Source organism: Salvia splendens, chromosome 3, assembly GCF_004379255.2.
Source record: "Salvia splendens isolate huo1 chromosome 3, SspV2, whole genome shotgun sequence".
Classification (NCBI taxonomy): domain Eukaryota; kingdom Viridiplantae; phylum Streptophyta; class Magnoliopsida; order Lamiales; family Lamiaceae; genus Salvia; species Salvia splendens.
Window position 1 is genome coordinate 3281386 of NC_056034.1, and position 118888 is coordinate 3400273.

The following is a 118888-nucleotide window of genomic DNA, read 5'->3' on the forward strand; positions in this document are numbered from 1 at the left end:
GTTTAATTGATTTTGTAAATGAATCATGTACGTTGGAGCGTAGAAGTTGGATTAGAGCTGACTATGCGTCTGTAGGAGTGATAATCCGACGAGTACGAATTTGATCTTAGTGTTCAGCAAGGTTAAATTCAAGCATCTATGAATATGTTCAGTGTGAGTAGAATGAACGAGATTATTACAACTTTCATTAGATTAATCGTTAATCCATAAGTTAATTGGTCCGTTAAGTTAATTCACATCTGGAGCATATTAGGAGCAACGTTCTCTATCTCTTGAGTTTCTCTATTTTCATTCTTTAGTTTTCAATTTGTTTATTAATCTTATCAATCTCGAATTAAATAGCCTACGTCTCCCTGTGAATCGACACTCGAAGTACTACAATCGGCTCTGTATTCTTGCAGATTCGTTGTAATATTAGAGTCAATTTATTAAACTTGTGTGAACTGTACCATTAATATTTGAACTCGAAAATTACACATCATGGAGTAGGAGTGTTGGAGTAAGAGGTCCTTTTCGTCCAAAATGACAAGCATAGCAATTTCATAATTGGTAAATTTCTCTATGTCGTACTATTTTACTATTTGTGCACGGATATTCAATCTGCCACCTTCTAGTTAAAGTTATTATTATATATTTGCATCGTAAGTGTTATGAATCATGAATGATGTAAACAGAAATGAAGCAATGTAAATGCAAGGAGAATTATGTGGTTTGGTTCAACGACCTACGTCCACGGGTAAGAAAGAATTCACTATGATATCGATGGCTTACAAACAATACACGATCACTCAAGAATCGCAATGTACAACATTCACTCTAATTATCTCCTCATAATCAAAAGACGAACTGCATATGTTTTTCATCTCTTAGATGAACAAAATGTGCATCTCTCGAATGGAATAGTTGTTATACTTAGATCCTTATATATGGAATTCCCCTTCGGCTATCCTCAACTCGCAAGCCAAGCTTGAGTCTAGTTCGCTTTGATCACACGCAGCGTGTGCGCTTCTCACCCTTAACTGCACATCACAATTGCTTCCATAACCGAAATAAATAACCCAATCAATCCTAGCCGCTAATTATCATCCATCGGTGTCTGATAGGGCTCGTTACAAGCATGATTTTATAGGAATTATTACACTAATCGGGTTGTTATTGTTAATGTGCAAAAAAAGTGGTGAATTTAAGTGTGCAAGAGCTAAAAAAGTGTTGAAGCGGCAGAGTACAGGAACAACTTGATCAACTCGGAAAAAGAGCGAAAAAATGGCCAGAGTTGAAGACAAATTGATCAGTTAGGGACAAGCGGAGCAATGGAGCCTGGCTAGCTAAGCAAGTTGATCAAGAGAAGTTCACCACATGAAGACATGAGATGATGAGTCATATGAGAGAGAAAGGAAGATGCCATCTCAAGGGAATTAATGTCAAATTAGGATGAGCTTACCCTAGGGATTTGTGTCCAAGGCCATCCTATAAATAGTGTAGAGAATGCACACACGAGGAGGAGTTTTTTTTGGAGAGTTCGGCCATAACGATCATCATCAATCAACACTTTACATCTCTACATACACTTAAGTTCGTAGTATGGAGCAAGGAAGCTAGCGGCCACTGGAGTAGACGTTCTACCATCACATCCCTCTCTTCTTCCTCATCTAGGAAGGAATGAGCTAGATCTGCAAAGAAACCTTCATCGTTTGTGTTATTCTTAAACCCCGAAGGGTCGAAACTTTGTTATTCTGTTTTTAGTTTATCTTTTCCGAATCTTAGTTGTTCTTGATGTTTTTCTCTTAGTTAACTCTAGTTACCTTCCGTTTGTTGATTGATCTATGAATCTGAGTTTGGAAATTTGGGTTTTAGTTGTGATTATTGAAAATCGTTTATGAAATGAAGTTTTTAATGTAATCTGGTTTGGATCTGATGTTCTCTGATTTTGGTTTTCTTGTTTAGATTTAGTTATCATTTCTCCAATCGATAGTGTTCTGTTTTGAGTTGGAAGTTAGATCTGCATGGTTTAGTTGTTTAAGCTTAGATCAAAGTCTGAGATGGAGTTTGCTATGCATGTTGGTTGGGAGTTGATGATCTCTGAGTTAGAATATGTTTTGAAGATTGTTCGTTGTTCTGTTTTCGATTTCTCGTAGTTAGACGTACGTAGATCTTAGTTTTAGTTCATCAACTTGCATGAAATTAGGATAGATGCTATAGATCTGTTTTCTTTACGTTCGATTTGCATGGATCTGTGTTTAATTTGTTTGTATCATGTTCTATGTTAAATGCTCTGCTTAGATCTGCTGTAGTTGTTTTTCCATTTAGTTGCTTAGCGAAGAAGAAGGTCGTATTTCGTTAGAATAGCAGTCCTTGTCACCTTTTCATTGTTTTCAGCCTTATAGTAGTGCGTTCGGTTGTGTCAGTGGTCCCAAGTTGCCTTTTGCAGAAGTACTTTTGTGTTAATAGTTTAGTTGATCAGCTCAGTATGTTCATTCGTTTTGAGTTTGTCTAGTTTAGTTTAGTGAGTTGATCAGTTTAGTTACTTAGTCTCAAACTTAACCCACTGGAAAGCGTGGCAGCAGCCAAAACTTCCTAATGTTCCCAAACACAACTCGACACGCCTCTGTCCCTGAGGGATTCGGCTCTTACTCCCCTCTACTAGTCTATAGTATTGTGGGTTAAGGTCTTAAAAGCCCTAAGTCTCTCAGTTTGCATACCCAACGACCAGTCAGTAGCCTACTTGATCCATTGACGGTTTACCTTGATCAAGTGCGTGAACCCTATATCTGTTTTAATCTGCATGCGAACTAGAGTATTACTTTAGAGCAGCTTTCAGTGTCATACTGTTTCATGGTTATTTTAATAGTTAAAAAGTTACATAGATAGAAAATGAAAGTATATGACACTTAAGAATATGCATGACCAATTGGAGAGATCAACATGAATAGTTGAAATAATAATAATAATAATAATAATAATTTAATCTTATTGGCTTAAATTGGAATATGATAATTAATATTCACACACAAAATAAAACATTTCATAAGTTTCACATTGTGGACCTGCCACTATTTTAATGCACGCTCTTTCTGGAAACCAACAATATTCGTTCATGAACCTTAGCCACCTACAACCTTTGCAATGATTCGCATGACCTGTAGCTGAGTACGTTATGGAAAAAACAGTCGATATATTTATGGAACTCAAAACTTGCAGATAGAAGAAAGAAATAGAGAGAAGAAAGACTTATAAAAGAGAGAGAGAGAAAAGAAAGAAGAATACAAACATCATTCTTGAGGAGTTACACCTGTTGCAACATGGGGAATAGGTAAAAAAAAATGATTTGACACCTGCAGCAGCATCACAATGTGTGTAGGTTGAGGGAGTTCGAAAGTACAAAAATGCCCTTCAAGGCTCGGGGGTGTTTTGGTCCAAAAAAGTCATAAAGGTGAAAATTGACCTCATTCGTGAACAAGTAAAATGCTAGGGGTTAACAGTGCTATTGTTTTGCGAGAGGTGTGTGTGATAAATCTGAAAAACGCTAGGGACGAAACATGTAGTTCACTCAAAATTAAAAAGTGAACTACTGTCTCATTCCTTGAAAAATACAAATTTTTGAAATGGCACGAGTTTTAATGCACAATTGGTAAAGTAAGAAAAATGTGTAAAGTAAAAGAGATGAAGAGAAAAAATAGTACAGTTAGTGTTAGTGGATTGTGGGATCCATATTCTAAAATAGAGAGTGTAGAAAGTTTTCATTTTTAAAAGACGATCCAAAATGGAAATAGTTTATATTTTTAAGGGGCGGATGAGGTAGTACGTTTTAGGTCCCTGGACAATTAAGTTATAATATTCGCCATCTCTGGTGAATTTTAATATTGCTGGACAATAGGAGTAAATTTAGGGATGTCAATTGAGTCGGCCCATCGGGTTTCAGGCCAACCTACTTGGGTTGCGGGTCAATCGATTGCTGGCTAATCGAGTTATGATTTCTTTCGGATTATAAAAGTTCAACCCTAGCCCTAAATGCTTGGGTTTCGGGCTAGCCCAGCGGGTTAATCGGGTTGCTGCCGATAAGATTAACATGCGATCAATCCAATAAATAATGATGAAAATTAGTTATATTCATAAAATGTAAAATATTTAATTATGGTAAATTTGAGATATATGCTTAAACTCAATCATAAACATGATCAAATACTAATATTTGAGATATTTAGTGAAATTTTAATGCATGTTTTAGAAATTTGAATGTATTTTTTAGTGAATTTGAAGTTTTTAATTTATTTATTAATTATTATATTAATAAATATTTAATATATAATTTGTATATTTAATATAAAATCGAGAGTTATTTTTTAGTTATCTATATTATAAAATTAATCAATTAAGTGTCGAATTATGAGTAAAAAAAATAGAAAGAATTTTATCGGATTTTCGGGTCTGGCCCTAATGAGTTGTGGGTTAATCGGGTGCAGACTAATCAGATTTTAATTTTATCGGGATAGAAATTTCCAGCCATAACTCTATTAATTTGACGAGTTATTCGGGCCAGCCAGCCCACAAATTGCGAGCTACACTGACATTCATAGGAGTAATCACTTTTGAAGTGACATTTGTATATTTTTTATCACCTTTCTACATGTTTGCACTTGAGGGTTGAAATGTCAATTACTTTTTTTTAACTCTAGTTTTATATTTTTTCTCTCTTCTACGTAGGTATTCATCTCTCATTTCTTTCTTACTTCTATATTTCTCATCTCTATCTCTATCTCTATCTCTATCTCTATCTCTATCTCTATGTCTATCTCTTCTCTTCTCACCTTGGAGATTTGGGAGCCAAAAAATATCTTGACATTCAAATTCCCATTGAGTGATGAATAATAGTGCAGATAAATGGATTAAAGAGATCAAGAAATAGAGATGGACATGTGAAGGAAGGGATGGACATGTGAAGGAAGGGACAAAAAGAAAAGTAAATGCCAAAGTCAAAAGAGAAATGAGTAATTGACATTTCAATCCTCCAATGACAAAAATGTGTTGTACTCCCCTTGGTCAGTTCGTCCCTGATTAAAAGTCATATTTGTCATTATCGTCTTTCACCCATTAAGAGTCTTATTTCACTTTTACCATAAATGATAAGTTGACCTCACATTCCACAACTTATTTCACTCACATTTTATTATGGTGAAACATATATTTCACTAAGTTATTCAATTCATTTTTCTTTATTTTTCTTAAAATTCATATCGAAATTAAATGGACTTTTATTAGAGGATGGAGAAAGTAGTAATGTCCACATACAATCAATAATATTATAATTCACAAGACCTAGCAAATGTTAGAACTCAGTTATCCAAGAACCTAAAATGTAAACAAATAAAATTACATTGAATTCCGCTTAATACAGAAAATTATTTATTTTAAAATTTTATAAGCAAAACATTAGTGCCTGTATAATTTACAAATTTTTCTTGCATGGCATGGCCTCAAGACCAGCCAATACTTATTTGAAGATTTACAAATTTGACGGTCAATCTACTTCATCAATTTTTTATCCAATGATTAATAATTGTTTATACTAGCAGAAAGTTAAACCCTAGTAAGGTATATATATATATAATCATGGAAATTTTTAAGCTACACATCCCTTTTAAAATACTATAAAATACGAATCATAAATTATTAACATACTTATTATTTTCATAAATATACTTGTATGATACATTCGTCCCTTAAACATATAAATTATTTTCATTTTGGTCATTCTCTTAAAAATAAAAATTTTCTAACTTTTATATCAGGACGACAGCTTCACAGTTTACTAACATTACTTTCACTAGTTTTTTCTCTTATCATCTCTTACTTTACCATTTTCTCTCTCTTACTATACAAATTTTCTTTTCATACTTTACCAATTGTATATTATAACTGGTGTTGTTTCAAAAGTTTATATTTTTCAATAGCGAAGGTAGTATAATAAAAACTACTTACTCCATAAACTTACTAACTAATGAAAAGATCAATGCGTAACCACTTACTAGAAATATTTAAAAAAGTGATCAATTAAGGAAACGATGTCGTTTGTAGGTGACAGGGACGGAAACGACGGCGTTTGTGAGCGCATCACGGGGTCGTGCCCTAATAAAGCATCAAATCTAAAGTGGGGATTGAATTCTCACGCACAACACACACTTATGGACTCTTTCACCGACGAGGCGAAGCTCTTCATCGGTGGCATAGCCTGGGACACGACGGAGGAGCGCCTCCGAGACCATTTCAGCCACTACGGCGAGGTTGCTCATGCCGTCGTCATGCGCGACAGAGTCACCTCTCAGCCCCGCGGCTTCGGCTTCGTCGTCTTCTCCGATCCCTCCATTATCCCTTCTGTCCTCCAGCAAACGCACAACATCGACGGCCGTACTGTAATTCTCTCCCACCGTTTATCATGTTTGCCTAATCGAATCTATTTATGGGCACTTTTTGCTCTTGCCAACTGCTCTACTTTGATGGACGAAGGGTTTGCCTTTTCAAATCGATATGAATTAATTGCGTGAAGCGCTGATGGTGTATAGCTATGGTGATTCTTTTGTGCTTTTTTTTTAAAAAACATATATCCCCTGCAATTGCTATGGAGTGTTTAAATTAACTGCTACTTATATGTTTAGTTGAAAATGGATTGAGGCATGTAACAGCGTTAGCTACCTTTAATGCTTTCTTCATGTCTTTATGCAAGTGCTTAATCTGATATCTCAAGTATGGTTGCTACTTGTTTATTATTTGATAGATTAATTGGTGAATTAATTAGTTGTAGGGATGGCTCTATTGTTGTGAGGGATTGATGAGAGCATATATCGGGAATTGGGTTCTATTGAAAAATATTTCCTCGTCCCCCGCATTCTTATAGGTGTTTAGCCTGCCTTTTTGTTGCCAAGGTTATTAAATATCAGCAAAGTCATTGTATTTTTTTGCAATTTTTGCAACTTAGGTGATAAATAATCTCTGGGGATTCTATGGTATAGTTCTTACAGCTCTTCTCCTTTTGTCCAATTTTCTTTATCAAATGTGTTTCCTACTTTGTCTTTGGACCTTCATTTTTGCTGTAATGTATGGAATTCTGAGATGACAGATTATGTTTCTGTAGAAATAGATCTATCAGGTAGGTCGAGGATTATAGTAGTATGCGAGGAGTTCGCGGGGCATACAGGGTGAGGATCGAAACTCTGGGGCAATCGAGATTCATCATTCATGTGACGGCAGGGGTGGCTGGGCGGCCTATTTTTCTGTCTGGAAATAGATTTTAGCCCAAGCCTCTTATGTTTTAAAACAAAGCCACTCTAAACACTATGCATCGAATCCTTCCCTCTCCACCAGAAGGCGCCATTCACACCCTCGGTCTTCCCTTTTTTTTCCGGTGACCTTCAATAGCTATATTCATTTGCAATTTTCAAATTACAGCCAAGGACCGACCCAAACGGTGGCAACAGAGGGTCAAACAGCAGTGGTCGGTCGGAAACCAACGGGTGGCGGCAGATTGTAGAGTTAGGGTTTTAAAATTGTAAATAGGGCTTAAATTTTTTTTTTTCTAATTTCAATTCATTTTCTCCCCAATTCAATGATACAAAACTCTGGCGGAGCTTGGGGCAATATGGGTGTTTTTTCGAATCATGTTCTGCAGCTGATTTAGGGTGTTTTTGGTTTCCAGGGGTAAAATCCTTGGTTAATTATTGTTCCTATTGTTCATTGGGTGAAGAGGAATAGAAGAATTTTAAAATAATATTTAGGAGCATGTCATTTAATGCTAGGATAGAACTAAATTATGGGCAGCTTTGTGGGTCCTAATTCCTAAAGCATAGTGGTTTGTAGGTATTTCACATATGTTTGCATCAGATATTGCGAGATAGTTAGACTGGAGTCTAGCTTTATGACTTTTTTCGTTTTCTTTTTTTGGGTGGATATCATGTCCACTCTTTCCTGATCATTTTTAAAAGAACCTTTTTGTATTATGAAAATTGGCTGTTCTCATCTACACGGTGCGGTAGTGCTGTTATGTGTAATTGATTATGTACACTATTTGGTGTTTTATGGTGCAGTAATTGTTTTTTCCATTTACTTTTAGCTTTCAAAAGCTGATAAGTTGTCTACATAGTAATGAAATGTTCTTGCCAATATGAAAATGCTATCTCTGGTTGAAACTTTAAAATGATAGGGGTTTTACGGATAAGAGAATATCAGTTATTCATTTGAGTTTTGAAATTGTGTTTTTTTCAATGCATGGCCATCTGAAGTTCCTTTTTTATTCAGGTTGAAGCTAAGAGAGCAATGTCAAGAGAACAACAGCAGACTATGAAAACCGGAAGCAATAGTTCTGGAGGAAATTTTGTAGGGTCTGATAATCTTAAAAGCAAGAAGATATTTGTAGGAGGGTTGCCTTCTACCTTAACTGAAGATGAGTTCAGGGGATATTTTCAAGATTTTGGTAGTGTAACTGATGTAGTGATCATGAATGATTCAAATACTGGCCGACCACGTGGGTTTGGTTTCATCAGCTTTACCACAGAAGATTCTGTTGATAGAGTTCTCCAAAAGACATTTCATGAGCTGAAAGGAAAGCTTGTTGAGGTAAAAAGAGCACTTCCCAAAGATGCAGTCACAGGTGCTGGTTCTCGTGGAAATTCCAGAGGCTACGGTTCACACTTTTCAAGTAATGAATCATACAATAGTCCACTTCCAAGCAGTAGAATGTTACAGCAAACACAACCAACAAATGGTGGCTATCAGCCAAATCAACCAACAAGTGGTGGTTATCAACAGGGACAGCCAACAAGTATTGGTTATCCACCTTATTCAGTTTACGGAGGTGCAAGCTATGGTTATGCAGGAAATAGCAATCCTGGCTATGGTGCTTATGGTGGCTATGATGTCGGTGGTCATGGAAGTGCCAATGCTGGCTATTCTGGTCCAGCAGGAGTTTATGGGAACCTAGGTTCACCAAATACTGATTTCTTGAAAAATCAATGGAGTAGCCAACAAGCTGGTTATGGTGCCTCTGGATATGGTCAAACTGGTAACTATGGGGCTTCTGTTCCTTGGAGCAATGCATCAAGAAGTGGTGCCAGTGGTTATGCACAGGCAGGAAGACCTCCGAGTGGTGCTTCTCAATATGTTAATAAAGGGTATAACTTTAATGGGTATGGGGACGATGCATCTCATGCCTATGGTGGTGGGAATGCAATGCATCCCGATGCTAGTTGGAAACCAGAAAATTGAAATTCCCAGTGATGATGTGCTTGGTGACCAGTGAGCTTTGTTTGGAGTTTGTATCGAGCCTGTATTTGCAGTTTGCTTAAATTTAGTCGTATTATCTTTTTTTACATTATTTCTAAATTATGAATCTAGACACAAATAATAGCGATTTTCCAGACCTTTGTTTTGCTGCTAATATAGTTATTCGGTTCAAAATTTGGAGTGAAATGTTTCACATACCGTGACGAGCTTGACAGTGTTTTGAGGCAGATCCCATTCATGAGTACAAGTTATATTGGTGTGATCATATTAGCTGGTTTCTTGTTTTGGCAACCTGTGGCTCTTGTAGCTGTTACCTTCTCGCAAATTTCTGCTTAGCAGATTGATACTATGTGATATGCACCCCAAATATGGAGATGTTTCTTCCCATTTGTTATTCTCAAATTAAGAAAATAGATGCAGCAGGCACCTTGGCATATAGGTGCATAGGCGGCAAATTTGGTTATTAGCAAACGGTTTCAGACATGATGTTTTGTTATCATATGAATGACTTATCCTCAAACTAGCATCGTCTCTATCCATTCCCTCCATATGTGACAAACATATCGTTGTACTCATACCATCACTAAGATTGGACGTGAAAAGTTTTTTAAGACCAAGAAATACGACTAACAAGATTATCATTGCAACTTTGGTATATCCAAGCTTCATGCTAATTTTAATAATTTCATTGAAAAGGTCTGATTAGTGAAATTCCAGTATTCATGCTAAAGATACTCAATTGTGTATGTCATCGATTATTAAAATTATATGGCCTAACTATCCCCAATAATTACTATGTATATCTAATCAGTCTAATTGTTTGTAAGCATAGTTTATAATCTCTCTCTGTTTCATGTCCAGGATGCAGATGGAAGAGAGAGGCCCTGTGGGAGGAACAGGGGACTACACAAACGATGGTACAGTCGACCTTAAAGGTAGACCGGTCCTCATATCATCGACTGGGAAATGGAAGGCTTGCTACTTCATTGTTGGTAAGAAGGCAATGCACATTCTTTGTTTCCTGTTGGCCTAAGCATAATCACACCATATGCACATGCCTCCTATCTCAGGATACGAAGTATTTGAGAGGATGGCTTACTACGGAATTGCATCAAATCTGGTGATATATCTCACAACAAAGCTCCATCTAAGGCACTGTGGAATCATCAAACAATGTGACTAACTGGATTGGCACAGTTTGGATGACACCCCTTGTCGGCAGTGGCGGATCCAGAACTTTTGATTTGGGGGTGCGATAAATTTTTACATGAAATAATACCGTTACTCATAAATCATCTTTTACATTATTTTGGGAAAGTATTATTGAAAATATTTCCAATGGTGACAGTTCTAGACACCAATTTGTTTTAACAAAATAAGAAAATTAAATTGGTGTCCAAATAGAATCAAACACGTGATCTAACTATTGGACCATTGTAATAGCTTTGACATTGGTTACTCTCAAATAGCAATAATTACATAATTTTGGGGGTACCACCGTCCCCCTTGTCCTTAATTGGCTACGCCAGTGCTTGTCGGTGCATACATAACAGACACTTATCTCGGTCGATATTGGACTTTCCTGATAGCATCTTCCATTTACCTTATGGTAATTAATCTCATCTGATATTCTGTGATGAGTATGTGTTTCATGTCTTTGCTACATATGTATGACAGGGGATGGTATTGTTGACGCTCGTTGTCTCGTTGCCAGCCTTACGACCCCTGTCGTGTGTCGATGGGGTGAAAGATCAAGATTGTGACTGAAGGAACAGCGATGGTTGATCGACAAGAACAAGAACTAGAGAGAAAGTAGAAAGTAGGGGTTTTGGGAGAAAATTTTGTAGGATCTTTTATTGCTTGAAGAATGTGATGTACAAAGTAAAACTGACTAACTATTCTACTCTACATCAGCTATCTATATACATCAGCTATGGCATGAAGTGATCGAGCTTTCACTTCTTGAGTGGTTACAACAACCGAGCTCATAACTGTCACTAACGGCTAGTAGCCGTTTGGAACTCAACTACCCTTTTGAACTTGCACTTCTTGCTATTGTGGAGTGCATCTCCAGACTAATCTCCCATGCAGCCGTGCTGCTTCTTCAGCCAACTTCTCTAATGAGCCTTCATCTGCATCTCATCGTACTTAGCCTGTGCTTTCTCATCCAACGCAGGAGCCTTCGCCTTCCCATCTGATTCAGTCGAAGTCAGAACCGACGCAAGGCCCTGCTGAACAAGAACTGCCCTCATTTTCATCTTCCACAAGCCATAGTCATTCTTGCCCGAGAACTTCTCTGCCTCGAGCCTAGCTGCCATTCTTCGAACTCTTGACCGATCAATAGATTTCCCACAGACGGCGCCAATTGAAGGAACAGCGATGGTTGATCGACAAGAACAAGAACTAGAGAGAAAGTAGAAAGTAGGGGTTTTGGGAGAAAATTTTGTAGGATCTTTTATTGCTTGAAGAATGTGATGTACAAAGTAAAACTGACTAACTATTCTACTCTACATCAGCTATCTATATACATCAGCTATGGCATGAAGTGATCGAGCTTTCACTTCTTGAGTGGTTACAACAACCGAGCTCATAACTGTCACTAACGGCTAGTAGCCGTTTGGAACTCAACTACCCTTTTGAACTTGCACTTCTTGCTATTGTGGAGTGCATCTCCAGACTAATCTCCCATGCAGCCGTGCTGCTTCTTCAGCCAACTTCTCTAACAATCTCCACCTTTGGATGAAGAAGCAACTTTCAAACCTCAATCTGATGCATACTCACCAACCTGCAGCAATACTTGAATTTTTTCTTTGCTTAAAGGCTTTGTCAGCATGTCTGCGGGGTTGTGAGCCGTGTCAATTTTTACCAGCCTCACTCTCCCACTCTCCACTTCATCACGTATAAAATGTAGCCTGACATCGATGTGCTTACTCCTCTCGTGAAACATCTGATGTTTGGCCAGGCACAGTGCCCCATTATTGTCACAGTGTATAGTGACTCCAGTCTGCTTCAGATCAAATTCACCAATGAGTCCAAGCAGCCATTTCCCTTCCTTCACAGCTGAAGTCATAGATATATACTCAGCTTCAGTGGTAGACAGAGCAACTACATTCTGCAGACTTGATTTCCAACATATAGCGGCTCCAAATAAAGTGAATATATATCCGGTTTGTGATCTTCTTGTGTCAACACTTGCGGCATAGTCTGAGTCACAGTAGCCTTGCAATGCCTCCTCCTGAGCTCCACCTTGACCTGTAAACAAGATCCCCAGATTACCAGCACCTACCAAATATCTCAAAGACCATTTCAGAGCAGTCCAGTGCTGCTTGCCATAAGCTGCCATATGTCGACTTGTCACACTTATAGCATAAGCCATGTCAGGCCTTGTGCATATCATGAGATACATCAAACTCCCAATGATGTTAGAATATGGGATTGCTTCCATCTCCTTTCTTTCCTCATCAGTTTTTGCTGACTGCTCCTTTGATAGCTTAAGGTGCATAGGCATTGGAGTTGAAGTGCTCCTCATGTTATCAGCCCTGAACTTCTTTAGAATTTTCTGGACATACTCAGACTGGAATAGCCATAGCTTCCTCTCACTTCTTCTTCTGACTATATCCATGCCTAGTATTCTTCTGGCATTGCCCAGATCTTTCATTTCAAATGCCTTCATCAGCTGCTTCTTAACCTTTTTAATCTCCATTGAATCTGCTCCAGATATGAGCATATCATCCACATAGAGAAGTAAGTAGATAGGAGCCTTGTTCTTTTGCCTTCTGATGAACACACAGCTGTCATACAAAGATCTATTAAAACCAAGATCAGCTAAACTCTCTCCAAACTTGAGATACCACTGTCGGCTGCTCTGTTTCAGACCATACAATGATTTCTTGAGCAAACAAACTTTCTCTTCTGATCCAGGTACCTTAAATCCTAGAGGCTGATCCATGTAAATTGTCTCCTCAAGTTCCCCGTTTAAAAAGGCTGTTTTTACATCCAATTGCTCCAAATCCCAGTCTCTCTTTGCAGCCACTGCCATGAGAACTCTAATGGAATTGTGCTTCACAACAGGTGAGTAAACCTCATTAAAATCTACTCCCTCTTCTTGGTTGAATCCCTTTGCAACGAGTCTAGCCTTAAATCTAACTCTCTCTGCATCAGTGGCCTCAATTTTCTTTTTGAACACCCACTTGCAACCAATAACTTTCCTATGCTCAGCCTTGTCAACCAATACCCATGTCTTGTTAGCAATCAGAGATTCAACCTCCTCCTTCATTGCTTGTAGCCATTGAGCCTTTTCTGGTCCACTCATGGCTTCAAGGTAAGTATTAGGCTCTGCATTCTCAAGCTGTTCTGCTATACTTAGTGCATAATAGATCATTTCATAATCAGCAAATTTAACTGGTGCTTTAGTGGTTCTCCTGGGCCTATCTCTTGCAATCTGATACTCAGGGATGGATTCTGGTTGATGATCAACTTCACTGCTTAGGTTATCAGAGGCTCCACCTGCTTCCTGATTCTCAATATCCACTTCATCAGAAATGATATCAGGATCTGCTGTAATCTCTTGAGGCCTATCTAGAATTTCCCTCTTTAGAAGTGGCATATCATCCTCAAGAAAGACTACATCCCGGCTAATAATTATCTTGTGATTGTTAGGCTCAATACACCAGAGCCTATACCCCTTCACTCCCTTTGGGTAGCCTAGCATGATGCACTTCAAGGCCCTTGCACTGAGCTTTCCTTGCTTCAAGTGAGCAAAAGCCTTACATCCAAAAGGCTTGAGCCTAGAGTAATCAGATTTTGATCCATACCATTTTTCATCAGGGATGGATCCTTTAATTGCTGAAGATGGGCATTTATTGATGAGATAGGTTGCTGTTGTCACGGCTTCTGCCCAGAATTCCTTACCCACACCAGAGGATGAGAGAAGGCATCTCACCCTCTCAAGAAGAGTGCGGTTGAGCCTCTCTGCCACCCCATTTTGTTGGGGGTTGGCTGGCACGGTCTTGTGCCTTCTGATACCCTTTTCCTTACAGAAAGCATCAAAATCTTTTGACAAATACTCCAGCCCGTTGTCAGTCCGCAGCACCTTAGGACAAGCACCCCTTTCAGTCTCCATTTCTGTGCACCAGTCTTTGAAAGTGCCAAAAGCCTCTGACTTTTCTTTCAATATAAACACCCATGCTTTCCTTGAGTAGTCATCTATTATGGACATGTAATATTTTCCCCCACCAAGGCTCTTGATAGGAGATGGTCCCCAAAGGTCCGAATGAACATAATCTAGAGGGGAAGTTGAAGTGTGAGAACCTGTCGGATATGGCAGTTTCTTTGATTTTCCAAGCAAGCAATCTTCACATTTCAACATCTTTTCTTGACTGCTTGCCTCTATCACTCCCTTCTTTATCATCTCCTTCAATGTGCCTTCAGCTGGATGTCCTAATTTCAGATGCCAAGCATTCAAATCCGTTTGAACAACAGCATGAGACTCACCAACAATCACCGTAGCATCCAAGTAATAGAGGCTGCCCTTCCTGTGAGCTATCATTTTGATTTGCTGTCCCTTGCATACCCTCATTTCTCCACCCTCAGAAAGAAAACTGAACCCTTTCCTTTCTAGAGTTCCAAGAGACACAAGATTCCTTTTCAATTCAGGGATATACCTGACATCAGTGAGGATCTTGACAGATCCATCACACAATCTGAGCTTAATGCTTCCAATGCCTCTGATGCTGCAAGCCTTATTGTTGCCAAGAAGAACAGATCCTTCACATTCCTTCAAGTCAGAGAACCAGTCCAGATTTGGACATATATGGAATGAGCACCCGGAGTCCATAATCCATGATCCACGCTCAATTCTATTATCAACATTCAGCACCTCAGCAGGCTCCTCACCCTCACTACTGACAAGATTCGAATTAGGCTTTGATTCTGCCGCCATCTTCTTCTTCCAGCCAAAGCAATCCCTTTTTAAATGGCTAGGCTTCTTGCACCAATGGCAAGATCTTGTCTCCTTAGATCCAGAGGCTTGAAATCTTGGCTCCTCGAACTTCTTTGTGAATTTTTTCTTATTCCATTTCTTGATGGTGAGAGATTCTGCCTGAGATTCAGATTTCCTAGAGCCATTGTTCTGCAACTCTTTGGCCATGAGTGCAGAGTATACTTCATTGTAGGTGATAACTGTGTCTCTCCCATAAAGTATGGCATCTCTCAGCTGGTCATATGAACTGGGCAAGGCATTCAAGACCAGAATCGCCTTGTCCTCATCTTTCATCTTCACATCTACTGCCTCCAAATCATCCACGGCCTTGCAAAAGTCCTCCAGCTGCTCAACAATCGATCTATCTTCAGTGAAGCTGTAAGAATACAGCCTTCTCTTCATGTACAAACGGTTGGCCAGAGATTTTACAAGATACACTTCATCGAGCTTCTTCAAGATACCCAAAGCTGTGTTCTCCCCTTGTACCTCTCTCAAAACTTTGTCTCCCAAACATAGAATGACTGCACTATGAGCCTTCATCTGCATCTCATCGTACTTAGCCTGTGCTTTCTCATCCAACGCAGGAGCCTTCGCCTTCCCATCTGATTCAGTCGAAGTCAGAACCGACGCAAGGCCCTGCTGAACAAGAACTGCCCTCATTTTCATCTTCCACAAGCCATAGTCATTCTTGCCCGAGAACTTCTCTGCCTCGAGCCTAGCTGTCATTCTTCGAACTCTTGACCGATCAATAGATTTCCCACAGACGGCGCCAATTGAAGGAACAGCGATGGTTGATCGACAAGAACAAGAACTAGAGAGAAAGTAGAAAGTAGGGGTTTTGGGAGAAAATTTTGTAGGATCTTTTATTGCTTGAAGAATGTGATGTACAAAGTAAAACTGACTAACTATTCTACTCTACATCAGCTATCTATATACATCAGCTATGGCATGAAGTGATCGAGCTTTCACTTCTTGAGTGGTTACAACAACCGAGCTCATAACTGTCACTAACGGCTAGTAGCCGTTTGGAACTCAACTACCCTTTTGAACTTGCACTTCTTGCTATTGTGGAGTGCATCTCCAGACTAATCTCCCATGCAGCCGTGCTGCTTCTTCAGCCAACTTCTCTAACAGTGACAAGAAGGCATCAACTCTTCAAATAGGCATCTTCTTCCTAGCCTTGTACATAATTGCAATTGGAACTGGTGGGACAAAGCCTAATATCTCAACCATGGGGGCTGACCAATTTGATGACTATGAGCCTAAAGAGAGGCTCCAAAAGTTGTCCTCCTTCAACTGGTGGATGTTTAGCATCTTTCTAGGCACCCTTTTCTCCAACACTTTCCTCATCTACATCCAAGACAACGTCGGTTGGTCCGTTGGCTACGCACTCCCCACTACCGGCATTGCAGTAGCCATCATGGTCTTCATTGCTGGGACGCGCTACTACAGGCATAAGCCTTCACTGGGAAGCCCGTTAACTCAGATGGCTAGGGTTCTCGTGGCCACCGTGAGGAAGTGGGGGGTTGTTTCCCCCCATGACCCCAAACAACTCTATGAGCTGCCCTTGGATGAATACTCGAGCGCTGGCCATAACAGACTCGACCACACTCCTTGTCTCAGGTTCGTTCATAACTAGTTTTCCGCCTATGACTCTAACCTCTGACCTTCTGGTTGTCTGACTGTTGTTTTTTGTAGCTTTCTAGACAAAGCAGCCGTGGAGACGGGTTCAAGGTCACCGTGGATGCTGTCACCGGTGACTCAAATGGAGCAGACGAAGCAGATGATGAAAATGATCCCAATCCTAGCAGCAACATTCATACCAAGCACCATGCTTGCACAAACACACACTCTTCGTCAAGCAAGGGACAACGCTAGAGAGGGCGATCGGCCCACACCTCGAGATCCCTCCAGCATGCCTCTCCGCATTCACAACCATATTCATGCTCATCACCCTCGTCATCTACGACCGCCTCTTCGTCCCCCTGGCATGCAGGCACACCAAAAATCCGCGAGGGATCAGCCTGCTGCAGAGGATGGGAATAGGCCTCGTGCTCCACGGAGTGGTGATGGCGACAGCATGGCTGGCCGAGAGGCGGATGCTGAGCGTGGCGAGGGAGAACGGGATCTTTGAGAAGGACGGGAAGGTCCCTCTGTCCATATTCATCCTCCTCCCTCAGTTTGGGCTGATGGGAGTGGCGGATAACTTCGTGGAGGTGGCGAAGCTGGAGCTGTTCTACGACCAGAAACCAAGTTGATTGAATGAGTTTTGTTGGTTTCTGGGATTACAAGATAACAAAACCGGGCGTAATACAACCCAAAAGAAGGAATACAAAAAAGAACTGAAGTTACAACGAAAATGAAACAACTAAACCAGTATGCTATGACAGCCGAGTCGAGGAGGCCTCTTCCCGCAAGACGAGATACGCCCCGGTAGTGCTCTCGGTTTGGCGTGTCGTCCCCAAAGGTAAAACGGCTACGTCTCTTCTGATGCAGCACCGCAATCAGCAGAGCTCCGGCGAACGGGATGGAGGAGAGGGCAGAGCTTCGACAGAAAGACAATGCAGGGAGAGGGAGAGAGCTTATGCAGAGAATGCTTGTAGGTGTGTGTCCTAATGCAGTGGTATGGCTAGCCTATTTATAGGCCAACCACCATGCAGGGTCAACCAGCCATTGAAGGCTCATCATGGCAAAAACGTAACCGACGTCGGTTACAGGCGTGTGGCTGTAATGTGCCACCCGTGTGTGGAGCGTGTGGATTTCTCACGTGGCAACCGTGACTGTGCCTCGCTTGACGACGTGTCAAGCCACTTGGATTGCTGACTCGGCGGTGGTCCAAAAAGAATAGTTTGGGCCAAGCACCAAGCCCAAGCACCAAGCCCAAAGACCAATTGCCAAGATCCAAGATCCAAGTCCAAGATCAAGATCAAGATCGAGATCGAGATCGAGATCGGGCTCGGGCCCGAGGCCCGAGGCCCGCGGCCCGCGACCGCGAGCGCGAGCACGTGCACGGGCTCGGGCTCGGGCGGGCGGGCGGCGGCGGCGGCGCGCGCGTGTGCGCGCGTGTGGGCTCTTTCACCCATCTTGGTCCACTATAATTATTAAGTAACATAAAGTCACTTAATTTATACACATTAAAGATGTGTTAATCCTCCAATGTGGGATAATTAACACTAGTTAATTATTCCCTAAGCTCCATCTCCAAGCTTTAATTAAAAGCTAATTATGCCCTACTTTAATCCACTATTTCTCACTCACCGGAAATCGGATTTGAGAAAGTGAATATACTACATTTACCTACGTAAAATGTAGATCGACGCTATGTCATTTAATTTCACAAAATTAAATGTCTCGTCACATTTATTATTTGGTCAAAATCCATTGACCGGGCATATTTAATCCATGATTTTTACAATCCCCCACATGAGTGGAAATAGCCGAATGCATATGCATGCAGACACAAGCTCAACCCTCGCGAGGTATATAAGCATAAGGATAGGTAGTTGTTGACTTTGAACCCTCCATAGTCGACACCATCGGATACACAGGCGGCTTAGTAGCGCGATGCTTTGAACTAATCCCCCACGGCGTGCACCGAGACAATGGTGTTAACACTTAAACACCTCAACCTCATCCGTTCTCACGTTTTGTGTCCATTGCGGTCTTGGACACCACTTTGGATTCATAAGTGCGTTTTTTATGAAGCGACCACACTTCGCACTTACGTAGGTGATTCTTAGTCAAGTACCTTGCCATACTTGGTCTCTTTGAGAATTCCATCTCTTTGAGATCCTTAAGAACCATTAAAAGTCATAGACTTAGCCTTTACCACGAGGCAAGTTCTCCAACACTCTATTGCTCTCTAGGGAATAGATATAGTTTGAGTGTTTTTCCATGAACTCTCATAGCTTAGTTGTCCCTTTGAACCAAGTTCTTGGGATCTCCAGTCATCATGGTTGGGTTACCACTATGACAATTCTTTAGTTTGTGGATTTCAAACCCATTCCCTCTAGCAACTTATTCATTTGATCACGGTTTAACCCTTTGGTTAGCGGATCCGCTAGATTATCTATTGACTTCACATAGTCAATTGTAATCACCCCTGTTGTGATCAAATGTCTCACGGTGTTATGTCGTCGACGTATATGTCGAGACTTACCGTTATAGAAACCATTGTTTGCCCTTCCAATAGCCGCTTGGCTATCGCAGTGAATCAGCACTGGTGGCACTGGCTTAGACCAACATGGAATGTCTTCAAGGAAGTTCTTAAGCCACTCGGCTTCCTCACCAGCCTTATCCAAGGCAATGAACTCAGATTCCCTTGTTGATCGGGCTATACAGGTCTGTTTTGTGGATTTCCACGATACAGCACCACCCCCAATAGTAAAGACATATCCACTTGTTGAAAGTGAGTCTCTATTATCGGATATCCAATTGGCATCACAGTACCCTTCAAGCACCGGGGGGTATCTCGAGAAGTGTAGCCCAAGATTTTGAGTGTGTTTTAAATATCTCAAAACCCTCACAAGAGCTCTCCAATGCTCTTTGCTTGGATTGCTCGTGTAACGACTTAACTTGTTCACGGCACAAGCAATGTCAGGTCGAGTGCAATTAGTCAAGTACATAATGCACCCGATGACCCGTGCATACTCTTCTTGTGCAACGGGCTCGCCTTTGTTTTTGCTCAAGTGAACGTCGAGTTCAATTGGAGTCTTAACCGGCGCGCCATCATAGGCTTTGAATTTATTCAATATCTTCTCAACATAATGTGATTGTGTTAAGATGATTCCATCATTCGTTCTTAGAATCTTCATTCCAAGAATTACATCGGCTAGACCCATGTCTTTCATGTCAAAGTTTCTCTTTAACATGGCCTTTGTATCGTTAATTACTTGAGTGTTGCTACCCAAGATTAACATATCATCAACGTAGAGACACACTATAACATGACCGTTATTAGTGCTCTTGATGTAGACACATTTGTCGCACTCGTTGATTTTAAACCCATTTGATAACATCACATTATCAAACTTCAAGTGCCATTGCAATGGCGCTTGTTTCAATCCATATAGGGATTTCACGAGCTTGCATACCTTTTTCTCTTGTCCAGGTACTACAAACCCTTCGGGTTGTTCCATGTAGATTTCGTCTTCTAGTTCACCATTCAGAAACGCGGTCTTTACATCCATTTGATAAATCTCGAGATTGTGCAATGCAGCAATAGCGAGAAGCACCCGGATAGATGTAATCCTTGTTACAGGTGAATAGGTATCGAAGAAGTCATGTCCTTCTTTTTGTTTAAAACCCTTTACTACTAATCGGGCTTTATACTTATCAACTGTTCCATCGGCCTTAAACTTTCTTTTAAGAACCCATTTGCATCCTAAAGGTTTAGCACCTTCGGGCAAATCAACCAACACCCATGTGTGGTTCAGCAAAATTGAATCAATTTCGCTTTGAACAGCTTCTCTCCAATGCAGCCCGTCTGGGCCAGCAAAGGCTACTTTTATCGATGTTGGTTCTTCATCCAACATGAAAGCAATGTAGTCAGGACCAAAAGTTTTTGGTGTTCTGACTCTATTACCACGTCTTAGTACTGTATCTTTTGGATCGGGCCTTGCACGCTTGCGCGATTCAGGTTCCGCATCTGTTGATTTAGAACTAGTGGCTTCTTCTTCCACCTGTTTAGAACTAGTGGCTTCTTCAATTCTTGTCTCAGAATTGGTTGATACTTTTTCCTTATCTTTGCAAGGAAAGGTATTTTCGAGAAATACAGCATTCCTCGACTCAATTGTTGTTCCTACTGTGATAGTCGATATTTCAGACTTGTGAACAACAAATCGATATGCACTACTGTTAAGTGCATATCCAATGAAGATGCAATCAACCGTCTTAGGTCCGATTGTAACTTCTTTGGGCGGAGGAACCATCACCTTTGCCAAACACCCCCACACTTTGAGGTATTTGTAGGATGGCTTCCTTCCCTTCCACAACTCATAAGGAGTAACATCTTTTCCTTTGAGAGGGATTTTATTCAAGATATAGTTTGCTGTCAAAACAGCTTCCCCCCACATGTTATGTGGTAATCCTGAACTGAGTAGCAGTGCATTCATCATCTCTTTTAGAGTTCGATTCTTGCGTTCTGCAACACCATTAGATTGTGGTGAATATGGAGCAGTTGTTTGATGAATTATACCACTTGCGTTGCATAACTCCTCAAACGGGGCTACATATTCGCCTCCTCTATCGCTTCGAATCATTTTGATTTTACAACCAAGTTGATTCTCAACTTCGTTCTTATAATTTTTGAACGCCTCTATTGCTTCATCTTTGCTTCTTAAAAGATAAATGTAGCAATATCTTGTGCAATCATCTATGAAAGTGATAAAGTACTTTTTACCACCTCTAGTTTGCAACATCTTTAAATCACATACATCCGTGTGAATTAATTCAAGGGGTTTTGTGCTTCGTTCAACCGAGTGAAACGGCAACTTAGTCATTTTTGCTTCAAGACAAATTTCACATTTATCTTGGATATCCAATTCATTAGCCTTTAGTAAATCTAAATTTACTAATCTTTTAATGGCTTTTGAATTTACATGTCCCAATCTACAATGCCACAAATTTGAAGACTCAATCAAATAAGAGGAAGTAGATGCTTTATTCTTATTGGCCAATGGCTTCGCAACACTTCGAGTTGCTACACTAAGCTTGAAAAGCCCATCGGTTACATAACCTTTTCCGATGGATTTTCCAAACTTATACAAGACAAACCTATCGGACTCAAATACAAGTTTAAACCCTTTATTAACTAGTATTGATCCTGACACTAGGTTCTTGCGGATGTCCGGGACATGCAGCACATCCTTCAAAGTGATAGTTAGGCCAGACGTCATCATGAGAATCACGTTGCCAACGCCGAGGACTTCTGACGATGCTTGATTCCCCATGTTGATCTTCCTCCCTTCAACAGCAGTGTAGGAGGCAAACTTGCTCCTGTCGGAGCAAACATGAGCAGTAGCGCCGGTGTCGATGTACCAGCCTCCCTTGTTATCAACAAGGTTAACCTCTTCAGTGACCACTGCAATGAGGTCGTTCTCATCCCAGTCCTTGAACTCCTTCTCAACGACGTGGGCTGCCGGCTTCTTCTTCTTGCTGCGGCAGTCTTTAGCAAAGTGGCCTGGTTTGCCACACTTGTAGCAGTCGCCTTCAAACTTCTTTGAAGGCTGCTTTCCCTTCCCTTTGTCGTTTGGACGGTTTGGGCGAGGGCGTTTGTTGGAGGGACCGCCCCGCTCCAACAGGTTGGCTTTGGCTTCATTTGGGGTGAAGCCCTTAGCCTTTTGATCACTTTTGCGCACGTCGGCCTCAATGCGCAACTTCACGATCAAGTCTTCAAGGGTCATCTGCTTTCGCTTGTGCTTGAGATAACTCTTGAAGTCCTTCCAACTTGGAGGGAGCTTGTCAATGATCGTGCACCTTAGGAACTTATCGGGCAAGGTCATCCCTTCAGCCACTAATGAGTGGATGATCATTTGGAGCTCTTGGACTTGCTCCATGACGGGTCGAGAGTCGACCATTTTGTAGTCCATAAACTTGGATGCTACAACTTGTTCCGTCCCTGCAGCATTATCTATGCTATACTTCTTTTCTAGGTTTTCCCACATTTGTTTAGATGTGGTTACATTGGAGTATACATTGTACAAACTATCATCTAAAGCACTTAGAATGAAATTTTTACAAAGGTAATCTCCTTTCCTCCAAGCTTCATAATCTGCCATGACTTCGAGCCTAGTCTCTTGGTCGCTTGGTGCGGGCGGCTCGTTCTCCGTGAGGAAGTTGGCGACGCCCAATGTTGTCAAGTAGAACAACATCTTCTGGTACCACCGCTTGAAGTCAGATCCTCCAAACTTTGGTGGCTTCTCGGCAGGTGGCATCATTCTTGGTGCCAAAGGTGCCGCAGTTGGTCCTTGGAAGGAACCAATTCCGTTGCCCCCGAAGGAGCCAACAACTTGGTTGGGCATAGAGCCCCCACCATTCATGTTGGGCATAGAGCCCGCCATGGTCGTACCAGCCCCGAAGGGACTAGCACTCGCATGAGACCCGAAGGCCCCAGCATTCGTGTGAGACCCGAAGGCCCCAGCACTCGATCCTTTAAAGGACCCGAAGGAACCACTAAAAGTGGAACCAACCGAACCACCAAAGGTGGAACCAGTGGACGCCCCGAAGGGGTTGTCCCAAACCCAAGGGACGGTGGATGAAGCGGCTGGGAAGCCAGGAGTTGGCATCATCGAGGGAATCGATGAAGTGTTGACCGGTCCAGTGGTCGCCATGGTGGAGGGAATGGCGGCGGTGGCGTTGGCAGCAGCAGTGTTGGATTCCGTCGACATCTCCAGCAAAAGGTGTTAATGTTTCGGAAGTTTTAGTTCAGTTTAGAAGTTCAAATTCCTTCAAAGGCAAGCTATCTCGTCTTGCGATTGTTGGTTTCTGGGATTACAAGATAACAAAACCGGGCGTAATACAACCCAAAAGAAGGAATACAAAAAAGAGCTGAAGTTACAACGAAAATGAAACAACTAAACCAGTATGCTATGACAGCCGAGTCGAGGAGGCCTCTTCCCGCAAGACGAGATACGCCCCGGTAGTGCTCTCGGTTTGGCGTGTCGTCCCCAAAGGTAAAACGGCTACGTCTCTTCTGATGCAGCACCGCAATCAGCAGAGCTCCGGCGAACGGGATGGAGGAGAGGGCAGAGCTTCGACAGAAAGACAATGCAGGGAGAGGGAGAGAGCTTATGCAGAGAATGCTTGTAGGTGTGTGTCCTAATGCAGTGGTATGGCTAGCCTATTTATAGGCCAACCACCATGCAGGGTCAACCAGCCATTGAAGGCTCATCATGGCAAAAACGTAACCGACGTCGGTTACAGGCGTGTGGCTGTAATGTGCCACCCGTGTGTGGAGCGTGTGGATTTCTCACGTGGCAACCGTGACTGTGCCTCGCTTGACGACGTGTCAAGCCACTTGGATTGCTGACTCGGCGGTGGTCCAAAAAGAATAGTTTGGGCCAAGCACCAAGCCCAAAGACCAATTGCCAAGATCAAAGTCCAAGTCCAAGTCCAAGTCCAAGTCCAAGTCCAAGATCGAGATCGAGATCGAGCTCGGGCTCGGGCCCTCGGCCCTCGGCCCTCGGCCGCGGCCGCGAGCGCGAGCGCGAGCACGTGCACGGGCACGGGCTCGGGCTCGGGCGGGCGGGCGGCGGCGGCGGCGCGCGCGTGTGCGCGCGTGTGGGCTCTTTCACCCATCTTGGTCCACTATAATTATTAAGTAACATAAAGTCACTTAATTTATACACATTAAAGATGTGTTAATCCTCCAATGTGGGATAATTAACACTAGTTAATTATTCCCTAAGCTCCATCTCCAAGCTTTAATTAAAAGCTAATTATGCCCAACTTTAATCCACTATTTCTCACTCACCGGAAATCGGATTTGAGAAAGTGAATATACTACATTTACCTACGTAAAATGTAGATCGACGCTATGTCATTTAATTTCACAAAATTAAATGTCTCGTCACATTTATTATTTGGTCAAAATCCATTGACCGGGCATATTTAATCCATGATTTTTACAAGTTTTTCTGCATTTCTGCATCAGAGTTAATTACTCTTAAATGTTAGTTATTCATAGACAAATAAATTCGAGCTAAAAAAATCGAAATCCAAACTATAACAATCGAAATTTCATAAATATTTCCAAAAGAATTGGAAAGCCGAAATCCAAACTACAAAACCGAAAAACCAAAATTGCACAATACATCCAAAAATTCAAAAAAAATAATTTTATATATTTAACAATATTTTTTTTATCATACTATCAATACAATCTTTTTAAAATCTAAATATTGCTACATTTATTAATATAAATTAACACAAATATAGTTTAATTTGTAAGTATAATATATTATTAAAAATAAATTTGGTTTTTCAATTTTTTCAATTTGAATCAAACCAAAAAATTGAAATTATCCTAAAAATTAATCAAACCGAAAAAAAACTAATCTAAATTTTAAATTGCGATTAGATTTGAATCAGATATTCGCGTATAATTATTTTCCTCACCCCTAAATAATTATATCGACTTCAAAATATTATATTATGAATCCTTGTAATCTATTGAAATCACATCCGTTTTTATACACATGGAATATAAAATGAAGGTTGAAAATAAAATGGGGAAATGAAAGAGAAAAAAAAAAGAGAAATAAAAAATGTTATAGATTTATTAAAAACATAAGAAAAGGAAAAATAAATTAGGGTCTGCTCTTGCTTCCTTGACGCGCCTCCGCTCTTGTTTATCAATTGTTACTGGTGGTAGTATTATTCTTCCGTAAATCTCTGATCCCATTTCCGTCTTCAAACAACTTGCGAAAAATGGTGCGACGATTGCTCGGAAATCTCGCTACTCGATCTCTCTCCGTCGCCGGAAAATGGCAGCAGCAGCAGCTCCGCCGTCTCAACATACACGAGTATCAGGTACGGTTCCCGCACACGATTGCAAATGTTCCTCACATTTTATGTGCCTATGTATGTATGTATGTATGTATGTATGTATGTATGTGTGTATGTATGTATGTTTGTTTGTTTTTTTGTTTGTTGATTCACGCTATCTGTTACTGTATAGCATATATTGCATCTATGATTCTATTATGTTTTTTTAGAAAATGGAGTACTAAAAAGGATCAATAGTGGTTCTCTATTTACTGTGTCCGTGGTGACTCGAATGTGACCTATGGATACATTTAGCATATATGCAGTTCTAGTGTGATATTAGTGCAGGTTTTTTTGAGTTATCTAATTTCAGTCGTTTAGGGGAATTGCATAAAAACTTTATACTTAATTTGTAAGTAAACATGTTTTTTTTTAGAGAGTGAGTTTTGGGTGTTAATAATGAAGTTTATTGCTGAAGAAATGACCAAAGACTTTTGATGCCAGCAATTAATTTGCATTTAGAACTCTTGTCCAATTGGTTTATATCCTTAATTTGATTGCATTTAGGGAGCTGATTTGATGAGCAAGCATGGAATCAATGTTCCCAGAGGTGTTGCAGTTAGTTCGCTTGATGAAGTCAAGAAGGCATTACGGGATGTGTTCCCCAACCAGAGTGAGGTAGGGGAGATCAGCATTAGTATCGTTCTCTTTCTTGAATGATGTCAAGATGTAGTATAACACTTGGAATTTTCGGTGATCCAGGTTGTGGTCAAGTCACAAATCCTTGCTGGTGGGCGAGGGCTCGGAACATTTAAGAGTGGTCTAAAGGGTGGTGTTCACATTGTGGAAGCTGACAAGGTTGCAAACATTGCTGGTATGATGGAAAATTTTATGGGTTACTTTTTACAGCTACAACCTACAAGTCTCAGTTAACTGTTTCGCTTTCGCATATCTGATTCTCCTTTACGAGTCAATGTGGAAGTGGGACGTGAATTTGTACTCCAATATTTTCTTGCTTATTGTACTCATGTGAATAATGTCATGCAGAGCAAATGCTTGGACAAATACTTGTCACTAAGCAAACTGGAGCTCAAGGAAAAGTTGTCAGCAAGGTTTGAATTGATTATTTATTATTTTTGTATCTTATAGCTCTAAATACACTTTCATACATGGCTGGCGCTGTGACACATAGAAGTATTTTATCAACTTGAGCTGATCAATATCTCATTTATGCTGAGTTTCATCTCTAAAGTCCTCCTGTGCTATGTCATGATGGATAGTTACGTTTATCCATACTCAAGTCTCTAACTAGTTTTACACGATCAGGACTTTGAGTTATTGTAATTATGCAGTGTAAAAGATGCCTAGAGTGAATTACTCTCCATGTTTAAAGAAGTTTATGTGGAGCTTGCTTTCAACTTTCAAGCCCCTAATATACAAATAGTATTGTATTGTAATCAGGATCCAAATCATCTTAATAGTCTACTTCCTCCGTCCCATAAAAATATGGGCATATGATATGGCACGAGAATTTAGACAAATTTGGTAAAGTAAGAGAGAGGAGGGGAAGGGTAATTAGAGTAGTGTTAGTGGATAGTGAGACCCCCATTATTATTAGTGTTTTAATGGTGGTATAAGTTGTAAATAACTTGATGTATAGGGGTAATAAATTGGATTACTTTCCGCAAATGGAAATGCCCATATTTTTATGGGACGAACGAAAATGGAAAGTGCACATATTTTTATGGGACGGAGGGAGTATTACTTTTGCAATTTGCACCCCCTCTCTACTAGTTAAAATTTTACCATCCCAAAACTCACATTTCAGCAGAATCCTCAACCTTCCGATCATCACATATGACATGACATTACATGCAATTAAATATTCAAACTAAGTCCTATGTATGCACATAACTTGTACTACTGTATAAATGATTCCTCTTACAGAATGAAACCAAGTAGGGCCAGGGCTTAAGTTTTTCAATGTTTGTCTTATAGTGGTCTATCTCTTGTTGGGTATTGATGTCATTTTGTTTCTTCTTTGCTTCTCAGCATACTTGATTTCAAGTTTTGGTTTATCATATGATGATGAGTTCAATGTGAAATTACATTCAATCATATCTTCCTCGCAGGTTTATTTGTGCGAGAAATTGTCACTTGTCAATGAGATGTACTTCGCCATTACTCTTGATCGTAAATCCGCTGGTCCTGTAAGTTCTTAAAAATGACTATATTTGTTCCACAGAATTTCATTACTCAATTTAAGTCTCATTTTAGCCACCTAACCACCCACCCCATCCCACATAATTCCATTCGTAGACTGAAATCTCGTCATAAAAATGAAGATGGCTTAGAAGAAGCATGAAGCCATTATTTTTTATGGTGCCTTGGCTGTTTGATAAAAAAATTTGGGCATGTATGTTACTTATAACACCGTGTCTGAAGCTGGTGTTTCAGCATGCCATGTTGTCATGCATCCTTCGGTCAATCTACTTTAATTCTGTCTATCTTGTTTGAAATTATATGATCAATTATGTATATAGTTCAAGGTTGCCTGATATTATGTTCTCCAGTCATGGACTGTAAAATAGCTCCCTGGTTGTGAAAATTCCATTAGAGCTTTTAATCATGGACTGCAACATACAACCTAGTGTCTGTGTAGGGTGTTAGGAATAAATTGGAAACAAGCACATTTAATACATGCTAGTAAGAAAATAACCTTTTTACAAAAAGTATCGGTAAAAAAAATAAGTGTATGCTTTAATGGTTGTATTTTCTAGAGAAGGGAGGGAGCAAGAGAGCAGTTTGCAAAAAGCCAACCAAAATTACACTTGTAAGGACAGAAGTGCTTGTAAACAAGTTGGTTAGATTTTTCAAGGGCGTGTATGCACTTTCACATGGCACCAGTCATACTGGTAAATGGTTGATCTCACCATGAGAGCTTTTAATCATGGACTGCAAGATACAACCTAGTGTCTGTGTTGGGTGTTAGGAATAAAATTGGAAGTAAGCACCTTTAACACATGCTAGTAAGAAAATAACCTTTTTACAAAAAAGTATTGGTAAGAAAAATGAACTGTATGCTTTATGGTTGTATTTTCTAGAGAAGGGAGAGAGCAAGAGAGCAGTTTGCAAAAAGCTAACCAAAATACACTTGTAAGGGCAGAAGTGCTTGTAAACAAGTTGGTTAGATTGCGCAAGGGCATGTGTATGCACTTTCACATGGCACCAGTCATACTGGTAAATGGTTGGTCTCATGATGCATCTTTAGTTCTCATGGTTTTAATCAAATTATTAATCTATGGTTGTTTAGATGTGAATCATCTACTAATCTAATACTTAGAAAATACATAGTTCTTTTTACTTAGCTGATCAAATTCGAATCATGATTTGTTATTGTAGAAAACCTTGTGGAAGGAAATTTCTTGTCAGTTAGCTTATGAGCTGTCTGATAAGCATATAAGATAGGAAGCCCTAACTTAACCCAAAACCATGGTCAAAGGTAAAGGGTTGACTCCCTATTATATGCTATTCCACACTTTCGTGTGAAACCGATGTGGGATCGTATCAATCCATCCCTCTTTTTAAACCGGACGTCCACGGACGGCACACGCCACGGGCCCACCATCCGCTTTACGGCCCATTTTCCTTTCGGGCCCACGTTTCTTCGGTGGCACCCCTTGGTCACACCTACAGGTAGCCCCTTTCCGTAGGACATCCGGATCCACGTTCACCGCACCAAATTGATAAGCATATAAGATAGGAAGCCCTAACTTAACCCAAAACCATGGTCAAAGGTAAAGGGTTGACTCCCTATTATATGCTATTCCACACTTTCGTGTGAAACCGATGTGGGATCGTATCACTGTCCCTCTCTATAATTTTGTCTATGTAGTTGCGTGTGAGTCATGAGGCCTCATTTTTGCTATATAAGGTAGAGATGCCTGCAATCAGCCTCTCTCTATATAACATATTTTTGCTATAGTTATGTATGCCCTACAAGGCAAACATTATTTTGTAAATGCTGAAATCAAAATCAGGTTACTTATTCATCAATTTAGTTTTCTGCTGAGCTATGAACTTCTCTCATTTTTCAGCTTATCATTTCTTGTAAAAAAGGAGGAACCAGTATTGAAGATCTTGCGGAGAAGCATCCAGAATTGATTGTAAAGGTAACATCCTATACCGTACAATTGTATTGCTTTGGAAAGTTACTTCTTTGGGACTGGATTGTAGTTGTAACCCTTCCATTCTCCCCTGCGTGCAGGTTCCTGTTGATGTTTTTACCGGAATTACAGACGAGGATGCTGCCAAGGTAGTCGATGGGCTATCTCCAACAGTGGCTGATAGAAATGCTTCGATTGAACAAGTGAAAAAGTTATATGAACTTTTTTGCAAATGTGATTGCACATTGCTGGAGGTGATTGATGGATTTTCTCTTTCCAAAAGTTTCTTTGTTTTACTGTACCAATGCTAATATTTATAATATGTACTATTATCTTTCATAAGTGTCCTATTATATCTGATTTCGCCTGTAATGTGTGAAATAGATCAATCCTATTGCTGAGACTTCTGATAAGCAGTTGGTTGCTGCTGATGCCAAACTCAACTTTGATGATAATGCTGCATTCCGCCAGAAAGAAATTTTTACTCTGAGGGATCCAACACAAGAGGATCCGCGTGAGGTAAGTTGATCTTGATACACATGAGTTGCAAGAAGCCACTGAATCTTCACTTTAAATTGGTTACTTAATTTTGTTGCAATTTCTATCATTTATCAGGTTGCTGCAGCAAAGGCTGATCTAAATTACATTGGTTTAGATGGAGAAATTGGTTGCATGGTCAATGGTGCTGGTCTTGCCATGGCTACAATGGATATCATTAAGTTGCATGGAGGAACTCCAGCTAATTTTCTTGATGTTGGTGGCAATGCTTCTGAAAGCCAGGTATAGGTGATTTGTTTCAGTTGATACCATCTTTCCCTGTAATCAGTGTAAGTTGACTGTATGCCTAAAGTCTGTACTATGGGTGTCTAAATTTATTTAACTTATACATATCTTTATAGTTACCTGCTAAAATTGTTCTATTTTAGACTTTCTGTAACTTCTAGCCTTTACTGTATATGGTAACAGGTTGTGGAGGCATTCAAAATTCTGACTTCAGATGAGAAAGTGAAAGCCATTCTTGTGAATATTTTTGGAGGAATTATGAAGTGCGATGTGATAGCTAGTGGAATTGTGAATGCTGCTAAACAGGTACAGCTTGCAGTGACTTAAATTCACTTGTGCTTAGTGCTGATTTGGCAGTTCTTTAATGTCAGAAGTTACCACTTTCTGTTGTGCTAGTTCAGCTTCTTCGTAGATCACTTAATCGTTCTCATATTAGTTACCACTTTCTGTTGTACAATTCTGAACATTTGTTGGCTTCTTTTAAAGGTTCAACTGAAAGTACCTGTGGTAGTCCGTCTTGAAGGCACCAATGTCGACCAGGGACGAAGAATTCTGAAGGTGAATTTCGAAACAACACCATCCTTGGAAATTTTACTGGACAGTGCAGATTATCTAACGTACCTCCCCCCGGGATCTTTTTCTTGTTTACAGGAAAGTGGTATGACATTGATTACTGCCGAAGATTTGGACGATGCGGCTGAGAAAGCAGTTAAAGCCCTCAGCTAGGCTAAATTCCTGCCATTTATTGCTTTACAGGCTGGTAAATGTTTTTTTCCCTAGATTTTTTGGGTTTAAGTTTCATAGTTCATTGTCTCCTGAGTTGCGAGAAAGGAGCTTCTCAGCATAAAGAGAAACTGTTGATCTCCATTTGATATTTATTTCTTACGAAACAAATAGCCATATTTTGGTTTCAGAGAGTGAGATTTAACTGAGGAATCTACATTTCCTTTTTCAAATTGAGTAACAGGATGAATGGATTGGTCTAGGACTTTATGAGAATAGCGGACATATAAGTATAAATATGAATACATATATATACTTGCGTAGTTGTGTAAGATGATGCTGATGATTAGTTGTTTATGATCTGAATATAGAATTGAAACAGCGAAGTGTGGCATTTCTTTATACACCAATTCCGAAGAGAATGTTTCTATTCACAAACTATGTATTGTAGTCAATGAGATTTCAGTTTAAATAACAAATATATGTAATGTAGTGTATATTTCCTCTGACTACTCTTCTCTCTCATGAACATACCAACTAATCAATATACAGAACAAATTACGTGACCAAAAACCTCAAAAGTATGTATATCTTCGTAACTTTATATATGTACTTGAATCCCTATTCTATGCCCGTCAAGCTAGAAGCATGCTTTGCCTGCCGCAAAGTGCAGCAGTCTTTGGGAAGGCAACCATTGATGTAAATTTATATATACAAGGCCAAAAGGCGAGAAGCCATTGCCAGGTCTTCTTATCCGTGGGCGGAGGACACCTTGCCAAGGAGATGACGCTATCTTGATTGAACAACGGGTTAAAGTACGTGAATTTTTTTGACACGAGGTTTGCTTTGGATAAAAATTGGATCTTTGGGATGATATTGCTACATCGTGCAGAGAGTTCGAGTTGTGGGAAGTACCTACTGTTACTCCAATTGAACCTATAACATGGAAAACAAATGTACTAGAGCAGTTGCCCGAAAATGTTTATCTGTGCGTCAGGTAATTTTGACCTCAGAAGCATGTAATGTTCATACATTAGATTCATAAAATATGTAGGAAAAATAAAGTTAAACAAGGGGAGCACCTAGATCGTCTTCTACCTTGTTATCCTTGCATCTCTTCAGCATAAGTAGTTGCCCCCGCAAATGCAAAATCTGCCATATCCATAAAAACCGAGTTAACACCTCGTATGAAAAATGATAGAGACCTGGAACCTATAGTTATCAATAATTCGTACCTCTTCTTGAAGTAATGGATGAAGTTGTTCGGTCGAAACCAAATCAGATACTTCCTCAAAAGTCTTTTCGTCTTTAATACCAGACCATGTCTCTGGGGGCAATGCTAGTAGAAGTGCTGTCAAAACATCATTACTAGCTGGGTGCATACCAGAATAATCACATGAGCCAAAATTGGAGCAGCCAGAATCTGTTTGTGATAAAGGGACCAACATATCAACTCCATCCTCTCCATTGCTGTTGACCACTGTTCCAGATACTACAGTAACAGGCCTGTCCCCGTTAGTAGCTCTGTAACTTCTCACACACGTCTCCCGGCAGCAAAACATATCTGAAGAACCTGACTTTCCCATCAAAATCCCCGCCCCTTGGGAGCATACAGAAGCAGCAATGTTAGGCAAGCTATCGTCGATGCCCAACGTTTGCTTGAACCGGCACCCAAGTGTCTCTGAAGACAGAATATCAGTAACATGCTTGTAAAGGTCAGTTTCTTGCATTCTTTTCAACACCTCCTCCTGGAAAATCGGATTTAGTAAATATAGTGGACCTTCAACATTTCATTACCAGAATCGGTAACAGAAGTATATGAAGATCTGGCATGCACAACAAGGCCCACATGGTCCATTGGAATTTACCTTGATACGAAGCCTCCCTTTCTCTTCTTCACTCAAACTTTGACTGTTATCCTCTTCCCTACGAATCTCTGCCACCCATTTAATGAACTCTGCAAAGTCTGCTGGAAGAGACATGAAGACACTTGCAAGCACATTCTTGACATTTTGCACATTGTCGGAACTTAATAGCACCGGGACATCATCCATCAGATATTTTGCAGTAGTGATCCAACTCTCGTGTTTACAGCTCTGCCATGCAGCAAAAAGTATTAGCTAGATTGAACTGCTCAGTAAGCTGCATAAAACTAATTTGAGGCGAGTTCAAGATGACCTCAGTATTAAATGAATTGCCAGATGCATAGGCAGATTTTTGTTGGCAATGCTAACTATTTTTATGGTCATTGTATAACACTCGAAAGGCAGACACAGATTCCAATGATTAATGCACTTCCCCAGGTATTATCTTATAAAGAAATATATGATGCACCATGATTTAAACCTAGGTTCCTTTCAGTAATATAAAGAAGACGGTTAAGGAAAAATAAAACATGCCCTGATAAAAGTGCCAGCCATTCTTTTGTTCATAAGGATTGGGAGCAATAGCATATTAGCAACTACGTATTAAAATAATACCAGGGTGTAAAGTAAAGCAGGTGATCTTTGGTGCCTAGTCACGAGCAAAAACCTGCAAATTATCGAGACTGGGTTAAATGGAGAACACAGGAACCCATCTGTTTCAACAAGAAAATATAAAAAGACTTCATCATTGTAATACAAGCTTACACCCAGAGTACAAACATGGGAAGGAAGATGAGAATGACGTATTTTCAGAAGGGTGGAGATATCCCAAAATTTTAATTGGCTACAAAATCAGAAGAGGTGGCAGATAGAATTGATGGTTTCACATACCCTCTGTGTAGCCCATTTGATTCATCAACAGTATCCATAGCTTCCCAAAGAAGACGAAGTGGAACCCAGTGAGGAGGATATTTGAATCTTGCAACATCTAGGATCAGAGCCATATCACGTTCAGCATGATATCCACCAATTGGTGAAAAATGGCCTGTTCCAGTCTGCTAGTGAAAGCATTCTATTTCATTAACACTTAAACAACTAAAGTACTTGACAACATAGCCTATCAAAGCAAAAAACATAAGTCATCGTGAATATTTAATAGAAAATAATAGCACAATCAGTATTGACCTGTTTAAATACTCCTCTGTGATATGATGAAATCACATGGCAATCCTCTGAAGAAGCACATGCCATGACATATTTCCGGAAATCATCTATAGTGCTCTGAGTTGTCCGAAAAGCTTCAACCTTAGCTCCAGCACAGTGTGCCAAGCATACAACTTTCCCGAATGTAATACCTGTGTTCTTTACCTTTTCTAGAGGCTCACAGCAATCCAACATGTTTTCATCAAACCATCTCCAAGGCCCTGTACAGTGCAGAGCCTTGAATCTATTAAGTTCATGATTTGGAGAAAAAGATAAACCTAACAATAACAGAAAAATGCAATATGAAGATGCACCAAACCACTTTTAACATATGTCTCCTCCCAGTTCAGGTAAATAGTGCATACATGTTTGGAAAGTACAGCATTAATGTTTCAAGTTACACAAACTAACTGGACAAAAGGCTGCAAGTATTTCAAAGTTCCCAAGAACAAGTGAGAATCATATTGAACAGTACAGTAAACGAAGTTATATAATCAAATTGAGATACCAAACCAGCCTCTAGCCAAAACGAGTTACATGTGAACTAAATATCCTCACAGCGCTTCAAAGAGTGAAGCACAGGTGAACATCCCATACAATTTGGCATAGTAAAAGCTTTTACGCCTCTTAGGTGATGTAGAATCTAGTCCACACCTGCTACAAATTCACCATATATGTGAGTCACAGTATTGGTTACCTTTCCATTTTCTACGAGGGTCAATGGCAAGGGCGTTCAAAACCATCGAAAGGCTAGCCAGACCACAATATGCAGGTTCAGATTGTGTCTGGAAATAAGAAATCAACTTGAAGAAACCTTCCATGGTTCCACTGTGAATAGCTTCTGTAAATAGTTTCTGCAATACCATTCCAAAATACAAACAAAAAAAAACAATTACTCGACTATGCATAACAGACAGAAACCACTAGATATGGCTGAAAGATGTTATGAAGCATGTAGGTGCTCTTGGCTCATAAACAGCTGAACCATAAGCATGGGTATGCTTAATAAGAAGATCATGGAAGCGGTAACAGTGGTGTGGAAAATGCGGTATTTTTCATGTTACCTCTTGAATTCTCTATCTAAGAAGCAGCACAGTATCCACTATGTATTAGGTAAAACTCCAATTAATAGCCAATTAATTTGAAAACTAGTAACAATTTGAGATCATCATCAATTGCAAACAAAACTAGTATCAAAAGACCAGGCCCTTAATCAAACCGAAACTGCTCCAGATTTTAATCGGCAAGGTCATATAACTAAATAAAAAATTTCCAGAACAAAATACAGTCCATCTACCAACTGCCACAGAAACTCTGAGATATCTCTTCTTGGGTTTGACAAAATTATTCTCGATGGTTTAACGCTTGGAACGGTCCTAAAGCTAAATCATACAAAGACTGTGCATAACTCTTTAAATTCCAGAATTAATAGCTCTCAACGATCCAACAATCACCGCTAGTTTAATTAAAAAAACTCCCAGAATTGGCTTGTTTTTTTTGTCCTTCAGCAAAACAGATTACACCAAATAGCTAATTTTCAAATCAACATCCCGGACATCCACATTCATCTATGGCTTAGTAATATGATATCAGGTAACAAACAATCGGCAGAGTCATAATTCAAACAAAGTCAGTAGTAGGAAAATGGGAAACGCGTGAAAATTAAAGCAATCAAATAAAAAAAACAAGGAAATAGACCGTGGCCATACCTTGCCTTCGGAGGAAGCGAAGTCAATGGCCGGTGGAGAAGGGAGGATACGCCGGTATAAACTTGCCATCGCCATCGCCATATTCACACAAAATTCTACACGCGCGCGGACGAAGGGTTTCGACCAAGCAAAGTGAGGAGAAAATAATTAATAAAGAAATTAAAATCAGTTAAGGCCCCGCGTAAATAATCGTTTAGAAAAATATTATTAAACCCAATTTGACCACAATTGGGATGCATGTAAAAATTAATTACTAGTAGTATTGACTATTGATAATATAGCGACCGAGGTCATATAGAATTCTACTATTACTACTATATTGAAAAGAAGTGGGAGCCAGGAATATTATCTCGGAAAAGTAAAAATCATAATATTAAATGATTAAAACACTTGGGACTAGTTAAAAATTCATAGCACTTATGTTATCATAGCCAAATCTTTAATTTTGTTTATATACAATAAAATTGGTGATAAATATACAACTTTAAATATCTTCTTCGAAATTCAAGCCGAATCGAAGACAACTCGATATATACTAGTATGAAATTTTGTACTCCTGCATTGGATTGCATAATGTTAGCCACATACGGATTTGTACATTACTTTTGACTTTTTGAGCATTAAATATTCATATTTATTATGAAATCATCGTACTATATCTAAAAGTATCCATTTGGCTATAGGCTATGCATAATTTAAACATTATCAACTAAATATTTAAAGTCACACAATGTAATAAAATTTCAGGTTCATGTCTATCAAAAGAGGCGATTTTTATTATTAACCGTATATGTCAATGCATTATTTACCCTAGACTACATTAGGAAAAAATCACTAATTCCTCTATCACGAGATACTCGGGATCTTCCTCTTCTATCACTATATTCGGAATCTTCTTTCTCTATTGGCGTCATCTTTCCAACAATGTCAGCTTCCATTTAGGCAAAATTTGATATTGGGAAATTAAGAAAGTGATCTAAGTTTGTGTATTTTGTCCTTGATTTTCTTGTGCTAGTAGTGTTTGCCGAATTATGGCATTCCTAACCTTCGCCAAAAACACACAATTTCATAAAAGAGTCTAATTTGTACAACATCATTAGTTTAAAAAGATTCATTCATTGTAAATATAAAAGTCAAAGGAAAAAACAATGCAAAAATTGAAAGCAGATTATCACCAATGCCCTCTACTTTGTCTCTCTTCGTCGTCTTCACTCAACTGAGATCCCAGTTTCTGCCCAGCAGGGCCGCTATCGGATTCGGACACATAATCAACCATTACATCTCCGCGTGATCTGTTCTCGCGGCGCCTGGTTTGATCCACGCCTTCAGACTTCTTCCGACGCGCTTTCTTGGGGGCATCGGGGTCCGATGGCTCTCTCGGGGCCCGTCTGGGTTTCCCGAGGGCGTCCAGTGGATTACCGTCTGTTGATCGCCGCCGCGACGCTTTTTTACCTTGCTCCTTCTCTTGGGAGGATTTCTTCGTTTTTTGTGCTCTCTTTGTATCTGTCAAAACCACAAACCAGATCATTTTCATACAATAATCCCAAGAGTTTGGTTGGAAATTTGAAATCTACCTTCTTTGACATCGGAACTGTCTTTATCAGGTTTGGAATCATTTGAAATCCCTACATGAGCAACATGCTTTACATCTGTGGGAAGCCCAATCTGCATGTCTTTTTCTGCCTGCTGCTCATCATCTGCACATACAAATTAATTTTATGGTTTTCAATTTTGGAGGGATAACATCTTTTAAAAATTGCAAATTATATTAATCACTTACCAAATATTAGAGAAATGTATCTGATGCCTTTGAAAATGCCCTTCATCTTTATCGACATCTTCGTTTATTTTCTATGTAGGAGTCAGATTAAGTAGTTTCATGTAGAAACGCCATGCTTTTGATATTCATGCTAATTTTATGGTTTTTCATCCTCCAGCTACATAAATATATACACAAATTATTGGCATTTTTCAAAATATCACACTAACATCTAGAAGTAGCTTTCTCAAACCTTTTTAAGATCGAGAAGCAAAGATTCAAGAAAATATCGAAGTTTTGAGGATGGAATGGTATTATTGGTAGTTAATGCACGTTTGAAAACCATTGAAGTTTTCTCGCCACTTATTGTTCTTTTCAGCCTCTCACACAATCATTTCAACATTTAATATTCTTTTTAAAAATAGTGTAACAGGCATTGAACATTTGTCCTTTTTTTTTAATTTTCCACCATTATTTAGTTTGATTGCCCTTGTATACTTCTAACCTTTTGGATAATATTTGCTGTGTTATTGTTATAATTCACGCATAAAGATATAATGATTGGGACATGTATTTGCAATTAATTAAATTGAGCATATCATAATTCAGTTATCATTAAAGGCATTTACTTAAGGGCTTTTACTTTAGATTGAATTGATAAAAGTAATTTAAATGAACTTATTATTTATGTAATGGATCGATGAAATTTGAGTTTGTTTGATCATTTTATTCTACAAATTGTAAATTAACAATAAAACTGAGTATTAAGAGTTATAATGGTCAAACAAATTAAAATAATATTACTAATGAAAGATTGTTTGTCATCGCTTCAAAATTATCTGATACTAATAACCTAAAAATTATCTTCTCTAAATACTAGTACCACTAAACACAGTAGTAGTTAAAAAAAATCTAAATCAGAAAATATTGTACGAATGGTAGAAAATCTGACCCAGAAAAGCCCACTTAATGTAAACTGAGCAGGGCCAAAAGCCCAATACTCTGCAATCGAAAAACCCTAGCAGCAGCAGCACTTGTATATCCTTCACCTCTACATTTGCTGCCTCCTCCTCTTCTCTCCCACAGCACACAACACACAGCAGAAAATGGTAAGCTTCTTATCCACCAGCTACTCTCGTTTGGTCTATTCTCTTCCATCTCAATCTTATTTGATCTGCTGTGTAGACGTTCAAGAGGTACGTCGAGATCGGGAGGGTGGGCCTCATCAACTACGGAAAGGACTATGGCAAGCTCGTCGTCATCGTTGACGTCATCGACCAGAACAGGGTACGTCTCCCCATTTCGCGTGTTGTGTTTTCGATTTTGGTAATTCGTCAATTATGCTGACTTCTCTTCAAAGCAATTACATGTGGTTCGATTTATTTGGTTGAGCTTCCTTAGATTATTGTATATTGGGAGCTTCTCTAGCTTGTAATGAACTTAGATTATGGATCCTTTGTGTTTGCACCTATATCTATTTTTCGCCTGAGCTCAATTGGTTGCTTCTTACTGTATTGATTAGGAAAAACTGGGAGTGTCAGTTTTGAATTTGCTGTTAGGTTTATAGGTGTCAATTATCACACTATTTTGATAGTGGCCAAATTTTTATATAAATGCTATAATGTTTCTCTACAATTGCGTATATTTGGTATTTTTGCGCTTTGTATTTGTTTGATCCTGTTTGTATCATGTATTCTAGATTTATTTTATATCTCAAGTTTCATTTGTTGAGATAGTCATTGAACAAGATGATACAGCCATGATTTTGACTGTCTTGTTGTTTTGCTACTACTAATTAGTGATTTGTTCTATTGATATACTTAAATCACATTGATGTTTAGTCTATAGTTACTTGTGTTGAATGCTTTCAATGTATATGTATTTGATCTTACAGTCCTTTTTCTCATGACACAGGCTCTGGTTGACTCCCCTGACATGGTAAGAAGCCAGATTAACTTCAAGAGGCTTTCTCTTACAGACATCAAAATTGACATCAAGAGGGTGCCAAAGAAGAAAGTTCTTGTTGCAGCTATGGAGGCTGCTGGTAAGTGCTCAAAAGATGGACAGTATTGGAATAATATTTTGTTGCATTGATTTATTGATTCCTAGCATTATTTCTGCAGATGTTAAGGGAAAATGGGAAAGCAGTTCCTGGGGAAGAAAGTTGATTGTTCAGAAGAAAAGGGCTTCCCTCAATGATTTTGACCGGTTTAAGCTTATGTTGGCAAAGATCAAGGTATTTACGCACTTACCCTGGTATATGGTATTTGATGTTCATTTGTGCTTCCTGAGTTTGCTCAAAGAACTGAAACCAACAAGTAGTTACCAATTCAATATAGTTTTTCTTGTTATTCGCTAGAAAAACATATTATCCCTATTGTGTTGCTCGAATCACATGATCTTATCCTTGACTACTTTATTTTCCTTGATATTTATGTCGATGTGCATTCTAAGGCTGAACTTTGCCCTCATCTTTACTTTGCAGAAAGCTGGTGTTGTTCGACAAGAGCTTGCCAAGCTTAAGAAGGAGATTCCTGCTTGAGTAGTATAGATTTTGGTGTAGTATTTTTGAGACTTATTTTGTTTCTTATGCAGCCTTGTGGAAATCAAGAGAATTAAATTTATATTTCAGATTTCTTTCTTCGAAAATTCATTTTTCACTTGACTCTTCCTGTTTTGGCGATTAAAACAAACTACGGTGTTTGAGTGTGATTTTTGTTAACATTATCACTTTTTTGAATTCCAAGCTTTAATAGTTATAACAACCAACAGGTTTTGCATGTCAAGTTTTCCTCTGAAATAAAGATGATCCGAAGGTTCAAAGTTTTCTTTTATCTTACATAATAGTATTATTGTTTTCACATTCTATTTTGTTTCAAGTTATACATCAATTTGCTCTTTGTTTATTTGTTTCAAATTTTTTATTGTTGAATTTTGAGTAATGAGTTATAGTTTGTGAACTTAATCGTTGGAATCGGTTTGATTAACATGGCGTCTACAAATTACAATGATTAAAACTAATGATGAATTAATTCATCATATATTGTTGTGAAAAAAAATTACAATCATTTAGCAGAAATTGAAGAATTGATAGTTATAAATTGCTTACTACTCAATATTTATTTTATTGTGTTTAATAATGGAATGGAATAGGAGAAAAGGAGATGAGAAGATCACGGAGGAATACCAACATGAGTAGTACTAATTGTATTTACGGCAATCCAGTTTTTAAAATTCTAGCTCCAAATTTTCCGTCCTTGTGTTAAACTAAATTGCATGGACGCCTCAATGTAATCAACTTAAATATTTAGCGTTTTATTGAAAATTTAATCTTAAAATAAAAATATAATTTGTGGTGTATTTTTTATAAGGGATATAATAGTAAAGTGGTTGGTTCAGCTGTGCAAACGCAGCAAAGGCTGGCAGAGCTGATCTTGGCGGTAATTTGTGGCGCCATCATATCATCCATTGACAGGAATTCCGACCAAATAAAACATGAACATCTTCTCCAAGAAACCTACCGCTAAAGGTTGGGCTGGATGAGTTTTGGTGCCCTATGATTTCTATGGTTGACTTTTGATAGGACTAGATGAATTTTCGATTGCGATCTCACTTTTTTGATTCGGTTTATTTCAGAGGCTCTTCGAGAGAGCAAGCGGGAGATGGCCCTTGCAACAAGAGGTTTTTTCCTTGGCCATCATATTTATGTGTATTTTTTTGTGGGGGTGCTTTACTGTTTGTCAGTTCTAGTTTAAGTGTTTATAAATCATGATTCGTAAACGAAAAGAAATTGAGGAAATGTATGCGACATTGCAAATCAAGCTAGGCTTACGCTGTGTAGATGACCATGTTTCCAAACGTTCAAATGTAATTAGGTTTTTGTTGGGATGATTTTTTCCATCAAGGCATGTGGAATGGAAGTAATGTTGGAATCGTGTGCCCGGTCAAAGGGTTTTGACCAAGAATAAATTTAATGAGACATTTAATTTTGTGAATTAAATGATATAGCGTCGATCTACGTTCGGAGTAGATGAACATCGTATATTCATTTTCTCAAATCCGATTTTCGGTGAGTGGGAAATAATGGATTAAAGTTGGACAAAATTGCAATTTAATTAAATGAGCTATGAGAGAAGCCATAAGATTGATTAAGAGAGTCAATTATTACACATTGGGAGTAACAATCCTATTAAACTAGTATTTAATAAGAAGAATTATTACACGTAATAATTATAGTGGACTAAGATGGTTGTAGAGCCCACGCAAGCGCCGCCACCTCCGCGAGCTGCGTGCCACGTGCAGCCATCAAGGCTGTGTTGACCCCTGCAGTGGACTCGGCCTATAAATAGGCTAGTCATTCCATGCATCTCTACACACCACTCAAAGCCGTTTTATCTTCGATGCATCTCTACACACCACTCAAAGCCGTTTTATCTTTGGGACGACATGTCAATCCGAGAGCACTACCGGGGCTACCGGGGCATATCTTACTACTGTTTACGGTTTATTTGGGTTGTATTACGTCCGGTTTATCTCTTATAATCCAGAATCCAACGAGTAGTACTATAATTTTCCGAGCTAACATTTCTTTGTATTTGCAATTTAAGAGACCAAGCCACACAAGCAATATTTTAATAATGCATTGTATTTTGGTGTGTTGTGATTTTAATTTAGGTGTAGAGAGGGAAATTCAGACACTCCAATCAGAGGTATATCAAGGCTTCAACACTTGTTTTTAGCAGTTCTCTTCTCCTTTTGCATGTAATCAAAGTGTTGCTTGCTTCGTAAATGCAGGAAAAGAAGCTTGTGGCTGAGATAAAGAGAACTGCTAAAACAGGGAATGAGGTGTGTAACAGATTTAAAGCTCTGCATTAGGAATGGTGTGATATTTTAAAAACTGTACCTGTTGGTCTCCGTACAACTTGTTCTCCCTGCATTTTCCAGGCTGCTACCAAAATTCTTGCACGTCAATTGATCAGGCTTCGGCAGCAGATAACCAAATTACAAGGTAGTCGAGCTCAGATGAGAGGTATATCAACACATACACAGGTATATATATGCTCTGCATTCAGTTCAATGTTTTTTTTCCAGTTGCTCTAGTTCACATCACTGTTGCTAAGAACTAGGCATGTCCATTTCCAGGCAATGTCTGCTCAAACGTCTGTTGCTGTTGGTATGCAAGGTGCAAGTAAAGCTATGGCTGCAATGAATAAGGTCTTGTTCATAATCTCGTTATATTCCCTTCAGTTGCTTTTTCTCCCTTTTGGTGGATAGTTTCTAGAAGATTCTAAAGGTTTACTTCTTGTTCCTAATGCTTATTTCTGGTGGTCTACGCAGAATCAGTTGTTGGTTACTTTCTAGTTTGGCTGAATAATTTTTTAATTACCCCATTAATTCTTCGAGTTGCATTTGTCTGCAGCAAATGGACCCCGCAAAACAGATGAAGGTCATGCAGGAATTCCAGAAGCAATCAGCACAAATGGATATGACTGTAAGTTTTCACCGATGCATTTAATAAATTGTAGTCCCATTTTTGCGAGTCTATATTCTTCTTTATTTACTGTGGTGTATGTTTGCATTTGTAGACTGAAATGATGTCAGATGCCATAGATGATGTTCTTGATGATGATGAGGCTGAAGATGACACTGAGGACTTGACAAATCAGGTATTGTTTCTCTTCTCTACTGAGAGTTGGTTTCATATCGTATTTATATTCATGTCCAGATTTCCATGGTTGAAAATATCTGTATTGATCTTTTTGTAGAGAAAGCATATGTTTGCTTCAATAAATTATTTTCTAGTTTTTACATAGGCTAAGGTTTGATATGTAAATGTTTATGCTCTTTTGGTACTTTTTGCATTCACAAGAACTATATAGCAACTTTGAGATGAAATTGCGGGTGCACGAAAAAGCATGAAATGCTTCTAAGTTTGGAACTTTCTCAGGATGCAATCCCAAAATTATTTTCGTGAACATGACCAATGTATTTTAAATTTTTTAAGTGTTCCAAAACTAGAATGAATGGAAATAAACAGACCAATTTTCTGTCAAATATCATAAATTCATAAGAACCAGCCTCTCCTTTTGTTTTATGATGTCTTTGTTAATTTATACTGTAAGCATCTAAAACTAAGAAGGGCACATAACCGATGGATGTGAAGTCCATATCTTACATTGAGAGCAACAATGCTCGGAGTAATAGAATTTCTGTCAGTAGATAAGTTCTGCAAGCAGCCAATTTTCTTTCTGAGGTTAGGCAATCCAGAAATTTAAGTGCTTCTATGGACCAACCAAATCAGCTTCTTAACTTCTAATCACATCCAATCTTAAACCTTTCAAAAATGGTTTTTAGGATATTTGAATTTGTAAGTCTTGTTAATTTGCAGATCTTGCACTATTATTGTTGTAGTATTAGTTAATGAATGATATTTTTTTCCAGGTGCTAGACGAAATTGGTGTCGATGTTGCCTCACAGGTAAGAGATTTGTTTTTTTATTTTTATTTTTTCCAAGGAGCCTAATTAATTGTTCTATATACTTTTCCAATGTGGTTTACAATTTACTGTAATTGTTTACTTCTATCATGGCAGTTATCAGCTGCTCCAAAAGGAAAAATTGCTGGAAGGAACGCAGAGGAGGCAGACAGGTATCTCTTTATTTTCTCTTTGCTCTCTCATAAGCATGTTGATCTTTTTTCTGTTATGTAGATTCCGATATTCCACTTTGTATTTGGTTAAAAACGGGCCTATATACCAATTTTCGATGCTTTGTTTCTAAAATTGAGCTCAAGTTGCAGTCTCCGGACCCCCTCACGTATGTACATATATTGCATATCTTGTGTAGTTCGCGCATGGATGAACTAGAGAAGAGGTTAGCAGCACTTCGAAATTAAAGCTTGCAGCATATTTTGGATCTTGCTGAATTCATCGTGTGCATCTTGAATTTTTCCTGTATCATATCTTCTGTACATGATTCCCTCTTTAAACTATAAGTTGACCCTTCATTGCCTTTTTTTGCGTGAGCACAATGTGATGCCATTAAAACATACAGTATTCTATAATATACACACACCAAGTTCTGTTTTATTGTTTACTGTTAAATTCTTGAAGCCTCACTCTCGGATTGGAGTTTAGCCTACTAGTGAAAACAGAAACAAGAAACAGCATTAATTCTGGATATACTTGAAGGAGACACCACTAGCTAGATGACGTTTATTTACTAATTTGGTAAAAAATATATCCATACCAATCAATGAACGAAGTTAATACAGCTATTTTCTCTAGAAAAATGAAAAATTCCCACCCATCAATTCCATGGATGAGCATATAATGCATTACAACAGACAACTCAGAAATATGAAAAAGAAGGGAAAAAAAGTCATGGAGAGTAAATACCGCAAAAAGAAAATTAGGTGAGGGCACATTTACAAGAATGGGATGGAGCGATGAAAAACATCATTCAGTTAGCTATTTCCTTGATGAGAGGAACTCAAAGCTTCGTAGGTCATCACGAGAGCCAGTGCCTGTCGTTGCACCACGGGAAAATGCTGATGGCTTTGGCTCAATGCTGGGCAGAAATTTGTGTGTCGTTGTACTGGATAGACGACCATTGCTTGATACCAATCTGCTAGACCGTCCATCAGTAGCCTCAAGCGATGAGCTCTGTCTGCTGCTTGAAATGACTGCTGCTCTCTTTGTAGAGCTCACGTTTCGTGCAGCACGCCCTCTTTCTATATCAAGTTGCTGCACAAATCACCACATCACAACACAACCATCTTAGTCACTTTAAAATGCTGTAAATTTTCTAAGATAGAAAAAAACTTTTGAAACAGTACGAGTTTTAATGCAAGTTTGGGAAAGTAAGAGATATATAGAAAGAAAAGTATGTTAGTGAAAATGGGTCTAAATGGGTCTCACCTCATTAGAGAGAGAGAAATTTTCTTAAATAGAAAGTTTCTATTTTTAGGGAACAGACAAAAAGGTAAAAAAAACAAATTTTAGGGGACGGAGGGAGTATTAGATTTGAGTATTTGAAGGATTAACCTATCAAACAAGCTCAAAATTGTTTGATACATTGAAGTATTTGGTTGATTAGCTTATGTTATGTTTATCTATCTGCTATCATCCAAAGAAAGTACGCCCTAAAGAATCTTAGAAGGGAAAATTAACACACCATATCCCTGGATAAATGAACATCTTCTAGTGTTCTGTGTCTTGAAGGTTCACGAAGACGACCAGCTGAAGTATTTCTCCTAGCAAAAGCTTCAATGGCACCCGAGAATCTGTCTTTCATATCTTGCCCAACTGCAAATAAATGGCCGATATAAAACGACAATCAGATACTACTAATAGGATGCAAACAATAAAAATATTTCAATACGAAACTGAATTGGTTGGTCATAAAATTCAAAATTCTCTTAAGAATCCCTAATGTTTTTTATTTGGCATAATGCACTTTTACACTTTTGATCTCTGAATAATGATAGCAATATCATTTTAGTTTCAGGACTGTGGTTTTCTTTCTCTCACAGAAAGAGCTAAAGGATAAAGACCAAACGAGCACATTTTTTATGCATGAAAGCTCTTAACAGATTTCAGCATTTTGGCTATGAGAAACTTCTAGAGGTTGGCTCAAGTTTTTAATAGTAAGAACTCACATTTCAACATGATACAAAGGGTTCCAGTAACTAATTAATATGATCCTATAACTTTGTTCATTTTAAAGAGCATAATTTAATAATGAATTAATCCTTCTAGACCTGATGTTCTTCTTGGCTTTTCACCAGAGGTTGTTCCAGCAATGGCATTGGCAGACGGATTCTGCAAGCAAATTCACCAGTTTATTCATTTATACTCTGGAAAGAAAGAACAGATAAAGATTAAAAAATGCAACTTTAACCCTTGCTTTGGAACTAGGACCAATCTGAGGATACTTCAATACGGTCCAATCGAACACATAGTCAAACTGGTATCCTGCATGAAAATTTACAACAGTTCAGGCTGAATTACAATATTCTCAAGGAGAAACTTTTAAGCAAGAGCATATCCAGAACAGCCTTGCATAATTTAAAGTATCCATTACCTTCACGAATAAATAAATCTCGAAAGAGCTTCTTCAAGTAAGAATAATCTGGTTTGTCTTCAAATCTTAACGCGCGGCAATAGTGAAAATATGAAACGAACTCTGATGGATATGACTTGCATAGTCCCTGCAGTAATTGCACATGAACTGAACCTTTTTATTCACTTAGTAGCATGTAATTCGCGAAAGTAAAAAACCAATAATGGAGGACACTTTACAGTCATGGACCAAGATGAGAAAGTCAGGCAGGATTTACGATTTAAGATCAGGGAAAACAATGATGTATCAAACTTCAATCTAGTTACTTGAACTGAATATAGATTTTATAATTTTCTTCTTTCTTTTCCAAGATACTTAAAATTGCTTAAATCAACTAAAGGGGTTCATGCAGCAGCAATGTAAAAAACTGATGTGGATTGAATTTGCTGATCTTTGGATCCTGAGGCATTAAAAGAAACAGCTGACTCAATAAAGTAACTTTGGAACAACTAAATATGATTCACAAATCAAGTATATTAAGACTCCAGCTGCAAATTTGGGGTTCTGGTTCAGCACTTAATATTGGAAGACATGCATTTCAAACAAGGACCAAGCATGCCAACATGGACTATGGTATGTACCTCTATGGGAGTCAACATTTTCTTCTCACTGATTCTGTCATATTTTTGCTTTTTAGTACCAGCTTTAAGTCCTTGCCAGGGCAGGCTAACAAAAAGAAAATGTAAGTGTGGAACACAAAATCTCAACTGTAAAAAATAGCAAAAAAAATCACCCTAACATGTAGAAAACGTGTCTGCAAACAAAATTAAAGTAGGGATCACCGTCAACCAACCTTCCTCTCAGAAAGTACATCAGGATATAACCAATAGATTCTAAATCATCTCTTCGGCTTTGTTCTGCCAAGCACAGGAGAATCAAAAGCAGCTTACAGAAACATTATATCGAATCATTCTCAAGATGACCATATTGAACAGAAATACTAGTAAACTAGTGCTCTAATGATTCATCACTTACCAACCCCTAGGTGTGTATTAACACTGGCATAGCGAGCAGTTCCAGTGAGATTCTTGTTTTCCCTGGATAAGAATTTAAGAGGTACAGTCAACAAGTTAACAGATGCAACAACTAAATCAGGACACAGCCACAAATATTACAAAAGCAAATATACCTATAGGGTATGTGCCTATGAGTTTGGAGATCCCTATATTTCTTAGCAAGACCAAAGTCTATTATGTAAACCTGCAGATTAAAACCAGTGTCATTGAAGAATAAGGTACATGCCCCAGCAACACTTACCAAATTCAGTCACAAAATAAAATTGGTCAAATGAATTGAAAAAACAAATCGAAAGCTGGAGAATGAATTTGATAAAACTGGAAATTCATGTTGCTATTGAAAAGTGATCCAGTTTCCATGATTTGCCTGCTCTAGGTTGAATACTCCGCGATTGTCAAATTTCATTAATCATTGTGTATCGAATAGTCCAAACAACAGTAAAGAACCAAAGAATGATAGAAATACATGCCTGGTTTGCTTTGCGCCCCAAGCCCATTAAATAATTATCAGGCTTAAGATCACGGTGAAGAAATCCCCTTGAATGTGTGTATTCCACTCTATTAATCTAAGATTCATCCATAAAAGTAGACATTATGCACAAGTTTATAGCCATAACCGCAAGTTTGATAAGTGAATTGCAAAAACTAAATCATCTTACTAATTGATCTGCAAGCATTAAACATGTTTTTAAGGAGAATTTCCGGTTACAATAGTTGAAGAGATCCTCCAAACTCGGTCCCAGAAGGTCTATGACCATGATATTATACTCATTCTCAACTCCAAACCATTTCAAGTTGGGTACGCCAGCTACATGAAAACATAGGGCACCAGACTCAATTTCATTTAACTCATGCTCGGAAGAGAATATTTCTACAGTATCAACATGTGTAGAGCATAACCAACAAAAGATCGCATTCCATCTAGTCCCTTATGGTATCATATCCTCCTCCCTGTTTTTTTATTGGGGGGGGGGGGGGGAGATAGAGACACTTACTTCCTCCCTGTAGAATCATATAAATTTTTGACTCGTAGTGAAGTTGAGGGTGTTTGGTCCTAACAGATTCCTGGTAATCACAGATGTTAGAGAACAGGAAAATAACATAATAACAGTGCCATAGAGAAGAGCTTAAACTAATCAGAAGTTAAATGTAAAAACTAGACAAATAAATTTGAACTCGAGAATGATAATGAAGAAAGAACATATACAACGAATAACTGGATAAAGCTGATTTAAAAGTCAGATGTAAATAAATCAATTTAGCAGATTGCTATGCTCCGAACTCTTCATAAAACTCGGACAGGTAGTATAATAATAAGAACAGTGAATTAAACTAAAAATCATACCAGCTTGACAGCTACTTCTTCCCCAGTCTGTATGTTCACACCTACATCGAGACAAATACAATGAAAGGGACAAGTTCCTCAACAAAATGGAAATATAACCAAGCGAAGCACTAATCGAGTACCTAAATAGAGTTCACCAAATGAACCACACCCAATTTTCCTCCCAAGCTTAAACTTTCCACCCACAACATGATCCATGGCAACGTCGATTAAGTAGCTCCAGATAAAAACCAGCTCCAATATCTGTTCAATTTCAACCTAAACCCCGAATTTCAAACGCCGTTGGCGCTAAATCGCCCCGACCAAATGCAACACCAACAAAAATAACGATAGTAATATTTTTTTTTTCCTCCAGGCTACATTTACATCCCTGGAACCCCAAGCTGAAGCCCTAATTGTAAAAATTAGCAGCAATTGGCATTGATCGCATTGATCATATCCATGCGAAAATGCCAAAATTAAAATGCGCCAGGGATATGAGGAGACGATGTTCGTAATCGTTACAGGAAATGCATTGATCGAGGAAGGTGGAGAGGATGGAGAAAAAAGGAGCGAAAAGTGTGGAAGAGAGAGAGAGAGGCTCTCATGGAGGATAACGTGTAGTCGGTAATTTGCGCGCGGGATAGGGAGAGAGAGCATGCATACATTAATGATTGATTGTGCTTGTAGGGAGAGAAATCAGGAAAACAAACCATAGTATTTTCTTATTATTTCAAACCCATATTTCCAATTTATGGAATTGAAGAGGTGATTTAGATTGAAGAATTTACATGATGGTTTGGCAATTTCTAAAAGATATATCAAGTACAATCGAATAAAAAGGAACCGGACTATAAAATATGTGTGTATGCATGATTGATATACTACATGGTACGATTAATTTGAATTAATGTCACAAATGCTATGTTGGAAATTATTATCTTCGTATATTCAAGAATACGTAATTGAATATTATAATTAATGCAACATTTGAAAACATTATGTATTTAAGTAATTAACCGTGAACATAATAGCATCGAAAATTCACCTTAAAGATCAATAGGGGAAGGCGAATAGGGAAGAAATAGAAGACTAGCTTTTTTGCTCGTTTATGTGTTCTATGTGTGATTTGAACTCCATTAATTTGTTTCTCTATTCCACCATACTTATATTTATAGATAGAGAGGAAAAACCTTAATATAAAACAATTATTGCGCTTTCCATCAAAGTGGTTATTTAATTAGGATGTTTCTTTTTTACCAAGTAAAACTAAAATCAAATTAAATAATTGATCATAATAATTTGATTTTGTTAGTCAACAATAAATTCATGGCAATAATAACCATATATATTCTTACACTAAATCAATGCTAATTAGGAAACATATATATTAGTTAACAATTAATAGCTAATTAGGAAACGTCATATTCAAATAAATATATTTAATTGATAGCTAATTAATTAGAAGAAAATGTACCATCTTATGGAGTATAAACCAAGTTAATATTCATATGTCAGACGTAAAACTTACATGCTAAATATGTAAGCACAGTCTCGACAGTCGACAGTATATTTGGTATGCATGACATGATTGATTATAACACATACCATGCACACCAAATTCTCAGCGTAGTTATGCTGAATATCATTCAGCCTAAAAACTACACTCATCAATCATAAAATCAAGAACATGGTATACAATCTATACTATTACAAAAGAGGAGTTTTGGGCATAGTTTTAAATATTCATAAGGTTTTGGCATACTTTTAAATATTTATTAGTTATGTAGGAGTATTAGATAATTTCTTCCTAAACTTTACTAATATGGATGAATAATTGTGTAACCGCCGCCTTCCACGTTTGATAATAAAGTTTCAATTTTTAATGCAGTAAAGTAATTGAAAAGTTATGTATTACGGACATTTAATATTGCCATTGATTGGTATTTATAAGTATGAGGAGTAACGACCTTTTGTTGTATGAGTATGCGGATTAACCGAAATGTTGTAAAGTAAATTCTGAGATTATTGCTTCAATGGCCTTCCATTTCATTTTCCAAAATTTATTATACATTTATTCGTTACTCATTTCATAGAAATACAATGGCGGAAATTATTGTCATTCATTTTCCAAAATTTGATAACATTTACGTAACGCTTAGTTTTTAATTTTTGGGAAATTAAAAGGTTTTAAAATTTTTAATAATAGGTGAAGAAAGTGAAAAAAGGGGAGTTTTGGAAAAAAATACAAGATTGCTAAGTGATCAACAAAGTAAAACTAAACTAAGACAGATGGAGGATTTATTGATATTTGGTTCATTTGTTGGTCATGATGCGTATATTTTAAAGTTAAGGGTTTAAGATTTATGTTTCAAGGCTTGGATTTTTAGCATATAGGGTCATTATATTGCAATGAAATGAAGCTCATGATCTAAAGGTTTAAGCTTTCCGCACCTTGCTACGATGAAAAAAATGTGATCTGTTTATTAATATATATATATATATATATATATATGTGTATATATATATATATGTGTGTGTGTGTGTGGGGTGGGGGGTGGGGGGTTGAAGGTGGTGGTGGTGGTGAGTGACGGTGGTGGTGATTTGTTATTGAAGGAATTTGATGAGCTTGAGTTTTAGATTTAGAATCAGTATATTGATTAGGATTGGGCAGAATTTTATTTGGAAGCAAGAAATTCGATAACATGGTGGGATTAACAAAATTTACAAATATGCAGCTTAGTCTTAATTTGGACAAAAAATGTATATCAACAAAACACTACTTTGGCTTCTTCAATAAATAATATCATTAGCTGAATAGATGCTTGGATTCTTTTCATCATTGTTTTCATTTTAATTAATCAATTAACAATTTAAAATCGTACGATAAAAAAATATTTTGTCGTGCATTGTGGGTTAAAACTAGTTAGTACCTTATAACACACATTTGGAGCATAATTATATCTCAAATTAAATGACATGCATGTGTGGGGGCATCAATTGTAAATCCTCACCCAATTGATCTTGCGCGCATGACTAGCGTTCATTTAACTATGTGTTTGCAAATGACGAAATATCTTGACTTTGATGAATGTTTACGATTTATTTACGATGCTGTACTCCTACATTCTTCTCGTTGAAGAATACTGCATCCTAACAAAATGTATATTATTCATAATTTCATATACATATACTCTCTTACCAAACATGCACGGATAATATTTGGATTGATGATGTCTATAAAAATAGTTGAGCCCTTATCAATATTTTTTTGCAATCTCTGTCATTACCCATAAATCAGATATGGTTGCTAAAGCTCCGTATCAAATGATGCTTAGAATTAGAACTTAGTTGTCTTTCAAACTTGACAAATAATGCTCACAAATCAATCACGATCTTATAACTGATGAACTGTTACTCACAAATATGTCATGATATATCAAATAATTTAAAGAAAAAATATTTTAAACTAAGCTATAAAAGCAATATAAACTAAAACTGCTTAGTTCACAATCTTAACTTATGAGTTTGTATTCGAAACTAAAAATTACTTATTACGTAAAGTAAAAGGGGAAAAGTATTTGGCGGCACATATCGCGCCACGTGGTCCCCATATCTGACGAGCGATGGTTCGGCCAGGTCAACAGTTTGCTTCTAAAAATCAGAGGTATAAAAGCCCAAAAATATAAGAAAATTAAAAATCCGTATATGTATTTTTCTTTACCGCGGGGATCGATCTCCAACGAAGCCAAGAAGCTTTAGCCGCCTCAGCTATTGTAGTCGATAACAACAATATTGCGATCATCCACTTTTCAATGCTTTTCTCCAAATTTTGAATAGTTGTTCGTTTGCTTGAATTTATTCGAGAAATTTTCAGGTGAAAGGTCTGGAAATTTTTCTTCTTTGGAGATTGATAGTGTGTGAGAGCAATTTCCTCATTTAATTTTATGTTTCGTCGATCAGCTGTAGCGAGTGGTATGAGATTATTAGAAAATTGGAGTGAATAGCGTTCTAATTCGTGGGCATTCGAGCATCAATTGTCATACATGTTGCTGTTTTATGCATTTGTAGTATGGTTGAGTGAATTGCTTGTTGTTTGCTTCAGAAACTCTCGACTAATATTAGGAGCATTTTTCGGTTGGAATTTTAATTAATTCTTACTTGCATAATGGCTAATTTGTCAAGTGCAAATACAGTATCAGTTTTCATGTTGCTGAATAGTGAACAAATCATGTGATTGCAGGTGACGCAGTTCAATGGAAGAAGAGGAAGAAGACAGGATTTTACTGAGCACTTTAGGCGTCACGTCGGCCAATCCTGTAGATATTGAGCGTGACCTCATAGAGAAGGTTGTATTCGTGTATCATATGCTATTTTCTCATCTAAAATGGCTATCTTTTCCAGTTGTGTGCTAACCATGATGCCAATGTATTTGTCTTTGCAAATGTTGCCAGCTGTGTGCCCCAATTATGGTATTTGAAGGTATTCATGATAGAATACTAATTTTATTACAATGGCGAATCCTTTGAAATTCCTTTTATCTCAAGAGATATAGGGGGTGATGTAGTAAATTTGTTTGCTGGCCCTTCTACTCCCATATCCACATTGCTGTAGTGTTTGCTAGTTGCTACTATGCTACATTTTGTTCCTTTCATCAACTTATGCAGAATTTTGTTGTCATTTGTTCCTTGGCATAACAGCGAGCGTACGTCCAAAACTGAACTACTGTGAAATTTCTGAAAATCATTGGAAATTATATATTTGCAGTGCCCCAAATTTATGCATGAAGTGGGGCACTTTGTTTGTACATTTCGCTAAAGTGTATACATACACTAGTACACACCATGAAATATCTTTACTTTGAATTGATAAAATATTTGTGTGGATAGGCGAGAGAAGATGCAGGAGACTCTCATAAAAGTGCAGCAGGCATTGAGGAACATAACGCTGTAAAGAGCAATGGGACCTCATCTCATGGACATGGTAACTTGGTTAACAAATTGAGGGCAGTTAACCTTGAATTAGATGCTGTTAGATCTGCTGTAGAACAGTTAGAGGACTTCAAGAGAGACAAGGATCAACTTTCGGATGAAGATGACAAGACAGAGCAGGATAATGCAGAAGGGGATACAATTGTTCGTCAGTCATCATCAAGTGTGACCCTTCAGCATGCTCTTGCCACAGATCGATTAGACAGCCTGCTAAAAACGAGGGCTCAGCTTGAGAAAGAGATCTCCGAATCTTCTAAGAGTAACCAAGATTATGACAGGTTGATAAGAAACCTCGTAAAAGAAGCGCCCAAATCTAAGCGAGGATTGAAAGAGGTTGATGATATAAGCCGTACTAAGAATAAGCGGCTTAAAAAAGCTTCAGTAGATGATGACGATGATGATTTTGAAGCCATTTTGAATGCAACATCTGCTGGGTTTGTGGAGACTGTGAGTGATTTTCTTTATGTTCTTCTTGATTTTTGTCAAGTATATCACCTGAAGTGTATCTAGATATTAGCCTTAAAGTAAGCTAATGCATCAATGTCCATGTTCTAGGAAAGGGATGAGCTAATTCGGAAAGGAATTTTAACTCCTTTTCACAAGCTTAAAGGATATGAACGTCCTATCCATGAACCTGGATCATCCAGTATACACGTAGCATCTGAGGACCCAATGGAATATAATGATCTTGCTTCCTCAAGCATAGCCAGGGCTGTCCAGTCAATTTCGAAGGCCTCAAAAGCACGCCCGGCTACCAAAATGCTTGATCCTGAAGCAGTACCGAAACTTGACCCACCCAGCTTCCCATTTCAAAGACTTCAGATTCCTTTGAAGATCCCTCAGTCCCTCAAAACAGAATCAGACAAGGTGAAAGAAATTACAAGAACGAAAAGAAGGCCTCAACCTGGGAAGAAGTGGAAAAGGTTGATTTCCCGTGAGGAAAATCTCGAGGAAGAAGGTGGTATGCCAAGGCTGTTCAATGTATTTGTTGTTCTTTGTGTTTGCTGCTCACATTAGTTCGAAAAGCTTTATATGAGATTATATATTAGTTCTAGTCTGTCTCAAGTTCCATTCATTTTTGTAAGTTATTTTCTCTCTGTTTCCAGTTGTTTGTCTTTGTTATAATTACGTCTAGTTTTTTCTTCCCCTTCCGTGACTAATCTTCTGAGAATTTATTTGCTTACTTATGAAGATTTGAAGACTTCCAGTAACAGAGATGATAACCTTGATGGTGTAGAAGATGTGGATGATGAGGAGTCTTCATTTGTTACGCTTGAGGGGGGATTAAAAATACCAGAAATAAATTTTAGCAAACTTTTTGACTATCAGAAGGTTGGTGTCCAATGGTTATGGGAACTTCATTGTCAAAGAGCAGGTGGAATAATAGGGGATGAGATGGGCCTTGGAAAAACAATACAGATCTTGGCCTTTCTCGGATCATTGCATTTCAGTGGATTGTACAAACCCAGCATTATTATTTGTCCAGTCACACTCCTACGGCAGTGGAAGCGAGAAGCTAAGAAATGGTACCCAGACTTTCATGTAGAGTTATTACATGATTCTGCACAGGAAACACCCTGTAGAAAAAAGCAACCAAGATCAAGTGACAGTGATAGTGATTCTGATGATTTGAGTGATGATGATTATGAAGAAAAATCATCGTCAAAAGTCACTAACAAGTGGGATTCTTTGATAAATCGTGTCATGAGATCTGAGTCTGGACTACTGATAACCACATATGAGCAACTTCGCCTGCAAGGGGATAAATTGCTTGATATTGAATGGGGATATGCAGTTTTAGATGAAGGACATCGAATTCGGAATCCAAATGCTGAGGTCACTCTTGTTTGCAAACAGTTGCAGACTGTTCATCGTGTAATAATGACTGGTGCTCCTATTCAGAACAAGCTATCTGAGTTGTGGTCTTTATTTGATTTTGTGTTCCCTGGGAAATTGGGTGTCTTGCCAGTGTTTGAGGCAGAGTTTGCAGTTCCCATATCTGTTGGTGGTTACGCCAATGCAACGCCATTACAAGTATCCACTGCTTACAGGTGCTTTCAGCTTTGTAGCATGTTTCACAAGATTTGTTGTAGAATTCAATTGTTGAGCGTGCATGTGACTCTTATGATTGGTTAGTCAGTATTGTTGTTAGCCTTCTAGAAGTTGCAAGAATTAGATGAGAAGTAATCTGTTTAAGAAATATGAATACTTGAAAGCATAAAAAAAGAGCTTTATTATGGCACCGGAGTCTTAGTACTTGACATTCCATATTTGGTCCTGTCTAAGTAAGCTGTTTTTAATGACCAATCACCTGAGTAAATGAATGGTAAAGAGTATCAGTTTGAAATTAGGCTGCCATAACTGTCACAGTATCTACCTTGGTGTTGGCTTTGTCTCTCCATTTCTCCTCTTTGATGATTGAATATGGTTTTTGCAGATGTGCTGTTGTCCTACGTGACTTAATCTTGCCTTATCTCCTACGCCGGATGAAGGCAGATGTAGATGCTCACCTTACAAAGAAGACTGAACATGTCCTCTTCTGCAGTCTTACTCATGAGCAGAGATCTGTGTATCGTGCTTTTCTTGCTAGCTCAGAAGTTGAACAAATTTTTGATGGAAGCAGAAACTCTTTATATGGAATTGATGTTATGCGTAAAATTTGTAACCATCCCGACCTTCTTGAGAGAGAACATTCTCATGGAAATCCAGATTATGGGAATTTCAAACGCAGTGGAAAAATGAAGGTTGTTGCTGAAGTCCTCAATGCATGGAAAGATCAGGGACACCGCGTTCTTCTTTTTGCACAAACAACTCAGATGCTTGACATCATGGAGAATTTTCTTGTTGCCAGTGGCTGTATTTATAGGAGAATGGATGGTATGACTCCTGTGAAACAGAGAATGGCTCTGATAGACGAGTTTAACAATACAGATGATGTATTCATTTTTATTTTAACAACCAAGGTTGGTGGTCTGGGAACAAATTTGACTGGTGCTAACAGAGTGATAATCTTTGACCCTGACTGGAATCCCTCAACAGATATGCAGGTATTTGTCTGATCTTAGTTTAGTTTGCATACATTTCTTGAAATAGGGGGCTAAGTTGTTACTTATATTCTTGAATGTTTGTTCCCATAAGTAAACATGGAATGCTTCTATAAAGTTCTTTCATGAGTTTGAGTGGTCGAGTTTCTACTTCAATTTTGGTGTGTGTTCTGAGTCTGATATGAAGAAGTAAATTTGAATTGATTTGTCCAATTGAAATACTTGAAACCAACATATAACTTTTTATGGTCTGAATCAGGCTAGAGAACGTGCTTGGCGTATTGGTCAGAAAAAAGACGTAACAGTCTATAGATTGATTACTCGTGGAACCATTGAAGAGAAGGTTTATCAGAGGCAGATATATAAGCATTTCCTGACAAATAAGATATTGAAGAATCCACAGCAGAGAAGATTTTTTAAAGCCCGTGACATGAAGGATCTTTTCATATTGAATGATGATGGCGATGGTGGCTCTACTGAAACATCTAGCATTTTTAGCCAGATATCTCACAAAGTAAATGTTGTTGGAGCTAGCAATGATAAGCAGGATGAGTCGACTCCCTTGAAACCTAGCACATCCAAAACTGATGCTTTAACAATTGATTTAGAAAACAAGGTAGGTAAAAGAATTGGTCAAGACAAAGACAGTTGCAGTGATGCGAAAGCAGATGAAGAGACAAACTTTTTACAGACTCTCTTTGATACCCACGGGATTCATGTGAGTTCCTTATCGCCAGCCTCATTTATGTATCTGGTATTTAAATGTCTTCTGTAAAAATAGTATGACTTGTTGGCCTTAATTAGGAGTATCATAAACAAATTTTTTTCTGAGAAGAAGGATAACTATAGTGATGGAATACTGTTAGTATTTTAAGGGTAAATTTATCTTGAAGAAAAAAGCTGGTCAGAAAAATTGCAAAACTTTTCAAAGGCGGTTTATGTGATTGATTTTTAGCAAGTACCAACTTCTGCTTCATTTTTGTTTGTTCTCTTTGTCCTCCTTAAAAATTCTGGTGCTGAGTCCTTGTAAAAGTGTTACTAGAATATGGCATGCTGTTTTCTGACAATAAACTGAATGATTATGTTCTTGGCTCTGCCTAGAATAGAAATGATTTCATATTATTACTGTTTATATCTTCATCTGACCATTTAGATATTTCAATTTTCAACATATGCTATATGATACTTTTAGCTAAAACTAAGCATGTTGTTTCATTAATCATTTACATTGGACTGTTGCCCATTTCCCCCTTCTGATTGGTTGGATTTTCTAGAGTGCTGTAAACCATGATGCAATTATGAATGTAAATGATGAAGAGAAGATGAAGCTCGAGGAGGAGGCCTCAAAGGTTGCCCAAAGAGCCTCTGAAGCATTGCGACAATCACGAATGCTCCGGAATCGAGAAAATATAACCGTTCCAACGTGGACTGGAAAATCAGGAGCTGCTGGTGCACCATCATCAGTGAGGAGGAAATTTGGCTCCACAGTTAATTCCCACTTGGTGACTTCGAGGCAATCAGAAGTAGTTTCAAATAATGGTGCCAACAAGTTAAATAGATTTGCTGCTGGTGCGTCTTCTGGTGAAGCCATATCTTCAGGAGAGTTGTTAGCTAGGTTAAAAAGAAACCAAGAACAAGCTGTCAGTGATGGTCTTGAACATCAGCTAGCTATTGGTACACCTTCCAATGGAAGAGAACGGTCCGAAGCTAACAGTCATTCTAGATCAGCAAGCAACTCTGTAGTACTTCCAGAACTTCTGATTCGTCAAATCTGTTCTTTCATTCAGCGACAAGGTGGGAGATCAACTTCAGCCACCATAGTGGATCACTTCAAAGACATGATACCTTCAAAAGATTTGCCTTTGTTCAAGAGTCTTCTCAAGGAGATAGCTTCATTGGAGAAAAACCCTAGTGGATCATATTGGGCGCTGAAGACAGAATATCATGATCAATGATGTCCCCTGAGGCCGTTCTTCTCGGAAATCTTCTTCTGTTTCACGATTAAATGGGACACTCATATTTGCTGAACAAACAGGAACACCACCCTCTGGACAACGTTTTTGATGTACAGTGAACATTACTTGGCCTTTTGTCATTCATTGCCACACACCAGTTGGTTAAAAGTGGAGTATCTTCACAGTTTGAGTAAATTTTTTCTGGCTTGGTGGGCGCTGGGATTGTTGGCATGTCGCAGATTCTCATCTTCTCGTATAAATTCATTTGAAGGTGGTTAAGTGCGTCCGAAGATGGTTTGTTGTGGTGCTCAGAGTCATTCATGTTATGAATTTCATGTCGTGAGCAACGAATGATACTAGTGCTTTTGGAGAGAATGGAACTATGAGGCTATTGTAAGATTAAAATTTTGAAAGTTGAAGGACACCATGAAGGGTGGGGTTAGGGGATTTGAGATCTCTCAATATTCATTTGGAATATATAAAAAAAATATTCATTTCGCGTATTTTGTGCTAGTGTACCACAATTACATACACCCAAAATGAAAATTTCCATTTTTTTATGATCCAACAATTTGTTTGAAAAAAGAAAAGTACTTTTATACGCTGTGGAGATTATTCACGAGCTTCTTTAATGAAGTTTTTTAATATGACACATTCATTTTTAGAAAAATGAAACAATTTTGTAAACAACAAACTAGATTATGTCTGAAATGCGTTGCGACACTATTAGTCTCGGGTATATTGAATCATCAATATTTATGAATGTAATGACTAAATGAAGATAAATGAATTTTTAATTAAACAAATATAAACATATCGACCAACAAATTAAAAAAAGAATAACAACAATGCAATTTGGTTGTACGGACTGCACAAATGGGCCGGTTGGCCCGCTAACCAAATAGGAATGAAATACCTATTTATTGTCAAACCCTAAAGCCGCCAATCTGAAGGGTTGAAGCTGAAGCTGAAGCTCAACATATTTCCCAGATTAAGGTGGTTTTGAGTGTTGGTGAAGATGTATCTCCAATTTTACATCAACGATAACGGTGACAAAGTTTACACCACCAAGGTCCTCCTTTGCCCCCTTCGTTTTCTGTTCAATTTTCTTTTCATTTAATATAATATGTGATTAATCAATTTTTTTGGCGATTTTCTATGTGTAGAAGGAGTCACCGCTAGGGTTAGCGACAGAATCAGCCCATCCTGGTAATATTTCCGATTCTGTAATTAATAGTATGAGCTATTGTATCCCTTTATTCTCCTCATTGGGGTCGTGTGTGAAGAGACTTGGGAGGAGAGGGGCTAAATGGATTAATTTGTTTTCTTTGACCATTCTTTTTTGAAATATTATTGAACCGTGATGTTATTGGTACAGTGATGGAGAAAAATTATAGTAGTAGATGATTCAAATTCTTTAATTCCATGCTTTGTTTTCAGTAATCATTGACGACAACGAATTCTATTGTACGAAGTTTATAGCCTGAAATCCCGTCAAGTCTTTGCAAGATTATATCTCATGATTGAATATGTATAATGTTTGGATCATGAGTTTGAATCTTAGAACTTAATCCGTTAATCCTAGATGGATAATAAGTTATGACAGACCCTCCAGCTAAAATAATCTATCTTAGATGAATAATCATATGATAATAAATTATAGCAACAGAACAACACTTATGTTATATTGTGTGTACTATCTACTACTGGTATGCCAGAATCTCTTTGGTTTCATCGTTGTGGACTCTAATTGTCAGCCATTTTGCTTGCTATTTAACTGGACTTACTGGGTAAGCTTGTATTTTGAAAATTAAACTCATAAATTTGAACTGCTAATCGATGTCAGTACATCAGTAAGACTGAATGAAACTTGTTCTGAGTTTTGCGTCTCTGATGCTTATGTTCTGATTCTTCTCGTTTTTCCTGCATGCAGCCCGATTCTCCCCTGATGATAAATACTCAAGGCAGAGAATTCTTCTGAAGAAGCGCTTTGGTCTGCTTCCAACCCAAGGCCCTCCTCCCAAGTACTGAGGTTGCTAGCATTCCCCCCTTGCAGTCTTGCAGATATGGTACATGGGCATATATTTGTAGGCTGTAACAGTATCATGACTGAATTAATGTTTATTACTCCCTTTTAACAAGTTTATTATTAATATTGTCTTAGTCTTATGATCACGTATTATTGCCGTCTAGTTAGCCCGTTCCCTTGAATATCTATCTTCACTGGAATTCTGTTTTAAGCACTGCTTTAAGGTGTTTTGTGCTACGAATTTGGGTTTCAGCTTTCACAACGATAGTTTGTTACTAATGTCTGTCGTCTACTTTCATTATATGTTTCAGTATGTCTATTAAGACTGTTATTTAATTTTATTTACACGTCGATTGGTGGTCTTTATTGAGGTTTAATTTTGATTCTGTTTTTTAAAATTACATTGAATCTGGACGAGCTTAAATGAAACATAGATTAATCGTTTGTTGCAAATAAACCAGTTTATCTTTCTCTGACACATTATAAATTTATATCCTACTATTGTTGTCTAGTTTTAAGTTTAAACAGACGAATAATACGTCGTACCTCTTCCATGAGGAGAAATTGTAAGTAACATGGTCTAAAGTTTTATTCTTTTTTTTATTCTTGTTGAAACTATTATTGTGCGTCAATAATTAGAATCTTAGTGAACATTTTATTTTAAGAAACATTTATTGATTAGAATTGGAATTCGGCAAAACATTATAAACTTGTGAAATTTTTTAAATTAGGATCAAATCCATTGTATCTGTATGGATTGTGTCCTTAAGCTGAGGGTGATTGTTTCCTTTTAACAATTTTAATTAGGACAGAATCCATTTTATTTGTACAGTTACTTAAAAAAAACATTTGAACCCTTTCTAGCGAAGACGTAAGTTTAAACCTCTCAATTTATAATTTCCAGATTCTGAAATAAATTGCACGTCAGAACGATGTGGAATGTATGAATTACTCTCTGAAACAGTATTTGTAAATTTAATTCTCAAATGTAACGTTTCCGTCAATTAGGGTTTAACATAAGATGGAATATTAATATGAAAAATGTACTCACTTGAAAAATCAGCTGTTCTCACTGATTTACGAGTCTTGTCACGTCGAGTGTTTTCTTCTAATGATTTACGAACATCGATTGCTTCTTTGATTTTAATGGAGACACTCAATGATTGCATACAAATATTATCATCTTCTAATAAATTGTCGTGTATTACATCAAAATTAAGTGTAATAGGAGGTTTTCGAGGCAAAGTGTATTGAATGGATACAATTATACATTATTTCACCACAAAAAACATGACATCTGGAAAAACCCAGTGTTGAAGTTTTTTAGGTTGGACACAGCCTAACATTACTCATCATATTTGTTTTGAAATTAAGATTTGCATAAAAATAATGACACTGAGATAATGATACATATTCCATTTGTTTCCGGTGTGTCCATTTCATTGATAAACATAGGGAACGAATTTCGTCCAATAAAAATAAAATTCAAATCCTATGGTAAAATCATGTTCATGTTCGTTGCTGCTGAACATTAGTACTAATATATACCGGTAGGACTAGGGTAGGACTAGGGTAGGACTAGGGGTGCGTATATATCGTAACTTTTTAAGTTGCTAACTCTTCAATACATTATATTAAAAATTTCAACATGATGACAATAAAATATCAATACATAATATCAACACAGTCTATTAAAATGTTAACAAAATTATGTGTTGATATTTAATTAATATCATCGTGTTTGACATTTTTAATACACTGTGTTGATGAATTAACGGAGTTAGAAATTTAAAAATTTAGCAGTTGATCACATCCCAGTAGGACTATATATTAAATATTAAGTCTCAATGTATTCATTTTTCTATAACTTTAAATAAATATATAATTAACAAATAAAACTTTGATTTTTTTGAAATTAAAAATGGAAATAATAATTATAATAAATTAAAATACAAAAGAAAGCTTTTTCCACCTGACAATCTATATATATATATATAGGGATGTATTCATTTCCTTTTCCTATATTTCCTCCTTTTTCCTTCTTAATATCAGCCATTAGATTAGAGAAATGGACGGTCAAGATCAACATTGGGTAATTAATCCCGTGTTGCATTATTTGTCATATTTTGTGCATTATGAGGTACAATAGTAATCTAATAATGGCTGGAAACCGCTACGAATAATGCACCACATGGTCACGAGTAATGCATATAATTGACTATATAATGCACAATATGTGAACTGCAATGCATACGAATAAGATGTACCATGTTATGATGTTTGGACACACGTTTCTTGTTTCCCCTAAGGGTTTAATAAGCTTAGGGGCTAGGGTATAGTACGTAGACACGTATGTAATCTTCACATGGTAACGAGTAATGGATATAATTGACTATATAATGCACAATTTGTGAACTGCAATGCATACGAACAAGATGTGCTGTGTTATGATGTTTGACACACGTTTCTTGTTTCCCCTAAGGGTTTAATAAGCTTAGGGGCTAGGGTATAGTACGTACGCATTAATAACAAATTATAAAACGATACGAATAATTCACCAAATTGTCACGAGTAATGGATGTTATTAACTATATAATGCACAATATGTGAATGCATACGAATAAGATGTACCATGTTATGATGTTTGACACACGTTTCTTGTTTCCCCTAAGGGTTTAATAAGCTTAGGGGCTAGGGTATAGTACGTACGCATTAATAACAAATTATAAAACGATACGAATAATTCACCAAATTGTCACGAGTAATGGATGTTATTAACTATATAATGCACAATATGTGAACTGCAATGCATACGAATAAGATGTACCATGTTATGATGTTTGACACACGTTTCTTGTTTCCCCTAAGGGTTTAATAAGCTTAGGGGCTAGGGTATAGTACGTAGACATTACTAAATGCACGTATGTAATCTTCAATCCGTTGATTAACCCATATACACAATACCTCTAATAATGCATAATATACTGAGATAATGACAATTAACAGCTACATAATGCACTACCTAAACCAAATAATGCACATACGTATATTCCAATAACAACAATTTGTTAGTAATGTCTACGTACTATACCCTAGCCCCTAAGCTTATTAAACCCTTAGGGGAAACAAGAAACGTGTGTCAAACATCATAACATGGTACATCTTATTCGTATGCATTGCAGTTCACATATTGTGCATTATATAGTTAATAACATCCATTACTCGTGACAATTTGGTGAATTATTCGTATCGTTTTATAATTTGTTATTAATGCGTACGTACTATACCCTAGCCCCTAAGCTTATTAAACCCTTAGGGGAAACAAGAAACGTGTGTCAAACATCATAACACAGCACATCTTGTTCGTATGCATTGCAGTTCACAAATTGTGCATTATATAGTCAATTATATCCATTACTCGTTACCATGTGAAGATTACATACGTGTCTACGTACTATACCCTAGCCCCTAAGCTTTTTAAACCCTTAGGGGAAACAAGAAACGTGTGTCCAAACATCATAACATGGTACATCTTATTCGTATGCATTGCAGTTCACATATTGTGCATTATATAGTCAATTATATGCATTACTCGTGACCATGTGGTGCATTATTCGCAGATACCAAAATGTGGCAGTTACTTTTCCGTCAAATGACAATAATAACCCTGTAATGCATACAACCACCTTCTATAATGCAACACGGAACCAGTTTTATAGAATCAATCTGATCCGTTGATGTCTTAGATCTAACGCGTAATATTAAGAAGGAAAAAGGATCTAAGATGTGAAAAGGAGAATAACGCTCCCCTATATATATATATATATATATATATATAAGGTTTTGATCTATGCAAAACTAGATTTAAATACAGAAACGCAGAACAATATCATAATTAGGGCACTTTTAGGTCATAATTAGGTAATTTTTAGGTCATGCTAACAAAGCATGACCTAAAACGATCTTAGCATGACATTAAACCCAAATATTATAATATGACCTAAAATTGTTTAATTATGACCTTCCGTGTTTTTGGTTAATTATTGACCATTAGATCATCTAATCCTAGGGCCAAGATTTGGTCTGCATTTCTGGATTTAAACACATACTTATTTTGATCATCTCCCTATATATATATATATATATATATATATAGGGATGTACTCATTTCCTTTATGTATCTTTTGTTCTATTGTTCTTTTTAATCTCAGCCGTACGATTTTGTCATCCGACGGTTAGATTGATGCTATGTATCATTTAATAATGCAGATTTTCAGTTAAATAATGCACACCGACTAATAATGCATCATTATTGTGTAATAATGCAGATTTTCAGTTGAATAATGCACACCGACTAATAATGCAAATTTTTAGTCAAATAATGCAGATCATCACAACCATCCAATTCAAAGATCCAAGGGTTGTGATTAAAAAAATATTGGACTGAGAAGCTGCGAAAGACCTTAACACACCCTCTATATATATATATATATGGATTATTTGTGACGACAAAAGATTAAATACGTGTATAAGTAAATAAATTATGAGTATTATCGATTAGAATTTAAAATAATTGGAAAGTCTTGACGTAATACGGAAGTGGGCTCCAGCTTCTTACCCTTTTGCACGTTGGGTTGAATTTAGATGGATTATTCACGTAATCCTTATAAGTAGTACTACTCCCTATTTTAAGATTATCTGGACTTGGTTAGTTAACTTATTTGTAACTAACATGAATTAGCTATTGCAAGCATAGTTTTGTTTTGTACTAAGGACTTATGAACTCTTATTTCTCACCTATCTATATAATCAAATCATACAGAATATGGTCACAAAAATGTTGGATCTATCTAATTACCAATAATTAGATAATGCAAAATGGTTGCACAAGGATTTCTAATTAGGGAGTTGAGTCTCTATCTATATGTTTCTTTGCATCCTCTCTTAGTGTTAGTTGCAGAAGAAATCTCAGTGCTAGTCGTTATTGGACATGTTGGATAAAGATATTCAGTTTAATTTGATTTATCTCTCTAAATTAAATATATAGCATTAGGATATAGTACTCCGTAATAGTTAAAAGTTAAAAATAGTTATAGATAAAAATTACTCCATAAAAGATAATGTATGAAAAAGGTATATATAAATAGTATGTGTGAGGAATTGAGTCAACTAATTGATAACATTAGTCATGGAAAAGTATGCCTTTGTTGTAAGCAAGAAGTAACACACAGCGCCGCTTGACAATAAAAAGGGAAATGAGAAAGAAATGTAAAACTTTACAATTTTGTCAAAAAAGAATAAAGTTTATCTGAAAAGCTGGCTCTCACCTTCTCGTATAAGCTTGATCAGATAAAATTTATCTTATCGACAACGGACATCAAATTTAGTTAAATCTGGTTTTTATTTAGATTAAAAGGATTAAGAATCTATAAATAATTAACCTTACAATTAATATGAGAAGAATAAGAAGATTGATACTGAAAGCAAGCTAGTTGTCAACTTCAATGGGGAATCTTGAGATAGTGAATGTAACCATAAAAGTAATTAAAAATGATAACATATCTATTTATTAATTCAATAATTTCCCCCACAATTCTATATGCGACACCACGAATTATTTTGGTGACTTGGCAAAAGATTTGATATTGTTTTTATTGGTGTATTTAATTAAATCTGATATTACACCAGTCAAATTTTGATGTTATAGGGAACAAAAATAAAATAGAATGTCATGTCATGTCAAGTTTATTCATAATATAGACACACGAACTATTTTCTAGCGATTTGTAATCTCTATACATGAACAAAATCTATTCGTCGACAATATTAATATTTGTCAAACCCATTAACATTATTGTTCTTGCCACGCATTTTTTATATTTCAAGGTTTAAAAATGACTGTGGAACGTGTGACGAAATTTTCAGAAAACATTAGAACATGAATAGGGGCGATGGAAGTATAATCACGGGATCCAATAAGTCCAATAAAACAATCAAATTTTTTCATTAATTTATTTGACTTGTTAATTAGAATATAATACTACTACAATATAAATTTGGACACTTTCGTAAATTATTATACTATTGATATTTTATTTCATATGAACTGAGCCATGTAATATTCATTGATTGAGCATATACTAGTATTTATTTATATGCATATCTATGTATTTGTACATTGCGAACACATTTGTAGGACACCATGATTATTTCTAGTAGCGCGCAAAATATTCTGGACTCGATGGGTTCTCGACATTATAGAAGTGCAGAACGACGATTACATAGCTGGCTTATGAAGGGATGCCAGACCAATTAGATGACATAATGTTGCGGTCACGACCAACCGCTATTCGGTGAAGAGATTTTTTCTTGTGGTCATGGAGGCCTTTCATGATTCTTATTAGAGAAGGCCAACCACTGTGGGTGCCCAATTCTTGATGAATTTGAACGAGAGGATTTAGGGCTTTTCCAATATGCTCAATAACATTGACTGTATGCACTGGGTATGGAAGAATTGTCTGACTATATGGCAAGATGTTTAAACCAATGACTACAAGGGCTAGCATGTGACCATCAACCTCGAAGGTGTTGCTAACTAGCGGCTTTGAGTTTGACATGCATTCTTTGGTAGCCAAGTCGAACAACGATGTAACGTCCTCAACTGATTGCCTTTTCTCAACGTTGTTTGCGCCGGTAGGGCCCCGAGTATCAAACTCACGACCAATCGATGATGGTACCATATGAGGTACTACTTGTAGATGACATCTCGTGAAGTCGATTGCATGTCTAATGATCCAAAAAGGCATTATTTGCAATACCAAGAGGTTGAACGGAAGAATGTTGAGAGGACTCTCGGTGTGCTACAAACGAGCTAGGCAATGAGTGAAAATGATTCGTACATGGTATCAATCATCGCATCACATGCATGTATCTTAGTGCATAATAGCTCAGTCCGTCTCATGTTGCACCGTCTCAATTCCAATAAAATTAATATCGATAGGTTCCCACTTACAACCAACTTCAATAAGATTTGGTTGCAAAATTGGTGCACATAACAATTGAAGTTTAATTAGGAGTTTAAATCAGACAAATTTTAGTATTTAATTATGCAATTTTAATTAATTAATTAAAATAATTTTTAATTTCATTTAATTTTAATATTTGATTTATCAAGTAATTTATTTATTTTAAGCATTTTTTTCAGTTCATTGTAATTTAAATAAATATGTAAAATTAGACAATAATAAAAATAATGATAAAATAAAAATTTTGAGCTGTCTTTGAAATGTGGCTCTAGCCCTATCGAAGAAGTTGTAGCTGACACGAGAATTGCTTATTTGACAACTAAAATCGATTTTGAGCATGGAGGGCCTTAGAACAAAGTTTTAACTGGCAAATTAATTAAAATCACAATTTTTTTCTCAATACTCCAAACTATATTGATTGAATGAGTGTCCTTACTTTTCGGAATCTTGTAATACATTGATCATTGCAGATCTGACTGAATATCTAAAATGAGATTTTACATATTCAAATAATAAAGAAATATTTTTATTTTAATAAAACTCTAAATGAATGTATTTTCGGATTCGAATCCCAGAGACGAAATTTATATATTTTTCAATGCAATTAAATTAGTAATAATACAGTAACTTATACATTAAATGCATTGTTCACATATTCAAATAATAAAGAAATATTTTTATTTTAATAAAATAACATTATGTCGATCTAATGAATCCCATATATAATTATTTATCTCAATCATACATTCAATTTCGATTCCGAACGTTAATTAGTTCTTAACACGTGCCTTACATCTTTGTCGTGATATGATTGATATATTAATTACTGAGTAATTAGCAAGTTTAAATCCGAGTCTTAACTATACTACCTCGTAGCGATATATATGTATCGATGAAAAGGATAGGAACTTATAAATAATAAAAAAAAATGAAGGGATATATATGTATACATTAGTGATTGGTTAAAAGGAAATGATTTAGTGTGAAAATGACAAGTGAGAAGGGGTCCCTTTAATTATGGTGAGTGTGGGCATGACTTATGGAGGTGAATAATCTCAAAATAGACTAAGGAGCATACAATTATTGGCTCCAATCTCAAGATGCCAAGGAATAAGAAGCCGTCACTCTTTCACCAACATCCCATGTACACATATACATACTAATTTCACACATACTACCTAACACACACATACTAATTTCACACATACTACCTAACACACACATACACAATCCACTAAGGTTGCGTTCGGTTGCCATGACTAATATCATGAGACTATCCATCTAGGATTAAGTCGTGAGATTATTTTAGTTGGAGAGGGGAGGCTATGACTAATTATCATGAGACTATCCATCTAGGATTAAGTTGAAGGGTTCAATCTTATGAACCAAACATGATACATATTTAATCATGAGATTTAATCTTTCCAACCGAACACTCTCTAGGTGTAGTATACATCTACGGTCTACCCATGGAATAATATTTTTATAGGAGGCTATAATCACATATATAAATACTACTGTAAAAGTTAAAATTAAAGTAATTATGGATCATTAATCATTACTAATGTTGTCATAAATTGATGCAGTATCCAATATCCAGAGTCAAAGTTAATCATGATCAATCGAAATTTCTGAATATGATTCTTTATTTAATATATTGGGTACAATATTGCATTGTTCACGTACTTTTCAATACTATTCATAACTATAATAGTATATTAAGAATTCTGATATTGAACATTACATAATTCACTTACTTTTTTTTCCTCCCATTTTTAAGTTTTTCAAATTATAACATCAAATTCAATTAATTTATGAATGAATAAAAAGAACTAAATTTTTTTTTATCAAAAATAGAAAATTATATAATTGAGATTAAACAATACATCTGGCCTCGAGTATGTCCACAAACCGGGTTGCTTTGCCATTCCTTCCTCGTTCTCATTTAACAAGTCTCTACACATGACATTGTAGTACATCGCCATTAATACACTCTCAATGGATTATCGCATTTTCTCCTTGATTTCCTGCATCTTCTAGACATTCGCAACAAAAGATGTGATCATTGGCTTCTCCTAAGCCTCGAGGAACTTTAAGGCCCATAATTGATAGAGATTATGCTCTTCTTTGATCAAATTGGTGTCACTCTAGTCGCTTTTCCACTACGACTCGACTTAGTTGTAGATGGTGCCGAATTTCTAGACTTGTGGCCTGTGGGTTAGCCATCTTGTAGTGGGTGCGAAGCGCAAGACTCGTGCGTTCATTTGTTACTTTGGCACATACATTATTGTATATATATGTGGAATTGTCTATAACGACATACCATTTGAAGGATAGAGATGTTCACGGTTCTAAAATTGTTGGTACCTGTATAAAAACTGTTGGAAAAGGGGCTTCACAACTCCGGTTCAGAGTCATGAACCACTGGTTTAGGTTCACAGACCCATAGTTCTTGTCCAGTTTCTATCTTTTTTTTCTTTTTCAAAAAAGGATTTTCTATGTTTTAACTTACACTTATAACTTATATTATTAATTTGAACAATAGAATGCTTAAATTAAATGTAAAGCTAAGGCAATAACAACAAAAATTGCAATTGTATTAATTTAAATTGATAAAGAGAATTAGTTGGCAAAGCAGATATTCTAGTTGGCTAAATTGGTGATGACTTTTAGCAATTTAACCTTAAATGTTGAGTCTATCTATGCTACCGACAATCATGATAAAGTTAGTCTAAATCTCATTGGGCTTATCCTAATGGCGAAGTCTCATTTTACAACTTAAAACGTAATTGTTGAAAATTTTAAATTTTTAATAAAATTTGAACCTTTTATATTAGAAAACGCCCGTAAATGCCATGTGTCCCATTTTCATTGTCCAACGGACATGCGGTGGCAGACATGCTCATGGATGCATAGGCGTGTCTGCACCCAACTTTACATGTAGTAGGTCGAAAATGGCATAAAGACTTACATTCTTGCAATGCATGTGATCCTTGCTATCCAATAAACAGATTGGATAAGGGTTGCCTGAAATGTGTTTTGTAATTTATATTGTGGTACAAAATAAGCCCTAACCTTATTTATGTTGGAATGAAATTATTGATGATGTGTAGCAGTTCACATCACATACGTACGAGTCATCAAGTATATATGATGTTTACGGCGTACATATATAATTATATTCATGAAAAAATAGCAACATAATTAACAAGTTCTGCCACATTCATGGTAACCTACTAATTAACATGACTATAATTGAATCATAATTATTTTGACTATTAATATTAATTTCCTGTACACTCCAAAAATAATTAGGTCATTAATTAATAATTTTCATTTTATTGCCTTGGTTCATAGTTTCGACGGAATTCTAGGGACATATGTATTATATATTAAATAATCACCAAATTAATTATAATATGACAGAATAAATGGACATTCACGAGTCATAGATATATGATATCATGAAGAAATGGGTACATGTGTGAATAATTTTTCCTTGGATATCGAAGAATCATTTTTCCTGAGGTTTCTAAGATATGCATATATATATATATATATATATATATATATATATATATATATATATATATATATATATATATATATATATATATATATATAGGGTTGTATTAAATACCAAACTAGTTTTAAACACTAAACGTCAAACACATCATTATATAATAATACAGAGTTCATTACAACTTTATTTGTAGTTCATTATAGGAAATTTTGAGATTTAAAAACAATGACATCATCATGCATAATTTAGAAATCTGAAGTTCATTATAAGTTTGTTATTAGTTCATTATAATGAACTCCATGTTATCATATAATGATGTTGTTCGGCGTTTAAGGTTTAAGAGTGGTTCTGTATTGATCACAATCATATATATATATATATATATATATATGGTGTAAAAACTGTATATTCAACCAAAATAAATTAGGCAAAAGTATTAAGTTGCTTAATTAGGGCTATGAAAATGATTTAATGTGAACATTGACACTAAGGAATATATCTGCTGATTAATTATAGATATGGGTTAACTAGTATAGAATTATAGATGTCTCAGCAAAATTATTGCTCACACAAGTGTGTAAATGGTGTGTTTGAGAGAGAGAGTCATCACTGTTGGAAAACTCCATATCAGAACATTCTGAGGCCCACACTTTAGGTGATGTAGATTGAGATTTTAGCTTAAATGGACTTCTCTTTTTTCTATGATTAGCATTCTACATCATCACATCGCTTCATCCTCAATTATTTGGTACCAGGAATACATATATGCAATCATTATATTTATTTCACAAATACAAATGCCACTAATCAAATTAGCTGTTTCACATGGTAATAAAATCATTAAGATAATCTCTTGTGGATAATACTCCATAAAAGAGTGCCATAATGTTGGCTGCCCACGTAAGGATTTTTTAAAATAAAATATAATCTAAAATATGCTAGATTTATTTAACACTAATAATATACAATTTCGATTTATTTAAAAGTTAAAGTATACTAAATCTATCTATTAAAGAAATGACGTGTGAACAGTCAGTCTTATTTTTCTATTTTGAAATTAATTCCAATTTATTTCTGAAAATTTTATCATCACTTTTTCATTTTATCCCTTCCATTTAGAAATATTTTCTCTCTTTTTTCTCATAATTGACTAATTTAGTAGTAGTATTTAAATATGTGTCATCCATGACTGAAACTGTTTTTACGGATAAATAAATAAGAATATTCATGCAACGAATTTGCATATTTTAATTAATGTACTGACTTGCACCCAATCGAGACCATTGGATCCTCTATTTAACGGCGGTAATAAAGCTGGGGAAGAGCTAAACCCCAACCAACTAATTTTTGGAGTTTAAAATTATCGAATTTTCATTTTTTTTAATATGTTGTTGTGATATAAATAACGGGAGCTAGGCCCCCCTCCCAAGTATTATATGGGGGCAAAATATGTTGAACAATTTATTAAACATTTAAAAAAGTTACAGGATAAATCATTTTCTTACATTTACTTATATATTGCAACATAATACCGAAGCTTTTTTTTGCAAATCCAATAGAGTCCCTCATTTAATTGTGAGTATCATTTTTTGTACTCTCTTTTCATAGACTTGTAATATGGAAGATTTATTTATCCTATATTGAGTCACATGAAAAATTACTCATGAAAATTGTGGAGTACCTACCCTATATTGAGTCACATGAAAAATGACTTTTTGAAATCTCAAACTCAACAATATTCCTCAATTCGAATTTATCGGCAGCCTTGCAAAGTTGCAATACAACGGAAAAGTATAGTAGTAGTAGTATTTAATAATTACCTCTATAATATTTTATTTAGAAATATATATATATATATATATATGGATATTAATCAATAAAGCATTAAATATTGTTGAGGAGTGTGGGGTTGTTATGTCCTGTAGCAAATCTAGCTAAAATAATTTTGAATTATCCTAGATTAGTTGGTTAAGCATTCTCTAACCTGATGTCCACATAAACACTAATTTCTTGTGGGTTTGGTTTTCTTTATAGCACTAACTAACTTAAAGAAGCATCAACCCCTACAATAATTCTAAACTTATCTTGGATTTAATTTCTCATTCATCATTCATCAAATATAGTTACATATATTATGATATACATACATAAACGCGTGACTTTGCCAGCCTCCTTGTCTCCACCGCTCTCTAGAAAAATGGAAAAAAGCTTGCTCCACCTTTTTCCCTGAAAAACCTACTTTTTCCTTGACAAAGAATCAACCTTTTTGTATTCATATATATAAATATACTCCATATTTCTACAACACATACAATTAAATTAATTGCTCTATCTTTCTCTCTCTAATTAGAATGGGTCTGAGAGACATCGGGCATTCATTGCCACCAGGATTTAGGTTTTATCCGAGTGATGAAGAGCTGGTTTGCCATTATCTTCGAAAAAAGATTGCAAACGAGCAACTTCTTAGAGGCACTTTAGTTGAAATCGATCTTCATACTTGTGAGCCATGGCAGCTACCTGGTATGTCTATCACCTCTTCATTTTTTGGATTTTTCTCTCAGTTTTTATGTCAATTTTTAGTGTAACCAATTTACCTATTAAAAATAGATACTCCATATCACTTCTTCTTCTTCTTCTTCTTTGAAAAATATATAAAAGCAAAATATCAAAGTTGAAATTATACGGTGCATGCATTTTATCTCGTATTTTCTGAAAGGAGATTTATACTAAAAACCAATTCAGAAATAAATATATCTATCAGCCAATTAAATTGGGAAGTTCTCAGTTCAAACAATTGGACTCAAAAGTTGTTTAGTAATTAATGCTAAAGAATTTGCAGTCCTATTTCCGGATCTATGAGCATGTGAGAATCATTAATTTTTTTTGAGGAACTTCCGAGATTTTATTCTTTTACTTTTGGTCTTTCAAAAGATTTACTAATAAATTAATATATTCATTTAATTTGAAGATTAATTACTTTAAACAATGGTTTTAATGTTGATCTCTTTCCTATTTTCATCAAGTTAATCAATTGTGAAAAGAAAAAAAAGTTCATAGAGGCCGGGGTCACATTTTCTGTGCTTTCACTCTGGTTTGATGATTCTCGTTACTCTTTTAGTGATTTTTATATAGAATAATAAATCAGTTTTCGGAAAATATATCATTTCTTTTAAGGTAAGCTAGTGAAGAAATTAAATATTCCTTTCGGCTGTCGCTATCAAAATAATACTATTAGGAATACAAATTTTTATTTTACTGATGCAATGAATCATGTCGGTTATAAGTTGCGATCACTTGAAAATAAATACATATACGTATTGACATGACATACATGGGTACGTATATACATGAACGTACATAATAATTTACTTTAATAAAGTTTGTGATGAAGCATGGATTATGGAGCTTGTAGGAGAAGCCAAGAACTGTCGATAACGACACTTATTTGTTGATTAATTTAATGTGAGTACATTGGCCATTGAGAATCTGTTATAATGATTCATAACTCTCATCACATTAAAAGAAACAACATATCATGATATATGAGGCTAATGTAGTGTACTAGGTTTCCAATTCCATGTCCCAAACATAACTAGCACGTGTTGTACTTAAATTTAATTTTAAATGTTCTTGCAAGCTCTTGAGTTTTAACAATGTGGTAATTTTCAGATATGGCGAAATTGAACTCAAAGGAGTGGTACTTCTTTAGCTTCCGTGATCGGAAATATGCAACCGGATACAGGACCAACCGGGCCACGATCTCCGGCTACTGGAAGGCCACCGGCAAGGACCGGGTCGTGCTCGACCCGGTCAGCCGGGACATTGTGGGGATGAGAAAAACTCTAGTTTTTTACAAGAATAGGGCACCCAATGGGGTTAAAACTGGATGGATCATGCATGAATTTCGCCTTGAGAACCCTCATATGCCTCCTAAGGTTAGTATATAATTTAATTTATTTTTATCTTATAATTCTATCTAAAAAACTAACTTTGATATGAGATCCTCTATTTTATAGTAGTACTTGAAATCTTCTATCCCATTTTTTGGTATTTCACTCACGCAATGTTAGTTTTTCAAATTATTTTCTTCAATCTAAAGTTCTAGCATGTGTTTTTGTTTAATTTTACAAATATCAATTAGGATTTACAAATAGCATTTAATTTCATTTCACTATTACGATTTATTATTCTATAATTAGAGTGTATTTTCTGTATTTAGATTGCTTCAATTTATATAAATGCTTGGTATCATAAAAAAAATTAATTTTATTATATTTAATTTGAATCGTGGAAGCTACTGGGAATTTGGATATAGAATCTGAATCGATATTATTGCATTTACACCCAATTTTATTTTCATATTTTACTTTAATCTTAATAATAAACATGCGCAGGACACTGTTTCTAACAGAATAATCCATTTATTATAATTTAATTTGCTAGAAATATTACGTTAGCACAAAGCTTCTCAAATACTAAAGGAATTGTACTTTAAATATTCTCTGTCCACTTTAACGGGTGAAGAAAAATGTAGTTACCTTAATTTTGCCAAAAAAAAACCACATATTTAAATTATGTGTAACAAATTTGCTAACCGATTGATATTTTGTGGTCATCATTCACAGGAAGACTGGGTATTATGCAGAGTATTTTATAAATCAAGTAGCAACCCACAAAATTTGTATGATCATTCTACAGCTGGTGACACTTCTCCTAATTTGGCTGCATCACCAACAAGTGAACACGCCTTGCTCAATAATGATGCTCATCAAAACATTATCACCTCTTTCTATCAACCCCAAAACCCTAACCTTAACCATAACCCTAGCACCTCCCTCGGCCTATCGCCCGTTCACTCAGAATATATGCATATGTGCCCCGATGAGCGTGACAAGGATGTTGCGACTCATCCATTGGCCTCCAATCTTCTTAATCACAGAATGATCGAGACCAAGTGCGAGGGTGACTATGGATTCTTGTTCGATATGAGCATAGACTACTCGAACGGTGTAGCCTCTTATCTGGAGGATGCTAGATTTGATCATGGCAGCAGCTCGGTTTTTATATGAATTATGTGTGAATGTATATATGTATGTATGTAACATTTATTTATATACTTGATTCATCTAGTAAACTGGAGTAGATGTAGAATTAAGGGGCATTTGTGGATTTGTAATTAAGAATTTATGTGGTAGTTAGTATGTGATATTTAGGTGGGGAAATATATATGAGTGAGATGTGTATATGTGTTTTAGAAAAAAAAATGAATTGAATTTGTTAGGTTGTAATAGTTCAGAATTTGTAATTTGTAATTTGTGTCACTTGCTTTTGTTCGTACAAGTTTATCAGAATTTGCCATTGATTCAATTAATGAGTGGGAGTACTACTTGTTTATAACTTCATGTTGCTCCCATTTCAAATAAAGTAACAACACTGCTTATAAATTCTTCTTCTCCATATGTCTGTTGTAGCTCCTTAGTTATATATAGACTATAGTGAACAGAGAAAGCAACATCTATACTATACAGCACAAATTGATTTACGCCATAATGAAATCAAACTAACCAAAGGTCGAGCTTCGAAGTATATACTTATTAGGGTGTATTTGATACATCGAAAAGTGAAGACAAGTCTTGTTTTTTTTAGTTTATCCAATGTTTAATAAGAAAAGCTAAGAAAAATCATTTTTTAACTTAACTTCATCTTCTTACTATTTCTCTGTTTTAAGTACCGGATGCATGCCCCAATTAAATATATAGGTGGAGCTACATAGGGGAATAGGCTATGCTCTGAGCAGTTTATACTTTATACTTTCATCTAATTAGCATTCTTACACCTTCTTAGTATAAAACACATCACAAATCACATTCCTTAGATAATTGGATTGGATAGTTGTGATAAGCATAGCCGAGCTACATTATTAGACTAAAAATCTACATTATTAGACTAAAATGCTATACATTATCAGTTGAGGTACATTATAAAACTAAAAATCTACATTATTAGATGACATGTGACATTAATCTAACCGTTAGATAACAAGATCCAATTAATTGGGCTGACAAAGTGTTTTATGTTTTACATATATTTAGAGTTGAGATATGAATGCATCTTGTACATATATATTATACATTCATAATATAAATTTATTCAGGTGCTAAAACAACTAATGTTGTTGGTGTTGGTGTGTGTCTCATGTCTTTCTAAATTTTAATTTTTTACAAATTCATTCTTGTTTAGTTTTTTCTCCCTATTTTGATGCACGTCAGAAAATCTTTTTTTTTCGAGTATGTTTGTAACAATTATTAGTAAAATACTAAAATTACATTTGATTACAATCTTGATTATATGATTGGCATTTTGGTAGTTTTAAGAGTAAAATGCACTGTTGGCTAAAAAAACACTTCCTTTCTATTTACTTTTATTATTATTATTATTATTATTATTATTATTATTATTGACCAAATTTTATATATCTTGCAGCAGTATCGATTTAGATTTTCTAAAAAGTTATATTATCTGGTGGTCTGACTAATAGCCTGAAATCAAGAGAAATAGTCACCTCACAACATATTCCCACCGAAAAAAGGCAGTATCGAACTTGCACATAAAATCTTGCAAACAAATCAACAAAGGTCTCATATTTCTTTTCCCATTCCAAACATTCTTTTGTGGGAAAAGAAACTTAAAAAATTGTAAAAAAAGTGTTCCTAAACAAATTAGGCTCGTAAAGGAGAAATTATCTCCTGCGAGCCTAATTTGATGGCTTCCAAAACGATCCCTTTTGTATATTTGTTAATGATTTTGATGGCAAAGACAGATGTAGATGCCGTAATAGGCGTAAACTGGGGAAGAGAGAGTGCTCAGAGATTGATACCATCACAAGTTGTGGATTTGTTGTTGCAAAATGGGGTGAAAGAGGCTCGAATATACTCCTCCATGGACGATTTATTGAAGGCTTTCGTCGGTAGTGGCATCGGTCTCTCGTTGACCGCCTTCGATACAACCGTCCTCCAAGACTACAACCAATGCCTGAAATGGGTCCAGAGAAGAATGCCTTATTTCAACGACTCCAGCGTTAGGTAACGCCATTTACATAAAAAAAATAAACACTAGTCCATATTAATTTAACCTGGAAAACATAGATTTATTTATTTTATTTGCATGCAGACGGGTATACGTTGGAGTCTCTCCATTTATGCTGGGATTGTCGAACAACAAAGCTGGACTGAAGCAAAATATGAAAGTTATGTACAATTTACAAAAGGCATTGAATGATGCTGATTGGGGGCGTCAAGTTAAGGCGCTCTTCTCGCATTCTAGCACCGAGTTGAAGCCCAACATCACGAAGCCTTCAGAGGCCGAGTTCCTCGACGAGATCAAGCCGGAGATGGAGGAGACCCTTCGCTTCCTCGAGCTGAACAACGCCCCATTTGTGGTGGACATGATCCCGCCAATCGAATTGGAGAAGTACAAGTTGGATCCGAGCTTCGCTTTCGTGGGGGAGTCAACCCAAGTCATCAAGGACGTGAACGGGGCCATCTACACAAACATCTTCGAGTTCATGTACGACGCCTATGTCTGGGCTCTCATCAAGCTCAAGGCACCCAAACTCAAGATCATCGTCGGCCAAGTTGGTTGGCCCAGCGACTGCTACGCCCGCGGTAATGCCTCCACCGTGGAGCGATTCTTCAAAGGCCTACTCCCATATGTGTCGAGCAAAAAGGGGACCCCGCTCCGCCCTGGTGCCCCCATCGACACTTTCGTCCATGCACTTACCGACGAAAATAAAACGCCCAACAATTTCATGCGCCATTTCGGGATCTACCGCTCCAACGGGAAACCTAAATTCAAGATCGACCTGACGGGTTTAGGTCGGGATATTTACCCATCATCGGCCAAGGGGATCATGAAGATGCCAGAGCGGTGGTGTGTCTTCAATGGGAATCGGGCAGACTACCCTATGGTGGAAAAGCAACTCAAATACGCCTGCAAGAACAGTGATTGTAGTAGTGTATCACCGGGCAGTTCTTGCAGCGACCTCAGTCCCAACCAGATCGTATCGTTCGCGTTCAACATGTATTTCCAGTTTAAATTTCAAGACGAGAGTGCTTGCCACTTTAACGGCCTAAGCTACATCACAGTCGAGAATCCGTCAACGCCCACGTGCATGTTCCCTATAGAAGTGGTCCGAGGCCAGCAAGAAAATTACTATTATAAACCAATCCCCAAGGCCAAAGGACACCATCAGAGCCCTAATTGTGTTGTCTCTCTGTTTTTGCTTTCACTAGTGGGGGCATTGTTTTGGAACTGATATACTACATTACACATAGCATGGAAGTTTTGCATATCTCGTTTGTTATTTCATCACATATGCAATGTGTAGAATGTTGGTTTCTGGATTACAAGAGATAACAGAACCGGGCGTAATACAACCCAAAAGAAAGGAAAAGGAGGAACTGAACTTAAAAAATTACAACGTAGAATCGAAACTACTAAACCAGTATGAATAGCCGAGTCGAGGAAGCCTCTTCCCGCAAGACGAGATACGCCCCGGTAGTGCTCTTCGGTTTGGCGTGTCGTCCCCAAAGGTAAAACGGCTACGTCTCTATTGATGCAGCACCGCAATCAGTAGAGCTCCGGCGAACGGGATGGAGGAGAGGGCAGAGCTTCGACAGAAAACAATGCAGAGAGAGGGAGAGAGCTTATGATGCAGAATGCTTGTATGTGTGTCTCCTAATGCAGTGGTATGGCTAGCCTATTTATAGGCCAAGCCACCATGCAGGGTCAACCAGCCATTGAAGGCTCATCATGGCAAATTCGTAACCGACGTCGGTTACAGGCGTGTGGCTGGAGTGTGCCATCCGTGTGTAGAGCGTGTGGATTTCTCACGTGGCAGCCGTGATTGTGCCTCGCTTGACGACGTGTCAAGCCACTTGGATTGCTGACTCGGCGGTGGTCCAAAAAGAATAATTTGGGCCAAGCCCCAAGCCCAAAGACCACCCAAAAACCAATTGCCAAGATCCAAGTTCAAGTCCAAGTCCAAGATCGAGATCGAGATCGAGATCGAGATCGGGATCGGGCCCGGAGACCACCCAAAGACCAATTGCCAAGATCCAAGTCCAAGTCCAAGTCCAAGTCCAAGATCGAGATCGAGATCGAGATCGGGCCCGGGCCCGAGGCCCGCGGCCCGCGGCCGCGAGCACGGGCTCGGGCTCGGGCTCGGGCTCGGGCTCGGGCTCGGGCTCAGGCTCGGGCTCGGGCGGGCGGGCGGGCGGCGGGGGCGCGCGCGTGTGCGTGTGTGGGCTCTTTCACCCATCTTGGTCCACTATAATTATTAAGTAACATAAAGTCACTTAATTTATACACATTAAAAGATGTGTTAATCCTCCAATGTGGGATAATTAACACTAGTTAATTATTCCCTAAGCTCCAACTCCAAGCTTTAATTAAAAGCTAATTATGCCCAACTTTAATCCACTATTTCTCACTCACCGGAAATCGGATTTGAGGAAGTGAATATACTACATTTATCTACGTAAAATGTAGATCGACGCTATGTCATTTAATTTCACAAAATTAAATGTCTCGTCACATTTATTATTTGGTCAATATCCATTGACCGGGCATATTTAATCCATGATTTTTACAATCCCCCACATGAGTGGAAATAGCCGAATGCATATGCATGCAGACACAAGCTCAACCCTCGAGAGGTATATAAGCATAAGGATAGGTAGTTGTTGGCTTTGAACCTTCCATAGTCGACACCATCGGATACACAGGCGGCTTAGTAGCGCAATGCTTTGAACTAATCCCCCACGGCGTGCACCGAGACAATGGTGTTAACGCTTAAACACCTCAACCTCATCCGTTCTCACGTTTTGTGTCCATTGCGGTCTTGGACACCACTTTGGATTCATAAGTGTGTTTTATGAAGCGACCACACTTCACACTTACATAGGTGATTCTTAGTCAAGTACCTTGCCATACTTGGTCTCTTTGAGAATTCCATCTCTTTGACATTCTTAAGAACCATTAGAAGTCATAGACTTGGCCTTTTACCACTAGGCAAGTTCTCCAACACTCTATTGCTTTCTAGGGAATAGATATAGTTGAGTGTTTCTCATGAACCTCATAGCTTAGTTGTCCCTTTGAACCAAGTTCTTGGGATCTCCAGTCATCATGGTTGGGTTACCGCTATGATAATTCTTTAGTTTGTGGATTTCAAACCCATTCCCTCTAGCAACTTATTCATTTGATCACGGTTTAACCCTTTGGTTAGCGGATCCGCTAGATTATCTATTGACTTCACATAGTCAATTGTAATCACGCCAGTTGTGATCAAATGTCTCACGGTGTTATGTCGTCGACGTATATGTCGAGACTTACCGTTATAGAAACCATTGTTTGCCCTTCCAATAGCCGATTGGCTATCGCAGTGGATTAGCACTGGTGGCACTGGCTTAGACCAACATGGAATGTCTTCAAGGAAGTTCTTAAGCCACTCGGCTTCCTCACCAGCCTTATCCAAGGCAATGAACTCCGATTCCATTGTTGATCGGGCTATACAGGTCTGTTTTGTGGATTTCCACGATACAGCACCACCCCCAATAGTAAAGACATATCCACTTGTTGAAAGTGAGTCTCTATTATCGGATATCCAATTGGCATCGCAGTACCCTTCAAGTACCGGGGGGTATCTCGAGAAGTGTAGCCCAAGATTTTGAGTATGTTTTAAATATCTCAAAACCCTCACAAGAGCTCTCCAATGCTCTTTGCTTGGATTGCTCGTGTAACGACTCAACTTGTTCACGGCGCAAGCAATGTCAGGTCGAGTGCAATTAGTTAAGTACATAATGCACCCGATGACCCGTGCATACTCTTCTTGTGCAAGGGGCTCGCCTTTGTTTTTGCTCAAGTGAACGTCGAGTTCAATTGGAGTCTTAACCGGTGCGCCATCATAGGCTTTGAATTTATTCAATATCTTCTCAACATAATGTGATTGTGTTAAGATGATTCCATCATTCATTCTTAGAATCTTCATTCCAAGAATTACATCGGCTAGACCCATGTCTTTCATGTCAAAGTTTCTCTTTAACATGGCCTTTGTATCGTTAATTACTTGAGTGTTGCTACCCAAGATTAACATATCATCAACGTAGAGACATTTGTCGCACTCGTTGATTTTAAACCCATTTGATAACATCACATTATCAAACTTCAAGTGCCACTGCAATGGAGCTTGTTTCAATCCATATAGGGACTTTACGAGCTTGCATACCTTTTTTCTCTTGTCCAGGTACTACAAACCCTTCGGGTTGTTCCATATAGATTTCATCTTCTAGTTCACCATTTAGAAACACGGTCTTTACATCCATTTGATGAATCTCAAGATTGTGCAATGCAGCAATAGCGAGAAGCACTCGTATAGATGTAATCCTTGTTACAGGTGAATAGGTATCGAAGAAGTCATGTCCTTCCTTTTGTTTAAAACCCTTTACTATTAATCGGGCTTTATACTTATCAACTGTTCCATCGGCCTTAAACTTTCTTTTAAGGACCCATTTGCATCCTAAAGGTTTAGCACCTTCGGGCAAATCAACCAACACCCACGTGTGGTTTAGCAAAATTGAATCAATTTCGCTTTGAACAGCCTCTCTCCAATGCAGCCCGTCTGGGCCAGCAAATGCTACTTTTATCGATGTTGGTTCTTCATCCAACATGAAAGCAATGTAGTCAGGACCAAAAGTTTTTGGTGTTCTGACTCTATTACCACGTCTTAGTACTGTATCTTTTGGATCGGGCCTTGCACGCTTGCGCGATTCAGGTTCCGCATCTGCTGATTTAGAACTAGTGGCTTCTTCTTCCACTAGTTTAGAACTAGTGGCTTCTTCAATTCTTGTCTCAGAATTGGTTGAGACCTTTTCCTTGTCTTTGCAAGGAAATGTATTTTCGAGAAATACAGCATTCCTCGACTCAATTGTTGTTCCTACTGTGATATTCGATATTTCAGACTTGTGAACAACAAATCGATATGCACTACTGTTAAGTGCATATCCAATGAAGATGCAATCAACCGTCTTAGGTCCGATTGTAACTTCTTTGGGCGGAGGAACCATCACCTTTGCCAAACACCCCCACACTTTGAGGTATTTGTAGGATGGCTTCCTTCCCTTCCACAACTCATAAGGAGTGACATCTTTTCCTTTGAGAGGAATCTTATTCAAGATATAGTTGGCTGTCAAAACAGCTTCCCCCCACATGTTATGTGGTAATCCTGAAGTTAGAAGCAGTGCATTCATCATCTCTTTTAGAGTTCGATTTTTGCGTTCTGCAACACCATTAGATTGTGGTGAATATGGAGCAGTTGTTTGATGAATTATACCACTTGCGTTGCATAACTCCTCAAATGGGGCTACATATTCTCCTCCTTTATCGCTTCGAATCATTTTGATTTTACAACCAAGTTGATTCTCAACTTCGTTCTTATAATTTTTGAACGCCTCTATTGCTTCATCTTTACTTCTTAAAAGATAAATGTAGCAATATCTTGTGCAATCATCTATGAAAGTGATAAAGTACTTTTTACCACCTCTTGTTTGCACCATCTTTAAATCATATACATCCGTGTGAATTAATTCAAGGGGTTTTGTGCTTCGTTCAACCGAATGAAACGGCAACTTAGTCATTTTTGCTTCAAGAAAAATTTCACATTTATCTTGGATATCCAATTCATTAGCCTTTAGTAAATCTAAATTTACTAATCTTTTAATGGCTTTTGAATTTACATGTCCCAATCTACAATGCCACAAATTTGAAGACTCGGTCAAATAAGAGGAAGTAGATGCTTTATTCTTATTAGCCAATGGCTTTGGAACACGCAGTGTTGCTACACTAAGCTTAAAAAGTCCATCGGTTACATAACCTTTTCCGAGGGACTTCCCAAACTTATACAATGCAAACCTATCGGATTCAAATACAAGTTAAAAACCCTTATTCACTAGTATTGATCCTGAAACTAGGTTCTTCCGGATGTCCGGAACGTGCAGCGCATCCTTCAAGGTGATTGAGACGCCAGACGTCATCTTGAGGATTACATCACCAACTCCGAGGATTTCAGATGAGGCTTGATTCCCCATGTTTATCTTTCTCCCTTCAACGTTGTTGTAGGTGGAGAACATACTTCTATCTGCGCAGACGTGTGCAGTAGCGCCGGTATCAATATACCAGCCACCCTTGTTGTTGTTAACAAGGTTGACCTCTTCAGTGACCACAGCAATGAGGTCGTTCTCATCCCAGTCCTTGAACTCCTTCTCAACGACGTGGGCAGCCGGCTTCTTCTTCTTGCTACGGCAGTCTTTAGCAAAGTGGCCTGGTTTGCCACACTTGTAGCAGTCGCCTTCAAACTTCTTTGAAGGCTGCTTTCCCTTCCCTTTGTCGTTTGGACGGTTTGGGCGAGGGCGTTTGTTGGAGGGACCGCCCCGCTCCAACAGGTTGGCTTTGGCTTCATTTGGGGTGAAGCCCTTAGCCTTTTGATCACTTTTGCGCACGTCGGCCTCAACGCGCAACTTCACGATCAAGTCTTCAAAGGTCATCTGCTTTCGCTTGTGCTTGAGATAACTCTTGAAGTCCTTCCAACTTGGAGGGAGTTTGTCAATGATCGTGCACCTTAGGAACTTATCGGGCAAGGTCATCCCTTCAGCCACTAAGGAGTGGATGATCATTTGGAGCTCTTGGACTTGTCCATGATGGGTCGAGAGTCGACCATCTTGTAGTCCATAAACTTGGATGCTACAACCTGTTCAGTCCCTGCAGCATTGTCTATGCTATATTTCTTCTCTAGGCTCTCCCACATTTGTTTAGATGTGGTTACATTGGAGTATACATTATAGAGGCTATCATCTAATGCACTTAAAATAAAATTTTTACATAGATAATCCCCTTTTCTCCAAGCTTCATAGTCCGCCATGACTTCGAGCCTAGTCTCTTGGTCACTTGGCGCGGGCGGCTCGTTTTCCGTGAGGAAGTTGGCGACGCCCAATGTTGTCAGGTAGAACAACATCTTCTGGTACCACCGCTTGAAGTCAGATCCTCCAAACTTTGGTGGCTTCTCAGCGGGTGGCATCATTCTTGGTGCCATAGGTGCCGCACTTGGTCCATTGAAGGAACCAATTCCATTGCCCCCGAAGGAGCCAACAACTTGGTTGGGCATAGAGCCCTCCATGTTCGTGTTGGGCATAGTGCCCCCCACATTCGTGTTGGGCATAGTGCCCCCCACATTCGTGTTGATCCCGGAAGATCCAACACCAGTATTGAGCCCGAAGGCACCAACACCCGATCCATTAAAGGATCCGAAGGAACCACTAAAAGTGGAACCAACCGAACCACCAAAGGTGGAACCAGTGGACGCCCCGAAGGGGTTGTCCCAAACCCAAGGGACGGTGGATGAGGCAGCTGGGAAGCCGGGGGTTGGCATCATCGAGGGAATCGATGAAGTGTTGACCGGTCCAGTGGTCGCCATGGTGGAGGGAATGGCGGCGGTGGTGGTGGCAGCAGCGTTGTTGGATTCAGTCGACATCTCCAGCAAAGGTTTTAATTGTTTCGAAAGTTTTAGTTCAGTTTAGGAGGTCCAAATCCCTTCAAAGGCAAGTTATCTCGTCTTGCGATTGTTGGTTTCTGGATTACAAGAGATAACAGAATCGGGCGTAATACAACCCAAAAGAAAGGAAAAGGAGGAACTGAACTTAAAAAATTACAACGTAGAATTGAAACTACTAAACCAGTATGAAAAGCCGAGTCGAGGAGGCCTCTTCCCGCAAGACGAGATACGCCCCGGTAGTGCTCTTCGGTTTGGCGTGTCGTCCCCAAAGGTAAAACGGCTACGTCTCTATTGATGCAGCACCGCAATCAGTAGAGCTCCGGCGAACGGGATGCAGCCACCATGCAGGGTCAACCAGCGATTGAAGGCTCATCATGGCAAATTCGTAACCGACGTCGGTTACAGGCGTGTGGCTGGAGTGTGCCACCCCGTGTGTAGAGCGTGTGGATTTCTCACGTGGCAGCCGTGACTGTGCCTCGCTTGACGACGTGTCAAGCCACTTGGATTGCTGACTCGGCGGTGGTCCAAAAAGAATAGTTTGGGTCAAGCCCCAAGCCAAAGTCCAAGTCCAAGTCCAAGATCACCCACAGACCAATTGCCAAGTCCAAGTCCAAGTCCAAGTCCAAGTCCAAGATCAAGATCAAGATCGAGATCGGGATCGGGCCCGCGACCGCGAGCACGGGCTCGGGCTCGGGCGGGCGGGCGGCGGCGGCGCGCGCGTGTGCACGCGTGTGGGCTCTTTCACCCATCTTGGTCCACTATAATTATTAAGTAACATAAAGTCACTTAATTTATACACATTAAAAGATGTGTTAATCCTTCAATGTGAGATAATTAACACTAGTTAATTATTCCCTAAGCTCCAACTCCAAGCTTTAATTAAAAGCTAATTATGCCCAACTTTAATCCACTATTTCTCACTCACCGGAAATCGGATTTGAGAAAGTGAATATACTACATTTATCTACGTAAAATGTAGATCGACGCTATGTCATTTAATTTCACAAAATTAAATGTCTCGTCACATTTATTATTTGGTCAATATTCATTGACCGGGCATATTTAATCCATGATTTTTACATAGAATGACATCATCATTATAAATGTATGTAATGTTTTTTGAAAAATATTCATAGCAATAAAAGGGAAACTTCAAATGTAAGTGAGAACCAATTTAATGCAGATTGTATGATAAGGAGGAACAGATATTTAATGAAAAGACAAGAGATAAAAATTACCTTCTGTTTACCCAAACTCTTTGAAGGTTGAACTGCCAAGATAAATCATTAGGAGGTATCCCTTAAGAAAGGAGGAGGAGGCAGAAGTCACCTTCATGTAAGTCGAGATGCCAGAACGAAAATGGCTTTCGCAAATGTGTGCCTGAATACAAGTAAAGTAAGGTTCATATATATGCACATAGTCACATAGATATATGCACTTATTTAACAGTTCAAAGATCTAAAGTATGTATATATATGCTCCGAATACATTGGATTCTATAGAAGTCTTCCGATTTAACATCTATAGCTATAGTGTAGCCGTATCAGTGTGTGTGTCTCATCTTTGTGCGTGTTTATGAAGGAGAAAGGGGGAAAGAAAATTGGATATTGATTTGGTACCTTTTCACAAGCAAAACTTTTGAAGTAAGAAATGGAAAAATGGAGGCATAGACAAGTCATCTGTGACTGCTGTTAACAAAATATCTATAGGCTGGTCAGTCCAGAATTTCAATTTTATACTAGTACATGCCAACAAACAACCAACACATAAGGGTGTCCACTATAGGAGCGGCGCGCCGGCCGCCCTCTTCCCGCCGCCGCCCCGCCGATCAATAGTGGTGATGGGGTACGAACTAAACCCTAATGGCAAGCCCAATAACAGTGACGGCCCATCAGCCCAGAGCCCAAGAAAGAGTATCTGTTCGGCACCCCAAGAAAGAGTATCTGTTCGGCACCAAAGAGTTCGGCACGACCAAAGAGTTCGGACTCAGCCTACAGCTCGGTAAAAGCCGACCAGTCAAGCTCTTCTCTCAGATCGGCAAGAGTTGATCGGTAAAGTCCAGCAGTTCGGTCTCAGCATTCGACCGAACTAGGAGTTAGTGGACTCATGAAAGGCCTCCACGACCTCCACTATACCCACGATCTATTTAGTGGTATGAAGCAGTTATTGAGCAGTTATTGCTCACCCACGATCTTGTTAGTGGGGCTGCAAACCACGATCTTAGTTCAATGTATAAATAGAACTTAGATCAGATAGAAAAGGGTTAAGCTCTCTAGAGATAAAATCGTATAGCAAGTCTGTGTTGTAAGCTGTAATCCCAGATCAAGCAATACAATCTTGCCCTCCCTTCTTCCCGTGGACGTAGATTTACCTCAGTAAATCGAACCACGTAAATTCACCGTGTCGTAATTTATTTTTACGAGCATTCATCATCATCAATAATTCGCGGAATCATCACTGGTAATCTCAGATCAAGCAATACAATCTTGCCCTCCCTTCTTCCCGTGGACGTAGATTTACCTCAGTAAATCGAACCACGTAAATTCACCGTGTCGTAATTTATTTTTACGAGCATTCATCATCATCAATAATTCGCGGAATCATCACTGGCGCCGTCTGTGGGAAACAGAGAACAAAATTTGTGATAAAGCGAATTTTTGATCCATTTTTTCCACCCAAAAAATGCATACCAGATCGCAGAATACCCGTATTCCAGCCCGTGAGAACCAGGAGGAAGCCAATCCATCCCATAGGTCGGGAAAACAGCCTAGGGATAAATCCACCACCAGTTCTCATGGCGAAGGAACAAGCCGCTCCAAAAATCGTCCCACTGAGTCTTCCCAGCAGCCCGATTTGAATGAGGCTGTCAAGCAGTTTTTGGCTGAAAAGCAGGAGGAATTCTTAACCTTCCTGCGAAAAAGCCAAAAGCAGCCGGAGACGAAAACGACGGATTCTCCTTCTCCCTCCGCACAAGAAAGTCACTACCGCAGTAGTGTCGCATCTCCCAGGAGAAAGAATCCCCGTCCCCCACATATTCCAGCTCCTCCTCGGTACCGGAATCACAGGAGAACTCAATCTCCTCCATACCGACGAGATATCGGATTCGCCGTGTACGGAGCACTGAAGACTCCGTTCTCGGACGACATCACCCGAACTCCCCTACCACAGAACTACCGAACTCCGTCGATGACTTACGACGGGCTCGTGGATCCTCACGATTTCTTGGGGCGCTATCAATATAACATGGCGAACCAGGGTCTCAACGAGGTCCACATGTGCAAGCTGTTTCCCGAGCTGCTCATCGGGAACGCAAGAAGGTGGTTCGATAGCCTCCCCCAGGGCAGCATCAGATCTTACCGAGATCTAATGGATGCCTTCCACAGGAGGTTCTTTCAGAAAGCGGAAGCCCGAATCACTTCGGCTCAGCTGCTTTCCATTCGTCAAGGTCGCGACGAAAAAATCAGCGACTTTATGACAAGATTCCACAAGGAATGCCTGCAAGTAGACGATCTCAACGATCTGCTTGTCATCTCGGCATTCCAAAATGGAATCTTGCCCGGAGCTCTCTACAGGAAGCTCGTTGAGTGCGGTCCGCAGACAGCTCAGGAAATGTGGGACATTGCGGACCAGTACTCCCGGGCCGATGAGGCAGACCGTCGCAAACGGTCGTTAGACAGCTCATCGTCCCGAGGAGACAGAAGGAAGCCCGATCATAGCGATCAGGGGCATCCTCGCCGGACTCCATTTGAAAGAATTCAAAGGGCTCCGGTGCAAGACAGATTGGGACCTCGTCTCAATCCCGAGAAGCCGCCCGCTCAGTTCGTACCGCTGAACAAGCCGAGAGCGGAAATTTTCGAACTGCACTCTGACCTGTTCGAAAAGCCAAAGCGGATGACGAAATCAGCCGCGCGCCGACCACAGGATAACTACTACTGCTCCTACCATCAAGACCACGGTCACGATACTGAGGAGTGCAGAAACTTGGCTGCAGGCATCGATGTTCTTGTGAAGGCAGGGACATTAAAAAAATACCGAAGTAAGCAGCCAAAGAAGAATAAAAAGCAGAGTGGTGCGAACTGCGCTCCTCAGGATCCGAAAAGGCAGCCGGATCCCGAAGACGATGACGAGCCGCAATATGATGGAGTAATCCAGACTATTGACGCGCTCCCTGCCGGGAAGACCAAGTCGTCCCTAAAGTCAGAGCGCAGAGGCTCCAATCGAGAGGAGCCAACGCATAAAAGGCTGAAGCAGGACGAAGTGATTACGTTCTCGGCTGCTGATCCCGTCCCGGCCATCTCTCCTCACCAAGACGCCATTGTCATCCAAGCCGGAGTGGCAAACAAACTGATCCACAGGGTGTTTGTGGATACAGGAGCGTCGGTTAGTATTCTTTTTAAAGAGTGCTTCGACAAACTGGAAGTGGACCCAGCTCGGCTCAGTCCGGCTCCGCTTCCCCTGAAGAGCTTCACTCAGGAGGACACCCGCCCTGAAGGTATTATCAGCCTTCCGATCACGGTGGGGAAAGCGCCTACTAGCTCCAGTACGATGATCGAGTTTTTCGTGGTGAAAGCTCGGTCCCCGTACAACGTCATCCTGGGAAGAGACTGGCTCAACACAGTTCGGGCCGTTTGCTCCACCTATCACCTCACCATCAAGATCCCTACTAAAGGAGGGATAGCGGTCATCCGAGGTGACCAAAAGAGAGCAAAGGAATGTCTGCAAATTGCGCTTAGAAGTGCCGAGCAGTCAGATCGGCACCACCAAGCATAGCAATCACAGCAGCCGGAGTCAGAGGCGACAACCGAAGTCATACCGGAGCCGAACTCGATGACAGTTCAGCTGTACGAAGACGATCCATCCAGAACGGTTAAGATCGGCTTCGCGGGAACGCCCCTACTTCGGGAAAAAACCATTCAGCTCCTCAAGGAGTATAAAGACGTCTTTGCATGGTCTCCGTTGGACATGACCGGAGTGCCCCCCGAGGTAATCACTCATCGGTTAAATATTGATCCTTCAGTCCGGCCGATAAAACAGAAGCAAAGACTCTTTGCGGCAGAACGAAGTCAAGTCATCCATGACGAAGTCCGTCAATTATTGAAGGCGGATGTGTTATTCGAAGTGAAGTATCCTTCGTGGGTGGCCAATCCTGTCATGATCAAGAAAAAGGAAGGAGGATGGCGGATGTGCATAGATTTCACCGATCTAAATAAGCACTGTCCCAAAGATTGCTATCCCCTTCCGAACATAGATAAAAAAGTAGAAGCTTTGATAGGCTTTGAAATTTTTTGTTTTCTTGATCTGTACAAAGGATACCATCAAGTTTTAATGGATGAGATTGACGCTTCAAAAACGGCCTTCATTACTGATTTCGGCATTTTCGCTTATAAAAAGATGCCATTCGGTTTAAAGAATGCCGGAGCCACTTATCAAAGGATGGTAGACAAGCTTTTTCGGCACCTGATTGGAAAGGAGGTCGAAGTGTATGTTGACGATATAGTCGTCAAAAGCAAAAGCACTTCGGAGTACGAGCACAACCTCAAGTCCACTCTCAACGTGCTCAAGAAAGCCAACCTCAAACTTAATCCCCAAAAGTGTACCTTTTTGGTAGATTCGGGAAAGTTTCTGGGTTGTTGGGTTTCAAAGGACGGACTCAAGGCAAACCCCTCAAAAGTTCAAATCGTTCAGAACATGGCAATGCCGAAGTCCATACATGACGTGCAAAGGCTAACCGGATGTCTAGCCGCACTGAATCGATTCCTTTCCCAAGCAGCCGAAAAGCAACTGCCGTTCTTCAAGGTGTTGAAAAAGGCACCAAAGTTCGAGTGGGGAGCCGAGCAGAAAAAGGCCTTTGACGAACTCAAAAGTTATCTAGCCGAGCTTCCTATTCTCTCTGCTCCAACCGAAGCCGAAGTAATATTCTTATACTTAGCGGCATCGGATCAAACCATCAGCGCGGTGCTTGTACGAGAAGAAGGCCTAAAGCAGCTTCCCATCTACTTTACAAGCCGAGCATTAAGAGGTCCAGAAACAAGGTATCAACCTCTGGAAAAAATTGCTCTGGCATTAGTAAATGCAGCAAGGAGACTGCGGCCATACTTCTATGCTCACAAGGTATGCGTCCTAACTGATCTGCCACTTCGGCAAGTGTTGACCAAACCAGAAGCATCAGGCAGAATCGCCAAGTGGGCTATAGAGTTGGGAGAGCACACAATTGAATATCTACCTCGGAAAGCCATCAAGGGACAAGCCTTGGCAGATTTTCTTGCGGAAGCAAAGTTCGATCAAGCAATTCCTGTTATTGCCGAACAGAAGAATTCTGCCAATGCCGAACTAGCACAGCCCTTGGAATCCGAAGTAGAGCCGCCGGACTGCTGGAGCGGATTCGTAGATGGAGCTTCAAACAAGATGGGAAGTGGAGCTGGTATTTTACTTGTCGCTCCCGACGGACACGAGGTAACCTACTCACTTCGGTTCCTATTCCCCACTACTAATAATGAAGCCGAGTACGAAGCCCTCCTGGCCGGACTCCAGTTAGCGCAAAGTCTGCTCGTCAAATCTCTCAAAGTCCATTGTGATTCACAAGTCATAGTAAATCACATGTTGGGTACAAGTGAAGCTCGTGACGAGAGAATGAAGAAGTATTTGGACAAAGCGCAAAGCATCAGCCGAAGTTTCTCCTATTTTCGGATAATCCGCATTCCCAGAGCGGAAAATAGCCGAGCAGATACCTTAAGTAAGTTGGCCTCAGATCCGAACTCAAAGGCGGAAGAATTAATGCATCGAAGCATTGATGAAGCCGAGGTACATTCAATATCCAGCTCGCCGAACTGGATGACGCCGATCTTGCAGTATCTGGATCAAGGACAATTGCCCGAGGATAAGAGAGAAGCTCGGAAGATCACTTGCCGAGCACTTCGGTACGAACTTCATGAAGGAGTCCTCTTTAGAAAGTCTTACCTCCAGCCGTTATTGCGGTGCGTAGGACCAGAAGAGACGGACTACATCCTCAGAGAAGTTCATGAAGGATCGTGCGGTACCCACATCGGAGCCAGAGCTTTAGCTAAAAAAGTTCTGAGATGGGGATATTATTGGCCAACCATGGTACAAGAGGCAGTGCAGCTCGTCAAGAAGTGTACGAAGTGCCAAATTCATGCAAATGTCCCAAGGATGCCGCAGACCGATCTATACACTATGCAAAGCCCTTGGCCTTTCATGCAATGGGGCATAGACATAGTGGGACCACTTCCTCAAGCTCCTCGGCAAATGAAATTCCTTATCGTTGCCGTGGACTACTTCACGAAGTGGGTGGAGGCTGAACCATTAGCTACGATAACGAGCTCAAAGGCATTGGACTTCGTCTGGAAGAACATAGTGTGCCGATTTGGCATACCCCACATCCTCATCTCGGATAATGGGACTCAGTTCACCGACAAGACGTTCAAGAATTGGTGCCAAGAGCTGAACATTCAACAGCGGTTCACTTCGGTCTCCCATCCCCAAGCAAACGGACAAACGGAAGTAACGAACCGGATTCTGGTGAAAGGGCTAAAAGCTCGGTTAGAACAAGCCAAAGGACAATGGGTAGAAAATCTCCCTCAAGTCCTGTGGTCCTACCGAACTACACCCAAAACCTCCAACGGTGAAACCCCGTATAGTCTGGTGTACGGCACTGAAGCCGTAATTCCGGTGGAGATCGGCGTACCCAGTCCCCGAACTCTAAATTTCTCCTCCGAAATGAATGACGACGGACTGAGAGCCGAACTAGATCTCGCCGAAGAAAGAAGAGAATTGGCGTGCATAAAAGCAGCCAAGTATAAGGAGCAAGTAGCCCGGTATTATAACCAAAGGGTGAAAAAGCTTCAATTTCAAGTGGGAGATCTCGTCTTGAGAAACAACGAAGTAAGCCGAGCAGAAAAGCTGGGCAAACTCGAACCCACATGGGAGGGTCCGTATCGGGTGTCAGAAGTCCTCGGCAAAGGGTCTTATAAATTGACTCACATGTCAGGAGAACAAGTACCCCGAACATGGCACGTCTCCAACCTCAAGAAGTTCCACTTGTAAGAGACAAAGTCCGGTCAGTCTGTCTTGTGTCTAGTTCGGTCATAGGGGTACATGTTTTTATTTGTTTGTTTTTACTTGTACTTTTTACTTGTCGTTTTATAAAAAGTTTAAAGTTTTTTCTTTCGTCTTTTTCATTTTTTCTCTATGTGTTTTGTCTCTATGTGCTTGTCGTCTCTTACAAATGGTACCAAGGTATATCGTTCTTTAAAGACTGATCCCCTTTTTAGATCGATTATTAAAGACTATTGTGAGTCCAAGCTTCTAAGGAGGATATAAGACCACAAGTCAGCTTAACAAGCAGTCCGTCTGAAACGAACTGCAATAAGCCAACGATTGTGAGTCCAAGCTTCCAAGGAGGATACAAGACCGCAATTCAGCTTAACAAGCACTTCGTCTGAAACGAACTGCAATAAGGGAAAGTCCGATCCACGCGATAAACCTCGCCGAATTAGGACGACCAAGTTCGGTCAAAGAAGTTTACCTCATAAGACCGGGGACAACCATGTCTGGTCAAAGAGGTTTACTGCATAAGACCACTTCGGTTAACTGGGAAAGTCCGATCCACGCGATAAAACTCGCCGAATTAGGACAAGGGAGAGTTCGATCCCGGCGACAAAAATCGCCAAATTAGAACACAAACCAAGTCTGGTCAAAGATGTTTATTTCATCAGACCAAAGACGAGTTCGGTCAAAGATGTTTATTTCATCAGACCGAAGACGAGTCCGGTCAAAGATGTTTATTTCATCAGACCAAAGACGAGTTCGGTCAAAGATGTTTATTTCATCAGACCGAAGACGAGTCCGGTCAAAGATGTTTATTTCATCAGACCAAAGACGAGTCCGGTCAAAGATGTTTATTTCATCAGACCAAAGACGAGTCCGGTCAAAGAAGTTTACTTCATAAGACCGAGGACAAGTACGATGAAATTTTTTCGCTAAGCTGTAAATACAGTGTTAGAAGCGAAAACAAAATTTCATTTTTCAAATCTTGTTCGGCATACAACTCAGCTACCCTACAAAATGGCGTTACGCTATTACAAAGGACTATTCTACTGTCCAGGGTTGCTGAAGTTAAGCCACCTATCTGCAAAACCCTCTGGAAGCCGAGTTCGGTTGTTCCGAGCAGATGAAGAATAAGCAGGTCGACGAGATGCTATCCTCGACCCAACGCCTCTTCCCCGAGCCCGAGAAGTCCTAACACCTCGGCGATGAAGAGTCTCTGCAATAAGCATCTGCTGATCGTGCTCGCTCATAGTCACAACTCCTCGGCGAATTTCAGTCCGTCCCTGTCTTGACGATTCCGGTTGCTCCTGAGCCCGTTCTCGTCTTGACGTTTCCGGCTGTTCCGGAGTTCGTTGTTGACTGGGAGTAGGATTTTGAACAAGGGAACCAGAGGTTTGATCTGGAGTGCGAGCATCTGTTGCCACGATATGCCGAAGGAATCTTTCTATGGAGGGGCGCCGAGAAAGAACAATGTCGTACCGAGAAGCCCAGCGCCGTAACGATTTCACAACTTGTTGGCAAGCCGAGCTCTCCAGCGCATTGTTCCTCCGGAGTACATGATATTCCTCCCACAGTTCGTCAACTCGACTCTGAACATCTGATATGGTCAAGCCCCCGCGCACACGGATGTAATCCTCGTACGCAGTCCTCTCAGCAATGGTCGTATTCAGCTCGGCCTCCAGATCCTTCTTATCGGACTCTAAGTCCTTATTATCGGCCTCCAGCTTCACTAAACGAGCCAGAAGCTCGTCATTCTTCGTCTGATCGGCTATAGCTCTTTTCTCAGCTTCGTCTAAAGCCGAAGAGTACAGCCGTTTCCAGTGAAGTATCTCCATCTCCTTGAGTACAAAGCAGCTATATTAGTTCGGCAGATGTACCGAGCAGATAGTAAAATACTACAGGAATAAAGGCGAGTACGAAAAGCTATACGAAGACAAGTGTAGAGAATTTTTCATTCACAAGGAAAATTTTTTACACTAGGAGGGCTTCAAGGCCATTTTACAAGGAAGAAACTAGACTAAGAGAAAGGAGACGAAATCATACTTCGCCAGCTTCGTCTCCGGCTCCTTGGTCTGGTTCAGCTTCTTTCTCCTGAACTACCTCAGCCCCGGCCTCGTCTCCTGCCGGCCTCGCCTCCGCCTCCTGATCGGCCTCCTTCTCTGGATGCCCGGCCCGCTCGACTTCGGCCTCCAGCTCCAGCGGCTCGGCCTCACCCTCTCCGTTGTAAGTCGAAGCGGGTGAAACGGGTCCCACGGAGGCAAAGATAGCCTCCAGGTTCTCGTCCCGATCAGCTCGACAACTCCGGACTCGGTCTGCAGAAAGCAGGACCGAGGATGAAGCGAGCTCCTCAAGGAGCGGCAGATTCTGAAGCCGAGCTGCTATCTCTCGGCTGTACAGAGGCAGCACGACGTCGGCCCCCTGCTCGCCCTTATCGGCAATTAGCCTTACCAGGCTACCGACAAAGGCCGAGAACTGGCTGCTCAAAAAGAGTTTCTCCGTGTAAACACGGAGAGCCTCCCCTTGGGCAACCACGGCAGCAGCATCGCTCCGCTTCGTCTGCTCTCGCTGGATGACGAGCTGGTTTTTGGCAAACTGAGCTTCATCCTGGGCCGAAATCCTAGCAGCTCTGGCCTTCTCAAAGTTAGCCTCAGCCTGTTCGGCCCGATGACAAGCAGCCGCCAACTTCCTCTGCATCTCGGCATAGTCATTGGACGCTTTGGAGAGTTCGACGGCGACGAGCTTGGAGAGCATATCGTTCCTCTGAAAATGGATAAAGAAAAAAGTCAACAAAGGGGCCACAAAAAATACAGAAAAAAAAAAAAGCAAGGCCAGAAAATCAAGAAGAGAGTTCACCTCGGCGAAGTCCGTGGGCCATAAAAACGGCTCACAGATATGTTCCGAAGGAGGCGCCAAGACCACATCTTTCTCTGGCACTCTCGGGGGCTTCTGGGCTCTCCCCTTCCCCTTTGCCGAAGTCGACTCCGGCTTCTTCGGATCCGAAGAGGTTTTTTGCCTTTTCGGAGTCCTCTCGGCATCAGACGCCGAGCTGGCCGTTTTCGGCCTCTCCGGCTCCTTGGACTCCGAAGATTTGCGGCTAGCCTTACTCAGCATGTACACTGCCAAAAAGCAAGAAAGCAAAGTCAGATTTTCTTTGTTAAAGCAGTAGAGCATAAAGATAAAGAGAAATCCTCACCCTCGGCCTCTTCGTCCGAAGACGAGATGTCGAACACGACGTCGCCCTTGACGAGCTCAGACTCCGTGTATTGTTTCCTAACTATGGGAATCTTGTTGAGCTCGCCATCGAGCTCGTCCAACGGTTCAGGCCGAGGGTGACGGATAACGGACTCCGGCCCTCTCCAGGGAAAACTAGGAGCCGCGGTCCTATCATAGTAGAAGAAGCGATTTTGCCACTTCGGCCACTTCGTTTTACAAAAGGCTCTAAAGGGCTGTAAAGGGATCAAGTAAAACCAAGACCCCTTCCTCTTAAATTGAAAGAATTTAAGGATCGCCTTCAAAGACAAATCCCTTCCTAACCTACTGAGTTCGGCAGCAAAGGCCGACAAGTGCCTCCAAGAGTTCGGAGTCACTTGGCCTAAAGGAAGCTGAAAAAAATCTAGTAAATCTATAAAGGCAGAAGGGAGGGGGAAACGAAGCCCGCATTCTAAGCAGGCCTCGTACACGGTGGCGTACCCCTCCGGCGGGGAGTCAGCCCTATGATCACCGTCAGGTACCACCGCCTTTCCCCCAGGAAAAAAGTATTTTTCGGGTAGGGATACCACAGTATCCTTACTCAAAATACTATGGAAATACTCTACGGTCTTCTCCCCGGACCCTTTCCGGCCAGAAGACCCCTTATCCCCTTTCCTACCGCTACCCGACTCCGAAGAAGAAGAAGACATTTTTCTTACTTTTTGAAGGTGAAGAAAGTCTGAAGAAGCTCTTGAAAGCGGAAGAAAATTTCTCGAGAAAGAGAGAGTATAGAAGACGCAACAGCAAAGATGTTCAAATGAGGAAGAAAAAGCATATTTATTAGATACGGGAAAGATTTCGAGATCGTTGCGCCGTTTCGAATCCCACCTTTTCAGGATTCAACGGCCGGATTTTACTGTCGCATTTAATGCAGGCACGCGCAAGGCACGTCCCCTGATATCAGCCTCCCCCTTACCATTATCCAGAATGCCGAAGTGACTCACCTCGCCGAAGTGATTCACTTCGCTTTTCGGGGGGGGTAGTGATGGGGTACGAACTAAACCCTAATGGCAAGCCCAATAACAGTGACGGCCCATCAGCCCAGAGCCCAAGAAAGAGTATCTGTTCGGCACCCCAAGAAAGAGTATCTGTTCGGCACCAAAGAGTTCGGCACGACCAAAGAGTTCGGACTCAGCCTACAGCTCGGTAAAAGCCGACCAGTCAAGCTCTTCTCTCAGATCGGCAAGAGTTGATCGGTAAAGTCCAGCAGTTCGGTCTCAGCATTCGACCGAACTAGGAGTTAGTGGACTCATGAAAGGCCTCCACGACCTCCACTATACCCACGATCTATTTAGTGGTATGAAGCAGTTATTGAGCAGTTATTGCTCACCCACGATCTTGTTAGTGGGGCTGCAAACCACGATCTTAGTTCAATGTATAAATAGAACTTAGATCAGATAGAAAAGGGTTAAGCTCTCTAGAGATAAAATCGTATAGCAAGTCTGTGTTGTAAGCTGTAATCCCAGATCAAGCAATACAATCTTGCCCTCCCTTCTTCCCGTGGACGTAGATTTACCTCAGTAAATCGAACCACGTAAATTCACCGTGTCGTAATTTATTTTTACGAGCATTCATCATCATCAATAATTCGCGGAATCATCACTGGTAATCCCAGATCAAGCAATACAATCTTGCCCTCCCTTCTTCCCGTGGACGTAGATTTACCTCAGTAAATCGAACCACGTAAATTCACCGTGTCGTAATTTATTTTTACGAGCATTCATCATCATCAATAATTCGCGGAATCATCAAGTGGCGAGGACGTCCGCCCCAGGGCGGAAGGCCCTCCGGAGATAGTTGTGCGAGGAAGCGCCGGCAGCCCCGGTGAATTTTTTTTATTTTTTTTAAAAAAATTCTATTATAAATACCACTCCTCCACCACTCATTTTACACCCTTTTCAAACACTCTTCATTCATTCACTCTCTAAAAATGCACAGTGGAAACGACGAATTACCCGGCACTGACGAATCTGGATATGGCGGCTATCTTTCCCAGCAGTTGGGATATGGCGGCAATCCGTCCCAGCCGTGGAGTTGGAGTCAAACTCCCCCTCCGTGGGGATTGAGTTCAACTTCTCCTCCATCTCATCCGTGGAGGTCTTCTCCCATGCCCCAACCTTTTCAGAGGAATTTGAGTCGCTCGGCGTTTGGAGATTACAGTCCCAACCTCGACGCGCTTAACTATCCGCGTCCGGAGAGCCTTTTCCAATCCAGTCAATCTCCTTTCACCGATGCAGATCGAGACGCACTGGAGACGATGATGGGTCTGCTCAGTCCGGGCGTACCGGATACGTCGGCAGCACACGTGGATACGCCCGTTCCGACGAGAGTCAGTGGGTCCGGTGGGGCGAGTGGAAGCAGTGGCGGCGGAGGCGGCGAAGGCGGCTGAAAAGGCGGCAGCCGCGGTGGCAGCGGCTCGGACAGCGGCGAGGGCAGCGAGGCAGCGGCGCCGGAAGCCGGCGGTAAACGGGCCACGCACTACACCAAAGCGGAGTCCATTGTCGTGGCAAGGGCGTGGGATGCTGTCACATTGGACCCCATAGTAGGCACCGATCAGACCGAGGTGAGCTTTTGGAAGCGCATCCTGTTGGCATACAACGAGTTCAAACCTCGAGGCGCCAAACCGCGTGACGGGGAACAGCTCCGCAAAAAGTGGTCTAGGATTTTGACGGCCACCAAGCGGTTCGCGGGCATATACGAGAACATCCTACTCAGTGCTGGGAGTGGCCGAAGCGAAGCCGACGTGAAGGCACTGTCTATGAGCCAATTCAACACGGAAGGCTGGCCGAAGTTCACAATGTGGGAGGAGTATCTTGTTCTCGAGCACTGTCCGAAATTCAAGGCCATCTGTGCGTAAGAGCGGGCAGGAGCTCCTAGGGCGAAGTGTACTAGACACAGCATAGCCGGGGACTACAGAAGCGGCAGCGGCTCGCAATCATTCGGCCTCAACGATGAGCAAGCTGAAGAGCCCTCTGCTACATACTCTAGGCGCGCACGCCCCTCGGGACAACAAGCATCTATCCGAAGTGCTAGAGAGGCTGGAAGTTCCTCCCGCCTATCGTCGGCCGCGTCTGGATCGCGCATCCCGCAACCCGCCCCTATACCGCAGCCCATGGCCCCTGGTCCCCACGAGGTCTTGAGGGAGAACCTAGATGTGCAGTTGATGAAACAATTGCAGGAAAACAGCCACCGCTACGAGACCGCAACCCACCCGGTCATCAAGGGTATATACTGGAAACTCATAAGTCGGATCCAGCGCCGTCTAGGCTTGTCTGATGAGGATTTGGCAGGAGCGGCTGGCGGCAGCGGGGGAGGCAGCGGAGAAGAGGAGGAGGAATCCGACTCCGCCACCGAGTAGACAGTGGCGGCGTTTTTATTTGTATTGTTTTTAAATGTTCGTTGTATAATTTTACAGTTTCCAATACAACGAATATTCGGTCCCAATTACCTCGTTTTCTAATTATTTACATTCCGATAATTTTAATTATAATTGATTTAAAATAAATGAAAAAAAAAATAAAATAAAAAATGGCTATAAAATTTTGGGGCTATTGGAAGTGTCCGCCTATAATGGCGGACATTTTTTTTGTATACGCGGACAAATATAATGGGGCTGTGGATAAAAAAGGGGCGGGGCTATTGGAAGTGTCCGCCTATAGTGAACACTCTAAATTTAGATTGTTAGGGTTCGTTTGATTGCCATGTTAGGCATTGATAGTGCCTCTTATCTATGCTTATATGATGTTTGATTGCCATGTTATTAGTATCTCTAGGCCCGAAAAAATGGTCAAAGCCCGCTGAGGCCCGATGGACTACCCATAAATTAGAGATTACACTATACCACCCAAATGCTGTGATAGTGCACTGTTTATCTAAGACAGCCACTCTTACCCTTTCACTTTCTCTCCAACTCATCTTTCTCTCACCCATTATTTTTTCTCTCTCTTCTGCAACTTCATCTATTTCTTCTACAACTCAACCCAATTTTTCTACAAGTCGTCTCTCTCTTCTACAATTCCATCCTCCATAGTCCCTTCCTCACTTACAATCCCACGAGATTCTTCTTCTTCTTCCCCCTCTCCCCCCGACATCTCACGCGCTCCATGGCTCGTATCGTCAGAGAGCTCCGCGTCGACTCTCCATACTGGAACCGGCGATCATTTCTTCATCTAGAGTTTAGGGCTTGAGTTAGTGATTTGGAACTTGCTCCGGTAACTTGGTCAGCCTTCAATTTGTTTGGAACTTGCTTGGCGGTTTCCGTTTCATCGTTATTTTGCTTGATTTTGGATGGAATGATAAGTTTGACAAAGATATGCGTTTCTCTTTGTCGAAATTCAGATTTAAATGTTTTCTTTTTGAGGATTCATTTGCTGAATTTTTATTTAATCATTAGAATTTTGATTTGTGGAAAAGCAATTGCTGCTTGGGAATTGGACGAAGGCGAGGTATGAGAATTGAAATCAAGAACATGGGAATTGAAATCAAGAACATGGCTGTGAAGATGATATAAGCAAGGAGATTTTACAACGAAGAGCTTTTGTAGCAAGGACATTTTTGTCATGTTAAACCTTATCTATGAAACATTATCTTGTTAATCAAACAGCATCATAAAAATACTATCTGACACTATCTTACTTTCGGCCCGAAAAGACTATCTTAAGATAACTATCTTGTTATTTTCTAACATAGCAATCAAACTAACCCTTATAGTAAATGGATTTGACGTGAAGAGCCTTCCAAGAAAAATACTATCCACCCAAACACTTATTCTGCTGGCAGTGGAGAAAAATGAATGAATCTGCATCTTTTCAGAATTATATAGCTAGGGAGCTCTAACCAAGAGATCAAAATCAATGAATTCGAGAAATAATTCATTGAAGCCAAAAGTAGAGGAGAAACTTTTCTTCAGATGTATCCAGCCTATGAAGCCAGAGAGAAGACAATGAGGAAACAGAAAAGTAGTCATTTCAAACAGATGCAAACTTATACAATTACAATATCATCCCTAGGTCTCTCACTAGCTTGTTAGGACAATTCATAAATGCTAGTTGACTGATGTTTTACGGAAATACTCTAATTTCTAGATCCAAATATTAGAAGAAAGATGACATATCGTCCTTCACTTCAATTTCAATACATCAAAAAGAGTTGAAGGGCTTATGGAGAATTTGAAACCAAATTTGAAAAATGAATAAAAAATGTACAAAGTGTTACCTTAACATACATTTCCATCCTCTCTAATTTGCTATATTTATTACTGATTGTTCGCACATCTACCTCCACAGTTGTATCATATGTAGGATGTGTGTGGTCTGCGTTTTCTGCAATCACTGTGTTCATCTCCATCTGTTCCTGAGCCAGTGATGAAACCTCCCTCACTCAACCTGCAATGTTCGAAGAAACAACTTAAAAAACTACTCAGCAAAAAACAGACAAGTATGAGCAAGATATCTAATTCTAAGATGAAGTATACCTTTGAGACTAATTTGTTGAGAATGGAACCTTTTACTTCCTAAGATGAAGTTGCCTATGTCAATCTAGAGGGAATGGTGAATTCTTTTTTATGGAAGCTTGAATCATCAATCAACCCCGGCTTCAGAAAAAGATTCTTATACTTGAGCATAGACCAACCAAATCCTAAGATGCAGAAGCTTTAAGTTTGCTGGGATACGAGAATTAATTCGAAACTGAATGTAAAAAAGGACTTCTCAATGAATCATTCCAAGCAGTATCATTCAAATTTGGCCAACTGAGATAGTGATACTACTATGAGTGGAAGAAAATGACAATCCTCACCTATAACTCAGATTACAAAGAAAACAATTTCTTACTATTTCATACTCCAGAGTGCCTCTTCATTTGAACAAATAAATCAATAAAACTATAGGTGATTCTAATTAAATAAAGCCAGAAAGACTGCATACAATAAAATATTTTTATGTGCTATTTCAACATAAGTCATAGTATCATACACATCCATAACATTCAGATTAGACCACCATTTATCTAGCCCAGGAGTGAAAATCCCCACATTGCAATTGTACGATTGTGAGCATTTTCTCTCTCCGCCTCATCAAAGAAATGAAAATAAGGCAGTCATGGAGTTTAGATTCATGAATCATACTGCACTGTTCACTCTCCTAAGAGTTTGCCAGATTCAAAAATTTTTTAGAAAATAACATCTCAAAACTGGAAAAATTCGATACTTGCAAGTAAAAAAAGTTAATACTGCATAAAAGATTCACTTACTAACATTCTTGTTTCTCAGAAATACATCGCCATAGATAGAGAATACAAACAAAAGGAAGGCGAAGGCAGCTTACATAAATGAAGATCATTAGATAGCAACTAAAACTTTCCTCGGGTTGGTCTCTCATTTCATGATTTTCGTTTCGTCCGTCATAAAAAATAAAAATATACGATATGCATATTAAATTGAAGTTTGTGATAATATCTAATATTTATAAAACAAATCAATTTGAATGAATAATGATGGTCAATTGATCTGTTTGAAGTTTGTGATAATATCTAATATTTATAAAAAAAATCAATTTGAATGAATAATGATGATCAATTGATCTGTTGTGATAATATCTAATATTCTTTTTTTATTTTATCTCCTACAGTTTTTGTTAAGAATTTGATCTCTTTATTTTACAAAAACTTACGTGACCTCTCACCTCTCCTATAAAATATAAAAATAACTAAAATGTATTGATTTTTTAGAATAATTAAGTCCTTATCGATTCGGGATAAAATTGAAAATATTAGTTGGAAGTTAGTAATTATTTTCTCTCTGCTAAAATTTTGAATTTAACGTAACTTTGTCAATTGAATATATATTTTCAGAAAATATAATCAAAGAAAAATTTATTTTATAAGGTACTATATACTTACTGTCTAACAAAATCTCAATTGCCCGTGTTTGGCTTAAAAAATTTGTATTTTGTATCATGTTCCTATATATATTTTCGAAAAGCAATACCCTCTCTCTTTGTCCCATTTCAATTTGTGATCAACTTTCTATTTTTCAACTATCTCTGTTCAAGTGATTGATTTCTTTTATTGCAAAAAAACAACATTTTATACTCTATGTTCAGTGGCGGAGGTGGGGCCGCCGTTTGAATATTTAGTATATATAATATATGTATGCTATAAAAAATCAGTAGCTAGCGCAGTAGGCATGGAAACATTCTACTCGTCCGCGAGATGTACCGAGTTCGACTCTTGCTGGTGCATTTGTTCTCCCAATTGATGCTTGTATTTTGGATTTGTGTATGTTTTCTCAGATTTTCTAATATTAGTAGATAATTATTTAACTCTACTAACTATAAATGTACAACAAATTTAGTAAAAGTGATTTTAAAGGTATGTTTAGTACTTTAGTTCATTTGTGGCTTTATTTTAAAATTTCTTAAATTAGTAATTCTGGTTGATTTTTATCATATTCATTTAGAGTATTATTGATCTTCTCACATTACTATTTTTATTGATTTTATCTCAAGTAATTCTGCATAAACTATTTAAATTTATATACATAAAGAATAATATTTATAATTTAAGAATAAAAACAATTCTATAGACATGTAAATAAATAATACTGTATAATATTAGTAAATTTAATATCAATGCTATGCCCTAAAAATATATTCATATTTTTCTTATTTTCTATTTCTCACGCATGACTTTTTCTATAGCTTATGTTAGTTTCCGAACACCGAACATACTCAATAAATTTTAATACTCCCTCCATTCATGAAAAAGTCTCGTTTTGTTATTTTGAAATGTCCACAAAACATAGTTTCATTTATAAAAATGGAAAATTTTCGTTTCATACTTTACCCACATTTTTATACACACTCTCTCTCTCTCTTACTTTAGCACTTTCTCATTAAAACTCGTGCCTTCTATAAATGAGAATATTTTTATGGACGAATAGAATAGTTGTTTGGGTCGCCCATCTTTAAAAGTCTGGCTCCGCCACTGTATATGTTACTTTTTTCTTTTTTTCGTTTCTCTTACTTTATCTCTCATACTTTATTCATTCAATTTAACAATATAAATATCATTTTGTTAAATCTCATTCCTAAAAGAAGTTGATCACTTATAGGAATGAGTATAATCATATTATTGTTACATAGAACTGAATATTTTGCGCGGAAAACATTATGTTTTGCATTATTAACTGATATGCTCAATTATGTCATCATTAGTGTGAAAAAATATGATAAAACTGCTACTAAAACATGTTAAATTTTTAACCGATACGCTCAATTATATTGTTAGTATAAACATGTTTTACATTGTAAACTGTATGTTTTACATTAACAACATAATTAAGTATATCGATTTCGAACACAAAACATATTAATTTTATATACTCCTGTAACATTAATATCAGTTATTATGCATTTGGCAGCTTTTCGAAAATATATGAACATGATACCAAATATTATCATAAAATTTATTGGTTTAAACATATAGAATTATATATGACGTCATAAGATTATTAATAAAAGTACATTTAATTTTATACTCTACATTTTTTTTTCTTTTTAAGCTATATGTTTTACACTAACAACATAATTGGTAAGGTATGGTTGTTGATTCCCTCGAGAATTAGGTCTTTTTTGTTCCAAATCTCTCAATGTTCGAATATGATTGGCGATGCCGCCACGCTTTGTTTCTCTTGAGTGCACTAGTTATTCCCACTAAGTAGGGATGACGGTTGCTACCGTCCCTGATACTCCATATGTCATATAAAATTAGAGATTCTTTCCATTTTGGTATGTTTCATAAAAATAGTACACTTATATTTTTGGTTACTTCTTTCTTTATAATGAGATGGACCACATTATCCACTAATATACACCAATAAAAAAATCTATAATATCTCTAGTACTTTACCAATTATGCATTACATTTATGCCGTCCCAAATGTTTCTATTTTTATGGGGCGGATGAAGTATTTGAGAATTATAATTAAACTAGATAATTTTGAAAAGAACAAATTAAAGCAGTAAATGATTGACATGCAACTATTCTGTTTTCGTTTCAACAATAAACCCAAACTGATTAATCTGTTAATTTAGGGTTCTCTATTTTATCTAAAAACATAAATGGTAATTATTTTATAGATTTACAAAATTCATAGTTTCCTAATTCGACTGACATGTACTTTTCCAGGATTCAAATTTGTCGCTTCCTTTTCGTTCTCATTACAACATTTGTATTTTAGTGTTTCTTATGTTGTTTATTATAATATCAAAATTTTGAATTGGTTATTATATTGGAGGTTGGTGGTTTATGCCCGAATGATATAGACGGCAAGATTTATAGCTATAGATAGTTATTTGATAAAATGTGTACTGATAAAGGAGGTGGAGTTAGTACTAAAAAGAGTGTTTTATTATCCTGGAAAAATGAAAGGAGGTGGAGTTAGTACTAAAAAGGGTGTTTATTATCCTGGAAAAATGAATGATAATAATATGTGCAAGACTATATCTATCTTAAATTATATGGAATTTACTAATATAGCCCTCAGTCTTGGAAATATAGAAAAAAATCAGAGGATAGTTTTGAAATTCCTACTATATTGTTATTTAAATAACAAACCAAACATGTGATATTAAGAATTATAGATAACATACCATCAATTCAAACACAGCAAATAAAAATGGAAAACCAAGAAAAGTATTTCTACAAAATGATTTTGTTCTTATTTAAATGAAAGATATATTTCAATTCAAACACACCCCTAAACCATAAAGAAATTCTTTAACAAAAAAGGATTGGTACAAATGTAGGATACCTATCCTGAAGTTTTCGTAACTCCGTCATAGATGATGGGGTTCATGAGGGAGGGGAAAATTTGACTCCATGGATATTGTATAGATCCATCGTCACTGTCTAAATTAGTCTTTAGGCATACCCCACATTATGATAAAGTGAGAAAAAGTTAAATCTAGAACATCGTAGATATCAGTTACATATCTTGACCAATAAATATTATTATCCAAATATGGCTTCTGAGTTGTGAATTGTGATACAAATTGTAAGCCACATGCTCCAAGGGAAGAAATTATGGATTTCCACTTTTTCCATTTAAAGTCAATAAGTAATATTGCCAATCATTTGCCAGTTGTCGGCAAGGTTCATTCATTGTATAAAAATGAACCCTCTAAAATGGAACCAATTTTCATATACTAGTGAAATACTACACCAAACTAATTATATATAATATTGTGAATATACATATATAGCTATGTTTTTTGTCATAATGTAATTATTTGAATTTCAAATTTTTCGATTTTATTCATTGATGGAGTAATATGAATTGGAATTTGGATTTTACATATTGGCTGATTTTCCCCCAAAATAAAATATATTCTGATTAGTCATATTTAGCAAGTACTCGTACTACTAAAATCCACTTATTACAATGAACTGTCGGTAAAGGAATGGTCACTGTATATATATATTCACAAAATATTTTAAATGTATACTACACATGCATGGATCAAAACTAGCTCGATTACTTAGCAAATTGACATACATGCATGCATCATTTAGACCTGATAATCCAATAATCAAGATATTTTAACAATACTTTTCGGCCGGTGTCATACCAGGTGAAAGCATTTGACTAGAAATTAATAGCGAAAATTGCATTTGCTGTCTAATTATAACATAATTGTCGGCCAATTTTCATTTGAAGTGACAGCACTAAGGATTGACTATTTTAGGAATCACTCACTTTTTTGTTTACTACTGTATTTATTTTATTTTTTAAACTTTACTACTTACTTGCGGACTTGTTACTCTACCACTTTATTCCCTTCGTCCCATAAAATTATCTCATTTTTATTTATTAAAAGTTCTTTTAAAATTATTATCCATATATATCAATTTATTTACAACTTATATCAAAATGACCCACTATTAAATACTAACACTAACATTATTTTAACTACCATTCTCCTCATCTATCTTACTTTACCAATTATACACTAATTCTCATGTCGTCCCAAATGTCCTTATTTTTTTTGGACGGAGAGAGTATATGTTTTTTAGGATAGAAACCATCTCCAATAGCTGGGGCGGACGCAAAAATAAATATCGATAGGGGTTGAGACTTCTAAATTTTATTTTGATGTATATTTTTGAGTAATTTAAATAATTTGTACGGACTTCTACATTTGATTTTACACTAAATTTGACTAAATTTTTTAAAAAATCAATAGAAAAAAGTAGAAAAAAAATTCATTGAGGGCTTAAGCCCCTCCCGCTTTCTCTTTGGGTCTGCCCATGTCTAATAGTACACTAAAACTTAAAGAAAGGATAGACAATTAGCTTCAATGGTCCTCTAAAACCAATCATATTTTTGTTTTTAAGTAAAAAATACTACATCCGTCTCTTAAAAATAGAAACTATTTCCATTTTGGTCTGTTCCTTAAAAATAGAAATTTTCTAAACTTTTTATTTTAGGAAGTGAACCCCACAATCCACTAACAGTACTTCAATTACTTTTTCTCTTCCTTTCTCTTACTTTACCCTTTTTTCTCCTCCTCCTCTCTCTTACTTTACCAATTGTTCATTAAAATCCGTGTCGTTTCAAATGTTTCTATTTTTCAAATACGGAGGTAGTACTATCTATTCTTTGGTTTACACAAAAATAAAACTAAAAGCTTTTTCAAAATTTGTAAGTAAAAAAGGAATAATATAGAGAATATTCTTTTATGTTAAATTTAGTGTAAAAAGTTGAAGTAAAATCATATTTAATATGAAAATTACACTAAAATGAATTTGAGTTTAGTGTAAATAATTGAAGATGCTATAACGAAATGGATCAAAGTGTTTAGCAACTAATGTCTAATCGTGACCAACTTTTCAATCGATGTCCGGCCTATATATATTGTATACACAGTTTGTGTATTGAATATTGTCCTATATAGTACGGAGTATAATACTAGTACTAATTAACTTACGTACTGATGATGAGTAGATGAAAGAAGAGTGTTTCCTATTTAAGATTCCTCAAAATTAGTAAAAATTTGCGAACAAAAATGGAATATAATTTGTGTATATCTCAAAGTAATTGATTGTTGTTGTTAGGATGATTTGCTTCATTCAATTATTATCCAATTAAAGGAACTACTACTACTATTAGATAAAAATTCATGATATATAATAAATTCTGAATAGTAGTAGCATAATTATAATCGGGCGTCGGTGGTAGACCCGCTACAATAATTCAACACAGACTTAAAATTCGCAGAAATGCGAGTGCGTATTGCTATCAATAATCCCAACAAGAAAATCTGACGCGTTTATGAAATCGCAGAAATTTATGAGATTTGATACATCATAATATTACTACTATTCCAACAGCCTTTTTCCGGACAGCAACTGTTTATGGACTTCAAACTGCAACAGTTTTTTTTTTCTTTTCCCCCAAATCAAAACCTCATATTCATAAGTGATCATAAGCAACCCCCATAATCCAAACTTTAAACATAAACTAAATGTTACTCCACTACTATTAATTCTAAAATTAAGATCTAGCTGATCATATTCTCGAAAATTACGAAACAAATTAAAAGAAGCTAGGAAGGGGGAGGAGCCTCGCATGCTAATTAACTAACCAATCATAAACCTTCACCCGGCGGCGGAACGGCCGTGTGCGGCAGCGGGCGCTTCCTCTTCTTCTTCTCGTAGCTGACTCCCCTTGCCTTGGACTGCATATCGCGGACCTCGCGCAGGTAGAGGCGGACTGCCCTGGCGCCGAAAGGGTTGGTTTCAGGCTTCCCGCCGTTTTCTTCGTAGGCGGCGCGGAGGCGGCCTACGAGGGCGTCGAGGCTGCCCCAGGCCTGGCGGAGCGGGCAGGGGCAGGGGGCGGGGGGGACCGGGTGGCCGAAGAAGGGGCAGATGGGGTTGTGCACCTTCGTCTTCCCGAACTGGTCGAGGTAGCGGAGGAACTCAAGCACGTGGGCCCCGCTGCACCGGCTCAGCGACAGCGGGGGCCGGTGGTTCTTTAGGTACTGCCCGAAGGTGTTCCAGTCGCGCCGCTTCTGGTTCTCGTAGCGGCTCAGCGTCGCCGCGGATGAGGACGAGTTTGGATTGTTGTTGTTGTCGTTGTTGTTGCTGATGCTGTCCGAGTTGGGGCATTCCACATCCATAACTGCGTGACTGAATTTTATAGTATGTCAGAAGAGGGGAAAACAGAAATACTAGAAGAAATGGTTTTTATTGTTGCTAAAAATGAAGGTTGTAGCTAGTTAGGGTTTTGTATATTTGGAAAGGGAGAGATTGGGGTTTCGGAATAATTTTTTGCAGCATGAAATTAAGGTGAATCTATGTATGATTGAAGGGTTTGATGAAAGTAGAAGTATGGATAATACTTAAAAAAACAAAGCGGAAAGACGATAGTGGAGTTTCTTGAATGACATATTAGGAAATTGCTATTTTAGTGAGTGAAGATGTGTTTGTTGATGAAGAGAGAGATCATATGATTGGGTAAATACTAAATAGTGGAAACAATGAATTCTTGTATGAATGCTTTGCTTGGGGTAGGTTTTGTCGATAAAGATATTTTGTTATCCCAATATATAATAATAGTAATAATATGAGAAATAGCTGACCTCCTATTAATTATCTTCAAAAACTGGGGAGGACTTAGAGCATCCGTAATGCAGGCGGGCCGGACCGCACCTGGGCCCCGGCCCGCGTCCTGCGCGTTGGAGGTAGGGAAGTCACAGCCCAGGCCGCGCCCCGTTGCTGCCCGGCTCAGGGTTGGAGGATGCGGGGCCGTGCCCCGGTGCATCCCAGCCCGGCGTTGGAGGCCCTTCGGGTCGGGCCCAGGCCTCAATTTCTGATTTTTTTTAGTTTGGAAGAGGAAGAAGAGGGAGAGGGGAGAGGAAGAAGAGGGAGGATTTTTTTTATGTTTTCATTTTTTTTAATTTATAGTATAATTTATAATTATATGTTGGAAATTTATTATTTTTGAATTAAAAATGAATTTCTCGTGTTATAATTGCTCAACGTTTTCAATTTTTAAAAGTAAAATAGGTTAGAGTTGTGAATAGTGCAATTTAATAGTTGGGGCCTGCAGGATTACAGGAGTTGTGGCTTGGGATTGAAATTTAGGGGAATGATGCCATGGAGGGGGACTTGGGGCCTGAATCCGGGCCGGAGTTATGGATGCCCTTTGAAAGTGAGAGTGAGTTGTGGAAAATTGGGAGAGGCAGCAGAGAAGTGGAGATGGGAGAGGTAGTCAGATGCATAAGGAGCCCTCATAATATGTAGTATTCGAGCATTTACAATGGGAGAGGGTGTGGGCTCCAAAGGGGGCGCGGCACTCGGCTCCCCCATTATGGATGTCGAGGATAGGCGTGGGGACGGTCTAAGGCTTCTGGAGGGGCGCCGTGACAAGTGTCGGGACAGGCACGGCCACGAGACGCTCATGTGGCTAGCGAGGCTGTGCCGAAATGAGGAGGTGAGGGGTGGTTTTCGGGGTGGGTAGGGTTTTTCAATACTCCCTTCGTCCCATTAAATATGTAACATTTGTGAATCGGCACGAGTTTTTATGTAGTGTTGTTTTGTGAGTTAATGAAAAGAGAGTAAAGTAATAGAAGAAAAGGTGGAGATAGAGATCTTTCCATTTTAGGAAATGTTTCATTTTTAATAGGACAATCCAAAAAAGGAAAACGTTTCATTTTTAATGAGACAAAAGGAGTATTTGTTTTTCCTTTATTGTATTTTAAAATTTCAAGTATTTATAACTTGTAACGTTTTAATGAAGTGCGTTTGTGTTATATACTGTCTTGTATTTCAATTTTAAAAGTAAAATACTAATTAATAATACTCCATAAGTTAAATATTGTGGCATGAGGAAGGGCGTAGGGAGACGGCGTGCGTATATTGTAGGAATTGTGGTTTGGGGCAGAAATGGAAGACAACGATAAGGTGGCGAGAGTCATGGCCTAAGGAAATGGCTAGGGTTGTAAATACCCTTAATTACGCCCGATCCTTTTACATTATTCATGAATTGCACGTAAATGCAAATTTGGTATGACAATACATGACTTTCGATTTGTCATGATTTTATTATGGAGAATTTTATTTAATCCGTTACATCTGACATGGATATTTTAATTGACATGCCATTAACATGGAAATGACATGTCCAAAAATGGACTAGGTGACAATTTTATGAGTAAAACGTCTATATATGTTTTGCTTTTAGGAATAAAAAACATCGATCATCTTGTTTCTCCTCTCTCTCGAGAGAAAGGGCGATGACGGAATTGCATTGTTTCTTGAAATCATCATCAATTCATTGAACAAAATCATATCGTGAACTAGGACTTCATTAATCCCCTCTCAAGCATTCTACCACACACCACTACTTTTTTTGCAAATTCATAACTAATTCCTCAAATCTCGCGCACGTAGGCAATTTACAGCCTTCACGCCATCTCAAAATTTGAGGATTTTAATTTAGTGAAAAATTCAAAAGTTAGGGAATTGTCAAATCAAATTTTGAATTTATGTGTGTATCATGAATAGTGTGATGCACACTATTGTACACGGTTTCTTTCGGAAGTTGTGAATAACGAACCTACGGTTGTAATGATCGAAATGCAAATTAATGAGATGACAACATGCAAGGAAGAACACAAGCGAATTACGTGGTTCGGCGTAAGCCTACATCCACGGGCAGAATCTGGTGTGTTTCTTTATTGATCACTCGAGAAATTACAAACATAAGAGCACTCAAAACTCTCAAGAATTTACAAGATGGAAAAACCCTCAACTCGCCCGAAAACTTCTTGCTTCGAGAGCTAAAAACGCACAGCTGAAAGATAACACTTCCTCTCTTGAATTCTCTCTCTATCACTTTTGATTTCTGTTGTTGTTAGTTCCGGAATGAATCGCAACTCCCTTAAGAAGTATCGATCAAGAAAACCGCCGAACAGCTTCCTTTGCCGAACAGCTTCCTTTTGCCGAACAGCTTCCTTTTGCCGAACAGCTTCCAATTGCCGAACAGCTTCCTTTTGCCGAACAGCTTCCTTTTGCCGAACAGCTTCCTTTTGCCGAACAGCTTCCTTTTGCCGAAAACGGTTATAACCGTTTCCAACGGCTAGTTCCTGTTTTGGTTCCCAACGGCTATTTCCTGACTTGATTCTTCCACCAGCTCAATCCGATCTTGATGAGCTCAAACACTAACAAATCCTCCACCTTTGAGCAATCTAAGATCCATCACCACCAGTTCCACCTTCCTTCCCATACTTACAAATTTCGGACCACCCCAACCAAATCCAAGCAATGTCGGAACTTGGATCTTGGTAGGGCTTTAGTAAGTGCATCAGCCGCATTGTGCTCGGTGCTGACCTTCTCAATCTTCACCGCACCCTTCTCAACCTCATCTCGAATGAAATGCAGCCTCACGTCTATATGTTTGCTGCGTTCATGATATGTCTGATGTTTCGAGAGACAAATCGCGCTATTGCTGTCGCACTTGATCACAACATTCTCTTGCTTCACCCCAAAATCACCAACTATACCCCTAAGCCAGAAGCTTTCCTTTACTGCCTCAGCAAGAGCTATATACTCTGCCTCCGTCGTCGATAGAGCCACCACGGATTGGAGATTAGACTTCCAGCTCACCGCGGAGCCGAACAAGGTAAATATGTACCCAGATTGTGAGCGCCTATTATCAAGGTTAGCTGCATAATCTGAATCGCAAAACCCAATAATGCTATCCTTATCTCCTTCATTCTCTGATTTGAACATTATTCCCAGATCACTACTTCCTTTGAGATACTTGAGAATCCCTTTCAAAGCCAACCAGTGCTCTCTTCCCGGACAGGACATGTATCTGCTCACCACGCTTACCGCATGAGAAATATCAGGCCTTGTGCATATCATCATATACATCACACTCCCAACTATGTTGGAATAAGGTATCTGGCTCATCTCTCTTTCTTCTTGCTGATTTCTGGGACATTGTGATTTGGACAGCTTAGTCTGTTGTGATAGTGGAACTGAGGTTGTTCTACTCTTGTCAATCTGATATTTGCGCAGTACTTTCTGAATGTAGCCTTCTTGGGACAACCACAACACCCTCTTATCTGCATTTCTGAATATATCCATTCCCAAAATCTTGCTAGCACTCCCCAGATCCTTGATTTCAAATCCCTTTTTCAATAAGGCTTTCACCCTATCTAGCTCCTGTCTATCTGGTCCAGCAAGCAAGATGTCGTCTACATATAATAGCAAATACACAGCAGGTCCCTCAGACTTTGATTTGAAGTAGACACAACTATCATATCTGGAATTTATAAATCCCATACTCTGCATATGTTCATCAAACTTGATATGCCATTGTCTACTTGCTTGCTTCAAACCGTATAGACTTTTCTTTAGTAGACAAACCTTATCTTCACTCCCATGTATCACAAATCCCTCTGGCTGATTCATGTATATAGTTTCCTCAAGCTCTCCATGAAGAAAGGCTGTCTTCACATCAAGTTGGTCCAAAAACCAACTTCTTTGAGCAACTATAGCTAGCAAAATTCTGATTGAGGCATGCTTTACCACTGGAGAAAATACTTCATTATAGTCTATTCCCTCCTCTTGTGTGAACCCCCGAGCTACAAGCCTAGCCTTGAACCTAATCTTGTTCCCAACCTCCAACTTTTTCTTGTATATCCACTTACAACTCACTGGTTTTTGTGTGGAAGGTCTCTTCACAAGCACCCATGTCTTGTTCTTGATCAGGGATTGTATTTCATCTATCATAGCCTCCATCCACTGCTTGCTCTCCTTAGAACTCATAGCTTCCTTGAAGCTTGAAGGCTCTGCATACTCTATGTTTTCTGCAACACATAGTGCATATAGCAAGTATTCTTCTTCACTGTATCTTGTAGATGGTTTAGGGATTCTTCTGACCCTATCTCTGGCTAGAACATAGTCACCCAAATCCTGCTGCTCTTCTTCAGGGTTCAAGACACCAGCATCTGTTTCTTCTTGTTCACTATGATTTCCCATCTGCTGTTCAGGCTCAGCAATTCTATCTGCTCCAGAAACCTCCACCTGAACTGATTCCTCAGCCTCCTCAGGTTCTGGAACACCCATCTCCACCATCCTCTCAGGCTCTGGTTCTTTCTCAGAATGAGATGGCCTCTGGCTCTCTTGAGCCTTTTCTAGAAATGGCATCCTACTTTCTTCAAATTGCACATCTCTAGAGATAATAACTTTCTGATTTCCTGGCTCTATGCACCACAGTCTGTAGCCCTTCACTCCCTTTTGGTATCCAATCATCACACATCTCAAGGCCCTTGGCTCCAACTTACTTTGCTTGATGTGTGCATAAGCCATACAACCAAAAATCTTCATATTCGAATAATCCATGGCCTTTCCATACCATCTCTGATCAGGAGTGTCAAAAGCTATAGCTGAAGAAGGACTTCTATTGATGAGAATTGCTGCCATACTCACAGCCTCACCCCAGAATCTCTTAGCCATTCCAGAGCCAAAGAGCATACATCTAACTCGCTCTAGGATGGTTCTATTCATGCGCTCAGCAACTCCATTCTGTTGGGGATTAGATGGAGATGTCCTATGCCTCTTCATACCTTTCTGCTTGCAGAAAGAATCAAACTCCCCACTCAGAAATTCCAGCCCATTATCAGTTCTTAAACACTTCAAAGAACACCCTTTCTCCACCTCCACTTCCCTACACCACTCCTTGAATTTCATGAATGTCTCTGACTTTTCCTTCAAGATAAACACCCATAATTTTCTAGAAAAATCATCAATAATGGATAGAAAGTATCTACCTCCACCCAATGAAGCTGGTGTAGCTGGGCCCCACAAGTCACTGTGGGCATAGTCTAGTGGTGACTTTGAGCTGTGAATTCCTCTTCCATAGGGCAGTTTCTTACTCTTTCCGAGCACACATTGCTCACACAAACCCAACTGCTCATTGGGATTTTCCAGCTTAATCAGCTCCTTCTTGGCCAATTCTTTAATTCCAGTTTCTCCCAAGTGTCCGAGTCTGAGATGCCACATTCTTAAGTCTAATACCTGCACCAGATTCACAGATCCAGTAACCACACTTGCCTTTAGATAGTATAGGCTTCTCTTTCTCTCAGCCATCATAACAACATCACCATTCTTGACGATGTTCATAATCCCATCAGATAATATGCAATTATATCCTGCTGCATCCAACACTCCAATAGAGATCAAATTCCTCTTAATCTCTGGAATAAACCTCACACCAGTGAGTAACCTGATGGAGCCATTATGAAGTCTAAGCCTGATGGACCCAATTCCTCTGATTCTGCATATCTGGTCATTTCCTAACAAAACTGATCCAGCTGCATTCTTGATTTCCTCAAAATGACTTCTAGTTGGACACATGTGGAAGCTACATCCAGAATCCATGATCCATGGAAGTTCTTCCATGTCCTCAGTCACACACAGAGCCTCCGGGACCACCAACTCTTCTGCAATATCAGCATTGTTCTTGCCATTCTCTTCCTCGGCCTGCTTCTTCTTCCAAACCCAACAATTCTTCTTTATGTGGCCTGGTTTCTTGCAGTGATGGCATGATCTGGTCTCTTTCCAGTCAGCTGTCTTGTTTTTCCATGGCTTCTTCTGTGACTTTCTTTTCACATTCTTCTTGTGATCAGCAACACTCAGACTCTCAGACACCATTTCAGTGGACTTTGGATTAGATTTCTGGATTTCCTTGAGCTTTAGAGCAGAGTACACCTCTTCATATCCAATCTTGGACTCTCTACCAAGAAGTATAGCATCCTTGAAATGCTCATAACTTGGTGGCAAGGAATTCAACAACATCAGAGCCTTGTCCTCATCTTTAATCTCTTCATCAATGTTCTCAAGATCATCGATGCATTTCCCAAATTCTTCGAGCTGTTCCAACACACCTTTTCCATCAGCAATCTTGAAAGTGAGAAGTTTCTGCTTCAGGTGCAGCCGATTTGCCAAGGATTTGGCCATGTATAATGACTCCAACTTGGACCAAACTCCAGCCGCTGTCTCCTCCTTTGATACTTCTCTGAGGACTCTGTCATTGAGGTTGAGTATCAAGGTACTATATGCCTTGTACTCTCTGTCTTGAGCCTTTGCCTTCTCCTTTTCATCAGGCTCGGGCTTCTCTTTCTCATTACTGCCTCCACCATTTAGGGTTTCCCATAAACCCTGTTGCATCAAGATTGCTTTCATCTTCAGCCTCCATAGGCCAAAATCATTTCGGCCTGTGAACTTTTCAACATCAAACCTTGCTGCAGCCATTATTCAAACAGGTTGAGCGCCTTCTTGAGGAAACAAAGAAAGAACTCCCAAAACTTTATGCCTTCTCGATCAATTCAGTGGACGAATTTCCCACAGGCGGCGCCACGTTGTGAATAACGAACCTACGGTTGTGATGATCGAAATGCAAATTAATGAGATGACAACATGCAAGGAAGAACACAAGCGAATTACGTGGTTCGGCGTAAGCCTACATCCACGGGCAGAATCTGGTGTGTTTCTTTATTGATCACTCGAGAAATTACAAACATAAGAGCACTCAAAACTCTCAAGAATTTACAAGATGGAAAAACCCTCAACTCGCCCGAAAACTTCTTGCTTCGAGAGCTAAAAACGCACAGCTGAAAGATAACACTTCCTCTCTTGAATTCTCTCTCTATCACTTTTGATTTCTGTTGTTGTTAGTTCCGGAATGAATCGCAACTCCCTTAAGAAGTATCGATCAAGAAAACCGCCGAACAGCTTCCTTTGCCGAACAGCTTCCTTTTGCCGAACAGCTTCCTTTTGCCGAACAGCTTCCAATTGCCGAACAGCTTCCTTTTGCCGAACAGCTTCCTTTTGCCGAACAGCTTCCTTTTGCCGAACAGCTTCCTTTTGCCGAAAACGGTTATAACCGTTTCCAACGGCTAGTTCCTGTTTTGGTTCCCAACGGCTATTTC

General features: G+C 38.8%; 10 protein-coding genes, 2 long non-coding RNA genes and 1 pseudogene across 17 annotated transcripts; 8 read left to right on the forward strand and 5 right to left on the reverse strand.

Moving 5' to 3' along the window:
- The first annotated feature begins 6171 nt into the window (after nt 1-6171).
- LOC121794402 (heterogeneous nuclear ribonucleoprotein 1-like) lies at nt 6172-9456 on the forward strand. 2 transcript variants are annotated; one of them, XM_042192548.1, is made up of 2 exons: nt 6172-6407; nt 8287-9456. In XM_042192548.1, the coding sequence occupies exons 1-2, from the start codon at nt 6180-6182 to the stop codon at nt 9250-9252; spliced, it is 1194 nt and encodes a 397-aa protein (XP_042048482.1). In that variant the 5' UTR covers nt 6172-6179; the 3' UTR covers nt 9253-9456. The 2 variants fall into 2 exon arrangements, with proteins under 2 accessions (XP_042048482.1, XP_042048483.1); XM_042192549.1 differs by lacking the exon at nt 6172-6407 and adding an exon at nt 6414-6562.
- A 511-nt stretch (nt 9457-9967) lies between these two features.
- On the forward strand, nt 9968-17508 carry LOC121795570 (annotated as a pseudogene).
- An 8041-nt stretch (nt 17509-25549) lies between these two features.
- LOC121794405 (succinate--CoA ligase [ADP-forming] subunit beta, mitochondrial) lies at nt 25550-31640 on the forward strand. The gene is made up of 12 exons (XM_042192553.1): nt 25550-25780; nt 26303-26413; nt 26498-26609; nt 26783-26847; nt 27868-27945; nt 29833-29907; nt 30003-30155; nt 30286-30420; nt 30517-30681; nt 30868-30990; nt 31171-31242; nt 31336-31640. Exons 1-12 carry the CDS (start codon nt 25679-25681, stop codon nt 31408-31410), a joined length of 1266 nt encoding a protein of 421 aa, XP_042048487.1. The 5' UTR covers nt 25550-25678; the 3' UTR covers nt 31411-31640.
- Nucleotides 31641-31817: 177 nt separating this feature from the next.
- LOC121794403 (glutathione gamma-glutamylcysteinyltransferase 1-like) lies at nt 31818-36334 on the reverse strand. Of its 3 annotated transcripts, none has more exons than XM_042192550.1 (9): nt 36185-36334; nt 35173-35329; nt 34458-34696; nt 34164-34327; nt 33888-33939; nt 33276-33503; nt 32643-33155; nt 32490-32559; nt 31818-32343 (listed from the first exon to the last, which is right to left on the reverse strand). In XM_042192550.1, exons 1-9 carry the CDS (start codon nt 36263-36265, stop codon nt 32048-32050), a joined length of 1800 nt encoding a protein of 599 aa, XP_042048484.1. In that variant the 5' UTR covers nt 36266-36334; the 3' UTR covers nt 31818-32047. The 3 variants fall into 3 exon arrangements, with proteins under 3 accessions (XP_042048484.1, XP_042048486.1, XP_042048485.1); XM_042192552.1 differs by having other exon boundaries at nt 32187-32343; nt 32506-32559; XM_042192551.1 differs by lacking the exon at nt 31818-32343 and having other exon boundaries at nt 32365-32559.
- A 1340-nt stretch (nt 36335-37674) lies between these two features.
- Nucleotides 37675-37981, reverse strand: LOC121796460. The gene is made up of 3 exons (XR_006049772.1): nt 37965-37981; nt 37759-37881; nt 37675-37687 (listed from the first exon to the last, which is right to left on the reverse strand). It is a non-coding gene; the product is annotated as an uncharacterized LOC121796460 (long non-coding RNA).
- A 940-nt stretch (nt 37982-38921) lies between these two features.
- LOC121793587 (60S ribosomal protein L14-2-like) lies at nt 38922-40592 on the forward strand. Its single transcript, XM_042191617.1, has 5 exons — nt 38922-39052; nt 39129-39230; nt 39858-39987; nt 40067-40179; nt 40429-40592. The coding sequence occupies exons 1-5, from the start codon at nt 39050-39052 to the stop codon at nt 40483-40485; spliced, it is 405 nt and encodes a 134-aa protein (XP_042047551.1). The 5' UTR covers nt 38922-39049; the 3' UTR covers nt 40486-40592.
- Nucleotides 40593-41311: 719 nt separating this feature from the next.
- Nucleotides 41312-46546, forward strand: LOC121794407 (vacuolar protein sorting-associated protein 2 homolog 3-like). Of its 2 annotated transcripts, none has more exons than XM_042192556.1 (11): nt 41312-41472; nt 41580-41624; nt 42618-42652; nt 42738-42788; nt 42888-42992; nt 43086-43157; nt 43363-43434; nt 43529-43609; nt 44385-44420; nt 44535-44590; nt 46444-46546. In XM_042192556.1, the coding sequence occupies exons 1-11, from the start codon at nt 41439-41441 to the stop codon at nt 46529-46531; spliced, it is 675 nt and encodes a 224-aa protein (XP_042048490.1). In that variant the 5' UTR covers nt 41312-41438; the 3' UTR covers nt 46532-46546. The 2 variants fall into 2 exon arrangements, with proteins under 2 accessions (XP_042048490.1, XP_042048491.1); XM_042192557.1 differs by lacking the exon at nt 46444-46546 and adding an exon at nt 44788-45029 and having other exon boundaries at nt 41313-41472.
- On the reverse strand, nt 45170-49683 carry LOC121794406 (casein kinase 1-like protein 10). Its single transcript, XM_042192554.1, has 14 exons — nt 49548-49683; nt 49426-49466; nt 49076-49145; nt 48740-48888; nt 48551-48646; nt 48194-48264; nt 48040-48101; nt 47858-47921; nt 47646-47730; nt 47026-47152; nt 46843-46916; nt 46703-46763; nt 46117-46247; nt 45170-45686 (listed from the first exon to the last, which is right to left on the reverse strand). Exons 1-14 carry the CDS (start codon nt 49621-49623, stop codon nt 45411-45413), a joined length of 1383 nt encoding a protein of 460 aa, XP_042048488.1. The 5' UTR covers nt 49624-49683; the 3' UTR covers nt 45170-45410.
- A 3440-nt stretch (nt 49684-53123) lies between these two features.
- On the forward strand, nt 53124-59897 carry LOC121794408 (protein CHROMATIN REMODELING 8-like). 2 transcript variants are annotated; one of them, XM_042192558.1, is made up of 8 exons: nt 53124-53288; nt 53648-53753; nt 54294-54842; nt 54951-55356; nt 55588-56446; nt 56833-57442; nt 57699-58157; nt 58714-59897. In XM_042192558.1, the coding sequence occupies exons 2-8, from the start codon at nt 53661-53663 to the stop codon at nt 59392-59394; spliced, it is 3657 nt and encodes a 1218-aa protein (XP_042048492.1). In that variant the 5' UTR covers nt 53124-53288; nt 53648-53660; the 3' UTR covers nt 59395-59897. The 2 variants fall into 2 exon arrangements, with proteins under 2 accessions (XP_042048492.1, XP_042048493.1); XM_042192559.1 differs by having other exon boundaries at nt 54951-55353.
- A 14217-nt stretch (nt 59898-74114) lies between these two features.
- Nucleotides 74115-77292, forward strand: LOC121793484 (NAC domain-containing protein 21/22-like). The gene is made up of 3 exons (XM_042191494.1): nt 74115-74491; nt 75641-75906; nt 76597-77292. The coding sequence occupies exons 1-3, from the start codon at nt 74323-74325 to the stop codon at nt 77038-77040; spliced, it is 879 nt and encodes a 292-aa protein (XP_042047428.1). The 5' UTR covers nt 74115-74322; the 3' UTR covers nt 77041-77292.
- Nucleotides 77293-78733: 1441 nt separating this feature from the next.
- On the forward strand, nt 78734-80311 carry LOC121794546 (glucan endo-1,3-beta-glucosidase 8-like). Its single transcript, XM_042192751.1, has 2 exons — nt 78734-79053; nt 79142-80311. Exons 1-2 carry the CDS (start codon nt 78734-78736, stop codon nt 80283-80285), a joined length of 1464 nt encoding a protein of 487 aa, XP_042048685.1. The 3' UTR covers nt 80286-80311.
- Nucleotides 78894-88274, reverse strand: LOC121794547. The gene is made up of 3 exons (XR_006049310.1): nt 88193-88274; nt 87812-87953; nt 78894-79003 (listed from the first exon to the last, which is right to left on the reverse strand). It is a non-coding gene; the product is annotated as an uncharacterized LOC121794547 (long non-coding RNA).
- A 21914-nt stretch (nt 88275-110188) lies between these two features.
- Nucleotides 110189-111469, reverse strand: LOC121795192 (protein LIGHT-DEPENDENT SHORT HYPOCOTYLS 3-like). Its single transcript, XM_042193655.1, has one exon. It carries the CDS (start codon nt 111062-111064, stop codon nt 110534-110536), a length of 531 nt encoding a protein of 176 aa, XP_042049589.1. The 5' UTR covers nt 111065-111469; the 3' UTR covers nt 110189-110533.
- Between the last annotated feature and the right edge of the window lie 7419 nt (nt 111470-118888).

Excerpts from the sequence above, each read along its gene's own strand:
- LOC121794402 (XM_042192548.1), top strand. The coding sequence starts at position 6,180 with ATGGACTCTTTCACCGACGAGGCGAAGCTCTTCATCGGTGGCATAGCC. Across the intron at positions 6,408-8,286 it reads ACAACATCGACGGCCGTACT|GTTGAAGCTAAGAGAGCAAT; the intron begins GTAATTCTCTCC and ends TTTTTTATTCAG.
- LOC121794405 (XM_042192553.1), top strand. The coding sequence starts at position 25,679 with ATGGTGCGACGATTGCTCGGAAATCTCGCTACTCGATCTCTCTCCGTC. Across the intron at positions 30,421-30,516 it reads CACAAGAGGATCCGCGTGAG|GTTGCTGCAGCAAAGGCTGA; the intron begins GTAAGTTGATCT and ends ATCATTTATCAG. Across the intron at positions 30,682-30,867 it reads GCAATGCTTCTGAAAGCCAG|GTTGTGGAGGCATTCAAAAT; the intron begins GTATAGGTGATT and ends ATATGGTAACAG.
- LOC121794403 (XM_042192550.1), bottom strand. The coding sequence starts at position 36,265 with ATGGCGATGGCGATGGCAAGTTTATACCGGCGTATCCTCCCTTCTCCA. Across the intron at positions 35,330-36,184 it reads TCGCTTCCTCCGAAGGCAAG|AAACTATTTACAGAAGCTAT; the intron begins GTATGGCCACGG and ends ATGGTATTGCAG. Across the intron at positions 32,344-32,489 it reads CAAGGTAGAAGACGATCTAG|GTTCAATTGGAGTAACAGTA; the intron begins GTGCTCCCCTTG and ends TCCATGTTATAG.
- LOC121793587 (XM_042191617.1), top strand. Across the intron at positions 39,988-40,066 it reads TGCAGCTATGGAGGCTGCTG|ATGTTAAGGGAAAATGGGAA; the intron begins GTAAGTGCTCAA and ends TTATTTCTGCAG. Across the intron at positions 40,180-40,428 it reads TTATGTTGGCAAAGATCAAG|AAAGCTGGTGTTGTTCGACA; the intron begins GTATTTACGCAC and ends TTTACTTTGCAG.
- LOC121794407 (XM_042192556.1), top strand. The coding sequence starts at position 41,439 with ATGAACATCTTCTCCAAGAAACCTACCGCTAAAG. Across the intron at positions 41,473-41,579 it reads CAAGAAACCTACCGCTAAAG|AGGCTCTTCGAGAGAGCAAG; the intron begins GTTGGGCTGGAT and ends GGTTTATTTCAG. Across the intron at positions 41,625-42,617 it reads GATGGCCCTTGCAACAAGAG|GTGTAGAGAGGGAAATTCAG; the intron begins GTTTTTTCCTTG and ends ATTTTAATTTAG.
- LOC121794406 (XM_042192554.1), bottom strand. The coding sequence starts at position 49,623 with ATGGATCATGTTGTGGGTGGAAAGTTTAAGCTTGGGAGGAAAATTGGG. Across the intron at positions 47,922-48,039 it reads TAATACACACCTAGGGGTTG|AACAAAGCCGAAGAGATGAT; the intron begins GTAAGTGATGAA and ends TGTGCTTGGCAG. Across the intron at positions 46,248-46,702 it reads AAAGCCAAGAAGAACATCAG|TTGGGCAAGATATGAAAGAC; the intron begins GTCTAGAAGGAT and ends ATTTATTTGCAG.
- LOC121794408 (XM_042192558.1), top strand. The coding sequence starts at position 53,661 with ATGGAAGAAGAGGAAGAAGACAGGATTTTACTGAGCACTTTAGGCGTC. Across the intron at positions 56,447-56,832 it reads CAAGTATCCACTGCTTACAG|ATGTGCTGTTGTCCTACGTG; the intron begins GTGCTTTCAGCT and ends TGGTTTTTGCAG. Across the intron at positions 57,443-57,698 it reads ATCCCTCAACAGATATGCAG|GCTAGAGAACGTGCTTGGCG; the intron begins GTATTTGTCTGA and ends GGTCTGAATCAG.
- LOC121793484 (XM_042191494.1), top strand. The coding sequence starts at position 74,323 with ATGGGTCTGAGAGACATCGGGCATTCATTGCCACCAGGATTTAGGTTT. Across the intron at positions 74,492-75,640 it reads TGAGCCATGGCAGCTACCTG|ATATGGCGAAATTGAACTCA; the intron begins GTATGTCTATCA and ends GGTAATTTTCAG. Across the intron at positions 75,907-76,596 it reads ACCCTCATATGCCTCCTAAG|GAAGACTGGGTATTATGCAG; the intron begins GTTAGTATATAA and ends CATCATTCACAG.
- LOC121794546 (XM_042192751.1), top strand. The coding sequence starts at position 78,734 with ATGGCTTCCAAAACGATCCCTTTTGTATATTTGTTAATGATTTTGATG. Across the intron at positions 79,054-79,141 it reads TTCAACGACTCCAGCGTTAG|ACGGGTATACGTTGGAGTCT; the intron begins GTAACGCCATTT and ends ATTTGCATGCAG.
- LOC121795192 (XM_042193655.1), bottom strand. The coding sequence starts at position 111,064 with ATGGATGTGGAATGCCCCAACTCGGACAGCATCAGCAACAACAACGAC.